Source organism: Uloborus diversus, chromosome 9, assembly GCF_026930045.1.
Source record: "Uloborus diversus isolate 005 chromosome 9, Udiv.v.3.1, whole genome shotgun sequence".
Classification (NCBI taxonomy): domain Eukaryota; kingdom Metazoa; phylum Arthropoda; class Arachnida; order Araneae; family Uloboridae; genus Uloborus; species Uloborus diversus.
Genome location: NC_072739.1, coordinates 114,996,495 through 115,140,673, shown reverse-complemented (window position 1 = coordinate 115,140,673; position 144,179 = coordinate 114,996,495). Strand labels below are relative to the sequence as shown.

The window sequence follows — 144,179 nt, the reverse complement described above, 5'->3', positions numbered from 1 at the left end:
TTTATTTTTCAAAACGTTTCCTTGAATTGTTACAAATTGCAGATTTCACACCGTTGTGAAAAATATTTTTCTCCACCAGTATCAAGATTAACTAAACGTATTTAATAGGTGTATCGGTTTCGGAGCGATTACGGTTCGTCCAGATTGACTCAACCCCCAATGAATGCGAAAAGATATCTAGATTACGAAGCTTTGCAAGAGTTGCAGGGGAGCTCCATTCGATCTACTTGCTTGAGAGTCTGTCTTCGCGTTGGCAATGCGTGCATTAATGCTTTGAGAGCTTTCTTAAAAAAGCAGGAAGGTTCCAGGCTATTATATTAAACTTGCGTTAGGCTTCTCTGAAGGTGCCAGAATCATAACTGCCTTTAACCAAGAAGACTACTGAATTCTTCAAAAATTACTCCAGGTTAATTTCAGGAAGGCTATTGAATTTAAGCGGAAAACAGTTTTTTTTTTTTTTTTTTTGCCCAAGAAATTTTTAGTATCATTAATTCTTGCAAAGATACGTTCGCAACAGAAAATTGCAGTGACAATTGCATCGTCAGGCATTGCTGCTACATTTTTTAGATGGTAGACGAACAGCACATTCAGCTTTAAAGTTGCCTATTAGATATTCATAACAAACAAAATGCAATGTATAACATTAAAGAAAAAAAACGTGGAATGGCTGTAGTGTTACAAGAGAGTGAAATTATAATTTGGGATAAGTGTACTATGGCTCATGAGTAAAAGCATTCATTCGAAGCACGTCATAGGATTGTGCAAGATTTGAACGGCAACGATAAACTTTTAGGCGAAATTGTCTGAATACTGTCTGGGGACTTCCGGCAGACATTACCAGTTATTCCGATGAAATCAACGCATGTTTGAAACAATCGTTTTTATAGCGTTATGTCGAGATAATGCGATTGGCCATGAACATACGAGTATAAACGCAAAATAATCTAATCGCACAAGTATTTTGAAAGCAATTGCTGGGTATTGGAAACGGTGAAATTGAACTGTATCAAAATATACAGTAGAACAAATAGCCAGACAATTTCTACACTGCCGTTGAGACGAAAAGTGAACTAATTGAGAGTTTATTCCTAGATAAATTTATTTTTTAAAAATCATAATTGCCTCTGTAATCGCGCTGGTTTTGTAGCAGTTTTGTATTCGGTAAACATTCCCGAACAAACAGGAATATTTGTGGATCGTCAATTGTCGACTGTCGACTACATATCCCGTATTTATTGGTCGCACAAAGTCATTGGGAGTTGACACTTTCTAATGCAGGTTTGACATAAGGAGAAACAGTATTCGTCAACTGTTTAAAACAACTTTGACGACATAATAGCCAACACAATCATCATTTCTGTGGAGAAACTATATAACTTTTAGGTTTGAAGACGTATTTCATAAAGTTTAACAAACACACAAATGTCCAAATCCAGATTTTACACCAGAGATGAATATGAAGCTTTAGTTTTAACTGAAGGTTTCTGCGTTTCAATTTCAAATTTGCCCCTTAGTTATTATGTATGCCGTCACTTGATAGTTGAGCCTCCGACTTAGTTAACACTAATTTGCAACGTATAACAACAGAGCAATGACGCTGTCTTAGCTACAATTATTGCGAATAATGAGCCATTACTGACGGCTGGAAAAAAAAGCTCCCCATTGATGCTGAACAAGCCTATACAGTTGTCGATGAAAACAAAGCAGTAAACATTCCAACTGAATTTTTAAATTCCCTGGATACACCAGGAATGCGACTACACGATTTCCGGTTGAAAATTGGCTCAACAATTTATTCTTTTTCGCGATTTAAACCCACCTAAATTACGCAACGGTACACGTTTCTTCATCAAAAGTCAACAATTTTGACGGGAAAGTTTAAAGGAGAAATGTTTGTATTGCCACGTAAAGCAATCATTGCGTCATAATTTTCAAACACATTTGAAAGACTTCAATTTTTGATTCGTTTAGCTTTTGCAAAGACCATAAATAGATTTCAAGGACAAAGAATGTTTTCTTTCGGTTTGGACTTGAAACATAAATATTTCTCTCATGGGCAACCATATATCGCCTACTCACAAGTGGAAAGTTATCATACTTTTCGTATTAGCAAAAGACTCTTTAAGCAAGAACATTGTGCACAACTTAGTGCTTAGACAGTTTTCAGTTTTCAAATAATAGAAACAATAGATCGAAGTCAATGTTATCTACTTCATTGAAAAAATTTAATTTTTATATGTTTTAAATTTAGTGTATTTTGTAAAGAAGTTATTGATTACAAACTATAGAGAAAGCAGAGGTGAATAAAATGCAGTGTAGAATCTAAAAGTGTGTGGTGGTTTACGCTTAGTTTCTACATTCGGTTATTTTACAATCAGTTTCGATATTTAATATCACTTTCAAGTTATTTTTGCTTTTTTTTTTTGGCCGAAGTCATACTTACAAAATTTACTAAGCGTAAGTATAATGCTTTTTCCATAGAAAATTTAGTTAGTACTTACAGAATTCAATAAGTACTTTCTTCAGGCTGCACTGTAAAAAAAAAATCCGAAACGTTACAGAGTAAAAATTTTCGATACTTGCTTGCAGTTCTGGCTAAGCTTAGGCTATGTTTGCATTACTGCTTATAGAAGTTTCTTAATAAATCAGAAAGATGCTAAGCTTTTTTTTTTTTTTTTTATCCCTTCCTAAGTTTACACTAAAGTTCCAGAAACACGACTAGCTTCAAACGGAAGATCTTCGAATTTTTCAAGACACTTCCGAGATAATTTCAGGAAGTTTATTAACTTTTATCGGAAAACTTTCCGGGTTTTGGCATGAAATGTTACTGGCAGAAATTGGCCACATCAGCTGCCCATAATTTTCCAGGAACATTCATGAATCGTTTTTACATTGAATCACGCCCATTGTCAATCTCATATGTTTTAAAATCGGCTACACTATTTTAAGCTCTATTAAAAATATTTATTTGATTCTATCAAAATAATAAGTAAAAGTTTATTTTAATCCAACTTCTTTGCCACAGCAACGCGTGGCTGGGTCAGCTAGTATATATATATATAGATAAGTAAATAGATAGATAGATAGGTAGATAAGTAGAGAGATAAGTCGATAGATATATGGATAAATAGATAAGTAAATAGATATATAGATAAATAGATAAGTAGTTAGATAGATAGATATAGATACATAGATAGATAAGTAGATAAGTGGACAGATCAGTAGATATATAGATAAGTAAATAGATTGATAGATAGATAGATAGGTAGATGGATAGATAGATAAGTAGAGAGATAAGTAGATAAATCGATCGATAAGTAGATAGATAGATAGATAGATGGATAGATAGATAAGTAGAGAGATAAGTAGATAAATCAATCGATAAGTAAATAAAAAGATAGATGAATAAATAAATAGATAAGTAGATAGATCGATAGATGATTATATAGATAGATAAGTAGATATATAGATAAGTAGATATATAGATAAGTAGATAGATGTATAGATAAGTAGATAGATCTATAGATAGATAGATAGATAAATATATAGATAGCTAGATACAGATAAGTAGATAGATAGAAAAATAGAAAAGTACATTGATAAATATTCAGTAAGTTACCGCCCTATAGCCAGGACTAAGGCAGAAATACATGAAATACACCGCCAGCTCAGTCAAATCCAGCCGAGGACTGCAGTTTCGTACTTATTAGCACTCATCAGCCTGGCATAGGACTAACTGAGCTGGAGGTGGAAAACCTCTTAAGGAAGCCAAGAGTGCCAAACAAACTGGTAGCTAACATAGAATTAGCACTGACCAGACGAGTGACCGAAACAATTGTTTGGCGGTGTATTTCATGTACATTGATAAATAGCTAAATAGACATAGAGATAGACCGATAGATGTGTAGATAGAAAAATAGATAGATAGATATAGATAGTTATAGAAATAGATAGATAAATAGATATAGATAGTTATATAGATAGATCTCAAAGAAACTTAGTTCCTTTTTGAATCAAAATTTATCATGTTCATTCACTGGACCAATTTGTGTTCATTTACTGGTTCGAGGTGTTCATTCATTGGGTCGTTGTGCCATGTTTTCTTTAAATACCTAAAATAGTCGGAAGCGGTACCATTTAAGTTCCCGCGATTTTTTAGAGATATTTACATAGATCAATTAAAATGTTTTAGCTATCACGATCTGTATAATATAGAATTTAAAATTATTACGATTTTTTAAAAATGAAATTGTGCTTAACTGTTTATTCACTGGTCCGTCTACCCTAGCACCTTTTGAACAAAGCAGCTTATATATTTTTATTCACTAAAAACAAAAATCTTTAATTGCTTCCAAGAAGAAGAAAAAAAAAGAATTAAAAATAGTAAGCACATTAAAATAAATACATTATATTAAACAAAAAAATTGCTTGTCTTTTCCCCATTTCCAAAAAAAAAAAATTTCTAAAATTATAAATATGCTTTAAAAACTGAATAAAAACAATAAAATGTATATTTAAAAAATAATTTTCATCTTCAAAAAAAGATTTAAAAAATTGTCTATGCAGCTTTTATGTTAAAATATTAAAGACTCTGAATTTTGCTTCATTAGCCGCTGCCAAAACTAGAGTACACAAACTAAAACTAAGTGAAAATGAAAATAAAAAATTATATCAACAATAGTGATTTCACAGAAAAAAAAACAGAGCTGCTGAATCGGGAGTGAGTGCGAACGAGTTAAAGAAAAATTGGACATTTAATAGATTTGAAGATAAGATTTAACTTGCAACTTTTTCATAAAAGAGCAATTGTTTGAAATAATTGTTAATTAAAAACATGGACTCCTTAGCGATGTTCCATCAGGGTAGTGAAGATAAGACTGCCAGTCTTATCATTTTAATAAGTTTTTATTAGTGAATTCAGTCAGAAGTTCTGCAGAAACAGACTGGAAAACTTTTTTCTATATTTTTTTTTCCCTTGTTTCCCCTTTAGTCATGGAAGTTCTTATAAATTTTAACTGAAAATTCTATTTTTAAGACGCAATCTCTCAGATTTTTTTTTTTTTTTTTCTAAGTCTGAGTATAGAATTCTAAGGAAATTCCTTCAACTTTTCCAGATTAAGAAATTTTGTGATTTTTTCCAGTTTGCAGATTTTGCCAGTTCTCCAGTCAAAAATAGCTTGCTAGAAAATAATCTTGCATTCAAAGAAGGAATGCATTTGATTTAAATTTATCATGTGCTTTTTCATGTCTTAAGATATGTAATTCACCTTTTTTCTTCAACTTTTTTCTGGAATGAGGAACTCTGCTGAAGAGGTTCCTCTTGTAGCACAATTTAGATGGGACAACCATCACAATGTGTCTACAAAGTTTTATGTTGCTCCACACAGTTCTCATTGAATCCTGAAACTATTTTTGATTGAAGCTCATGTCCGAAAAGAAAACAAAAATCTATTAAAAACATCTATACCTCATCATCACTATTCACACACACAAACATCTGCACCATTAAAAACATCCTCAAACACAGATGATGCAGTTTTATCTGCAATATGTTATGAATAGCATGGGCAACCTTTTATTACAGTCGAGAAATTTTAGACTGGTAAAACTGATGCACTATATCTGTTTTTTGCCTATCCTGGCATATGCTTGTCTTTTTTGCTCTCCATATTACCTTGTATAAGCGAAGGTATATTAATAAGTAAACTTCAAGTAGCAAACTTCTTATACGCCCCCCCGCCCTTCTCTAAACAGCACAGTTGCTGCAAAAATGACTCCATCTCGGGAAATGAAAATTCTAGTCAGAACTGGAATTGTAAGTATTATGTTGTCGCCTTTTCTCTGTCAACCATTGTCCTATCTTATAGTTAATGATCAGTAATTGCTTGTTCCAATGATAGGCAGTGATTTATCTTTCTTTTGATTGCATTTTCTTGTTTTGATTGTAGTTTATTTACTGTAGTTCATAGCCAATTTCAAATTGCTTTGAATAGACCTTATTAGGATAATATTTCCAAACAAAAATTGTCTTGAAACATGCCCATTAGTTAAAATTAATTTTGAAAACTGTCTAAAATTAAAATACCTACAGTGAAACCTCCGAATAGCGGACAGTCAAGGGACTAGAAGTTTTGTCCGTTATTGGGAGGTGTCCGCTATTAGGAGGAACTACTTAATTTACCTTTTTCAAAATGGGCTGTTGTTTCCTTTGTAGAACACAATCGAAACAATTGCGAAAGGTTTACTACATTTTACGTCAAGAGTAATTAATCTGTTTTTTCTTAATTAAGGTATACTGACAGCACACACTTGTCTTAAAAAGCATTTAATCAATTAAAGTAATCAGTTAAAACAGTTTGACATCTCTTTTTTGCATTACAAGCCTGTTTCTCAATATAAATATTTAAATCATTTACCTTAGCAAGTCTTTCAGTGTCCCCTTTGCTCAGAAAAAAGTTTTTCAATTCTTTACTGTATTTCAGTGTTTCTGAAAATTCTCTACTTTTTATGGTTAATTTATTTATTTTATCTGGAGTATCACTATTGCATTATTGACAGTTGGCAATATGACCTTGAATATGGGCAAATCTTTTTCATGTCTAAAAATTAAACCACCCAACGAAACCACGACGCCATAAAGCCGACTACTACCGGAGCCGGTCTGCTCAATTGCATCTCCCGAGAGCCCCAGTTACAAAAAGCACCCAGTTTCCCCTTTTTTATCTTAACTTTTGAATAGTTATTGTTAACAAAATTCATTAAAATCTTTAAAAAAACGTACGTTAATTGTTAGACTGACATCAGTTTTCACTTATCTGCTTCAATACTCTCAAAACTAGCCATAATAAAATTATGACTTTTTTTTTCTGCCCCCAACTTTTAAGCCCCAATCTCTGCTTCTGCCCAATACCACCCTTTTAATTCCAAGAAACAGTGATAAGGAAATGACGGGGGGGGGGGGGGGGATATCAGTTGTGGAGGATGAAAAGCTTTGTAAGGCAAGCAGTTACTAAGATATTCTGTGAAAAGAAAAGAAACCGGAAGTGCTACGATCGCAAGGGAAATTTTTTGTGAAATAACTGTCCGTTATTCGGAGTGTCCGTTATTCAGAGTGAATTACATGGCATGGCCTATATTGAGGGACTGGGACTTGCAAAAATGTCCGTTAATTAGAGGTGTCCGTTATTCGGGAGTGTCCATTAAGGGAGGTTTCACTGTAGTAGAATTTTAAAATTTTATGCTTAATCATACAGTCAACATTAAAGAAGGGAAACATTAGTATTGTTCTTCTGACAGTTAAAAAAGTATCTTATCTTGAAAATACTTTATTGCATTTGAAAAAGGCTTCCATTTATACGATTATTGCCTTCATGTCCTGTCATTTACTCTTTTTAGAAAATGAAGTGTAGTAGTGAAGCAGCAGTTCAAAGTTTACAGTTACGGCTGCAAAAGAAGAATGAAGAGCTCCAAGACTCTACCATTAAAATTTCTAATATAATATTGGAGTCACAAAACAGATTAGAAAGTTCCAGTTCTGACTTAAAAGAAGAAATTAAAAAAAGAGACATTGAATTGGAAAAATTTATTTCCAGAGACATTGTGCATGATGTTCCTACAGGTAATGTAACTAACTATATTAACTTAAGTATTATTAGCAGTTTCATTTTAATATGTCCTATTCTTCTATTAATATGCAGCTGTCAACACGTAGTATTTGACCTTACATTGTTAAATTTTCAGACGTGTTGTAATAGTGTAGGATCTTATAGCACAATTGTTAAGATAATTAGGTTTTAGGTCTTAGATACTGATTTTTATGTCTCCTATTTTGCTTCAGAAGAATGGAGAAGCTGCAAATGGAACCTAAGTAAGGTTCAAAGCGAATTTTTCTCGGTGCAAATAGATTTATCGCATGAATTGTTGAAAATGGGGAGGATCAATGAAAAATAGGCTGCTTTGAAGAAATTAGTTGATGATACCAGTAGTAAAGGAAATATTATATTTCATTTTACAGAACCTCAGATATCCAAAGTTGTTGGGGCTGAGCCCTGTTCGTAGTACGAAAGTTTTGGATTTACCAAGTGGCCAATTTAAACTTTTTAAATGACTCCGCACCCCCCCCCCCCCCAACCCTCTAATGTTAGCTCAATAATGATCTCAAAGTCTTCCTACAAACAATTTTTGTGCCAAATTTCATGAAAATCGGCCAGTGATTCCCAACTATGGGTCTCGACCCCCAAGAGGGTCACAAAAGCATTTATTATGGGGTCGTGACATTGTCCCTACTTTTGAAAATATATCATTGCATAATAGTTTTAAAATAAAATACATAGGGAAAAAAGCATCATTTTAAGAGTAGCATCAGTACTTGAGTGCAGTCACAAACGAAGAGAGGGACAATGACAGCAATCCGCAACCCGTCAATCTAGAGCCTATTTTAGTCTATTGCGACAATATTTTTCCTTGGTGTCTATCGGAGCATCATTTTCTGAAACAAAAATAGATTTAATGTCCAAATTATTTGAAAAATTTCCAAACTTTTTATGTTCAGCGGAACTTTTTATGGTCACTATTTTATCCCAGTTTTAAATCAAGCAATATACTTATTGGTGAAAATATTTCTATGTGAGTTAACAGTGGTCACATAACATTATTTTATCAAATTAAAGCAGCTATTTAAGTAGTATCTATTTTATAAGATTTTGTCTATTTAAAGTCAGCATAATCTCAACTTAACTATGAATGCAACACTGCCGTTTGTCCCCCCCTGCCCCCCCCCCCCAAGTCGATCTTTGTATTCGCCAAACTTGGAAAGTAGATCCTCAGTCAGTTCAGGTTGCCGACCACTGAGCTATGGGCTTGCAGCACCCCTCCCCTCCTCATACCCAGAGTGCTTTATGCCCTAATGTCCTCTAAGGTTCTTACATTTTGGTTTAGAGCCTTCCATTCCTACAATTTTCCACGAAGAGTCCCGAATTCACATCCCTCTTACATTATCCAAAATTGTCTGAGATTTCATTTTTGGAACTTCAATTTCAAACAATTTTTGTGAAAGATTCTCTAAACCCTCACCCTTATCCTGGAAGATGTAGTGTAATTGGGTTTATAGGACTTAATTTTGGAAATATTGCGGGAAGAACCCCAAATCCTGCCCCGTCCACTAACTTCATCACTTATTGTTATCAAAATCATAGCTTCCTCCACAAGAGCACACTAAGAGGAAACTACTATACATACATGCTCATATAATTTAATTCACAATTCCATAACTTTCATGTTTCTGAAAATTTTTAGGAACTACACCTCAAAGAAAAAATTATGTCTACCCAAAAGAATTGGCTGCTACATCACCTGAGCCAAGGCTGCTTCAAAGATTCTACTCTCAACTAGAAGACAGTACAGCTATTAATCAGCCCTTAGATTCAAGTTTTGATGTAAGTATGTTTTGATCTGAGAAAATGACCATTTTGCTGATTAATTGTAATCAGTCAATTTTTACCAATTAATCAGCAGAAAAATTATTTTCAATTAACAGTACACAGTATGTCTAGAACAAGAAGCTATGCTGAATGTGTTTATTAATTATAAACAAAAGTAGTTTTGCATAACTTAAGATAGCGTGATGATAATAATTATAACAAGAAGTTCCGTCAGAACTAAACAAGCCTACTTTCCCATGCACCAACATCGAATTCTTAGTTCAATATTCTTTTAATTAGCCAAGACTGCAAATTATGTCAAACAGACCTGTTTTACATTTTCAGCTGATTTCTAAAAACAAAATGTATCTCTCATCTGATGAAATAGAAAAATTAAAAATTTAAAAAATATATAGTAACAGTTTTCAAATAATGCAGCTGTTTTTTTTCTTTTTTTCCAATAAAAAATTAATCATTTGAAAAATAAATAAACGTAAAAAGCTAGTCAAACTGAATGTACTTTATCAAGAACAAACAAACAGTTTGTTGCTCTTTCTTTTTGGTAAAAATAAAGCACCTCAAATTTTATTTTTTGCCCCACAGCCAAAAAAAAAAAAAAAAAAAGTACCTTAGAAAATAAATAATAAAATGTCTTCTTAAACAAATAATTTTTGCAAAAAATTAAGTCATGTCCACAGCTCTTTCTTTCTCAAAAAATAAAGCACTCGGAGTTCCCTTTTATTTCCGGTTGCTAAAAATGAAATTAACTAAAACTTGATAATCAAAATTAAAGCAAATTATCTCAAGTCATTATTTCACAGTAAAAACAAGGGCTGTGAAGTGTGAAGTAAGTCAATCAGTAAGAATTATGCCAGAAGGAATTTGAAAGTATTTTTTTACTGTGCAGTGGTAAGTGGTATAAAATAGAATCTTTTTCAATAGTTTGTTGAGTTTATCAAAACGCCCATAAATGTTTTCAAAAAAAAAAAAAAAAAAAGATTAAATGTGAAGAGATTTATCATTTGCAAAGAAAGAAAAGAAACAGCAGAAAGGTAACTTTTTACTTCCTTAATTATTTTCAATAATGAAAAAACATAATAGAAAATGTGATACATTAATTACTATGCACAAAGGAATAACCAAGAACTGTATCAGGAATTTAACCTTTTATTTTCTCCATAGGAAAATGAGGAATCCAAGTACAGTCCCAATTGTGCAAATTCAGGGTCATCAGACGTTAGTGTATCATCAACTTTGGATGAAGATTATGCATCCTCAGTGGTAAGTTAGTTTTCAGTATTGAATACCGAAATAATTTAAGTCATATGTATTAGGGCAAGATTCCACTAGGCTTGACCTACCCTCATCGAGTTTCCAAAAATTGTTTCCATAGATGAAGAGTAAAAGTTGTAAATAAAACACGAAAGTAAGAAATTCTACCTCTTTCATGTGAACTAATCAGGGTTGCCAGGGATTGAAAGATGTCTAAAAATAAGTAATTCACCCTCATCGAGTTTCCGAAAGTCGTTATCATAAATGAAAAGGAAAAGATGGAAATGAAATGTTTAAGTAAGGTTGCCTACCTTTTTTGGATCCCTAATCAGGGTTTCAGGGGATAAAAGGTGCCTGATGATGGAGATAATTTACCCCTTATTGAGTTTCCAGAAATTTTTGTCATAAATGAAGAGTAAAAGCTGTTAATTAAACGCTAAAGTAAGGTTACCTACCTTTTTCCGGTCTGTAAGCAGGGTTGCCAGAGGTTAAAAAGTGCTCCAAAAAGAGTAATTTACCCTCATTGAGTTTCCAAAAATTGTTATCATAAATAAAGAGTAAAAAAAATTGTTTACAAAAAAGCTTAAGTAAGGTTGACTACCTATTGCATGTGAACTAATCAGGGTTAACGACACTTATCTTTAAGTAATGACACACTTTAGGTAACGACACTTATCTGTTCTGACTTCGCCAGATGAATACCCAGGCCGTATTTTTATTTGATGTAGATACAGTGAAACCCCTCCTAACGGACACCCCTCAAAGGCAGACACCCCTCTTATGTGGACAATTTTTAATTCCCCAGTTCCAATGCAAATAGCATTATTAAACCCCTGTCCTGCGGACACCTCTCTATTGCGGACAAAAAAAATTGTCCTGTTAGTGTCCGCACTAGAGGGATTTTACTGTACTTGAATTTTTGACACAATTCCGGAAAGACAAATTCACCAATCAACTTTTCTCCTTTGGTTCGCTTTTTAAATGAGCCATGACAGAAAATCGACAAGACAGTAGGTGGTCTCACGAAAAAAACTTAAAAGATATATTCAATTCCAATCCGTGAAGATGATTAATTTTTTATCTAGTGGTAGTATGACTACTATGTATGCTACCCGGGTATGGGGTGAGGTAATGGAACTCTTGTAAGAATGAAGTCGTGAAAAAAATGCAAAATAACACGCTGAGAAGAACGACATGAAGTCATATATAGTAAATATATTCACACATTTCACAACTCGTCCTAAGGGGTTATGTGGCGTGCCTCATTGAATCAAGAACAAATTGAACTCTTTTTTTACATTGACAAATTCAATCGGATACAGAATTGAAAACTTCTTATTAAAGATGTCAGAAAAATATTGGTCGATTATGAGATATTGATTTCCTTCAAATTTTTACTTTTATTTGGTCATACAGAGTCCCAAACAAACTAATCAAGATATTGAATTTTCATATTGCAGTAGTACCACCACAAAGAATTTAATCTTCACATACAAAATCATTTTGAAATGATAATATTTAGAATAATGTAAAATAGACAAGCCCCCACCGAGCATGCTTTCGGTCAGATAATGACAACGAAAATGAAACCATAGTTTTGCGAATGAAGTCAAACATTGCTGGGCGTTGAGCACAAACTGCACGCAGAAAGTAACAATGGGGAAATCCCGTTTCATTTACTTTTCGTTCATCAAGGGACAGGAGGGGGGAAAGAAAACACACAACAAAGCAGGCGCTGCGGTGTTGAATGAAAGTTGTTTTGAAATGGGAAGGAAACAAATTGTGGTGATGGGGAAATCACCTCAGGAATCAAGAGTATCACATGGATGGGTTGCTACAACATCCTGTAACTTGATAAGCTTTCACCAAATCGCAAATGATTAAAGACGTTCACCCCAAATTATAAGTGATTAAAGACACTTTTTGGCTGTTCTGATCGACTGACGGAAATAATCCACACAATATATTTGGTACGTTGTTTAATGTTCACATCAAATTTTGTATTTTCCCCCCTTTTAATTTCAATAAAAGCATCCTTTAGTTATATACTAAAGAGAGAAGAAACTGGTGATAATTGCTATTAGCCTATGATTTGCAGATGTTGATTTTTGCTACTATGCATTATATAGTATGCTGATCAATACAATAATTTATCATAGTTTTACTAAAAAATACTTTTGTTTTGTTGTATTAAGAAAATAAAGAGAAGTATTGTAAACCCAAAGCAGATGCTAAAATGATAGGTGTCATCGAAGAAACATTACAATAAGTTGAAAGTACTTCGTTTTCAACAAGTGATAAACGAATGTTAACAATTTTAAACATTTAAAACATAAAAAAAAAACCTTGGAATTTCTTTTCTCTCTCAAAATCTTAAGTTTTTTTTTCTTTTTATCTCAAGAAAAAGTTTTGGGCCTTCCCCATTACTGCTTTGAACAATTTACATTGTTATTTATTACATGTTAAAAGTATTTTCATTTGAGCTTAATGAGCTTTGAATGAAGCGAGTCCCCCCTGGCATTTTCTAAAAAAACACCTGCAGAGTGGCGACAGATCAGGGAACTTTATCACTCAGGGAATTATGAAAAAATAACAAAAATTCAGGGGAAATTGATGAAATTCAGAAAAAAAAATTATCTTTGCAAAATGAAGTATTTTTATTCCCTACGAGTTTTTCACCGATTATTTGTATTAAAAAAGTAAAATTAATGAGGTACGATTATACGCTGCCCCATATTTGTGCATCTTTTTTCCTCAAGGTCAAAATACTCGATCTTAGGATGAGCTTCCTAAGATTGCTTCTGTGTCTGTAAAGTTGTTCATTTTAGCTAGCTTGAATTTTCCTTCTATGCATTCTATGCTACATAAAATAAACAACCCTACAGGCAAAGGGAAAGCCGTCATTGTTGACTTTGCTCCCTTGCCTTTACTCATTGTCTTGAAGTATTTAGTATACTGTTATCACAATTTCAAGATAAAATCTTTATTTTTTTTTAAATAATGCTGATAAAATCTTAAAAGTTATCACTTGGCGTTTTTAATTTAATTGCTAAAATTAAATTTTGACTGAAAATGATTTTTCTTTTTTTTTTGGTATGGTATTACAGTAAAACCTGCCTACAAAGATACTGTTGGGAACTAAAAAGAATATCGTAATACACAGGTTATCATTATATACAGTATCGTTATACACAGGTTTCACTGCATTCGCTGTCACTTCAGATTACACGAAGGGATTTTTTTTTCCAGAATTTAAAACTCTTTCATTTTAAAACCATATACATACATATATTTTGAAATTAATAATAGTTTTTGCATTTCAATGTTGTTCGTTACTAAAGTAATTAAGATTTTTTTCGACAATTAATGAAATCCATGAAATACACCGCCAGCTCAGTCAATTCCAGGCGAGGACTGCAGTTTCGTGCATATTAGCACTCATTGTATTTCATGTATTTCTGCCTTAGTCCTGGCTATAGGGCGGTAACTTACTGAATAATTAATGAAATCATTTGAAATTTAGTTGTGTACATATTAAATATATATATAAATATATATATATATATATATATATTTAACAGTTAAAATGCTGTATTCATTCATTAAAGCCTAAGTTCTTGATTAGAGAGTAGCTCAATAATGGTTGTTGAAAAAGATTTCAATTTGTTACACATAAATATGTCTATTAATGATTTACGTAAGTAAAACTACATTACTTCTCTACTTTAACTATCACTTATTATTCTTGCAGCAACAATTATACTGCTTGAAAATTCAGTTCAAGATTATTTCCATTTAAATTTTTTAATTGCATCATGATTCGATATGTCTTTAACCCCTTCCCTCTCCCTCCCGTGAATATGCCGAGCTGGGGTTTCGATCTTCATTTCTCGCCCCCGTAATATCGACGCGCTAGGGTGAGCAATATTAACGCGATGAAACGATTAAAATCAATTCATTTCTTTGGCCCGGAATACATTTTATTTCTCTTTTTATACACTAGATGGCAACACCAATTTTAAACGTAATTGCGGATTTTAAATGTAATTGCAGAGATGCAGGAAGGAATTTCGGTACTACTTACCAGATTGTGACGTTCGCTTCTGTATCTCAAGCTTTGAAATTTACCACACAAGAAAAAATTACTTATATTACACAAAAGATTAATAAAATGCTTTTATAATGTTTGAAATACGTATTTCTTAAATTTTCGCTGCTTGCTTGGGCTTGCTTGTTGACTTTTCCTAAAATTTTAAATATTTTTTTTGAAAATTACTCGATTGTTAAGGGCTTAAGAGTGGTTTTAATAATTTCTCAGAATGCTAATGTTAACTGGTTCCTGGAAGTAAAGTATTTGTTTTAGATTTCCTATAATATTTAGTTGTTGATAATTTAATATACTATTTTTACAAAAAAAAAAGAGCATCTTTTCAAAATATATTTTTAATTAACAGCTTAAACCGTTTTAAACGCTGCATTTTATTAAATATGCAATGCTTTTCAAGAAGGGCAAAGAAAAAAAAACATTATCATTAAAAACGTAAATCAGGGAAATTTGGTGAACTTATCAGGGAATTCAGGGAAAAGTCAGAACTTTTTTTTTCCAGTTCCTGTCGCCCCCTGACCTGGATAAGTCAGGGAGATATTTTTAACATGTGTATAAGTCTTGTTATCATTTTTTAAAAAAAATTTCTACCTTCTACTCAATACTTTACCTAAACAATATGAGTTATCTCCAAGGTTTACCTATACTCAGAAATGTATTTTGTGTTATCATAATTGGTTACTTATTTTTATTTTGACATGTTATATTTGCATTGAGATTTTTCTAGCTCTGGATTTGACAGACATTAAAAATTAAATATTTAATTACTCTTGAAAGGATTCAGATAACTTTTGAATTTCCATATGCCCATTAAATATGCGTGTTAACTTTCATTTAAAATATTTTCCCCACTCTAAGTTGTATAAATTCATACAACAGCACTGACAAATTATTAAACAAATAAGTTCTATTTAATATAAAAAATAATTCCATAGCAAATTGACAATATTTGGCTCCTTTTCCCATCCCTCCTTCATTCAGCAATGATATTGGATGAGAGGGGGGGGGGGATTCGAATTGCAGTTGCTGTTTTATTCCATTCCCTGTCCAACTGCTTAGAACCATAGCAAGTGAATCCACAGCATCATGCTTATGTGTTTCAATATATTGAAGATCATCATCAAAAAACAGAAACACCGAGTGTTAAAGTATTGATGTAAGTTATTTTAAAATAAGAATTATTCATGCAAAATATAATTTTACATCTTAAACATCATCTTAGACCTTTTTTTTTCACCTAGTACCCACAAATTGTAATGAGATATGTTTAGGATCATCTTTCTAAAAAAAAAACTTTTTTTTTACTGCTAGAGAATTATTGCTTCTACACTGTTGGTTTTGTTCTTCAATGAGAATTAATTTGAAATTACAACTTCAATTCGTTAATTTTTTTCTCGTAAGATGAACAGCTATAGCAGCTTGTCGTGAAACAAGATCAAAACTTTCATTATTTAGAAGCAATTAGATCTTGAAAAGCCTTAGGATGCAAAAAGCTAGTGACAACTGAACTGAAAAATATGTAATGTACATATTTACAAAATTGTGAATTCTATTTTTAATCCCTTTCAGTCTGATGCTGGTGGAGAAGAAAAGGAAAATCAAAGGCATAGGAAGAAAACTTCAAAGTTGCCGAAAAAGTTACCGTCAAGTAAACTGTTCAAAAATACAGACTTTATCAAGCCTGCAACTCCACCCAAGAAAAAGCCATTTTGCTCGAATAATTCCTCTACAGAAAATTTAATATAAAATAAAGGGCCTGTTTTAGGATGTAGTACTTTATATATTGCACTAATCATATTTTTTAACTCTGTGTGCACATTTTACCGGTCAATAAACTATGTTTAACTGCTAGTGTGGCATTTTCATGCAACTGCTTGCACATGAATTGGAATTTTATTACTAATCTTGATATATAAAAATCTGTGCGGACGTTTGTCACCATAAGGCTTTTAAACAGCTGGACCAATTTTGATCAAATTTTTTGTGTGTATTTAAGTTGTGGCAAACATGGTTTCGAAGCACGATGGATCGAATCGGAAACGTTTTTGTTAATTAATTTAAACATTGGATGGTTATATCTCCCAAATGATTAATTATTTATTTTAACCTATTGTTGAGCGAGAACTGAAATAAATATTTAACCCATTGCCAAAGGACAATAAGAAAGCCAGCTCTGCTTTTTGTAATGGAATTTCCTACTGTGAGTTGTCGATTGAGAATAGATAAAACGTAGAGAGAGAAGCCTATATGTGTGTGTGTATATATATATATATATATATATATATATATATATATATATATATACACATTTCTTGAACGATTTTAGTTCATGAGATATATTTTAAAGTAAAGTACTGGAAGGTTCACGCAAAACGTGTGTTCTGTTGTCGTATAATTGAACCATGTGACCGGATTGGTGCTTTAGGTTTTCCTAACTAAATGATCAGAAAGTACTGTACCCAGCAACATTTGTTTCTTGGCTCATATCCGAGTTTTGGCACCAATGTCAAGAATACTTTAAGGATTATCAAGCTAATCAGTACATTATTAAAGGAAAAGATGATGGAATTTAAAAACGAACCAAATTTTATTTTCGTCCAGATAAATTACAACAGGGTAGTTCTGTGCACAAAAGATCAGTGCAGTGGAATATCTTTATCTTAGGTGGAAAGAACAAATTAGGCAATATATGAAGTGTAAAAATTTTTCGTTCAAAAGGGACCGCTAATCTGTTGGAGTTTGGCTTCGCTAACTGATCGGCTGGATGACAGTAACGTTGTGGCTTGGCGACTTTGGCTATAAACAATAGAGTTGCGTGATTCTTTGTTTACATTTTAAAGCTGCTGTTAATGTAATTTATTGTATTTTTTGTTTATTTGGCGAAATATTTCAAATTGCAAAGAATTGTTTTTCGTTTTTAAAGAGTTTTTAGTCATTTAAGTTGAAGAATGTTTATTTTACATCGGGAGGGGGGAGAATGAGTGATTTTCGCTTATTCAGAGAACTGTTTTTACCTGTATCATTTTTCTAAACGATATCCTTTTGATTGTTTTATTCTTTTTCATATTGGGGATGTTACAGCGGGATCTCCCGTTTGTTCTTGATTGGTAGTTAGATTTTTACACTTAATATCTGAGGACGCTTTTTATCCTTTGAGTATGGCAGAATGAACAAACCATCAAGTATTGGAGAAAAATAGTTAATAAAACAACTGCTCATTGGGCATTAGATAAATCAAATTGTACTAAATATATGCACTTTGACATCATAGCAGCATAAAACATTTTATTTTACTTATTTTTTTCAACAGAACGGTTCAAACATTTTAAGGTTTTTTGAAATTTTTTAACTTACAAAGTTTGAACAGAACAACGTCTGTCGGGTTCTCTAGCCTATATATATATATAAATGAATGTTTGTCTGTATGTCATCCATGAACTCAAGAGGCTGATTTGGCTGAAACTTTCACCGTTTGTTATTTTTGGTACTGGGAATGTTTATAGATCAGTTCGAAAAAAATCCGATCGATAGTTCCTTTTTTACTCCAATTTAAGTCACAATCCATTGGATAAATACGAATAAAATTATCGGCTGCAGAAATTAATTCGCGTAAAAGATCTCATTGATAAGAAGTTAGCTGTTGCCATTTTTCTTGAGTTTGAACAAATAAATTCTTTCTTTATTGTTTTATGGCTTTTTATGCAATGCGGGGATTTAAAACTTTTCTATTTGATATTTTTAGCGATTGATTGATCTTGCAAACTGTGTGAGTACAAAATTTGAGTATAGTCTCGGCTTCACTTGATACCTGGACCAATTATCATGAAAATTGCTAGATATATGTATTTTTCCACGGAGAAGGTGCATAATATGCTCATTGAAGCCACTCGCCACCAGGTGGCACTGCAGAGTAGCAACTTCTGCCCCGTTCAACCGATTGTCATGAAAATCAGTATGATTTTTTTTTTTGTTGGCGTAGCAACGCGCGTCGGGTACAGCTAGTAGACAATAAAAAGTTAACCAATATTTAAGGAAAAGAGAGTTTAGTGCAATAAATCCCCCCCCCCCCTTAAGGTGAGGGGGGAGGTTCTCAACCAGATTAATTGGAATTTTCAAGTTTTATATTTTTTTAAAAACTGCCAACTTTAATTGGATACAAAAGTGCTGAACTGTAGATACGTATTTGAATAAAAGTGCAAAAAGCACCTAAAAAGCTACAAAAATCTAATACTTCCATGCCAAAAAAAAAAGAAAGGATATATTTTACAACTATAATCACTCTTAAAACTAATTACTGCTAATATGAACTGTAATTTCACAATGCCATTTGGTTTTCGGATAAGATAAGCTACAGTAAATATTTAAGAACAATTTAATGATACAGTTGGTTCTGATTTAACGAATTTTGTGATTTAACAAATTTTTCTTTTTCCCCTGTCTAAAACGATGGTCAAAACCCCTATTTACCGAATAATAAACCACGAAATAACAAATTAATTTAACAGCCGAAATAATTTTTTTGTCATTAATTTGATTTGAGAAATATTGTATTGTTTTGAAATGTTACATCCATATTGTCCTAAGAAGAAAAAAGACTTTTCTTGGAATCAGCCATTTTTTGACAGGAGAGGGCAAGGGGACAATCGACGAATAGTGATTCTGATGCAGAATGTGATAGTGAAACTCCCATTAAGACTTACTTTTTCAAATGTTTTACACGGCCTGGAAACTGAAAACATTTCATGCAGCAGGTTTAGTCCAGTAGAAATAGTGTTAGGGGTCAAACAAATTGCTACAGAAATGATTCTTGTGAGAAATGGTAGGAAACATGCTCCTAATGAACATACAGAAAATGTACATCCATACCGTTGAGACAAATTTGTTTTTAGCAGGGCTGCGGAGTCGGAAGAAAAATGGCCGACTCCGGAATTTTGAACCGTTCTACTCTGGCTTTTTTATTTATTTATTTTTTAATCCCACCCCTCATAAGAAGAAGGGAAAACTCCTAAACAGAGATTGAAATATTAATTCCTTTTTATGAAATTTTAGCATTATTTCATTGTAAACCTAAGATACATACAATGTAAGAAATTCAATTTGAAGAAATTCAATTATCCAATAGTTGCGATTTCTAAAGTGAGATTACTTAAAAATTCCTTTTTAAAAAAATTGGAAAGGATTAATTTGCTCCCCTTTAATGTTTAACAAATAGATGTTGATCAAAAACTGCGCTTTCAATTATTTAAAGCTGTAACTTGAAAGAGAAAAAAAAACTTTTTTGCTAATTCAAAATTTTTTCTTGAGAGGGGACGGTCCCCCCCCCCCCTCCCGATTGACACATATCTGGTGGGTGACACCTCAACTTAATTTCAGAGTCCATAAAAATTGAAATACTTTAATTCTGAAAAATGTCCCCAATAATAAATCTTAAATTTCATCTTAAAAATTTCAACGAAAACATTGCACTATATTGAGGGGAGAGGTCGGGTACATGTACGTCTGGAACAAATTTTACACAAAATGTGGCGGTATACAGCTTTGTACGAATAGCTTTTACTATATTTATATTTCTTGGCTCAATTTTAATTTTATTGGCAGCTTTAGAATTAACTTTAATATGAAGATTTTAGGCTTAACTACAATTATTGAGAGTTGTAACCAATAAATCATGTACTGATTTTATTTTGTACTTTTTAGTTATAACCAAGCTTTCTTAGATAAAGTCTTTAGATTTAAAAAAACATTTATATTTTGTCGGATGTTTTGGATTTGCGCTTTTGTGCCAACACTCATTTGAATTTACCAAGCACCGTCAGAAGTTTCATGACTTGCTCAAACGATACATTCCTTTTACTCTTTTATAACTGAGATCAAGGTAACAAAATATATTATTATTTTTATATGAAAATGATTCCTTAGAAAATGTTAGGCACAAAACTGTTTGCTGACAGTTGCTACCAGTTAAATAAAGTTAAAAAATAAGCAAACTAGGAGACTACGGCGTAGGTAGCTGTTACAAAAATTTCGATAAACAACCAAGTCAGCTAGCTGGTTGCTACAATGACTTATTTTCTTGTTAGTAGGCCTTTATACTGGTAGTCAGTTTTTTAAAAATTGCAAGGAAAGTCTGAAAATGAAAGAAAAAAAGAAACCCTGAGTCGGAATGTTTTCGAACAACTCCGACTCTTTTACCTCAAAATCAGTCCGACTCCACAGCCCTGGTTTTTAGCCGCCATTTTGAAAAATCGTAAAAAAATTATAACATTTAAAACAAATTATTTGTGTGATCAAATGATAGAAAGTTTCCAGCTAAAAAGGAATAAAATATGAGACATTAAGATAGAAGTGAACATACTAAAAATATTCCCCGTACTATCCCAAAAAATTGTGTTTTTAGCCGCCATCTTGAAAATCATGAAAAAAATTTAAAAATACAAAAAAAATCGTGTGATATCAAATAAAAGGAAATTTCAAGCTGAAAAGGAATATAGTGTGAGATATTTAAAGTGAAAATTGAACAAAGTAAAAATATACACCCGTGTTATCGTGAAAAAGTTTTTTTTTTTTTTTTTGCTGCCATCTTGAAAAATTATGAAACGTTTCTAAAATTTAAAAAAATAATCATGGGTGATGTCAAATAAAAGTAAATTTCACACTGAAAAAAGTTTTCAATCAGCTTTTTGAATCGAAGTGTTTTTTAAGAGGAAATAGGTCGAAAATGGTAAAAAACAATTATACTGACATGAACTTGTATTAGCATTGCAAGTGCTAATGCAATTCTTCATAGGCCATAATCCATTTGCTATTCTTTCAAGTGGTTTATGGAACATTTTTAGCGGATTGATGTATGGCAAAAACAAAGTTACTGCAGAAAATGCCGATGTCATGTCATTTGAAGAACTATCCAAGATAAACTCACTGATAAGAGCATTATTAACAATGAAACTGACCAAGCAGTAACGAGTACTGAAAAAAGAATTATCATTGCTGGTGAGATTCACTACATAAATTTACATCTTTTAATACAGAGGATACTTGCAAGTATCTCCTAGACAATAACGCTCAAGATCTTAGTGAATTTCTAAATTATGAGTTATCTATACTCTGCCAACTGCACTATTTGACCATAGTACTCCGCAAAGGAGAAAAACAGATAAATCTTCACTGGAAAAATCATTAGATAACTTGAATGTGAAAACGATATAGCTGTATCGTAGTACTTCCTGCTTTCTTGATGGTGGTGCATTGGTTCATCAGTTAGCATGATCCACGTCTAAAATATTTCAAGATAGGAAAGTCAACAGGAAGCATATGAGATCATAGTATTCAATGGGTATAAGAAACCAAATATAAAAGACATAATGCACAATTTGCACATAAAGCAGTTGTCAGTTGAAGTAGTATTTTGATGAAAATTCACATATCATTATTCCGAAAAACACATTTCTATCCAATTCTGTGAACAAAATTTTGTTAACATATTGGCAAGTTGTTTTCAAAGGAGAGGTCATTCTATGATTCAAGTGGAAGCGAACTTAGGGTGATAGTGAAAAAGGCTGTAAAAACTGTCCCGAAAAAACATGTGACGGTAGTTGCGGATGATGCAGACATTTTAGTTATTTACTGTATCATTCTTCTAATGATATTTTACACATCGCCCCCGAGGTTCCCCTGCTCCTGTCACTATAGGATCTAATCAGATGAAATACAGTTTGTCACACAATCTGATAAAGTTAGTGATATTCAAGCCATTCAGAAATCTATTGGTGGGAAAGCCTTGTTATGTTCTTAAAATGCCATAATAAATATACAATAATAATATTCCAACTATTATATTTATTAAAACTGAATCCAACATTGGCTTCCATACTAACCAACTAATAATACAACTGTAATAATAATATCTATTATCACTAGCATCTTTTGTTTTAAAGATTTGACTCTTAAAACTGTTGAGCACATGCCATTTCATATCATTGAAAGATGTTACTTAGGAATCAAATATTTGGTTGAAATTGGTTATGTGATTATTGTGTCAATAAATGGAGATAACATCGACACAGGCCACTTAAACACTATAAGCAATACCGCAGGAATATAGCTTCGGCTAAAAAAAGAATTTAACATAGTTTGTACACCTCCAATGCAAAATGCATCGAAATATTGTCTGTATAGAGTACATTTGCATAGCTTTATTTGGAAAAACCTTGAATTACAAACTCCTGATCCCACACTTTGGGGATGGCAGTTGGTGGATGGAGAATTTCAGACAATATTCAGGCTTGAACCCAGCACTAGATCAACTCTTAAATATAATTAAATGTATGTGAAAAAATATACTAGAAGAACCATGTGACACTACAAAATATATATGTCGTCGATATGGACTTCCATACTCAGTAATTTGTAAAAACTGTTGTGGAAATAACTGCACAAACACGGGAAACATTTTGGATGAAGATGAGATTTCATTTTGATGATGTAAATATTTTATAAAACTCCTTTGTATGATTTTGTTCTTTCTTCCCAGTTAATTTTTTTATAAAGAATGTATTTATTCATCCGTTTTGAAAAATGTCGTCTGACGCAAAGTTATCCACATTCTTATACCATTTAGATGAATAAATAATGTTTTTCAAGACAAAAGACTTCAGTGCTTCGGTTTCTATTTCATTATTTCCTTTCCTCAGTCTGAATCAAAATCTTTTTTTTTTTTTTTTTTTTTTTTTGAGCATGAAATTTCCTTTCATTTGATACCACACATGTTTTTTATTTTTAAAAATTTTCCATGATTTTTCAAGATGGCGACAAAAAAAAAAAAGCTTTTCTCGCTTCAATACGGATGTAAATTTTCATTATGCCCACTTTACTTTAACTATCCTATTTTATATTCATTTTCAGCATGAAATTTCCTTTCATTTAATACCACACGTGATTTAAAAAAAAAAACATTTTATGGTTTTTCAAGATGGCGGCCAAAAAAAAACCACATTTTTCACCACAATATAGATGTATGTTTTTAGCATCTTCGCTTCTCTTTAAGTATTCCATATTACATTCCTTTTCAGCAGGAAATTTCCTTTCATTTGATACCGTACACGATTTTTTTTTTTTTAAATTTTTCATGAATTTTCAAATTAGTATGTTCATTAGGAGTGTGTTACCTACTATTTACCGCAAGAATAACTTCTGTTGCAATTTGTTTGACCCCAAGGTGTTTTTGCCTATTTCTACTGCACTAGTTGCAAAAGACACAGTATTTCCTTCTCTTTATAAAGTCGAAAGAGGACTATTTCGAGTTGAGTATCAAGGAAATTGTCAAACGTCGATTACTCAGTAGATTACAATTTCAAATTAACCACGTGTAATACGTTGTGGAATGCTAAATAAAAAGTGTACACTTTCTAATTATGGATATTTTTGCACAGTTGCTTATTAGGGGTTTTAGGTAAAGTGCATTTTTTTATACATTTTTTTCACACCACAATATTACAAATCGCCCCGATTTAACGCATAAAAGTTTCAGTCCCAGTGAATTCATTAAACCAGGGTCCGACTGTGCTTATAAATTGAATGTAAAAATGCTGAATACATTTAAATGGCTACATTTAATGAGTTACATTCCCTCAAACCTGCATAGCTTAATATCAAACTGCAAATTTTATAGTTACACAGATTTTAGAACACTAATTTGTTTATTCTTTGCAATGTTGGCTCACAAAATTATCTATATTTTTAGCTAACTCATTACCAATCTTAATATTCTATGGTTATCGACCTAGTTTGGACATACCATACAGCTCACGCTAAAAATTCGGGGTTTGAAAAAGCTTTGCCCACCTGTTTTTTTTTTAAATAAAAAATGATTTTTCTTTTTCATATGTGGGGCTCAGGAGAGTGAGGCCAATACTGTGATTTAACCCTCTTAGCTGCATAACATGTTCATTCACTATTAAACTTCATAGACCAAGTTGAGTGTACTCAGCCTTGCCACCAGGAGGGTTAACACTGAAAAATAAGTCACTTTTTTTGTTTTTATGTGATTTAGTCCATTTCTGCAGCGAATCTATCGACAGTTATTGAAGTATCATAGCTAAAAAGATTATGTGAATATACTCTTGCACAATGAAAGAGCTCCGCTCTGACTTTGAAATAGCTTTTTGAATCATTTTCTTAACAATTTATGCATAATTTATGTTAATTATTGGTTTAACTGATATTAGCCAAGAAGTTTTGATTAATTTGATTACATACAATCAATGCCATTTTAGGCGCACACTATTATTGAAATCTTCCAAAATTAAAAGAATTAAGACAATTTGAACTAAACTACTAACTTTTCACAGCTGTGAATTTTCCAGATTAATTCAGGTGATTCCCGACTCTCGATGGCATCCCCCAAACCCCTTAATAAAATCCATATCGTCGGCATCATGCTAAGCAAATGAATGTGAAAATTGGCACTTTTCAGGAGAGCCAAAACATTGAATATAATTTTTTTTACATCTGACGCGTTTCATTATTTTCAACATTCTAATTTTCATAGGTAACTTTTAGAGTAAAAGAACTATTGTTTGAAGTAGTTATAACCAGTAGCCCCTTTTGAGTACTACAGAAAACGTTGAATTTAAAAAACAGGATTTTTCATTCGTTAGTTCAGCATGGTGCCGACCATATATCCCAAATTTTCATCCAAACAACGAAATCCCAACCTATTTGAGATTAAAATTTCAAGAAAAATCCCAACAGTAAGACGATTTAAAATCACAAAAGTGAAATCTTTCACACACTAGCATGAATCACTTTTGTTTTTCTTCTTAAAACTATGTCTCAAAAAATGTAAAATGTTATAGATTTTCCTTTGAATTTCGGAATTGTTTACCTGCTGCAAGGAAACATTATCACTCACAAGAGGATCATTCAACGTCAAATCATCCCAATTAAATATTCGGCCGTGTTGTCATGTCTCAGATTTTGTCCATTATTTTTTTACAAATGGATATCTATAAGACAAGCTCAAATTATTTTTTTTAGAATTTTTGAATGAAAATTGCGATTTGGAGATTTTTAAAATTTCGACTTTTGATCACTTTTTAGAGTCTCCTTTTCAGTATGAATTTAGAAAAATATCTCTAATTTCTTGATTTTTCAACCAATTAAGCTGAATTAGGTATCAATTTCAAGCTAATACTTATTTTTCTTTCAGTATAAACAGAAGGTATTCTGTGACTAGTGGGATGTTGCCACTCCTTATCTAAAGTCAGATATGTGTCGGTCGGAACTTGTTAAAATGCTGTTCACTTTGGAAAAGAATTGTGCAAAAACCTCAGTTTCAGACTTGACACAAAAGAAGGAAAAAACTTATGATTATGATTGAAAATATACTAAATATTGAGAATAATAAGAATACAGTAGAAGACCGTTATAACGCCGACCTATGTAACGCAATTCTCTATAAACCGCACTACTTTTCAGAAGTCAACAATAGGTTTTTAAGTTAAGAAACTCCCTCTGTTTTGTGTTTCAAACATAAAAATTGTTAGGTGGCTCTTGAAAATGTAGCTGTTATGCAAACAATGAAGCTAGAAGAAGTGCAGGATAATTCACTTTCTTCTGATTGTGAAACATATTTATTTGTGAATCACTAATTGTAATATTGGTGCTTTAATACTCATTGAAGATAAAACTCATTCTGAAGTGCTAATATATAGATATATTCTGAATATTAGTTTTAAAATTTGTGAAATGATCTATATAATGCAAAAACCTGTATAACACAAAAGCTCTGGTCCCAAGGTGTCCGTTATAACGGTCTTCTACTGTATCTTAAAAAACATTTCTAATGGCAACATTTTGTATTTTTCTCGACATTAAAAGACAAAAAGAATTACTGTAAAAAAAGTTTTAAAACATGAACCTGTTTATATTGCATAACACATGACAATGATCATCTGCTCTGATATTATTCATGTAGCCAACTCTAGATTTCTCCGAAGATTATTTTTGCTGATTGAAGTATATTTTAAAATCTCTGAAACTTATTTTTAAATTAATAAAAATTTTGATTTTCTCATCTTTTGATACAAAGAAAATGTGTTTAATTTCTCATCTTTTTAAAGAGCTCATTAACAGAAGGTATTGAAGGAAACTTCGAAAGTTGTTCTGCAATAAAGAAAAAAAATGGAAGATAACTTTTAATGGGATTAAAAAATAGATTAAATTATTTTAAGATGTAAATGAATGGCAAGCTTATGTGGATAGCATTTATTTTAAAAATTTACACTTTCTTAATTCAATTAAAAGTTATCTTGCACATTATTTATTTTTTTATTGCAGAACAACTTACAAAGTTTCCTTTAATGCCTTCTGTTTGATTTTTATCAATTTTAAAATCAGCTTCAAATATATTTTTAAATATACTTCAATCAGCAAATTTAATCTTCTTCAGAGAAATCTAGATTTGGCTGGATGAGTAATGTATGAGCAGATGATCATTGTCAGGTGTTTCGCAAACCAAACACGTTCATGTTTCCAGTATTAATTGTTCTGAAAAGTTTTTGGGATTTTTTAAGCTCAAAAGGGCTTTAAAGTTATGGAAAACGTGTATTTGAAGTAAATTTTCTGAAAAACAAACTTGAATTTTTAATTTTAAAACAACAAAAAACAACCTTCTAATTCTTTTTAGATAACAAGCTACAAAAAAAGAAAAAAAAATGATGCAGATATTAGTTGGTTCTACGGGATATGACTTGTTAAATTTGCCAATTGAAAAAGCATAAAAAGATTTTTGATAAGGAGTGGCAACACCCCACGATTCACAGAATATTTTCTGTTTTTGATACTGAAGGAGAAAAGTATTGGCTTGAAATTGATACCTAATTTAGCTTAATTGATTTAAAAATAAAGGTATTAAGAGATTTTTCTAAATTTATGCCAAAAAGGCGACTACAAGAAGTGATGAAAAATCGAAATTAAAAAAAAAATTTAGGTTATATCATTTATATCAATCTATTCATTAAAAAATGGACAAAATCTGAGGCATGACGACACATGGCATTACGCGATTTGACGTGAAAAGACCCAGAGGGAACAAAAAGCAAATACAGTAGAATGCCTTTATAACGCCGACCTATGTAACGCAATTCTCTATAAACCGCACAACTTTTCAGAAGTAAACAATAGGTTTTGAAGTTTAAAAAATCCCTCTGTTTTGCTTTGCAAACATAAAAATTGTTAGGCAAATTAAATTTTCGAAGTTTTTCATCTTTCCATCTTAATTTAAAGCTTTTAAATGAAAATTAGTATTCATAGTAAGCAGAAAATACCAGATAGCTCTTGAAGATGTAGCTGTTATGCAAAACATGAAGCTAGCAGAAGTGCAGGATATTTCACTTTCTTTTAATTGCGAAACATATTTGTTTGTGAATGACTAATTGTAATGTTAGTGCTTTAATACCCATTGCAGATAAAACTCACTCTGAAGTGCTTTTTTATAGATATATTTTGAATATTAGTTTCAAAATTTGCAAAATGATCTATATAACACAAAAAACTGTATAATGCAAAAGCTCTGGTCCAAAGGTGTGCGTTATAACCGTCTTCTACTGTACATCTTTTAAAACATTTTTTCCCCCTTCAAACCTAAAAGTTATAGTTTTCTATTTCAGTTAAAAAGTTAAAAATAGTAATCTCAATTTCGAATTTCACCGTATATAGACTCAATTTAGGAATTTCTACTTAGATTTAAAAAAATATTTTTATGCATCAGTCACTTTCATCTTTCAACGTTGGCAGCTATGACATTTCTAGTCATTAAAATATATAATTCAGGCTTTTTTTAATAAAATTTTTCAAAACTAACAAGTATTATAAAATAAAAACTAAAAGGTAAAAAATACAATTAAATTTATTTACAACTTAAAGATTAAAATGGTATGTGCACAAGATAAAAATAGTAAAAACATTAAAATAAATTTAAAAGTTATTTTTCAAATGCCTTTGTCTTGAAGAAATTCATTTGTACTTCACTTGATACAACCTAAAATTAACAGAATTAAAAAATATTAAAATCTTAATGGGTATTAATTCCAACTATATTATATTTAATATATGTTTATTATTATTAAGTTAAAATTTATTTCATTTCAAAGTCCAATCTGTAATATAACAACACTGCAATACCACCATAAATTAAAAACTAAAAATTTGCACTCATGGCAGTATAGAACTGGATGAGCAATATGTGGTGTTTTTCCCAACAGATAAACAGTAATAATTTCAGAACTGTTTGAACTATACTACAATCGAGCCCGCTTATTAGAATATTGGTTTAAAGAATATCCCACTTAATGTATTTTCAATGTACCAAATCAATGCATTGTGTTATTTTGATCCCGGGTAATGGAATATCCCGCTTATTAATACTTTTTCGTGTCAAAATGGCTATTCCATTAATCGGGTTTGACTGTTACATATACAGGTGGAGAGATACAGTCTCCTAGATGTGACGCAGGAAACAGATTGAAATCGCACTTATCGACGACCTACTATTATTTATGTTACTACTGGTAATTTATGTTTTTATGTATTTTTGTCTATTAAACGTTTGTGTGTGATAAGATGTCATATTTAGTTCTCACCAATAACACACACACATATATATATGTTAGAGGTGAATTTAAATTTTCCACTACTGGAAAACCAGTCAGCAATAATTGTGGATCATCACTAATTTTATTTAAAAGGAGAATTCATTTTTTAAGAAGCAGAACAAGAATAGCATTCCGACACCATAACACTGCTGATCAAATAAATATCTATCTATATATACATCTGTATATAAAGGGTTGGTCATTTTGCTGGCAAAATGGCATTTTTGCCAAGACAAGTGCAAAAACTGGAAAACAAAAACAAGCTTTAGCAGGGGTTTTCGAAATTTCTTTAATATTAATTTGATAATTAAGAGAATTTTAAACAATTGTTGAACAATAACTAAAAATAAATCGAGAATAATGTTTCAAAACTTATTTATGGTATGCAATTTTAGAAAAAATACTGTATTCTTGTGCAAAAAAATTCAATTAAATTTAATGAGAGTGAATTACGTAATGAAATTATGTTCATTATTAAAGTTAGCTATAGTTTAATATGAGTTAAACTAGTTTTTTCAGGTAATACACGCAAATCCTAGTTTGTTTCTGTTCAAATTTTTGTTGTGCTAATAGCATAGTAAGTGTGGCATTACTTGTACGTTAAAAACTGAAAGATAAGAATTGGTTCTCAGTTACAACCACTAGGGCAGCCAGAAACCACCTTCTATTGAGGGGGGGGGGGCATAACAGTCTGTACATGTATCACTCAGGCTTAGTAAGAGTTATGGAAATCCTGGAAAGTCATGGGAAAAAAATAAGCGAATTTCAGACCTGGAAAATTCATGGAAAATTGAAATTTTCATTGAAAGTTATGGAAATTTATTTCAAGTCATGGAAAAATGTCCTTGACAAAGAGAAAGTAACAGTAATTAAAGGAGCATTAGAAATATTGAGTGGTTTAACAGTATAGCTGAGTGGTTTAACAGTATAGCACATAAAAGCTATTAAAAGTGGAAAATTGAACGATCCCAAAATCAAATCTGAATTTTGAAATCTTATTGCATCCACTTCTGTCGCAGCTGCTTGCCTTTTTTTGCGGTGTGATTTTACTGCTTGGACATCACTTATTTTGAATTTACTGTTATTTTCAACACTTCTTATGTTTCATATTCTGTAGTAGCGAAATTTCACGTTCTCCACGCCCACTCAAAAAAAAAAAAGCAATTCAATTGCATCCGAGTTTGATTCGATCTCTCATGAGAACTCTATTATTAAACTTATCAGAGTTCATCTTAATTTGTTGAAGGTTTTAGAAAATAAAGATCTTTAGTCAGGCGATAGAATACAGAAAAAGAGGGATTCTAATACTCTAAAACAGAAGTGCCCAACATACGGCCCGCAAAACTAATCCATGCAACCCACTGCTACATTCAATGTCAGGAATCAAACATGTTCTGGAATTCTTGAACCTATTAAGCTATATGCATTTGAAAATGTGCAAATAAATAAAACAAGTATACTTTTGAATCAGAAGATTGATTCATTACTAAATGGTTTTTTCGAAAAAGATCTAATATAGAAACCTAAAAAAAAACTAAACTATGTAGCTTTACTTTAAAGAACCAACATACTGTCAAGTAACATGGATGATTAAATGCACTGTTGACACTAAAAGGCAACTTTTGAAGCAAATTTATTGAAACTTGGTGATGACTCATTCAACCTTTGTCCCATTCAATATCATTCTGCCTGTTTATAAAAACAATATCAGACATTTAAGCATTATCATATTCGTTTCACTGATTTTTACTTTACTTAAATTTACATGATGAAAACAAATAAAAGAAGAGTTTAGTTTTTTAAGTGTACGCCTATATTTTTTCCATTATGAGTAAGTGCTTCAATGAGGTTGTGGCATTCATGTAGACGCTTTGCTAATGCTCATTTCCAAAAATTATCAAGTTTAAGAGGTCATGAAAATTTTCATTGAAGTCATGAAAAAGGCATGGAATTTTTTCATCCAAATAGAGTATGAACCCTGATCACTACATATTACAAAACAAAGTTTTATGTCGCCTCTGTTTGTCTGATTGCGATAACCTTAAACATTTCACACAGTTTTCACTAATAGAGTGGTTCATAAGGAAGGTTTATAGACCCGTTCAAGAAAAATTCGATTAGTAGTTTTGTACTCTAAAGTTTTGTATTGCGACAACCAGGCTGCTATTAATTTTTCAAAGTCGCCTATTGAGAATCATCGCACTAAACAAATAGACATAAATTTTCATTTTATTAGTAATCTTCTGAATGATAAAGTATTGGACATTAAACATATAAGTACAGTCGAGTCCCGACTTACGCGAGGGATGCGCTCCAAGACTCCTCGCATAAGTTGAAATTTCGCGTTGTAGAAAAATATATGCTTACAAATTTTTTAAAGCATACCAAATACTTTTAGGCACTTATAAACACCTCTCAAACTGCTCTAAAGCATTCCTTAACCATTACAGTTTCTTCCATAAAGAACTGAACTTTTACTGTATTTAAAAAATAAAAAACTGTTATTCAACATGAAATACTTAAGATGCACAAAATGAATGACCAATGGGAATAAAAGATATAAAATAAAACAACACGGTACGCAATGCATGCAGTAAAATTAAAATGATGCACAAAATAGTACTGTACAGTAGATACAGTAGCAATATTTACGAGTTACAAAATGAGGATACTAGTGATGATTTATGCTCCAAGATCAAATCGTTATTCTAAACCAGTACATTTTTAAATACGCTTCACCTTTTATTTAAAATGTTACAATTTGTGGTTACATCTCCTCTACCTGATCTTTTTATAATTCCACAATGAAAGAGCACGCATAGCTTCCATTTTCATTATTTTTATTTCGCTAGACTGCTCTGCAAGCTTCAATATTGAAACGAATAAGTTCTAAACTTTTACGGATATTTTTTTGTTTTGACTTTTAATTGCACATATGGAAGATTCACTCATACTTGTTGTTGCGCTACCGTCGACGTTTTGTAATTGTTCAAGCATATCGAGAATCTTAGCCTTTTTAAATTTAGTTATCAGAAACTTTCTTCTTCTTCACATTTTCTAACTTTAGAGGAAGGTGACACTAAGGTGCCATTATGGTTATTTGATGCACTAGACTAGTTTGGCATGGGAACTTTGGCTGTCAGTGATGCTCAAAGGGACGTAATAACATTCACGAAATCAATATTTAGTAGCCAATAACGAAGCTGATACTTCCTTCTAAAAAATTCATGTTGTGGGTGAAAAATTCGCGTTAGCTCTAAAATTCGTGACTCGTGAAAAATTCGCATTATAGCCATTTCGCATAAGTCGGATCGCGTTGTAGCGGGACTCGACTGTAGTAAACTTAATAAAGCTGACATTTTTACAAAGCCTCTAGTTAAAGATAAAGTTGTTGAATTTTGTAGGAGTGTATTTTCTATTTCATAGTTTGGTTTCAAAAAAAATGTAAGTTTCGTATTATATTCTAAAGCTTTTCCTTTTGTAAAGGAAAGGAGGTTTATGAGGGGGCCGAATGGTTGGAAATAAGGAAATATTCCTGGTCATGTGCCTCCTGTCTTCCATGTAAATATTCTTCTAAACTAAATTTGGTTTGGCATGTAGGTTAATATGCTATAACTGTTTTGTTCACTTCTGAATTGAAGAAGAAATACTTTTTGATTTGCATGCAACTGAGCAATCGCAGTAGCAATTCAAGGTATAGAACTTCAATGAAGTGATTATTCTTTCCTTTGATCTTTTCTTTTAATACTACTCGTGGGTAGTTGTTTGTTTTTAGTTTGTTTTTAAGTTTTTGTAAGTTACAATAGTGTTTTATGGTTTTAGTTGAATAAATTTTTATAAAAGTTATTTTGAGAAGTTTTCATGATTATTCAAGTAGAATTTCAGTTCATATTTCACATGATTGCCGACTCTGCAATAATATTTTCCAGCATTTGCCATCTGGGCATATATTTACCAATTGCACTTACATGCACCTACCCGCGAGTAGTAAAGAAAAGATCGAAGGGAAGAATAATCACTTCATCGATGTTTTACACCTTGAATCGCTACTGCGATTGCTCAGTTGCATGCAAACCATAAAGTATTTCTTCTTCAATTCAGAAGTGAACAGAAACGGTTTTAGCACATTAAAATAGATGTCAAAACAAATTTCGTTTAGAAAAATATTTACATGGCACATGACCAAGAATGTTTCCTTATTTCCAACAGTAGTAATGATGTGACTTACGTCAGTCTGACTCTGAGGTGCAGATATAATAAATCTGTTTTCTCACATTACTAAATGCATCGATTTAATTTGAGATATTATTAGTTAAATATACCCAATACTTACTTTTCTTTCACAACCGAAACGGATGAGATATTTTTTCATTTTTCAAATGCAGAGGCCTTATTTTCATGTGAAGCACGTTGTAAAGCTAACAGCTAATTGTAAAGAAAATAACTCTTAAAAATTTAAAAAACAATTAATAATAATTTTTATTTTAAAGTTACAATTATTTTTGCGAGTTTAAGCTAATTAGATTTTGTGTAGCTCATGTAAACTCTTGCCCGCAAGACTCTGCAGTCTTGTAAACATAGTGGCGAAATTTTTTCCTGGATTTCCCGTTATCATAAATTGAGCAAACATTATTCAAAAGCTTTTATTTCCAAATTCTATTATGAAAATACCTGTGTTTAATAGGTTACAGTTTCAAAGCATAGATAATAATTTTGTAAAATATATTGTCATCCAAAGTAGCTATCAAAATCAGTTACATTAATGGTCTGTTTTCCACATGCTGTAGCTCAAATTTACTATCTTTATTTTTTTTTCATTTACACCAATAGTTAAAAACACATTTTTTTCGAATTAATTTTTTTCGATGGTGTTCTTTTACAGATGGATGAAAAAGTGAGCTAGAAAACTCACATACCTGAGAAAAGCTCGTTCTATGATGCGTAATGGATGGTGTGGTGTATCAAACTCCGCTATTGTAATTGTAGTGACGTCAGAGTCTGATGTCACTGGGGAAAACATCCTCTCAGAGCAGAGCAGATCAGATCGGAACGAACTACAGAAATGTGCACATTGGCGACACACACTGTCTTGTATATAGTCAGTGTAGTAATTAGAATAGAAAAGTCTAGTGTTATAATGTGTGAATGATCAATAACCCATTGCATAGGTTCCATAAAAGGAACCATAACAGTGGCGACGAGCATGTTACGAAACATGTGTTACGAAACACAACGTTTAATGTAGTGCTATAAAAATTCTGTGTACAACAAAAAGGATAGGGTAATTACCCGAAGACAGCTCAAGGTAGGAAATTTATACATATTTTCATTTTGGATTGAAAAGTAATGGAGGCCCTGGTTCAGGATCTCATAAAACAAAATGAAGCAATTGTACAAGCACTCAAGCTTAAAGCGTAATTTGCATTCGTAATTAAAAATTACGAATGCAAATTAGAGCTAAAACCTGATGCTAGTCCTATATTCTGCAGACCTAGGCCCATGCCCTTTGCATTGAAAAATAGGGTTGGCGAGGAAATTGACCGATTGGAACGCAAAAGTATAATTGAAAAAGTACATATTTCAGATTGGGCAACTCAGAATGTACCGGTTATTAAATCAAATGGTAAAGATAGGTTGTGCACAGATTATTCCGTAACATTAAATAAGAATTTAAAAGTGCAACAACACCCGCTTCCTAGAATCCTAGAATGGAAGATATTTTCCCATCACTGAGTGATGGCAAGGTGTTTTCCAAGGTTGACTTTTCTCAGGCATATTTGCAAATGAAAATGCACCCTGGGAGTCAAAAAATTATTTAAAACAAATACACACAAGGAACGTTACTTGTGTAAAAAGTTAATGTATGGGGTAAATGCCGCTCAGGCGGTCTGGCAGAAATACATTGAAAGTGTTTTTCAGGTTTTAAAGGGGGTTGAAATATTTTTTGATGATGCTAGAATTGCAGTTCCAGATGTTGAAACTCATTTAGTAAGATTAAAAGAATTTTTTGAAAGATGTCGCGTTCATGGGTTAAAAATTAACAAAGAAAAAAGTAAATTCTTTCAAAAAGAAATATAATTTTTTGGGTATAAGAAAAACTCTGAAAGACTGTCCCAAACATCAGAAAAAGTTAAAGCATTTAAAAATTCCACGGAATACAAAAATGTCCATGAAGTAAAATCATTTAGGGGGTTGGTACATTTTTATTTGTACTTTTCAAAAAAGATAGCTACACTGGCTTATCCTTTGCATGAGTTAACAAAAAAAGATGTTCCCTGGAAATGGGATAAAAAAATGTAAGGATGCTTTTCAAAGGGTCAAAGACGAAATTGGTTCGGAAAGAATTTTAGCACATTACGACCCGGAACTTCCACTTTTGTTGGCAACTGATGCGTCATCAGTTGGACTGGGAGCAGTATTGTCACATAAGTTTCCGGATGGTTTAGAACGTCTGCTTGCTTTTGCATCTAAAACGCTTTCTTCAACCGAACAGTGATATTCTCAAATGGACAAAGAATTAGCTATAGTCTGGGCAGTAAAGAAATGTTTTCTCTACATGAAAAATACCAAATTTACGCTAATTACAGATCATAAGCCCCTACTGGAATTTTTTGGCTCAAAGAAAGGCTTGCCAGTTTTAGCTGCTACACGTCTATTGCATTATGCGTTGACTCTGCAATCATTTGACATTATTTATCATCAAACTAAAGAACACAGCAATGCAGACTTTCTTTCACGTTTACCAATGGATTAGGAACAATTGGCTATACGTGATGACATTGATATCTTTCAATTACATCAAATTGAAACGCTGGCAGCGACAGCAAAAGATTTAGCCAAAGAAATGGAAAGGGATGAAGAACTCGGTCCGTTATTACGAATCCTGGAAAGTGGAGGTGAACTGAAGGGAAGGGAGATGGAGTACAGTCTGCAAGATGGTTGCATAATGTACAGACAACATGTATGCATTCCGAAGCTGTATAGAGAAAGAATTTTAGATGAACTGCATCACGGACATTTAGGCGTAGTCAAAATAAAACAATCACGAGATCATACGTATTCTAGCAGGGAATCGACAAAGACATTGAAAGAAACGGGCACAAAGAACAAATTTAAGAGGCAAAAGGGAAAAGCCTCAGTTTCAAATTGTTTCAATCTTAATATGCATTACAAATACTAGTTTTATTAGTAATATACTTAAATTTGAAATTCATACTTTTTGGATTCTATCAATTAATTTTTTTCTTTCTTCTGGTGAATTCAGCTTCTTTACAACTCTGTTTGGAGTAAATGTTGCTGCAGCATTCAAATTAGACATGGAAAGATCCAATAAATTCATTTCTAAAAATAAAAATTTAAATAATGTTGCTTGTGAATTTTTGTTTTATTCAAAGAATAAACTAAAGTTTAAATAGACATTCATTAACTAATTGAAATTTCTCTAAGGCGACCACTCTCTTAAAAGTGGTCATTCATGGAGGTTGATCACTCTTGGACGTCGCTTTTAGCCTACTTTCCCAGTAAAAGTCAGAAAAAGAAGAAAAAAGCATGAATGAAGGCTTAATGCATCTTAATAACATCGCGAAAAACAAAAAAAAAAGTGAAAAAAAGGTAAAATAATTAAATATCAAAAAATTAAAAATTGGAAAGTACGGTATTGAGATGGGAGAAAATGTCTGTTGGTCTGTCTGTCTATCCCCCCCTAATAACTTTTGAATCAATTGTCCAATTCGAACAAACTTTTTTTTGTTTGAAAGATCTCGGCGAGGTCATCTCATTCCCTAATTTCACTTTTTGATTTGAACTATTTTTTGTTATATTTTGAACAGTTCAAAAAAACTTAACATTAGCGCCTACGGGGAAATTCAAGGCAATTCCGAACTGTAAGACGAATTTGCTTCAAACAAACTTTGTAGGAAAAAGCTTTTAATGAAAACTTGTATTTGAAATATCTATTTGATTTTTCAATTTTGAACAGTTCCAATCCCTTAACATTAGCGCTTATGGGGAAACAGAAAGTCAATGTAGATTCCGTACTTGAAGGCGGATTTACTTCAAACAAATTTTGTTGGAAAGAAGTCTTGACGCCAAACTCCAGACTCCGAGAATTTAGGGGCACCTGACTCCGACTCCTGTGCCCGACAATTAATCGGACTTCGACTCTGACTTCGTAGCTTTGGCAAAAATTTATACACAAAGGACAAATGACTGACTCCGATTCTTGGATATTTGATTCCGACTCCTTTATCTCAAAATGAGATTGTCTCCGACTCCCCAGCTATGGTTTTAACTGTGAAATACTTATTATTGATATGACTTGTTTTTATTTTCACGCTAAAGTTTTAATTTAGGTATTCAGTTTTCAGTGAATGAACTCGAAGTCATTTATGTTTCTACATAAAGATATGCGCAGACGATTTTTTTTTTTTTTTTGACAATGAAAATTATTTCTTTAAGTTGACATTTTATTGTTTTTATTTCTTTTGGTAAGTGCATTAATTCATTTAAAAAATTATTTTTAGCAACAGGGGAAAAAGAAACGATTTTTTTTATCGTTCATATGATGTATATTTTAATGAGCTTATTATTATTTATTTATTATTTTTTTGTTTTGAAAGCTATTAAAGAATTTCTTTTAATGGAAAAAAGTGTATTTGCTGCTTTGTTTAAAAGGTGCTCCTATTTTATTTGTTCGTTTTTATTATTATTATTTTTTTTTTAGATGAGTGAGGAATATTTTATTCCTAGAAATCAGCTTAAGATACTAAAAAAACATGTTTGAAACAATTTGCGATTTTAGCTATTTATGAGAACTAGTGTTCGCCCAGTGGTCGAAATTCGACCATATTCTTAAATGAATATTTGAGAAAACTTTAATGAATTTAACTATTTCCAACATTTTTATTTCTACTCTTACTCATGTTTACTGCATATCTGAAAAGATAACAATTTTTATACAAACACACAATACCACAGTAATAATTTATTCCAATTTTCTTTTTACCTATAATCTCAAAATAAATGGATGAAAGGGGATATTTCGGTAATGGGGTTGTTTCCGAAATTTTCAAAGTATTTTTTACTGAAAGAAGATGCCTAAAAACAAAGGGTTTAACCATTTTTTAAATAATTTGAATAAATTTAATATTTTTTAACAACTATTTTAATCAGTGCGCAGATTGAAATTAATTTTTTGGCATCAAAAGCGATAAAATGCCACTCACTGATGCCATTAGCGCACAGCGCAAATTATCATAACCCGAAAATGCGGTTGAGAGCAAACCGTAAATATTTAGCATGGCAATGAAGTCGCTCGCCAAAGTACATCACTTATAACATCATAAAGACCACACCTTATTTTTAAAATCGGGCATTCAAAAAAGTTTTTAAAATACAACTGTTGAGAAAATGAAAGTTTTTTCTGGCTCAACATTTTTTTTCTTCTTATTCTATCTATTTCAGTGATTAAAAGTAGTACTTTTGATTGAAGGAAACAACCCCATTGAGAAATTGGTGTGGTCGACAAATTGCCGGCTTGAATAATTTTATTTTGGATATCATGTTGCTTTGTGCTAACCCTATGCAAATAAATATTTCCTTACTCTTTGTTTACGTAGGCAAAGGAAAACCATTTTTCGTGCTGACATTGGAAACTAAAAAACTGATGCCAATGGATAAAAATCACCAATTATCCAATTTTCGAAATCTTCCCGTATGAAATGAAGCTTCAAAACTCAATTTATACGTAAAACTTCTGTGTGAACAATGTTACTTATAAAACGTCTACTATTACTGAGTAAGTTGCTTCTTTGTCATTAGAAATATAAATTTCCAAGTATCAAATGAACGAACTCAACTCCTGTCAAAATATAACTGACCATTCAAAAACACTGGGCGTCGTAATAATAGTACAATTTTTTAAAAAGGTCGACTTTGTGATTTGTTTATAGTTAAGGGCGGGGCATAACTGATGTCATACTTTTCAACATTTTTAAGCCTCTCCCCCCTTTGTCACAATGTTTTGCACTTCACTATACCTCCTCCTCCCTTTGTCACATGTCACGCTGTTTTTCATAAACGTTCCTATTAAAAAAAGGCTTGTTGTCACGTTCACCCCATTGTATGCCCCTCTTATCGTCTTTTCTCTCCTTTGTCACAAACTGTAACTATTTCGTGAACCCCACCTTAAACCGGAACTTTATTCATGGACCGTCTCTATTTTGTGGCAACCGTATGCAAATATACATTTCCCTACTCTTTATTTTCGTTTGCAAAGTAAAAACATTTCTCGAGCTGCAATTGGTGCCAAAAATTTGACGCCAATAGATGAAGAGCGCCCGCCAATTTAACAATTGTCGAAATCTTCCCAAATGAAATGATCCTGCAGAACTCAGATTATACGTAAAACTTTTGCATGAACAATGCTTCTCTTAATAAGTTTCATATTATTGAGTAAGTTGGCTTTACCACTGCGGTTAGAATTATTAAATTCCAAACAGTCAAATGAACGAATCCTTCTTGCTACATTAAAAATTGTCTCTTCAAAAACACTGGACGTCGCAATAATAGTGTAATTTTTTAAAAAATCGTGTTTGGGATTTGTTTACAGTTTAGGGGAAAAAGTGACAAATGCACTTTTGAAAATTTTTGATCGCTCTCCCCTTTGTCGCAAAGTTTCACATTTCACCATAACGCCTATTCCCTTTGCGACATATCACACTGTTTTTCATTAAACGTTCTTATCAAAAAAAGCTTGATGTCCCTATCTCCCCATTGTATGTTCCTCTTGTCATTTACTTCCTCTGCCTTGTCACGAACGATTACAATTTAATGAACCCCACCTTAAAGAGGGCCTTCATTTGTAGTCAGTTCCTTGCAAATAGACATTTCTGTACTCGTTTTTTACGAATGCAAAAGAAAAATGCATTATAAGGTCAAAAACGGGGACTAGACAGAAGCTAGCTTAAAAGGGGAAGACCATAATTCAAAAAAGAAGTCTGTTTTGACATCTAAATCAATGTTTATTTCAAATATAGCTTCAACCAAGTCAAAGACAAGTTTTATTCATGAAAAAAGTTGATTCACCTGAAGTTTTCACAGCATTAACTTCAGAAGTTAAGTTCAGGCACCTGTCGCTAACGAGTAATACATTTTGTGGAACAGACTGTAGCTGTATAGAACACCGCTCTACTTCTGGTACCAAGGAAAGATTTGCTCTGATCTTTTCTTTTGAATCAAAGTAGCTGGAGGAAATCTGTTTTTGCATGTTTTCTAACTCTTTAGAAACATATTTTGAAGTCGTCTAAAAAGAAATTATATCAGACAGAGTAAAGTATAACAGTCAAGAAATCTTATTATTTTTTAATAATTTATTTAACAATTAAAAAATAATATTTAACGGAAAAAAATGGCATATTAAGCACACTTTTTTCCAGCACATGTTCAAAAGCAATATTGTTAGCTTTGATTAAGAAAGAAAGAGGGAAATTCACACCTGTCGATAAGAATGGCATTAGGAAAAAAGTGAAATTTTTTACGAAAGTGGTTATCATTACAGAGGGAATGAAGCTTTAACCTTACCAAAGCTTAGATCAATTTGCTAAAGCTTTGACCTGGCTGAATCATGAGCTGCAATTCATCTGATTTGGTCTACAACCCAAATTCAAAATAATAGAATATCAGACCTGTTTGGACAAAACTCTTCTTTAAATCGGGAAAAATTGACTCATGCAAATTAAAGAGTAAAAACACATTATTCATGAATGGGTGAATCAATTTAAACAACTTTTGAGATATTATTTTAACAACTTATGAATCATTAATACATTGAAGAAATAGATTTTTCATATGGATCAAAATATTAGAATAATCTATTCATTCAATGTGAATTTTAAAAAATAGCAAAAATATTTGCATACCTGAAAACCGATAGTTTGTCAAAAGTATGGAGCTTGGCGCCCGGGTAATCTTACGCTCCTTTAAAAACCTTTTATTGCTAAAAATGAGGCTCAAGGTAATAAATTGGGAAAAAACGAAGTCACATATTGTATCATTTCTTAAAGTTAGAAAAAACTAACCAACTCAATTCAAATGAACGTTTCACAATCTATGGTATGTAAGATTTTAAAGGAATATAGAAGGACTGACCAACTAAAAAGTAACCAAAGTGAACGAGGTAGAGAAATTGTTACACCTAGCAGAGACAAACTCAAGTTAAAGTAAATTGTCCAAAATAATCTTTGAAAAATTCTTCTTACGTCCATAAGTGTTGGAAAGAATGTATAGCTATCTTGTCCACGCCAACTACACTTGGATGGTTAAATAAACTGTAGTTGCAATTGTGGGTCTACGAAGGAAGACCAAAGATAAACATGAAGCGGAAACGTGCATGACTGTCCTAGAGCAAAGAGAAGCTTATATAGGGGCAACAAGGTTGGAAAAGTATTATATTCTGTGATGAATATTTTTTTGAAATATCTGTGAACAAAAAAAGGTGTTCGGGTTTAACGTTTAAAAAAAAAAGCGTATGAGAAATCTTGTGTAAGACGTTCTCTCCAACTTGACACATCCTTTTCGGTTTGTGGGTGCATAAAGGCTGCTTTAATTAGGAAATTAAATATATCTTAAAATAAAACAGTGTGAGACCTCCGCTGTTTATCAGTAGTACTGCGTGATACGTCATCTAAAGCACAGCAGTGACATTTAGTGACACATTTTATCTTTCGGCAAGATTCTACTCCTTGTCATGTCTCTAAATCAACTCAGATTTTAAACAGAAAGAGGACTTTCGGTATTAAACTCATCAAGCAACTCTACCAATCTCAATACGATCAAGCATTTGTGGCAACGTCAAACCTAAAGAAAGCGGTTCAAGACCTGGTGCCTGCCAAAAAATTGAGCTCGTTGCCACATTTTAAAAGGTATGGAAAGGTATGGTCAGAAATGATTACTGTAAACAGGTGGTAAAATCCCGGTGTGAAAGGATTAAAGCATTTTGAATCCAGCAAAAAATGATGCATTCTAGTACTGATATTTTTTCATTTGAAAGTGTTTTTTCCCCCATTAATTTGAATATTCTAATTTTTTGACTCAATGTAAACCTTCATCACTATAAACTTTTGGATTATTCTGTCTAAGATTTTTAATTGAGTATATTTGAAATGAAATGCACACTTTAAGGTCTAAGAAAGGTGGCATGTTCATTTAATTTCCTAATTTACTTATATTTGGTTAGAACAAACTTTTTTTCAAAAAGTCAGAAGTATCCTATTATTTTGAATTTGGGTTGTACAATGCTATGAATATTCTTTGTACAATCAATCTCAACTAATGATGAAGCAGAAAGTTTGGATGTCTGTCACGTCCCTAGGGTCAAGACTGTTCGTCAATTTTCATGAAATTTGGTACAAAGACCATTTGCTGCATAGGGATGCGCACTAGAATATACTGAAAATACCTTTTTTCTAATTTCGTGATAGATAGCGCAGAAAAGGTGCCATTTGTATAGCAAAATGCAAACAAAAAATTTGAAAAATTTTAAACCATTTCTTGATTTGCCACAATTGCATTGAAATTTCGACCAATTGCTTTTTTCTTTCTTTTTTTAAGCAAAATTAGTATAAAAAAATGTTTTTCTATTTTCAATGATAATTCCCATAAAAAAATTTGAGGTCAGTGTTAGAATTCCTTCCTTTTCAACGAATCAATAAAAGTTTTAGCAATTTCCTGTTTTATAACATTCTAAATAAATTTTGTCAAAACATTTAAAAACTTTTTATTCTGTACTAAACTGAAATAATGAACTCATATGATGCATTTTTAGATGCTTTGTGAGTTATAAATTAACTACTGCTTGCTTATAAATTTTAAAATTTGAAATATGCCATTCAAAAACTTTATGCAGCTCTGTTTGCTTTATGTTCAAAACCAAAGTAAAACAGCCCAGAACTCATGAATGAAGGGATGGATGCACAGAAAATTTCTGTTTGCTTCCCAACAGTTTTACCTACACCGTTTTTGGCAATAAAAGTCTTTTTCAAGTTGAATTTTGGCATTTCAGTACTTTTACTTCAGTTACAGTTTTGCAATAATGAGAGCATCTCTTCCTTTATGCCCATTTGCAGCTTCCATCACTATTTAAAAAGTATTTCTTTTAGCAGCAGACATAGGACTTGTAAAGCTAACTGTAGATTCAAAAATTGAATCGTATATAGTATGTTTATTTCAGTTTCTTGTGACAAAAGACATTTTGGTGATTGATGGTTTGTTGATATTGGTTGAGAACCCAAACAAATAGATCATGGCATTCTGGCCCTTAATTTTAATTTTGGAAACTTAAGCTCTTAAGTTTGTTGATCCTTATTTCTTCTTTGACTTGTGACATTTTTTCAGTTAATTTTCATAACAGTGTTTTGATATTTTGGTTTATTTCAGTAACCATACTGCCAATAACCAATGTCAGTAATCCATATGCTTCAAGATAGCCATATTATTTGTCTAGATCCCTTTGCATGCCCTGGTTGTTTCTTTAGGCGAATCATATGGGTAAATCAGCTCATATTACAAACCGTGCAAGACATCGGCCGGTTATATTTTTTCAAGATTTTGTATTTTTTTTTCTTAGAAAAAAAGAAAAACCAACCACGCTCAAAAGTGCCAAGACAACGTTTTTTTTTTTTTGTTTTTTGCAACTTTGTAACCTTTCCACACCCGTACGTCACGCTCAAATTGTCAGATTTTCTAAATGTATACTTTTTAGCGAGTAATTAACACACCCTATCTTAATCTGAAGCGCTTCAATAAATCTGATGATTATTTATATTTTTACTAATCGAATGGGCTGTCCTAGACTCGTCCACCAACAAAAAAGGCCAACATTTGGTGTAGGTACTCAACACAATGTAAGGTATCTCCACTATGTTTATCTGACCCGCTTGAGTAAATCCCCAAAAACACTTTGGGTTCCCCTACTATAAATAGTTAAAATCTCATTTCATATGGTGTTAAAAATATTAAGTTCTAGTTGTCAAAAAATGGTCATCATTTAAAAGGATTGTATTCAAAAAAAAAAAAAAAAAAAAGATCACCGTTACGAATCACAGGTAGTTTCAATGCACATTTATAAACAGTGAATACTTCTGTAACCCACTTTATCTTGAAAGAGCATAATTATACACACCAAATTAACTGTTCATTTTTTTACGGCCAGTAACAATTCACATTAAAATATTATCAATGTGAATAAAAAATATTACTTACCTCAGTCTCAAACAAAGTGCTATCAAAATTCCTTTTCGCATTTTCAAAGAGAATTTTTAGAAGATGATTAATTTCTTTCTCTTCTTTATCAACAAGCTTTATAAGAAAGTTATGAGAGTTAAAAATTATAATGCTAATTACAGTCCAATAATCAGTAAGTGGAACAAAATTTGATTTTCATCATCTTACCTTTTGGTTTTCTTCAGCACATAATCGAACAGCACATTTCATTTTATTATGAAAGTCTTTCAACTGACAATGCATGTTTTCATCCTGAAATTCAAATTGTTAATGTCATAATATTATGCTTATTAAACTATCAAGAAATGTACTAAAGAAGCGCTTAACAAGTCTTAATACAAAATTTTTTATACACAGTAGAACCAGGGTTGGCAAAAACCCGGGGTTTTTTTAAAAAGCCCATGGATGCAGGGTTTTTTGGGTTTTTTAAATAAAACTTAACTAAAGTTGGGTTTTTAAACAGAAATGTGTTTTTTTTTTTTTGTCTTTTTTTAGGGAAAATGTGGGGTACTTGTAACATATTGTAGCGTAAGTATATGGACAAAGCACGAAAATTGTCTTCGGGTAAAAAAAGCAGGAAAACTAGTTAAAATTCAGCATTTTCTGAACAAAAGTATAAAAGACGACAAAAGACAAGAATGGTGAAGTTTCAGATTTTTTGGTTTTCATTATTACCAACAGTTAAGGCAAAGTTACTTCTCAAGTGATAAAATCTATTTTTTGTTTTTAATTACTACATTTTTTTTTTTTTGCACTTTACTTTATTGTATTTCATTCTGTTATGCAAAACTACTGTAGAACCTAAAGTAGTTTAAATCCTTTTTTACTGAATTCCAGCTTAATCAAAACATTTCTTTGAATTTTATGTTGCCTGTTTTTCTATTTCTGTGTACAGAGTAAGAAATATTAAACTTTTTCGTAAGATAATGAAAATACTGTACACTCTGTTCTGTTTTCTGTCGACAATTTGAAAAATCTGCTAATTTCTAAAAAATATACCTTGTTTATTCGAGATTTGTGATGTGTTGGTTTGCAGAAAATAATTCACATTAAAGCCTTTTAGCTAGAGTAGTTTCCTCTGTACAATCCTACATATATTGAGAAAATCAGACGTGACAGGACTTAGTCAAGCTAATTTGAGTAATTTAATGACCCCAGTTAAGAAAAAAGTTAAATACATTTATTTAAAATTTTTGAAGTATTTTTTTAACGCCGTTAAGAGTTAAGAAATACTATTAAAGTTCAAAATTCACTTTTTATGTCCATTGTCTGTGGTGAAGAACAAATAAAAAAGAAGTTTAAATTGTGAAAGTATTTAAATTAATTATTTTTTAAAAAACTTCTCAGAAAATTTTTAAAAACCGAAAAGTGGGCTAAATAATGGTTTTTTTTTCAAAAAAACCCATTGGGTCCAACCTAATAGGGTTCAATTCGGCCTACCCTCAGTAGAACCCAAAAGTTTGGAGACAGCAGTCGCTGATGATAGCCAAAGCCAGAGGGGAGCCCCGATGGGAAATCACTGTGATCTCCCAAAAAATTCCTCATTCGGCAAATAATTTGGAGACTATTGCAAAATAGATATTATTTTTCCTTTTTCAAATTCTTAAAATTATTTTTAAATGTTGCCTAATGTTCCTTCTGAGACGACAAGGGAAGGTAACCAGCCACAGGCAAGGATCCAGTACTAGACAGTCCTAAGTTTAGATTTAAATAATAAGCCTTTTAGGCGGGTAAAACTGACGTTGTTGCGGCCCATGAATATGTTGTAGACATCTAGTGTTATCAGAGTGAATTTTATAAGCTAGTTGGTATTTATAAAGCAGTGGTGGAAGGTAATGAACAGCCGCTACAAGATGAGCTGGTGTTTCATGTTCATTTGAATTTAATAAGGCTTTAGTTCTAAAAATAAAGAACTTATGTACACTTTGAAGATAAAAAAGGTATTTTGTCTATTACTCAACCTTTTCTCACCCTGTCTGTTGCTGGTTAGCATCAGATTTTTCGGTGTCTATTACTGGGGTCGGACCTTTTTTTCAAAATTTAGCAAATAAAGATAGAATTAACAAATTCAGAGGATACAGAAGCAGCTAAACATTAGATGAGAGAAAAAGTTTAAAAAGTCTTAAAACATTATAAGGGTCAGAAAATTCAGTTAACTTGCGAGCTATGTCTTAAGCATGTCTGTGACCAGCACAAATGGACTAGTGCTGTTACACTATGTATGTATGCATGCATGCATGGAAGAACAGAATATTTGAAATAATAGAAACATAAGACAAAAAGACTTTTCTGCTGCAAAGTAAAAATTAAGAATGTTAATAAAAGCACAAAACTTGTATGCAATGTTTTGTGAAATTTTGTGCTTTCTTGACATTTTTGTTTATAGATCGTTTTGAAAAGTATTTTGAAAGAATCACAACTTCGCCAAATCAGCCAAGTTGAAAACCTACATTTTCCTTTGAGTCTTTCAAACTGTTATAATAATAATCATAATCTGAAGGAAATGCATCGTTGTACATTTTCGGTAAATCCTCCTGGAACCTGTGTAAAAAATAAAAATAAAAAAAAATACTTTTAATTAGTGCCCTTTTTTTTTTTTTTAACAATTTTGGTTGATAGTAGTTTGTTTTTCTCAAATGTAACTTACTGAGTTAAGCTCTTAAACAAGTCTTCGGTATTTCTCTCCATTTCAAAGAAGTCTCCTTGCCTCTGCACACAAAAAAATCATTAATTTTTAATTTAATGCTAAAGCTGTCCATTTATTTGTAAAAAAAAAAAGAAATCAAGTTACCTGATTCCATAGATCAACAGCGCATGCATTATGTAAACTATACATCTCTCTAATACATTGGAGCGAATTTTTTATTTTCTGTATTTCAGCATCTATGTTCTAAGAAAAAAAATTTTAAGCAGTTATTTAAAAAGTTTAAGTAACAGTTACAATCAAGGACGCCCATATAGGGGGGCTCGAGCCCCCCTCCTTGGAAATTAGAACTTCCTTGCTTTTAGTACTTTTTTCTTTGCAAAAATATAAAAATACTTCTTCAGCCATTAATGAATAAATAATTAAAAATGTCAAATTTTAATGACTCTAATCTGTCCTGAAATCTGCCTCCATGGGTAAAATATCCTGCTGAACCATGGTTAAAATTTCTGAGGCCCCCCTTACAATTTTGCACATGGGCGCCCATGGTTACAATGCTAATTACTTTATAGTAATTTATAAATGTGGTGCTGATTGAACGTCAAAATATTACAAATTTGATGTACATTTGCAAGAAAGAGATCAAATTTAAAAAAAATTGTCGCAGACAAGACATATTTTTCTGCTTTTATCATCTTTAATTAGTAAACTGAGCAAACTATTATCGCCCAATAACGCATGATAACCACAGCAGACCTATTTTCCTGGCATTCAGCTTCCAGTAAACATTGTGGAGTAAACTTTTCTTGTAAAGGACAGACAGTATTTCAAGTTCATTTTTTCCTCCTAATTTAAAAAACACCATTGCAAAAAAATATTCTGTTAGAAAAAAAAATCTGCTCTGTCTTACGGCGGTAGAAAAAACGAAACTGATTATGTCCAATTTTGAGTTACCGCATGTTAAAAACAGGTTATTTTTGATTCAGCTGATTTTGATAGCCAATTAGATCACAAAATCTTTTACACAGTTAATGCAAGTTCTGCCAAATTAACCAGTTGAAAGCGACTATTTTATTAATTTAATTATTAAGTATGAGCTTTTGAACAACCTTTGCTTAGAAGTTATGACAACGTAAAATCTGGAACAAAATTTGAACACTTGAGTTTTTCCAAGAGTTTCCATGAATGCTAAACAGAAGTTAATGAGTTTGAATGCTCGGAAATTGTAGAATATATTAAAGCCAAAAGGTACTCCAAGCTTTCAAAACTTCAGCTTTGCAGAGTAATTAAATTTTCTGAAAGCTTAGCCCAGGGCCGTCGCTAGCTAAAATATCTGAGGGGGGGGGGGGTTGACAATTGGCGGACCTCGTCGATCATTTAAAGGGGTCTATTGCCCCCCTTCCCCCAGGTATTGAAAAATTAATGTTTTTACACATAAGTGGGTGCGGTTTTCGTCGTTTTCCGATAAAATTTGCATTGAGTATACATCCTTTGTCCCCAATTCCTGGAAAAACTTAAACTGATGGGCTGGGCCGCCCCAAACACCTCTACTGTTTCAAGTATATGCAAAAAAATTTCAACTGAAATGAAGAACTGTTTGTACAAATATCATATAAATGCAAGAAGTTCAAAAATTAGTTTGTTAAAATCTTACCTTTTGGCGTTTTGTCTTGAGTATATCCTAGACTAATCAACATTGACAATCATGATGCAGCATGTTTTTTTTTGAAAAGCTTTAGAGGAAATGCAGATAAAAGTTCAATCGTTAAAAATGTTTTCGAAACGTAGATCCTATTATTAATGCCCCCCCCCCCCGTATTAATTTATAAATAAAATAAATCTGTATTAATAATAATTTAATCCTTATTATACCTAATTAAGATTAACAAAGCATTTTTTTCTCGATACAATCACCCACATACGTGCACACTTTTTGTACGATTGCATTGAACTTGTAGGGAGGGGAGTATCAGGAGAAGGTTTGATAAGAGGACGATCTTAAATGCGATATAGAATACTCAGTTTGAGGGGGGTCTGGGGGTTTCTCCCCCGTGAAAAATTTCGAAAAATAGACGTAAAACCCTGCGTTTTGAGGCCTTATCCAGCATAGTTTGAAATAGAAAAATATCAATAAAAAATAGGCAAACCATAACTTTTTACAAATTTCACACTTTTTTTTTTTGCAAATTAAGAAAATGCAAAATAATTTTTTTTTTTGGTTCGGCAAATCGTCGACACTGATCGAGAGAGACGAGAATGGACAACGTATTGTCACTTGCTCACATCAAATTTTGGTAGAGTTAATTTTTGATCATCCCCCTTAACCAAACGACAAATAAAGGGCTTGACTAATAAAAAATAAATAAAACTCTTAAAAGAAATGGTGTGGAGATTCGAAGAATAAATAACAAGAGAGTAAATCCTTGACATTCAAACAATTTAAAGTTTCTACACTAGATAAGAAATAAAATTGAACTTTTCAAGTACAACACTCAAAGACTAATTTAATTATTTTCAAGGACTCTCGTATAAATAAATTTATTTAAAGCACTTTCCAGTCTCTAATCGTTTTACAAAGTTGTTCTAAACTTGTAAGAAACTTTCAGTTTTTGTTTTTTCAAAAACTGTAGATTTCTCATTCCAAGATATTTACTTTTAGTCAGCGCAGAATCCACTAGCGGCGGGGCCCTGTGCGGCTGCCCAGACTGCACGACCCTGGAGCCGCCCCTATCCATTAATTACCAGCTGAATGCATCTTATTTCAATACAGAACAAATTTCTGCCAGAACAGTCTCTAACAACCAAAATGTCTGCCAGGAACAGTCACAAGTGATCGAATTTTAATGGATAGGGCAGCTTTTTTTCACCGAGACGAACTGAGCTCGAACTCAGGCATGCAGCATGGGTCATGGCAATAGTTTACTACTTCTCTTGTGATATATGACAAATCTAAGGATTCACGCTGAAAGGTAGGTACAATAGGGAGTTTTTGGAGAAAAAGTACTATCTTGTGAAATTTTCTCTACATATGATTTTTTTTTTAATTGAAAATTTAGATCGTAAAAGTGTTACATTTTCCACCAGAAAAGTAAAACAGAAAAGAGCTAAGTGCTTCATTATGCGCCACCCCCCTCCCCAGATATATTGTTGCACGAGGAGTTTTTAGTTTTTGAACAGTATAGAAACTGCTCTAGGAAATATTTGGAGAGGTGACGTGGGCTTGCCTGCAAGAGGGACATAGGTCAGACCCTTCCAGCCAAGCAAGACCACGGAGAGTCAACGGCCTCTTTCCAGCCCCCCCCCCCTCCATAAAACTTACTACTGTTACTCCGAACCTCTCCCCCCCTCCAAGGGCCGGCTCCTTTGTTTTCGACTACGCTGGCATGGCTTCTGTCGGCCCTGATTAAATATCAAAAATTTTTAACTCATTTAAATCAATGATTCTTAGAAATGGCTAAGAAGAATACTAATAAAATATTTAAAAAACTAATTGACACGCTCTTGTACGAGAATGAACTAAAAAGTAAAAATGAATCTTTAAATGTAAAGTACATTTTCAACAGAGAGAGGATGCTCCACAGCGCTACAGCTAAGTATAAATTAGCTTAAAACAATGGGAATAAAAAAAATTGACAAACAATCAACTTTAATATAAAAAAGTATGGGGTTCTCTCCATTTACATTTTTGCAAGGATTCTGAAGAAATGATAACGTCTAAGCTTGCAATGAGAAATCTAAGACATCTAATATCAAGCACCTCAAACGATTTATGTGATACGATACATTAAGAGTTTGGGTTTTAAAGGGGTTTTTTTAATAGTTTATTAATAGTTTTGCTAAATATATTTTCATAAGTTATTTTTTCTTCGTGAGGGAGCGGGATTTAAACATTGTTCGAAATAAATTGAGCTCGTTACTTAAATTCTATTTTTTTAGGAGAGGGGGTGGAATGGAATTTTCATTTTTTCTAATCGTAGCAATTATTTTAATCTGATTCTTCCTAAAAAACATAAATCTTTGCGATCCAAATAAAATTCCGCAACAATCTTTGGAGGTTGTTGAGCGTCAATGAGCAGGGGACAAGGCCCCTAGTAATTTAAAATTAAATTGAAATCTCTTCAATGGAATAAATTTTCCCTTGTAAAACAGGGGTACCCATCTCCCCCAAGAGCAAGAGCACATCCTCCATTCCCCCAATATCACAAAGAACCCCCTGACTCGGGTGCCCCTCCCCCCCCCCCAAAAAAAAAAGAAATATACCCTTTAAAACATCCCTCTAAAAACTTCAGTGGCGCAATGTGTGCCACGATAGCCCTAAGTGGGCACCAAAGACAAATCTTACCTATTAAGGTATTACAATGACCTCATACACAAGATTACCATTTAATGGTTGCAAAATCAAAGTTAAGGCAATTATAGTTGTAGAAGTTTTTTTGTTCTTTTTTTCTAACTGAAAACATAAAGAAAAAATGAGTAAAAAGTGCAGTTACACGCGAAGGTTGGGAGGGGCTGAGGGAGAGTAAGAGTGCTTTTATGAGGAGCAAATATAAATAATAAAAGTTAAAAACATGAAATGGAAAAAGCGGAGCGCTGCTTTCAACTACATTATGGACTTAATCAGTTCGTTCAAAAAACTTATTATTATTACTTACTTTTAATGTTGCTGAATAAAGCAGCTTTTTTATGCAGCTCCTCCAGTAGTCTTTGGCTTTGAACATGAGCTCTAAATAATAATAGGAAAAATTTCTGTCAACACTCAACTGACAGCGACAGCGGACGAGTAAGGAAATCGAATCAGACGTTTTCTCAGAAATGTATCAACTTCCCTCTCTCTCTTTCAGCATTTCAGTAGAGGCTATGGCATTGCTATCCTGGGCTCTCAAGGTCACACTCGGAACAAAAACCCTTCATGCAAACTGGACACAAGGACACACCAGGCAGAATTCTATTAGAACACGTGATGGTACCTCACAGGGACACAGGGCTGCAAGCAGTGTTTGAGCCCCATACGATGTACTATCAAATGACAACCAGACGTTAAGAGAATTACAGATCCGCGGGCTATAAAGCAATTAGTACCTTCGAGTTTCGACACAAAATAGCATCTTTTTTCTGCGAAACAGTCTAAACAACGACAGTTGTATCCGGTTGTATCCAGTTGTATCACTTGTTTCTGTTTTCCACCAAGGGAAAAGTCTTCGTCATTTGACTGCACTGTTATTAGGAAAAAGTGCCTATGGCTAACTCTCATATAGTCACTTATTCCATGCGGCACTGCAGTGGTGTAGCCAAGGGATGGAATAGAGATTTCATGCCCCCACCCCCCGCATATAACAACAAAATGATTTGAATGAACACACTGCAAGTGCCTAAAATTGCACTATCCGACCTTTAATTTCAAAACATATTATATGACTCCCCTCTTCCCTTCTCTCCCAAGGAAAGTTTCTTGAAGAACCACTGTGGCAGTGTACTGAAAATCTGAAAATGTTGCGCATATTTATGCAATACTTCTTTTTTCAAACACGGGGTGATCGATTTGTAAAATCCCGTTCACGCGGCCACACTTAACGATATATTCATATTTTCCGCATTGAATGCCGCCCGAAAAGAATCTTAGCTTTCTTTTTTTTTTGCGGCCCCATTTATAGTTTTTTAATAGCTGAAAAGTACCAGATGTTTTAGATTTCAGGTATACTGATGCTGCTAGTTATGTTTTAGTTATTTTATTTTTCTTTTAAATTTCAAAGAACCCTGCCGCAGTTTGAAACAGATTAATGTAATACTTCTGAAAAAAGAATTGATTCATGCCTACTCCACTAAACAGATTTTACTAAAAATGTTGGAGTAACTATTAAAGTTCCCGCACGTGTTTACACAGTACTTTTTTTTCCTAATAAGGGTCGACCTATATGTAATCGTTCCCGCGGCCCCCACTTGGCGGTTAATATTCCGCATTTTTCGCAACGATTCTTAGTTGTTTTTCGTGGCCCCATTGATTGTTTGTTTGTTTTTTTGGTGACTAGGGCCGCGATAGATGATAAGTACCGGATCTTTTAGATTTCAGATTTACTGATACTGCTAGATAAAATTTTAATTATTTTTAGTTTTTCTTCCAAATTTCATTTAAGAATCCTCCCCATTTTTTTCCCATTTGCGGTTTTATTCCTTACAATAGAAATTAATAATAACGTAAAATCAACGGCCCCTTTCTCCAAAAAAAGTGGAGGGGTGTGACACCCCCCACACCCCCCTTGCCGACGGCCCTGGCTTAGCCTAAACATTGCAATTTGTTTCACAAAGTTATCCCGACATTTTGGAATCCTAAAGGCTCAGTAGGTGTTCAGAATTTGGATCTTGGAAGCTGAAGATTTGCACATGATAGTTTCAAAGGCCTAGGTACATCTCTGTAAAATGTCTTACAAAATGAAGATGGTCAGGTGGGCATACCCCAGTGCAAGGGAATTGTCATGACCCAAATTAGACTGTTGAGAATATTCCAATTGTGTTCAAATACTTTATGAGTAAAATATAAGTGAGTGCAGTAATCTTTTCAATTCATAAACCATTTTCAAAAGTAACTATACAAAATACAGTGAAACCTGTGTAAGTTGACCACTTGCGGTGCAGTACTTTGGTGGTCAACTTAGACAGGTGGTCAACTTATAAAGGGGGTAATGATTTTTCTTTTTTTGTCATTTCTTGTACCATGTATTCATTTTTTGACTAATTGACACTTACTCTTTCCGTTCAACTCACTTTCACTGCTTAACATTACTTTGAAACAATAATTTAAAATGCTATTCAAATATTTTAGGAGGTTATTTTCTCAGAATGACGTATATTGTAAATTTAAAATTTCAGTAAATTGATAAAAAAAATCATTGTTTATAAAAAGTTATTTGATATTAATAGTTTCTAAAAATTCATAGCTAATCAAAAATAACAAATTTTTTGCTTTTTTTTCTCATATGCATTTAATACATTTATAACCATGATGATCTACTTTTCAACAAAATAACTCCTTATTGAAATTTGGTGCACTTATTAGATACTAGTTTTGGAAATTCCATATGTGTCAGCTAATTTTTTCTGGATTTCTCCCTTTCAATTAATTTCAATATCTGGAAAAAAATACTTTGAACTCAAAATAGAACAACAAAAGAAAAACAATTTTTTAGAATATAAGGGTTCTTAGTAGTTTTTCAATGTGCGGGTTAAACTTACAAGGAGGTTTAGTTATGCTGCTGTTTTATTTAGTTGGTAAAATGCTGGTCTGACATCAAAAATATTTTTGGAAAGATATAAGAAAAATAATAAAAAAATAAAATAATTTGCTAAATTAAGTTTTAAAAAATAAACCAAGTGGTAAACTTACAAAGGGTTTTTTACAATACTCCAAACCAAATTTGGGGTACATTAGTGGTCAAGATAGAAAGGTGGTCAAGTTACAGAGGTTTTCCTTCATTATACAAGATAGGACTAATTCCGTTCCTGACAAAAGCGGTCAACATAGACAGGTGGTCAACTTACAAAGGTGGTCAACTTTACAGGTTTTACTGTACTACCTTCTGTCAATGCTTATAAAATTTATTAGTAATCCTTTATTCCTGGCCAATTTGGTGCTTCTTATTGAAACAAGTAGTGTCAGAAAATTTTTGTACCTGAAATCCTGTATTCTTCAGCATGAACCCCCTAGAAGGGTAATCTGTATCTGCCCCCTGCAGGTGGGTACTACTAGGTCAGCTGACATAGAATGTCTCAGGTACAAACAGCAAATGTTTATATTGAGCATGTTCAAATGAAAAAGGTACCAAACATCACAAAAACGTAACCGTTAACACATTTGCATACGTCGCTATGGGCAGTGGCGCAGCCACGGGAGGGGTTTTGGGGTTAAAACCCCTCCCAGAACATAAGCACGTTCATTTCCTCTGTTAAAACCAAGGGGGAAAAGCTGAGTATTTGAGCTTTTCCAAGCGGAATAGGCTTCAACAAAATATTTTACTGTTTTTAATAATCGGGAAGCAGTCAGAAATTACTTTTCAATTCTTAAATATAAAAGTTGTATTTCATGATTAGCAACCCACGTCCCCCCCCCCCCCTCCAGTATAAGATAGCTAAAATGGTGTCAATAAAGCTCTATAGGGTATCATGGTCCCTCAGCACTTCCATCGTTGCACAAATCCTTTTTAGGGACATCTAGAGAGAGGAAGCCTACTGAGACAGAGAGAGACACTACCCGCACTACCCTACCGCACCAGATTTTCTGAGGCTCTTTACCAATTCTCATCGAAAGATCAAAATCGTAATTGGCTAGCATTTGACATTCATAAAGACATGAATAATTTTGAGGAGGAGGTTTTAAATGATCTCGAAAAAAAAAAAAAAACACAAACAATGAAAATAAGGCTAAAGTAAAACTAATAATTAATATTCTGTGTTTTTTCCACTTCTTCGTTTCATAGTGATATTAATATGAATTATTAATTGTTTTTAAGCAAGTACTTTGAATGAATAATTATTAATCTATAGAAATTCTTCGATATTGAATAATTACACATTGTAAATGAATGGGAAAGAAGGCAACAATTTTCCATTTTGAAAACCCCTCCCAGAAAAATGTTCTGGCTGCGCCACTGGCTATAGGAGAACGTAGTGAGATATCCAGGGATGGGATGGAAAAGTATCCAGCGAGGATCGGCGCAGACGCTCGCATGCACTGAACCTCTAACAAAGAGTGGCCCAAATTGATGCGGCAGTGCATGAGAGGACACTTGTTGAATTTTCTTATTGATACTGCTACTTGTTGAATTTCTTGAGCACAGGAGGACCATTAACTCTGATATATAGCGTGAGACACCCTAAAGCCTACACTAGTTTGTCAAGAACAAAAGACCAGGGCTGCTCACGAAGAGCGGTTCTGCTGCACATGTCTACAGGGTAACCGAGGCTGCACAGCGAAATTCAAGTGGGAGCAGCTTGACCATCCGTCCTATACCCTAAAGCCCTCGATCCGTCTCTTAAGTGGCGACACGCTCCAGCGTCCGCCATTTTGTGTCGTTCCGCAACTTTCTCCCTATCTCAACAGTAGAAAAAGGCAGAGTTTCGCTCATTGAAAAGTATCTTTTTATCAACGAATGTTTGCAGATTTTTGATCGTAACTTATGTAACTGATAATATACATACAAAAATGTTGAATTTTACCTTAGTAAAATATTTTTTTTTATTATTAAACAGAATATTAGTAAAAAGCTGTTTTGAAGAAATTTTCGACTATTTTTAAGAGTAATTTCTTTTTTTCCCGCCATATAGACCTTCTGAATTACAAATTACTTGAAGTGTTTTAAATATGCGTTTTATTATTAGAAAGTTGGTGTAGTAGAACCAATGGCGGATACAGAAAAATCTCTCGGAGGGGACCCGGGAAATTGAATAGCACCTCCTCCTTCCCCCTGCCACATACGGTGTTTTATAACAAGTTTTCATTACTTTATTTTAAAATGTCTTTTTTTTAAATATTTTAGGATCCCTAAAGCAAATGATCCACTTCTAAGAACATACATATTATGTACCAATATACTTTGAATGTGGACGTAAAACATCTTTAACGTTTCAAGCCAATTAAATACTAAACCATAATAATGTTACCTAAATGCTATACAATTAGCGGTTTTAATTTTAGGAACAATGTCATAATGGTTATAACACGAGGGCAAGGTTATTCAATAAAAAAAATATACTCATACCTCATTAAGGGTTTTAATATTATTTTATAGTATTTTAACTATAAAATATTATTTAATTAAGAAAATCATAGCTATTAAACATATAAGTTTTACTGAAAAATTCAGGACAATTTCTGTGTGGATTTCGAAGCAGTTGCTGATTGTTCTTGAAGCCATGATACAGTTGAGATAACATATTCATATTACATACCCCCTTCAATAATATCATGGTTTTCTCAAGAAACTACGATATGATTTCTTTCATTTTGCATTTTTTGTAAGCTGAAAAATAAAAAGCTATTACTTCGCAAATAGCTTCCTGGATCAAAATAATTCTTTTAGGCACGCCTGCACATTTTTTGAAGAATGTTAGTTATTGATTCCATCAAAGAAAAGTTAATGAACGAATCGCGATATTACGTTCCCTTGAATTTAAAACCAGCGAGTTAAATGTATAAATGTATTCTGCCACTCTAGGACTCCAGTATGACTTCTTTAGCAAACAAAAATGCTGTTATTCAAAATATGCTCTGTGTATTTGTGTTCTGTTTAATTAACTATATAAAAAAACACTATGGAGAAGTCAATTAAAAAATTGTGAATAAAATATTTAAATATATTCATCCTTTTGGAGGGGGGGGGCACGGGCCTCCTGCCCCTCCCTTAAATCCAGTACTGAGTAGAACAGTAGTGAGCTAAATTAATTATGTCATAAATTATTTGTGGGCAACAGTTTGAACTTATTCATGCAAAGCAGTATCGTTTATATTACTAATGTGTGTAGTTTTCTTTCTTTCTTTTACCAACACTTTCTTGTTTCTCGTGACGATTTTACATTAAAAAATGCCTTTCATTTAAACCTGATTTTTAAGGATACTACTAGTTCTTAAAAATTCAACGAACTGATAATAAAATGTAACCAGTTTTAAATCAATATTAAAAAAAATAATAATAATTGAAATATTTGATACCAATAGGAATTCAAATAAAAGAGTGCAGATTAAATCTGTGACGAAAAAATTATTTATTAAAAAAGTTTTCACCAAAATAAAAATTAAACGAAAACAAATTTTTTCCGGGCAAAAAAAAAAAAAAAAAAAAAAAAATCTTCACGTAATTATATAATTTGGCTTGAGTTACATGTTACTGTAATCTCAAAGAAGCTTAATTTTTTAATGAATAATTTCACACTTTTAATATCTTAATTTTTATGCGCAAAATAGATAAATAATTAACTTGGCAACACACTGAAACTCATGGCTATGACACAATTAAAAGCAAAACGACGTGTTCTTAAAATAATTTTGCTACAGTTATTGAGACATTTTGAAACTAACTAAACAATAGAAAATTTACATTAAAAATAAATAAAATAACTAGTATATTTAAATTTTGGCGGTTTTGTTATCTTAAACTCAGAAAAATCAGTTTTGAAAACAGGGCAAATATTTTACTACTGCTAGCAGTTTATTAGGTGCCGTTACATAGTTGAGCTTTACAATATTTGAAGGAACTATTTATGATGATTTTAGAGAATGTCCTTATTATCCCATGAAAATTAACAAACCATCAGACAGTTTCATGAAAAGTAAAAATATATTACAATTTCAACAAGAGTTTCATAAAGTATCTGAAATTGCGCAGCAGTATTGATGAAAACATTTAAAATACATAAATAATCTTTCAATGTACTTCGATATAGTAATTTTGAACTGTTAGAACATCTTAATGCACTACACCAAGGCATCTTCACATGAAAGATAGCGTTTGATGAAAAATACGAATAGCAAAGAGAAAATATCTAGTATTCCGCACAGTGAAATCACACAGGGAACGACACAAAATGGCGGACTGAACCCACGTGACTGCCCGCCTCCAATCGCAGTCGAAAGCGGCGCGCAGTGCATGGATCAAAGTGTGTCGCCACTTAAGAGACGGATCCAGGGCTTTACTATACCCCAGACATGTCGTCCTGCGATTTCCATGTGTTAGATCCTTTGAAAATGCATTAGAAAGGGAAGCCACAAAAACTCTGGGAACATGAAATTCCTTGGTTAGTTAATCAGTAGGATTGTGGTGTACAGGCCTATGGTGCATACATTGAATTAAGTCTTCATTTAGAATCACAGTATCGTTTGGTACCTTTTCATTTGAATCCTTATAGAATTGATTAAATATTTGAGAATTTTAAGAGGAAAAAAGATACCTTTCTAAAATTCAGCTGTTGATTAGACACATGAGTGTTAATTTTAGCTGAACTGTTCTCTTGTTGGGGAAAGTATAGCTCCGACTTTCTCAAAGAGCTGCTTAAGTCATTGATGCAAGTGGAAAATTCTTTGCCAGCACAACAAACTCTCACTTCTACAGCTTTTAACTGAAACAAAGATTATTTTTAACTATTAATCATAAGTAGTGTTTTTTTTATGGAAAAATAAGAGATTTAGTTACATAATACCTCTTTTTTTATCTTCATTTGTGTTTCATTCAACAAGATTGAAATCTCTGACAAAATTTCAGTGGAAGCTTTGGTGGAAATTTGAATTTTATGAGAAAACGATGTAACCAGTTGAATTTTCACATTCTAAAATCGAAACAGTACATTGACATAACAGTAAATACTAATTAATATTTTCAAAATAAAAGCATTTACAAATACATCATGCCTTACTCTATTTTTATTTATAATATCAGTTATTTCCTGCTGAGTTTTATTAAGAGTTTCTAACTCGGTTAAAATTTTTCCTCTCAGAATGAAGCAATTTTGGTTATGGTTATCAATAAAAGCATGCAAATTTGACAGTAAGGAATCCATGCAAAACTTCCAGGTATTTGAAGCAGAATCTAAAAAAATAGAAACAGAAAATAACTGGTAAGTAAAGAAGGAAATTCATAAATTAAGTCATTGGGGTTAGTTAAAATTTTTGAGATAATTGAAGTTAAAGGCTTCAGAAAATACAACCATTTTATTTTGAGCCATTTTTAAACCTAATGATAAAATTAATATAAAAATACAATAACAAAACAAACATCAGGGTAATCTCCGGAACCACTGCACCCAATTCCTTTACTATTTGAAAGCTACAGGGTTACGCATGGGCTTTGTATTACCCATTATCTTTTTTTTTCCAATATTCCTTTAAAATCCACAGATCTATGGTTGTTTAAGTTGAGTTTTGAAATTGTTATAACAATTGAAAGCTATTGGCAGCCATTCGATTCATTTTGGTTATCTTAAACAAAAAACTAAAAATCCCAAAAATGAAAAATTTCACCATTGTTATAATGTATATCCTCTAATGGAGCAGCGGGAATAGCCCACAAAAGGATTTTTATTGAGTGGAATTTTAGAGAAAGTTATGGAAATTGCTCAATCCTGCACCCTAGTGCAAAACCTGGCTCATAGTAGCTTGAACTTTCAGCTATTGACTGATATTTTTATTTTTTAGTATCCATAGGACCAGGGGCGGCAAATAGGGGGGTCAAGAGGGGGCGGTCGCACCCCCAAATATTTTGAGCAGAATGATAGAAAATAGATGAATTTAATTTAGGTAAGTCGGTAATCAATGTTCATTAAAAAAACGCACTGGTTCTCATTAACTATTTGATGAAACTTGACACATTCCCAGACTAGAAAAAGTGTTTTTCGTTATTTGGATGATGACTTAGAAATTCATGAAGTATTTTTCGGCCTTTTTAGAACATAGAAAACTGATAGAGAACCATGGTTAATTTGGAATAAAAAAACATTTCCTCATATAGGCTAAATACTCTTATTTCATACTTGTGTGCCCAGTGTATCGGTGGTATGTCCAGTATGCGAGTCTTGTGCAAAGTGGTGTGTCTTCATGGTTTTCCCAAGAAAATTCCTTGATATTTTACATTGACTTTTATGTTCATTTTTTAAGTGTATATTTATTTAATGAGTATTCATCGCTTTCTTCTGCTAGAAACACGTTTCAGCTGCTCATGCATTATATGCTTTCATAGAAACATCTTAAAAATGCATGCGGTTATTGAATTTAAAAAAAACATATCAACAAATACCTTTTATGGGGCTCTATAAATATGCAATCTCGGAGTGACACAAGATGCTCTTCAAGAGTTAAAATCATAAAAGAATTTCTCCGTAACTTCAAAGCAGTGATTTGACGACTGGAAGAATTATTGCAAAAGGATTTCTTCAATGGTGGAAAAGCTCACGCCCTTTAGCATGTGTGACTTCGTTTGAATTTTTATTCAATTTGTTTGTATTGAGGAAAGTTTTTAAAAAAGTTTACCCAATCAAATCATCTTCAATCCACTACCCTTAATTTTCTGACTATTCAAACCACAGTTCAATCAAAAAAAAAAAAAGTGACAAAAATCCACATGATGTGAAGTCAAACATTGATTTTTTAATATTTGTATGAAGTAATAGATTCAGTTTAGGATAAAATTAACACAAGATTTGATGAAAATTATTTTTCTGTATGGTTGGCTCTATATTATCTGGATTGGATTTTGAAAACGAAAAATAAATTGTTTCAATTATGAGTAAAATTTTTAGCACGAGGCAAAAAAAATTACAAGCAATAAACTGACAGACCGGTTATCACATCCAGAGACTGCAGTTTCGTCCTTGTTATGGATTCAGTCTAGAATTGTGAATAACAGAGCTGGAGGCAGATGACATCTCATTGAAGCTGAGAGTGCCGACGAGACTAGATTATTCAATGATGAAAAATTAAGCCCCTCACAATTTTTGAGTTGCTTGGATGATTTTGAAGAGCAAGATATAAAAAGTGTTTTCATACATAACTTTATTAGTTCAATTATTTTTTAACTATTCTAATCAGCTCAGCTAGTAGAGAAAAAATTTTTTATGTCTCAGGAGGTTATAGAATTATTTTTGAAGCACAATGGGGGAAAAAAAAAAACACTCTTATTTAATTGTACTGGAAAAACAGCACGACACTGGGCATTGAGAGATTAGTAACACGATTCCCTGCTCTTCCGAATTCCAAAAATCATGCAATAAAACTTTTCTAAAAGGTATAAAAACTTTAAGATCGAGATCCGCACTGTTGTAATACATATTTAAGAAACTCGACCCCCCAAATGAAATGCTGAAATGCCGCCCCTGCATAGGACTATATGGAACTAGAACAATGATTCACATATGATTTTAAAAACAAAAGGGCAACTGGTAAAACATCTTTAAAATGACTCATTAATAAAAGGTTTACAAAAATGTAAGCATAAAAGAGTGAAACCTATCATATAGTATAGCATAGCATGAAAATAATTATGATGGATTTTAAATGCAAATTATATTTATAGTCGGTGAACAGAATCTCTAAAGCCATTTTTCTCCCTCCTCTTTACAAACTTAGATGTTATTACTTTTACATCAGTTTTCTATATAAACTCCCATATCATTTCTTCCAATAGAAACTTGCTGAATAATGTGGTGTGGTAAAAAGGTATGACATTTTAAATTTGGTTTCTTCATGCATCTTGATGTAAATTAACCCTTCAAGTAAAAATTTCAAAAAAAAAAAAAAAAATGGATTTTTATTTTGAACATTTAACATTCATAATGTTATTTTCATTTTATATTTTTATACTGCTTCATATTTAATTGCAAATTTCTGTGTTCATATCGCAAATCTTGAGGAGATTTTATAGATCAAGATCACACTGACCTACCCTCATTGTATTTTCAAAAACTGTTACCAAAGATGAAGAGTAAAAGTTGTAAATAAAATGCGAAAGTTGTTGTTGTTTTTAATCTCCCTTTGGTCTGACGGAGTCAGACCAAATCGATGAAGTCGTTGACCCTTATGAAATCTGACACTAGCAGTGGACTGTCGAAAATGTCGTTCCAGTCTAATCCCAGGCAGCTCAAGATATGCTGTGGAGATGCCTGGTCTTGTTGGTATTTAGGGCAGATGGGGAACCTCTTAGCGCTTCCAGAGAAAGTGAGACTTTTCAGATGTCCACTGGCGAGACGAGACAGAAGGGTGTTAGTCTGCCTGTCACAGGGAAGGGCAAGAGATTGTCCTGGCCTTTTGCCTTTGTACCAATTGTGAGATGGAGGTATTAACCATTTTTTTTTATTATTTGCTTTTTGCTTGGAGAACAGTTCTAGATAGGTGAGCTCCGAGGTGAAAGGTGTTGGATGGGCAAGACTCTCTTTGGCAAGAGTATCGGCCAGCTCGTTGCTATAGATATCGACATGGGAAGGGATCCATTGAAAGTGGACCTTATGCTGAAGGGCTATGAGCTTTACTTTACGAAGGATTGATAGGCTAGTTTTGTTTTCTATGAGGGACCAGTTTCTGAGGTGTTGAATTGAACTTTTACTGTCAGAAAGTATCCAAAGATCTCCGAAGTTGTTTTCGCACATAATTTTCTCCAGTCCTATGTGAATAGCAATTAATTCACTTCAGAAAACTGAACAAAAATCTGGATTTCGTTGCTTTAGGAAGAACTTCTCTTGAGGAGTTTTCATGTTAGCTCAACTAAGTGCCTGAATATTCATTTTGCTGCCATCTGAATATATTGTAATATCATTTGGAGAGATTTTATTGATGACTTCCAGGGTCAGTTGTCTAAGAAGTTCAGGAACACATTCTTTCTTATTGAGGGTGGTAAGCAGACCATCGCAAAACTCGACATTGGAGAGTCTGTACAAGTATTTAAGTTACAATGAATATAGTGAGGTTCCACATTTGCTGCAATTAGTTGTTGTGATTTAATCAGTGAAAAGGGGTTGTTTCTCTTTAGTCTTTTAATGCTTGTCCAACTGTTTTGGTAGCAAGCAGTTTTGTTTCCATGATCTATACTAGAAAGTTTATTGAAGTATTTGACTAAACTGGCCTGGCGTCTCATGGAAAGAGGCTGTAGATTGCCTCAAGGAGGACGATTTCGGATGGACAGCTGCGTTTCATTCCAGTAATAATGCGAGCAGCACTCAACTGGACCTTTTCCAGTTTATTCAAGTTGGTTTCAGATGCACAACAATAAATGGGATATCCATATTCTAAGATTGGCCTAATAAGAGCCCGGTAGGAAGTCTTAAGAGTTTTTGCGTCTGCTCCCCAGTTTCGACCTGTAATGTGTTTCAAAATGTTGAGGCGCTTCCTGGCTTTCTGGACTATGAAATCAATATGTTTATTACATAAAAATTCTGGATCAAGGATGAAGCCCAGGTATTTTGGGTGTTTCTCGTAGGTGAGTTTCTGGTTTTTGAGCATCAAAGAAGGTTGATAGTTATAAAGCTTTTTATTGGTGGCGAAGAAAGTGGTTATTGATTTAACTGGGTTGAAGTTCATTTTATGTTCATCTGCAAACTTTGAGATGGCATCCAAGGTACTATTGAGTTCTGATTCAATTTCATCGGCCTGAGCTCCAGATAGCAATATCGTCTGCAAACATTCCAACAAGAGTCCTCCGGGAAACGGTTTTTTCAATTCCGGCCATAAACAGAACGAAGAGAGTTGGGCAGAGAACGGTTCCCTGGGGAACACCCTGGCCTAGGCTAAAAGTATCGGAGAGGGTTCTATTGAACTTAACTCTAATTGTTCTCTGTTTAAGGTAATCAGAAATCCATGCTAAAGTGTTTTCCCGGATTTTAAAGACATCGTACAGTTTTATTATACGTTTATCCTTCCAAACTCTATCAAAAGCCTTCGTTAGGTCCAGCAGAGCTGCAACACTGTGGTGGGTTGGCCTCAAGGGCGGATCCAGGCTCCGGTTAAGGGGGTTCACCAAACGTGTACCCACAAACAACGGTATCTTGGTGGGGGGGGGGGGGGGTTACAACATGCTCGTCAAAAAAGGGGGGGGGGATTCTTTGGTCTAAATCGTAGTTTTACCATATTTCGTTATGTATGAAGAATCTGAAAATGTTGGTATTGAAATCTTGTGCTTGTTTCTTACTTACCAACAAATCGTTGTTTCATTATTAGCATACATAAAACAAAAAAATACAGAATGCTTCTAAGAAAACTATGTATATTTTAAATGTTACAATTTTTAAACTTTGTGGAGGCCTGATTTTTCTAATTTGAACTAGGAGCAGCAACAGTCATTTATGTTGGTCAACGCACTAGATTATACTAAAATGAAAAAATTATAAAACGAACAGGAATTTCAAATTGTACAAATACCATACTGAATAGTCTGTAGCAGATTTTAGGGGAAGTCCAGGGGGTTCAGGCCCCTCCCAAAGGAATAAATTAATCCAACAATTTCATTTAATTTTTTAATTGACTTCTCTTTTACATAAATAAAAAACTTTCAGTCATGAAAAAGAACACAAAACACACAAAGCATATTTGATTAAAAGTATTTTGTTTGCTAAGGAAGTACAATATACTCTCTCTATTCTGAACACTCATTGAACCGAACCAAAGTCTTCAGTTTAAGAGGGTGTTCAGTATAGGGGGAGACGGAAGTAATGCATACGTGATTCCCGGGACCATCAAAATGTGTTCAGAATGTCTGGGTGTTCAGGTAAAAGAGTCAACTGTACTTCAGGAGTCGGAGGCCAGAGCGGCAGAATACATTTAATTCATCGAAGAACCTAATACCGCATTTCGTATGTTAATTCCTCTTTGAGGGAATCAACTATTAACATTTTAAAATAATGTGTAGCCCAGAAGAGTCATTTCTATCCAAGAAGCTATTTTGGAAAAATAGATTTATTTTTTAGCTTATAAAAAATGCAGAATGAAAAAAATCGCATGGTAGTTTCTTGGCTAAGCCATATAATATTAATAGAAATGGCATTTAGTATCAAAATGGTATGTCATCTGTATCAGGGCATTCAGAACAAATCGACAACTACTCTGAAAGAAATAATTTATAAACATAAAATAAAATATAATACATAAAATATAATAATTTTTTACATAAAATAAAATATAATACAATACTACTAATGTAAATATACCATAAACTAAATACAATAAAACTTACACGTTATGAAGGTATGATTTTCTTAGTTACATAATATTTTATAGTTAACACATAAATTAATTTATAAAAGCTCAAATGAAGTATGGGTATAATTAAAAACCTTAGCCTCGTGTTATAATCATTATGACAATGTTTCTAATTGAAACCGCTTATTTTATAGCATCTCGGTGAAATTATACAGGATGTTTTAGTAGGGGAATGTGGGGCAAAGTGAAATAGTTAACATGACTGAGCTTTTTCAAAATGAACAAATTGGAAATTTGTTTTGAAAATTACAGTACATAAAGAAAAAACAGTGTATTTTATTACAAAACTTGCATTGAAACCTTATTTTTGATTTTTGGCAGTAAAATTGTTTCTTCAAATAAAAAAGTGGAAAATGTTCACTTTTTTTTCCCATGGGGCAGAAAATTTAAATATTTTTCGAATGAAATATGTTCTATTCCATTGTGAAAAATATTTTTGATCAAATTACTAAGTAAATAAAACGTGGGTGATTTATTAGATGATTGAATGAGTGACTTTGACTAATTGTGAGAAATATTAAAAACACAAGTAAGCTAAATATTAACTAAATAAATACTGCACCGAATATTGGAAGGTCCCAATTCATCATTCGATAATATCAAAATAATTTTTGAGTTACAACAAAATATTACAATTTGAGAATCATTTTTTAAAAATTGCTTGTATTATCATTCGATTAGATTTTCGGAGGTAATTTTTTCTTGACTGGAATAGACTACACATGACACATCTTACTACATAGTTAAAATATTACTAGTTAAGAAGCGCTAAAAATGGAGTAGATATTTCACCATTTCACTTTGCCCTGCTATTTCACTTCTCCCCACATTCCCCTACTAAATTGGCTTGAAATGTTAAACATATTTTACCTACACGTCAAAAGTGGGTTAGTGTGTAATATTTATGCATTAAAAAGTAGTTTAATTAACCTTAAGGATCCTAAAAAACATTTGAAAATAAATTCATGAAAACTTTGACATGAAAAATAACATTAGTGAAGGTGAGTGCTTTTCAATTTCCGGGGTCCCCTCCAAACATTATTTTAGTATTTCTAAACGGTTTTTTTCCACACATTTTTTCACAAGACAAAGTTTAACTTCCTTTTCGACTTCTTTGCGAATCTAGTGATTATGTGGTCAATGTTTACATCAATGTCTCTATGGATATTTAAGAGAGAAAGTCCCACAAGGCATTCCTCACGCATTGAGGCTCTTAACCAGGTTTTTAATCGCCGCATTGTCTAGAAGTTTCACTCACTTGTGGCAATACTAAATGGCAATGTAGCTATGGGTCGAAGAAGGCAATTTATTCCAGGATACATGTCCTTGTCACATTGTTCGATAAGTTTTATGATACATGGAGGGAAATCTTTAACTGGATTTTGATTCTTTTCCCGTGTCCATTTCGCGACCCACAGTTGATATTCAACTTGCAGCGATGATGTATTAACTGGCAAAAGTCCTTTATAAAAATCCCCCACTTTGTGTAAAACTTTGTTATTAGTACCTGCTAGCAGAGTTTGCGGCAAAAATGCTTTAAGATTGAAAACTAACCACATTTCGTCAAAATTGTCGAAGAGTGTCCATTTTAATGAGAGTAAAAATCCTTTTTACAAGAAAAGTTGTATCCGTGACCGAGTTTGAGAGTCTCCTCTTTAATAAAGGGAAATTTAATGTTTTAATCCTAGAAAATGGAGGAAATAAAAAAAAAAACTGTCCGAAATGAGGGGTGTACGTTAAGCGAGGTTTCACTGTTTTATGCACACTTTAAGAAATTTATTTTCCGCAAAAAAACTCTTTTGCAAATATTAATTGTTTATGTGCAAATATAGATGTAACTGCAATAGAGGTTTAGCAATGATCTGTTCAAACAATATATTCCTCTTTAAAAAAATAATTTAAAAAAAAAATCCAAGTAATTCCAGGTTTTTAAAGAAAAACCTATTTGCCAGAATTTGTTTATAAATATCCAACAAAAATTACTTTAACCCCTGCCCCACCCCCCTCTTTACTTTTTTTTTAAAGCAAAGCAGTCTATATATAACTGCAATATGCTGCTTCAAACTGCTTAAAGTCAGAGCTCTCAGCACGAAAATCTTTCTAATTCAAATACAAAAACGCTTCCCACACCTCCTATTTTTGCACTTGGATATATTTTAAATTTGTACACAAATTGGGTGATCCTCAATTTCTCCTTTGAAAAAAATCTGTAACTGGAAGATTATGGATCTGGTGGGTAATGTTTGGTCTGGTTAAGGGGAGTAGGCTCATGATCCCTATGACCCCCCCCTTGGATCTACACTTGCGCCTCCCCCCCCCCTTAATTTTGTATTTGGATATAATTTAAATCTTACTAATATTATATATGCGAAAGTTTGTCTGTATGGATGTATGGATGGATGTATGGATGTTTGTTACTCTTTCACGCAAAAACTACTGAACGGATTTTGATGAAACTTTACAATAATATAGCTTATGCATCAGAATAACACATAGGGTAGTTTTCGTCCCGTTATGGGGGGGCAAAACCCCCTTAGGGGGCAATAAAACAATTTTTGTATAAATTCTCTAATATTGGGATGAAAAAATACTTGCACATATTTACATTATATGTCCATCGAAAGCTCTGATTTTTCTGCTGAAGATGGCACCTGTTCGAAATTTCTAAGTAGAATAAAAAACGAGTTATGAGCTTTTTAGATCCATGTTCGAAGGCTTTCCTCAACTCAATACAGTATTTAGTGTATCATCTCAACTCCCTGTCGATAGAGACAATTGTTGTATTGCTGACTTTCTTTGCTTTTCGTGATTGTTCAAGGCTTTTCTCAAGTCAAATCTTGAAGTAAGATTTTTGCACAAGATTGGTAAATAATACATGATTTGGCTGATGATTTTCCATTTAAACGGAACTTTAATGTAATTAATGGTTTTTATTATTATTTATGCTGATTGAACACTTACTCATTATCCAAACAACCAGCAGATCGCCAAAATATTTGCAGAAAGATTTCCGTAGCTGATGCATTTGGCAGTTTTTTCAACGTTGCTGTTTTTGAAGCCGAAGACTACGTCATAATGTTTCTCAGCTTTCACCATGTAAACAAAATATCGCCAATCAAAAAATTTTCAAAAGACTTTTTTTACTGTATTAAATAATCCAGCAACTAAATTAGGCAAATCCATAAACAGCACAAAAACTTCCATTAATTTTCCTTTTTGCACAATTTCAAACAATCACCAAATTTTATTACTTATTTCGGTAACATTTCGAATGAAACTGTTTAGCGCCATTTTATGGTGACCAAAAATATCTCAGCATCTGGCGACAATATCTCTGTAACGAAAATTAATATATCGTTTTACAAAGTAAGGAAAGAATGGGGGAGCATCATCGAAGGTATCCCGAAACGACTTTCGCAAATTCGGTGAAATCGCACCAAGAGCCACAATGATTGAAATTTCCCGAAATAACTAAAGCAAGTATAAGGGGATTACAGCGCAGCTACATTTTTTAATCACTTCGTACTTCATTAGCCATACAGAGAAGGTTTTAGACTCAATGTTAAAAAAAAAAGTATCAACAGATTAATCTTTTTAAACATGAGAAGATTAATTTCATGTTTTTTAAATTTGTGTATATGCTTAAATATAGTGCTTTCGTTTCTAAATCAATACTACTTTGTTCTTTATACTTATTGCTATTTTAGTTTTGTGGGTAAGGAAGAAACTCGATTTTTAATCACGTCAAAAAGATGTGTTTTAAATTCTTTCTCTTAAAACAGAAAACAAAAGCAAGTAACGATTTTTTCTAATAATTATTACTGACCCAGGCAACGCCGGGTATTTTTGCTAGTTTGTTCATAAAGTGGGTGATCCTTAATTTCTCTTTCGAAAAAATCTGTAACTGGAAGATTAAAAAGGATCTGTTGGGTTATGTTTGGTCTAGCTGGGGGGGGGGGGGTCATGACCCCATGACCTCCCCCTTACCCCCCCCCCCATAATTTTGTGCTTGGATATAATTTGAATTTGTTCACAAACTGGGTGGTCCTCAATTTCTCCTTCGAAAAATTCAGTAACAGGAAGATTAAAAAGGCCCTGTTGTGGAATGTTTGGTCTGGCTAAGGGGGGGGGGTCATGACCCCCATGACCCCCCCATTGGATCCACGCTTGGTTGGCCTAGAGTTTTGGGCATCTCTGATGGTTTGGGCAAAGTACAGTACTTGATCAATCGTGCTGTGGCCTCCCTGAAAACCAAATTGTTCTCTAGGGAGTAAATTATTTTTGCTCAAGAAGTATTGGAGTCTGATCAAGACCATTTTCTCCATGATTTTGCTTATGGTAAATGTCAATGCTATAGGTATCTGTAATCACCAGAAGAACAGGTATTATTTGGCATCTTTATTGGTATGATAGTGGCCCTTTTCCACTCTTGAAGTAATCGTCCATTTCTCCAAGAAAAGTTGAAAAAGTCTAGTAACTTTTGTTTTCCAATGCCTCCAAGATTTTCAATCTTATGACCGTGAATTCCGTCTGCGCCTGGTGATTTGCTAAGGTCAAGAAGGGACAAAGCGAGCAAAAGTTCTTGGTTGTTAAACTGGGTAGTCATTGTTGGTCTCCATGGTCCGAGCTATGGCATCCATGAACAATGTTTCTTGCTTTAAGCAAAACATGTTTGTCATCGATTGTGAAGATCTAACATGTTTTACTTAATTTGTTGGTAGTGAGCAGCAAGGCCATTGGCGGCAGATTTATCATCTGTAAACATTTGTCCATTGCTGTCTTTAATTGTGTTGCAGCTTACTTGCTGGGGTTGTTCCTTGTTAATGCCCTTAAGAAGTTTCCAAAGTTTTGTGTCCGGCGTCCTTGCGTCAATATTACTACAAATCTCATTCTATCTATGCCTTTTAAGCTGAGAATAGGCTAGTTTAATTTCTGCATTAATTTGGTTGATCTCAGTTCTTACGGTATCATTTGGAAGCCTGGTGTTTTGGCGCTTTTCACATTGACCACACAAACTCAAATCTTCACAAAGTGGACTGTAACACTTCTCAAAACTCTTTATTTACTTGGAGATCGGACATCTCTTGCCGACTCTCACACTCGATCACTACATAAGGCACTTCGCTTTTTGATAAGCATTTTGTGGCGTTTGCAGTGCCCTCTTTTTCTGGTCAAATTTCCATATGGACCTTAACATACCGGCCGCCTTGACATGTTTTAAGAAAACATTCAATAACTCAAAGAATTATAAAACACAGATTACACAATAAAAACAACTGGAACAATGAATACATATGCAAATCACAACAAAACACAATAAAATTTTTAAGAAACATTTTCTGGCAAAATACATATTTTGGAAATGGATCTTTTGTATACTCCGCTTGAAGTATACACTTCTACTACTCTAATTTTGCCATCAGCACCAGGATATACTTTTTCAATTTTACCTAATAACCATTTACAGACAGGTAAATTGTCCTCTTTGATTAGTACAACAGCTCCTAGTTTGATGTTTGGTTTATCAAACATCCACTTGCACCTCTGCTGAAGTGTATTGAGGTAGTCATTTTTCCACCTTTTCCACACGTATTGTGTTACCTTTGTAACTCTCTGCCATCTACTAAGCCTGTTGTCGTTTACATCTAAAAGATCTGGCTCAACAATGGCGTTTATTGGTCTTCCAATTAAAAAATTACCCGGGGTAAGTGCATCTAATTCATCGCCATCTGAAGCTAACGGGGTGAGCGGACGTGAATTTAAGATACCTTCGATTTGAACTACTATAGTCTCAAACTCTTCATATGTAAATTTAAGATCTCTCATGACCCGTTTTAGATGGTACTTGAATGATTTTACTCCTGCCTCCCAGAGACCACCAAAGTTGGGGGCTCTGGGCGGAAGGAACTTCCAGTCCATTCCCTCGGAAGCTAAATAACCCGCTAAATTCTCATCTGGTTTTTTTACTAGATTATGCAACTTTTTTATTTCTGCGTTCGCTCCAACGAAATTACCTGCATTATCTGAGAAGAGTTTAGCACATTTTCCCCGCCTACTGAAAAACCTTTTTAGGGTGGAAATAAATGACTCAGATGTCAAGTCAGAGACCACTTCAAAGTGGACAGCTCTGGTGACAAAACACACAAATATAGCTACATAAACTTTGCTCAACGAACTCTTTCTCTGATTTTTTACCTTTATCATGAAAGGGCCACAAAAATCAACTCCCGAAACATTAAACGGAAAAGTTGGATTCACTCGTTCTGAAGGTAAGTCTCCCATAATTTGTTCCACAGTAAGAGGCTTACTCTTAAAACATGTTACACAACTGTGAACAACACGACGGCACAAAGACCTTCCATTAATGGGCCAAAATTTGTGTCGAACAAAACACAGCAAAGATTGGGGACCTACATGAAAATGCCTCAAATGATAATACTCAACAATCAGTTGCGTTAATTTAGATTTATCAGGTAAAACCGCAGGATGTTTTTCACAGAACTTAAGATTTGAATTTTTCAACCTACCACCTACGCGTAAAACTCCCTTGTCATCAAGAAACACATTTAAGGATTTCAATTTACTTTTATTAGAAATAACCTTACCTTTACTTAGGTCAGAAATTTCTGCATAAAAGGCCTTACTTTGGCATAGTTTAACCAGGGACTCCTCTGCCTCATTTAATTCTTTAGACGTAATTGCATCTGAGAACCTTTCCCTAAGCTTTCTAGCATTATGGCAAAACCTAAAAATATAACTAAGAATACGAAGTAATTTACCATAATTATTTGTAATAATAAGAATGTCACTCAGAAAATTACGTGAATTCACTAATAAGGACACAGTCACGTTTTTCGTTTCAGTCTGAGTTTTAAATTCATCACAAAACACTGGTTGCTGTAAAGGATCATCAATAACCTCGTCGCGAAGGAGTTCCTGGTTTAGCAAGTCTGGTCCATGCCACCACAGTTTGTTGTCAAGAAGTTTACTTGGATCAAGACCTCTGCTGACCATATCCGAAGGATTGTCTTCTGAATGAATATGGTGCCACTGAAATCCATTTGTCAATTCTTGTAGAAGAGCTATGCGATTGGCTACGAATGTCTTTAACACGTGTGGATCACTTTTCAGCCAAGCCAGAACAATAGTCGAGTCTGACCACAGATGAACTTCAGAGAAACTCACTTGCAAGGACTTCATTACTCTATGAAGTAACTTAGCAAGTAGCACAGCTGCATTAAGCTCAAGTCGAGGAATGGAGATTCTTTTCAAAGGAGCAACCTTTGATTTGCTGCACAACAAATGGGTAGCTGTTTCTCCTGTAGCTGCAGTAGATTTGACGTATATCGCTGCTCCATACCCATTTTCACTAGCATCAGCGAATCCATTTAGTTGAACGTCTACAGCATCTTCGATTAAGATACATCTTTTAACTTTAATGCACTGTATTGCTGACAATGACTGAACGAAGCTTTTCCACTCCTTACTTTCTTGATCCGGCAATGGCTCATCCCATCCGATATGTAGAAGCCACAATTTTTGCATGAATATCTTTGCTTTGACGATTATAGGGCCAATCAGACCGAGCGGATCATAGATTCTGGCAATATTGGATAAAACTGCACGTTTAGTATAAATATCCAAATTTTCCAGTGCAACTTTAAAAGCAAACTCATCACACTTATGGTTCCACAAAATACCTAACGTCTTGGTTTCACTATCTTCTGTAAACGAGTAGGTTTCAGCACCTTCTGAAATATCTCTCAACAGTTCTTCATGGTTTGCTGACCATTTATGTAAGTTCATACCTCCACATTGAAGTAAGAGTTTCAACTGGCGTTGCAATTCTCGTGCCGTAGCTATATCTGGACAACCTGTAACAATGTCATCCATATAAGTATCTGTCTTAATGACTTCCGCTGCTATGCAAAAGTCCTTCTCCTCATCTAACGCTAATTGTTTCAGCGTCCGTGTGGCGAGATATGGCGCACTAGTCGTCCCGTACGTTATTGTAGAGAGGTTGTAAACTTTAACTGGCTCATTTATACCTTCTTTCCAAACAATTCGTTGCAAATCTCTTTGACTTGGATCAATAAGAATCATCCTATACATTTGCTTAATGTCCGTTATGAAAACCACATAATGTTTCCTAAACCTTGTCATGATGGAAAATATGTCATCTTGAATGACACCCCCATTATATTGCAACGAATTTAAAGATTTTCCATTAGAAGAAGGTTGTGAGGCGTTAAAAACAACTCTCAACTTTGTACTTGTCTTTTCTGGACGATACACCCCGTGGTGTGGCAAATAAAAGTTAATGTCCGGTTCTACAGTCTCATTAACCAGCTCCATGTGATTTAAACGCTCATAATCTCGGATGAAATCTCTGTATAGCTTTGAATACCCAGGATCCCTTTCTAAGCGTTTCCAAAGCGAATTCAAACGTTTAACGGCAATTTGCTTTGATTCTCCTAAACAGTTTGGATTTTCCTTGAAAGGCATCTGAACAATGTATTTACCGGAACGGTCTCTCTTGTGCGTTTCTAAAAAATGCTCTTCACAAATAATTTCTTCTTTGCTCTTGTTTATCGCTCTGTCCTCACAAAAGGAATTTTCGATTTCCCAAAAGCTCTTAATTAGGTCAGTCAAATTATCCTCAACATCACAAACTAACCCACAATATGTTGTACCCAAAAACCCATTTTCTGATACACACCCACCGGCTACATATCCAAATATGGAATTTTGTAAAATAAGCTTCGAGTTTGAGAAATGAAACTGTTCCGTTTTGAGAAGCTCATAAAAACACTCAGCTCCTAATAAAATATCAATCCGTGTCGGTTTATTGAAATGAGGATCAGCAAGCTTGATATCTGGTGAAAGTTCCGAAAAGGGGAAATTAAAATGCTGTCCTGGCACAAGATCATTTATTTTAGAAACAACCAGAAAATCCAAGGTTCTTGAATAATCTTCTTCATTTGAAATCGTAGTTGTCAGCTTAGATTTCACAGTTACTGCAACACCACTCAAGCAAGAAACTGATACATTTATCCTTTCTCGCTTTATCCGTAATAAATCAGCAAGCTCAACTGACAAAAAATTTGATTGACTACCATTATCCAACAAGGCTCGTGCTTTAATTAGCTTGTTAGAAGCATCGGCAATACAAACTATTGCAGTAGACAAAATGGTAACCTTATGATTTAAATCTGACACGTAATCGTTATTAAGTGATGTCCCTGCGAATTCAAAACTCTTCGCATCAGCATTTAAAGTAGATCCGATGATGGGACAAGCACATAAATCTCCATCCCTTTCTCCCTCTAAGCAGGCACTTGAGAAGGTTCAAGGTCAATTCTAGGTTTTCCCCTAACTTGTGAAATATGAAGTAGGCTGTGATGCCGTTTAGAACAAAAACTACAAGTGAAACTAGAATTGCATGATTTAGCACAATGATTAGCACTTGAAAGACAGTTGAAGCACAATTTATATCTTTTTGCAAACTCAATACGATCATGCACAGACATTTGTTTAAATGATGTACACTTATTTAAATGATGATATTGATTAGATTTGCAACACACACACTTTGAATTAGTATTTTTAACACTCACGGTCATTGTACTCGTAACCTTTTGATTTTGTTGCTTCCGCCCAATCCCAGAATTTTCAGACGTTTTCGAAGCTTGAAGAGAACGAGCATAATTCTTCGAAAATAAAATAAGATTTGACAATTTTGGTAAATCATCTTTCTTGCATTCTCTTTCCCACCACAATTTACTTGTAGAATCCAATTTCTGAAGTAATTGGTATGCCAAAATTGTTTCCGAAAAACCCTCAATCTTCTGTTCTAAAGTTTCCAAGGACCTAATGCATTCATTTACCGTATCTACTAATTTTAGAATAGAAGCAGGGGATTCACTTTGTATTGGAGAAATAGACATGAACCGTCTTAATTGAGCAAATACTTGGTCTCTTTTGTTAGAATATCTCTCTTCTAACAGATCTCTTCTAAGAGATCCCAAGCCAATTTATAGTTTGCATCACATAAGGATATTGATTGAATGATTCTCAGAGCTTCCCCATGAAGCGATAACTTTAAATACGAAAGTTTTTGAGAATCCGATAAGCTACTGTTCTTATGTATACTAGCTAGGAATAGATCTCTAAAAGACAACCAGTCCTGAATGCTTCCGTTAAAAGAAGGAAGATTCATTTTTGGTAGGCGAACACCTTCACATGGTTTTTCCTCGGGTTTAGGAAAGACATTAGTAGAAACAATAGTCGGCAACTTAGACGTTTTTTGCTTAACTGCAACCCATAATTCATCAATACTTAGTTGAACCGAGCATTGTTCATCAATAAATTTATCAATATCTTTCTCTTCACAAGTTTCAAATATTTTCTCAAAAACATTAGAGCATACACTTTCAAATTGAGTGCACTTTTTCTCATAGAGCTCTAATTGAATTTTATCGAAAGAGCCTTTAGCTAATTCATTAGATGCCTTTGTAATACCCGATTTAAGCACTTTTTTATGTACTAAAATGACATCCATTTTGACACAATTATTTAATTAACATTTGATTATAAATGCAATAATAAATCTCCTACCTGACAGCTCTCGGACGACTAGTGGCACTTTAATCCGCTATTGTCCCTATCAGCTCAATATTTGCACTGCACTGTTAAAAAGGATCCGAAGCTGCTCCGGCTCGACGGACCACATGTTTTGGCGCTTTTCACATTGACCACACAAACTCAAATCTTCCCAAAGTGGACTGTAACACTTCTCGAAACTCTTTATTTACTTGGAGATCAGACATCTCTTGCCGACTCCCACACTCGATCACTACATAAGGCACTTCGCTTTTTGATAAGCATTTTGTGGCGTTCGCAGCACCCTCTTTTTCTGGTCAAATTTCCATATGGGCCTTAACACCTGGTAGAATCTAAAAATAGTTTTCTTTTTTCAAATAAGGGTTTTAGAGTGGTCATCAGCTGGGAGTAATGAGGGATAAAATGTTTCACATTACCCCTAGGGACAAAAGACTTTCCATGCTTAAGTATGATATTTCTGAAAATCAGCCAACGTTGGTCGATTTCTCCTACAAATGTCGATGAGTCCAATTCCTTATCAACAGCCTCTCTAAATGAGGTCCAATCAGCTTTTTTGAAATTCCAATATTTTTCACTCGTATTCCAGGTCTTCTGTTTCTTCTTGAGTTCTATCATTATTGGTAGATGGTCGCTTCCAATATTGTCTTGTACAGTCCAAGAGCACTGGGGAAATATCTCACAGCTGGTCATGGTAATGTCTAAGGCCTCAGAGGTGTTATAAATAAAGGAGGTGTGGGTAGGTGCTCCATCATTAAGTATCATAAATTCATTGTCATCAACGATCTGCCGGATATCTAGTCCTCTGTCATTATCTCTAGAACATCCCCAGGAAGAGTGTTTTGCATTGAGATCACCAAGGATAATAGTATTTTTGTCCATAAGGTTGGAGAAAAAATCAGGTAAATGTTTTTGGTTGGGAGGATGGTAAACATTGAAAATACTTAAGTATTTTCCTTTCCAATGAGAAAGTAAGAAATACTACCTCTTTCACATGAACTAATTAGGGTTGCTAGGGGTTGAAAGATGCCTAAAAATGAGTAATTCACCCTCATCCAGTTTCCGAAAATTGTTATCATAAATGAAGAGTAAAAGATGGAAATGCAACACTTAAGTAAGGTTCCCTACCTTTTTTGGATCCATAATCAGGGTTGTCAGGGGCTAAAAGGTGCCCAAAAAATGAGTAATTTACTCTCATCAAGTTTCCACATAAGTTATATAAAAAAATGTTGGTAAAAATATTACAGACTGATTGGATAGGGTTGCCCAAGCAAAAGTGGTCCAATCATAGGGTTGTTGCTATCCGCAGTTTCAATTATTGAAACAATGAAATGTATGCATGCTGAATATTTTTGTAATGCATTTAAATAACCTAAATATCCTTCCTAAATATAAAGAATTAGAAGAATTCTATCAATGTTGTATACTAACAATAAGAGTTACTGTTTTTTAACAGATCATATCTTATAAATTTTTACATGTTCTATTTCCATTAAAAAATTTATCAATTTCAAGCAGAAATTCAAAATATTACTTACCGCAGTTTAAATTTAAGTCGTTTAGTTTGCTCAAACTTTCACTTTGTTCAACATTTACTGCTTCCAAATTATTTTTGAAACAAACCAAAACAGATTCCAAGTCAATTTGCAAAGATGAAAATTCTGCCTCAGCAGTTTCATAAAAGATTTTCAAATCTTTATTTAACATCTGTATATTTTCAATTACTCTTGCATTTATGTCTCTCATCTAAAGAAAAATATACAAAAATAACAATAAATACACACAAATAAACAAATTTTAAAAAAAAAGGAAATAAAAAGAAAGAAAGAACAAGAAGCAAAATTCAAAATGCAGGAAGAAAAGGGGGAGGGGTTCACACAAAAGTTCCAAGGAGGAGGAGGATGTACAATAGAGGTGTTTACTCAGTATTTTAAGGTACTATAAATAGGGTCTGACGGGAGAAGTGGCCAATGGAGTAAAATGGTCATAAATCAAATAAAAAGCTATATATTCGAAAAAAAATTATTTTCAAATAAAAAAAGAACTGACTTCAAAAAACACCTAGGAACTAAAAAGCAAAAAATAACTGATTACACTTACATATGATTTCCTACCCAAACGTATAAATCAAATTTATTTTACAATTCAACTAAACTAAACATCCAGTTACAAAATAAACAGATTTTAATTACTATATGCTGAATTATTTTAATACCTAACTAATTATATATGATCTCCTAATTTTAAATAACCATTTGAAGTCGGTACCTCCTATAAACTACTATCGATCTCTTTGGCAGTCAAAACACACCCTGATCCATTGGTTGTCAAACAGCTGTTATGTTTGGTGGCAAAAATCCAGTTCTTATGCCACCATTAGGGGGATCAGAATGCACGGAGAGCGCGAGCAGGGGGTAGAAAAAGAAAGAAAAAAAATTAGTATGCTTTATTTTCTCCATCAACTTCCATGACCAGTTTTACAAATGACCGATTTCAAACATTACTTACTAAGTTGGATAGTACGGGGTGCGGGTAGTCGCGAGCCGGATAATCGGGAGTCTACTGTTTCAAACAGAATGGTATAAAATTTGTTCGTTTCAAACAATAATCAGGCCTAAAGCACAAATTTAGTCATTTCTGACGTGTATTAATGACTATGACATAATTCTGATATGCTATTACCACAAAATAACTTTTATTCAGCTGTTTCATTTGTATTAAGGAACTCTGGATTTTGAAGATGCATTTAGGTTACATAGAACCAATTTTATTGGCTTACTACTTTAAAAATACTATTTAGATCCCAGCCGGATGTGCTGCATTTAAAATCTGAGCAAAGCCGAGCACAACAGCTAGTTATTTTAATAAATTTTCAATCCTAGGGGAGTTTATTTATAATGCTTTATATTAAGGAAACATTTTTTACCCTTGGAGATGTCAATATTTCTTAGGACAATTTAAAAACGCATTTAAGTTATAATATTGAACATTGAAGGAATTAGTTGTTGTATTAGTTAACTGAAACTTAAAACAATAACACTCTAATATATTTTTAGATAGGAGTCAAAAGCATACCTTTGAAAGTTCCATTATTAAATGGTTCGTAGAAGTTTTAGAGGCACTTGAAACATTCTTGAGTGAAAGGACTTTATTTGCAACAGATGAAATTTTCTGCAAGATAGAAGAAAAAATAAACACCATTTTTTTCATAAAATGCAAAGTAAACTATACTAGTGTTCAGAAAATAATTTTAAAGAATACAAAGTATAGTATATTGTCGCGGCAGAGCAACAGTAAGATATCTTAGTGTTCTTTCTGGGATTAGATATCTTAGTGTTGCTCTGATTCGACGATATATACAAGGGCCCTAATCTCTGATCAGGTAAGGCTCTGAAGTCACCAGGGTTGCCAACCTTGGAGAAACAATTTGAATAGCATCTGTGGTGATTTTGAGGAGCATTTTGCAATTTTCCAAAGCAGCTCAGTATTTTGTATAAAAATCAAAGAAAAAATTAAACCACTTATCATAAATTGTTTTTGAGTCTTGATAATCATTTTAAGCAATAACAATATTTTAAAATTAATAAAACAGCTCTTTAAACACTATGTCATGCTTTGAGCATAAATGTCTTTAATTTCAAATATTTATACATCAGTTGTAACAAAAGAGCAAAATATAATTGAAATAAATGTGAATGTTGCTGGCTAAAATTAACTCCGATGGAACTCGATAAGCATTTTTGAATAGGCATGGGATACTTCAGCAAAAAATTAAATATTAGGATTGAAAATAATAGTCTACAAAAAGATATTAATGTCTAAGTGATAGAATGACATCATAATAGACAAAAATTAGAGTGTTACAGAAATGGATGCAATTGAATTTCTCTTTCCCCTCTATTTCTGTTTTACTCTTCCCACCAACAGAGAGAAGTTCCTTTCTTCTTCCTACCTAAGAAAAAACATGTGCCTCAACAAAAATTCTGAGTGAAAGATTGCAGTAGAAGGGAGGTGAAGCGATATTTGAGTTTGAAAAAGCTTGGTCTGGAAACGGGCGTAGCAAAATGAGGAGCGTTCAAAGATTTCAGAAAAAAATAAAATATAAGAAGGATTGAAAAAAAATAGTCTACAAAAAGTTATGAAGGTCTAAGTGGTAGAATGGCACAGTGGACAAAAATGAGCGAATGTTATGGAAGCGGATGCCATCGAATTTCGAAATGTCTGAAGGCTAATGTTTGCACCGTCACTGTCAAACCTTCCCCTATCCTCATCAAAGGAACAAAGTTCCTTTCTTTTTTCTACCTTAGAAAGAACATGCGAGTCAAAAAAATTACGATGGGGTGCATGCAGCAGAAGGGAGGTGAAGGATTATTTGCTCAATCACTTGAAAACGCACTTGGCAGAGAAGTGCAGAGCAAAATAACTTCTTTGCGGAGTTTTGCTTTTTTTGTGGAGCAACTCCGCAGGATGCGAAGCAGTTGGCAACTCTGAGTCACCAAAAGCAAAACTTGTATCATAGCATGCAAAACTGCATTATTTCAATGATGCAGCAACTGAAATTCATTTTATACTATATATTCTAGGGTTGGCCGGATTGGACCCAATTGGGTTGGACCCAATGGGTTTTTTTGAAAAAACCCATTTAAAAAACCCATTATTTAGCCCACTTTTGGGTTTTTTAAAAATTTTGAGAAGTTTTTAGAAAAAATTGATTAATTTAAATACTTTCACAATTTAAATTTATTTTTTATTTGTTCTTTACCACAGACAATGGACATAAAAATTTAATTTTGTACTTAAATAGCATTTCTTAATTCTTGAAGGCATTTAAAAAATACTTCAAAGGATTTAAATAAATATATTTAACTTTTTCTTTAACTGAAAAATAACTCAAATTATCTTGACTAAGTCCTGTCACGTCTGATTTTCTCAATATTTGTAGATTGTACAGAGGAAACTACTCTAGCCAAAAGGCTTTCATGTTAATAATTTTCTGCAAACCAACATGTCACAAATCTCAAATAAACAAGGTATATTTTTTAGAAATTAACAGGTTTCTCAAACGGTTAGACAGAAAACAGAATAGGATGTACAGTATTTTCAATATCTTACAAAAAAGTTTAATATTTCTTACTCTGTACACAGAAATAGAAAAACAGGCAACATAAAGTTCAAAGAAATGTCTTGATTAAGCTGGAATTCAGTAAAAAGGGTTTTAAACTACTTGAGGTTCTACAGTAGTTTTGCATAACAAAATAAAATACAATAAAGTAAAATGCAAAAAAAAAAAAAAAAGTAATTAAAAACAAACAAATGAACAATAGATTTTATCACTCAAGAAGTAAATTTGCCTTAACTGTTGGTAAAAATGGAAACTAAAAAATCTGAAACTTTCTTCGGTTTTGTTGTTTTTTATACTATTCTTCAGAAAACGCTGAATTTTAACTCGTTTTCCAGCTTTTTTTACCCCAAGACAATTTTTGTGCTTTGTCAATATACTTATGCTACAATATGCTACAAGTACCCCACACTTTCCCTAAAAAAAGACAAAAAAAAAAACCACACTTCTTTAAAAAAAACAGCTTTAGTTGGTTTTTTTTTGGGTTTTATTAAAAAAACCCAAAAAACCCTGGGTCCATGGGCTTTAAAAAAAAAAACGGGTTTTTGCCAACCCTGATATATTCATATTACATAATTGTTATTTTTACTCATAATTTGATAGTATCTTTTGGCGATGTTTCACAAACAAAGTTTTGACAAGGCCAAACTAGATCTAGTGACTTTTTTTTGTTTTACAGGCCCAGCTGTGTCATCATTTGAGAATAGAGAAACAAAAAAAGAGGAACAGTTAGCGCTGTCAACATCTGAACATAAAAAAATTATTTTTGTGCTCTTAATTGACCAAACATTTTATTATTTTATGATAATCTACGACAAAATAACAGCAAAATAGTCACAGCGAGCTTCAAGAAATCTTGCCGCCAAAGCAATTGTGAAACTGCAAGCACCCCATCGTAATTTTTTTCGACTCACATGTTCTTTCTAAGGTAGAAAAAAGAAAGGAACTTTGTTCCTTGGATGAGGAGAGGGGAAGGTTTGAGAATGACGGTGCAAGCATTAGCCTTCAGACATTTCGAAATTCGATGGCATCCGCTTCCATAACATTCGCTCATTTTTGTCCACTGTGCCATTCTACCACTTAGACCTTCAAAACTTTTTGTAGACTATTTTTTTAAATCCTTCTTATATTTTATTTTTTTGCTGAAGTGCTAATAAGCACGAAACTGCAGTCCTCAGCTTGGAAATGACTGAGCTGGCGGTATATGACTGAGCTGGTGTATTTCATGTATTTCTGCTTTAGCCCAGGCTAATTGGGCGGTAATTTACTGAATATGTATAATATGGTTCTCTTACAATGAGTTCTGACCTTGGGCAGTGTGTTTCACATATTATACATGTCTATCTGCACCATTGATTATATAACCTCAGTTATGGGCTGCTTGGCTAGTGTGTTGAAAGAACCATGAACAAATTCAAAGTTTTTTTTATTTTGAGTTTTAATTTCAGCAATTAAAAAAAAACAACACTTTCTACTTTTCCAAAGTTTAAGATATTTTATCCTAAACTTTCTTTACTTAAAACATGCAAATTTTCGGGTATTTTTTTCTCAAGAAGTTCATTTCTTAAAATCATTTTTTAAAATTTTTTACAGATTGCATTTACTGAAAGAAACGATGGTATAACATTAGGTTACATGTATAAGCAAACCAACATGCCGCAGTAGACATTTAGTGTTGTATTAAAGAAATATTTTGTGCAGTTGACTAATATTTCCTTAACTTCATCAAGTATAATACTTACCTCATTAAGTGAATGGTTGGAATTTCTTAATTTCTCCAGCTCAGCCGTAATTTCTTCGGTTTTTTCTTCTTCTTTGATTTGCTCTTGTACAGCACTTTTGGAAGAATTGATTTGTGCAAGAATGTGTTTTTTCTAAAACAAAAGTAATCTTTATACATAAAGGTCTAAGCTCTGTCCGGATTTCCGGGGTAAACGTCAAAACTACTGGACGGATTTCAACCATTTTTTCACCATAGATAGCTACATAATCGGGGAACAACTTAGGCTATAATTTGTTCCTTAAAAACTTAGTTTTCAAAAGTTATGGAGGAAAACAGCTAATTTCATGTAATTTCCCCATTGAATGATTAAATATAAAATCCATTGTTGGGTAAATTCATTGCCTAACAACAGGAATGTTAAAAGTAATCACAATGTAAAATTTGAATCAAGGCCTCTCTGGAGCAAGCATGACATTTATTGCTTTCTTAGGAGTTGCATCCTTATCTTTATACATAAAGGTCTAAGCTCTGTCCGGATGTCCGGGGTAAACGTCAAAACTACTGGAGGGATTTCAACCATTTTTTCACCATAGATAGCTACATCACCATATATAGAGTAAAGAAATATACATAGAGAGACGTCTATGGTAAGAAGGAGATGAAATTGAAGCCGGAATTGTGGGGTACAGTGGTGCAATGATTAGTGGGGTTATGATAACGTGATCACTTCGCGAGTATAGTTTTCACCAATCTCGCAAAGAGACCGTATAAAGTAGCTGGCGGATTGGTTTGAATTTTAATTCATGTATTAATGCAATTTCAAAAACGTGCTCCATAAACTTGCAACAATATCTAAGTTTAAATTAACAACCAATTGAGATTCAGTAATGGAATGTTTGGAATCAAGATGTATCATAAAATGCTTAGCAAGAAGCTAAGGATCTTTGGATATAGCGGTGAAACTTCCGGCTTCAATTTCTTAGTATAGCAGGGCCTCTCTATGTAATTTCTTTACTCTATGTGATTAAACATAAAACCCTTTTTTACAAAAATTCGTTGCCTAACAACAGCAATATTAAAAATAATTGTAATGAAAATTTTGAATCAAGGCTTCTCCGGAGCAAACATGAGTTTAAAGTCATTTAAACATTTGGAAACTGTACGTTTTGCACCCTGAGGGTAGGAGAGCTTTAGTTCAGAGTTAAAGCTTATAGTAGAGAGCTTTTTTTTCTTCTTCTGTGTGCGTGTGTGTACTATTTAATTAAATGAAGCGCACGGTTTTTTTAGTGATCTTTGTTTTTGTTAGTTCATGTTTTGTAAATTCTTCAAAATTTTAATATGCTTAAATTCGTGCTTTCGCTTCTAAATGAATATTCGTTGGTTCTTTACACTTATTGCTATTTTACTTTTATGGGTAAGGAAGAAGCTCGATGTTTAATCACCTCAAAGAGGTGTGTTTTGAGTTCTTTGAGTTAAAACAGAAAACGAAAGAAAGTAGCGATTGTTTCTTACAATTATTACTGACCCAGGCAACGCCGGGTATTTTTGCTAGTAGAAATATATTTTAAATGAAGAAAACCTGAATGATTTTATAAAATCGTAGAATCAACTGTCTTTTTTTTCCAAACACTATTATGCATTTTATGCTCTTTTTTTTTTTTGGCAATACATCAAGCCCAGAACAGTACGCTGCTATAGGCAGGTAAACAGCAGTAACTGCTGAAATAAGTTTTTGAAATATTTGAAAAAACAAGTTTTTGATTCAATGCTATCAATAGAGAAATTTTGGAATTAGAGCGGATTTTTCCACCTTTTTTTCAGCGGAAATCAAATAAGCAAGCTTGTACAATAAAGCTTAAGTATGACAGATGATAAAAATGCAAAAAAAAAAAAAAAAAAAAAAAAAAATTGAAAAACTTCATTGCAGTACTCATATTATGCAAGTTTGCCTAAAAACTCTTCCGTTAATGCATTAGTGTTAACTACACATTCACTAGATGGAATAAGAAATAGCATAAGGAGGTTATTTTTAGTTTATAACACCTCTTGGAACCAGAAGTTTAAGCCAGATGGTCCATTTTTCTCTGGTGTTTGTTTAAAATTATAGATTCAAGTGATTTATAAAAAATGAATGAGAAAGAATTTCAAGTGTTAAACATTATGTTATGAAAGGCAATTCGCCTCAGAAGACAAAGATGGAGCATGACAAACATCATCGCGAATTGATTAGAATTGGCGAATTAACTCAAAAATAGGGCCACACTTGCCCCTTCAGTTTTTCTAGATATATACCAAATTTTGTTAATTTTAATGTTAAGGTCACCAGGGACCATCAAGTCCTGCAGCACATACCAAGGTATTTATACATTTCTATCTTTTTTTTTTCCCCTGCATACCCACCAGTAAATTTCTAGAACACTAAATAAATCAAGCTTTTAAAATGTTATTAAATTCAAAAGTGGTTGAATCGGAAAGAATAGTTTTGCTTTTTAAAGTATGCAAGTAGTTCAAAATTAATTGTATTTAAAATTATTGCTTAAAATACTTCATGTCAGTTTTGAAATCAGAAAAGGTAAAATGAACAAATAATAAAAGTATTTATAAAACATATTCAAAGTAAAGCTTTACAGACTTATAATAACAAAAAGTAAATTACATTTCTACAAAATATGTATAATTTTACTGAAGTAAATGAGAAATTAAAAAAGAAAATAACTTACACAATTCAAAATATCAGTTAAATTTGATCTAGGTTCCAACGATTTCAAAGTCTCAGTGTCACATAACAAACTGTTTTTCAACCAACTAGAAGGAAAAGACACAACCCAATCCCAACACAATTTTAATGAATTTTAACAATAAACAAATAATAAATATAATATTATATAAAAAAAACATAAGATTTTATTTATTTATGTTTTAATATTATTAAGAACAAAATACATTATTCAATAGATTTAAAACACATTCAGAAGACTCATTGCAAAAAAACGCATTAAGTTCATGAGATTTGATAAACTTAACAATACAAAATCATTCAAAACAATCTATATTAATAAAATGCCAACATACGTAGCATAGGATTTGAGCTTATAACTTACTGTTGATTGGGAACAGATAAATATAAACAGACAGTCAATGAAAACTTTAAACAGTTTGGTTTTATTTGATAAGTTCCTTGCATGCTTTTATAATTTCCCAATAGCTGCTGACACAGTGCATCACAAAAGTTTAAGCACAATGCAAATATTTGAACAAAAAGAAAACTCCTCAATGGAATGCTTTCAAATTTCCATTGTAGGTGGACAGTATGATCATAAATATGTACAGAAAGTTTTGAAAAAATTAAAGCGAAAATCAAAAATTACAATTTTTTTTTATGTCCCAAAAATTTATACACAAATCCGATTTTATGCAAAAATCTTTTGAAATGAAAAAGGCAATACTTTTTTTCTCAGACTATAAGGTGTAGAGACTGCCCAATGAATAATTAACAAGTCAAAATCTCTGTAGTTCCTACCTAAAGAAGGCGAGACAATGTAAAAGCTGAAAGCGAATCCACTCTGTAAGTTTTTCAGATGTAAATCAGTCCAAATGTGGTGGTGCATGTTTTACTCCATGGGGACCAATTTAATGTAATTTGCATCACTTAGTTTTTACTATGAGCTAGAGGTGCAACATTTGTATCCAAAACAAAAATAAAAAAAACTTAAGTCTTCCCATTACCTATTATTCATCCTAAAAAAATAATGGAAGAGGACTTACACATGTAAATCTCTCAAGAAACCACAGTTGAATGAATTTTAGTAAGCTACCAAAAATCTTTATGAAACTTTAATCCTGCTCACTGTAAGGTATTTTATTTTTATTTTCTTTAGACATTCCATGCTAGCGGTACCCACATGGCTTTGCCCCTAATAGAAAATGAAAAGGTCATTTGGTTCGCCTGTATGTCTACCAAGAAATGGATGATGAATTTCTCGCCAATATGCTCGTCCATGTTATGGTAATTTACTTGTCCATGTTACGGTAATTTGCTCGTCTATGTTAAGGTAATTTGCTCATCCATGTTATGGTAATTTGCTCGTCCATGTTATGATAATTTGCTTGTCCATGTTACGGTAATTTGCTCGTCCATGTTATGGTAATTTGCTCGTCCATGTTATGGTAATTTGCTCGTCCATGTTATGGTAATTTGCTTGTCCATGTTATGGTAATTTGCTCGTCCATGTTATGATAATTTGCTCGTCCATGTTATGGTAATTTGCTCGTCCATGTTATGGTAATTTGCTCGTCCATGTTATGGTAATTTACTTGTCCATGTTACGGTAATTTGCTCGTCTATGTTAAGGTAATTTGCTCATCCAAGTTATGGTAATTTGCTCGTCCATGTTATGGTAATTTGCTCGTCCATGTTATGGTAATTTGCTCGTCCATGTTATGGTAATTTGCTTGTCCATGTTATGGTAATTTACTTATCCATGTTATGGCAATTTACTCTTCCATTTTATGGTAATTCGCTTGTTAAAATAGGCTTACAATTGGAATAGAAAAAGAACAAAATCGAATTTGTGAAAAATCGCTTTGAGATGCTCACCCCTATGCTACGAACTAATTCTCTGCCAAATGTCATAAAAATCGGAGGAAAAGTTTAGGCCAGTGGTTCCCAACTGATAGATCGCGAACCCCTGGGAGTTCACAAGAGGTATAAAGGGGGTTAGCGAAAACAATGCTGTAATGGCGGACTTTCAAAATGCTTTAAATATGAAACCTTAAGTTCAAATGTTTTTTTTTTTTAAAATCATTGATTCATTGATCTCTTGCCCATTCGATACTCTTTGGATACAAATGTTACAATACTTGCTCACATATTTTGTAAATTTCATGAATTTAGTCTGTTATTACAAGGAGTCGGTTTTCATCGTTTTTATTGAGCATGACAGAATTGAGGCAGTGCCGGAAAGGTTAAATTTTTGAATACAATGGGAGAAGCATACAAATTCCTTGGTTTTTTCAATAGCTTTTGATCAGAAAATTCGGGTAAATTTGATGGGAACATTTTGTGGAGCATAAGGGAATGTCTAAAATTTTTATAATTAATTTTCGATGCTTAGTTTTTTGCCGTTTGAATGTGACGAAAAGCTATCACTCCTCTTGTGGTGTAATGAAAATTGATAAACATAAGTTTATCCTAAGTATATTATCAGTAACTTATTATATGTATCTCTTAATTTACAAACAACTAAAGTCATTTAAACATAAACTTACAGTGAATGTTTGCGATGTAATGATAACCTAACAAATTCATCTCTTTGCTAAGCAACTTTTGCGATAAAAGTTCTTCTTTCGCCTACCAGCATCGAAAGATAAGATGACGCCATGATGTTCCATCGTGTTCCATGAAGTTCTCAAATGATTTGCACACGTCTCTTTCTGCATGTAGCGGACATATGACCACACAGTTATGCAGTATTTATAGTGATTCAGCCATTGGCTCACTCTCTCTTTCTAGCGTTCGGTTTTAGTTTGCAAGCTGGTAGATTGCAGGAGGGGATTTTGCCTCTCTGGCATTATCAAGCCATCGAGCTCCCTGTTCATATTTATCAGGATGTATTGATCGAAACTTAGTTTTCTGATCGTCGATAGAGTTGATCTGATTGAATTTTCAAGCATTATCCGAACTTAGTATTCATTGAATATCTTGAATTGATGTTAGTATCTAGGAATGCAGATTATGGAATCTTTTCCGACACAATCTTCGATAATAGTAAATTGGGATTAGTAAACGGAAATAAGATCGAGTTTAGATATAGTTTTAGATAAAACTTAATTTTGAATATGGCTTTGAGTTAGTAACTTTTTCTTGGATTTTAATTTATACAATTGTTAATAAACTTGTTGTTTATAATAGGACTTTTTCATCACTTAGTTTAAGATGATTCACCAAACAGAAAATGAATTTTAAATTGATAGTTTGGCTAACTCTATTTACGCATCACACTTTGCTAATTTATTAGCTTTGAATAATTAGTATTCTTAGCAAAACTTGGGCTATTACTACTCATGCAATATGCTACAGAATTATAGCCCATCTAAAATGCATAGAAGTGCGATCACGCTACTCTTTGTTGCTATAATTTTCAAGAAGAATCAGTTACAGAAGCGGCTTTTTGGGGGTAAAAAGTAGGAAATAAGGAATCAAAAATTAAAAATGTAGGACAAGTAGGAAAAAAAATCACTTAAGAAAGTAGGAAAAAATAAGATAGGACTACACACAAGTCAAAAGGAAACAAATTTAGCATAAATTTTACTTCTAATGTAAAATAAACTAACAGTATTTTTGATTTAAAACTGTCCCAAATATAAACCAACAGTACTTTTGAAGTATTAAAGCGATTTAATGAAAGACCGAGTCTCAAAAACAAAATGAAAGAAACAAGCTGACAATCATCATTATGAAAAATAAACAGGTGGACTTATTGCTTGTTGCACAGGGGGTTCGCCAACTTCTTCGGAATTTGAAAGGGGTTCACAAGGGAAAAAAAGTTGGGAACCGCTGGTTTAGGCGCTATGCGCATAACAGAGAGTCAGACATCCAGACTTTCAGCTTTATTATTAGTAAAGATTGTTATGTAATTCTCAGGCACCAACAAAAACATCACACTTCTTTATATTTGAAAGTACCATTCCTTATGTTTACCATACTTTTATAGATGTAGGACAGTGTCTAAACAAATTATGCACTTCAAAAGTATTACAGTAGGAGACCGTTATAATGCACACCTGGGCTTTTGCGTTATACAGGTTTTGCGTTATATAGATCATTTCAAAAATTTTGAAACTAATATTCAGAATGTAACTATATATTTGCATAAAGCATAATTATACAATATTTGTTGCTTACAAATAAATAAGTTTCACAATCAAAAGAAAGTGAATTATCCTGCACTTCTGCAAGCTTCATGGTTAGCATAACAGCTGCATTTTCTAGAACAATCTGTTGTTGCTTTTTTTTTTTTTTGTGAACACCATTTTTTATTTAAAAGCTTTAAATGTATACCGAAAGATGAAAAACTGTTTTAAATTTAATTTGTTTAACAATTTTTATGCTTTTAAGGCAGAACAGAAGGTTTTTTTAACTGCAAAACTTACTGTTTGCTTCTGAAAAGTTGTGCGGTTATAGAGTTTCTATTATGAATCTTCTTTGTAGAAATTTGCATACTTTTCAAGAGCAAGAAATTACTTATTCATGTATGAAAACTTACTTAATTATAAAATATTTTAAACAACAAATAGTGATTCAAATGAAGTTAATATAAAAAAATTTATGGTTACAAAAAAAAAACTTTTTTATTGCGAGTTTTTAAGAGAATTAAATTTTCTGATACTTTACGAGGAGTACAAAAATAATGAAGTTTGCAAAAAATGAACTGCATCTAATTATGAAAAAAAAATTAATATTGTTCATTGATTTTTAACTTGGTCAATAATTTTCATAAAGCATAGGTAAAGTTTGCACTGAAGTCAGTCTCTTTAATTGAGGTAGCAAGAAGCAAAGGGATGTAAGTGGACATTTTCAAGTTTTGAGTAAAACGCGTTTAAAGATAACATCCTAGGTAGGCTTTCATTGACGTTTTTTTTCTAAATCATGCTTATAGTGCCTAGAAAGAGTAGTGTACCGACCGGCGCTTTTTTCCCCACGATTCTTGAAGACAAATTGTAAGAAAAACGCTAGAGGGCAGTGCACGGTCGAGATGCACGTTCAATTCCGCGGTGTTTACATTATTAGACACCGGATTTTGTTACAATTTAGTTCCGCATTTCTCTTTTTTACCTTTATTGCATGAATATTTCATGAAACAGCATTTAAGGCTTTTAATGGAGGCATCAAAGTTGAACAGTAGAAGAAATAAAGCTTCATCTTTTTTCGTGCCAGGGTGCAAAACTGAATACAAAACATTCAAGGAAAAAGTAACGCTTTTTAAAGCTCCAGCAGATGAAGAAAAATTAAAGTGGAATTCGTTAATTCCCAGGTTAGATAAAGTTTTTGATAAATATTGATCAATTTGTGCTCTGCATTTCGAAAAACATTTTATTGAAACCCATTTTAAGCATAATATAAATGGTGAGGAAGTTTTGATTCCTCGGGGAAAACCCTTTTTAAAAGATGAGGCAATTCCGACAATTTTCCCAAATCTGCCAACATACTTTACTAAAAAATTACCAAAGAAAAGGTCCATCAGGAATTATGCAGTTAAAAAAAATGTTACCTGTTTGAAAAAAATAAAACTTGATCTTTCCGCAGATGAAACTGAAATAACCACGTATAAATCTATTATAAATGAAATTGTTCATATTAATTTGCCTAACGAATATTGGGTTTGCATAAAATTCAAAAAAACTCCAAATATTGTAGTTTTTGTATATAATGAAAATTATGTGAAAAATAATATTGACGATAAAAAGATCATTATTGAAGTAGACACAAAGACAAGGCTGTTTTCAAACCAAAATTTTACACAATTGACTCTGAAAATTTGATACTTATATTTTAAGGCAAATGTATTATCAATCGAGATGGCTTAGGGCGCAGTTTGTTGTTGTTTTTAATGCCACTTGGGAGACTCGAGCCCCGTTCATGTAACCAGCATGAGTTTAAAGCAGAAAGGAGCGACTCCTGAGTCAATGAGGTCCCTAAATGAGAAAGAGCCCGACTTGGGCACGGTATATGGTAGCACCACTTCTACAGTTTATAGGTCTGGAGAATAGGTTGGAAATCTCCAGCAACGCTATGCCTGGTAAATGTTAGCAACCGACCATAAGACTTTCGGACAAACGGAATCAACGAGCACGTAAGTTATATTTTTAAAAAAAGTTTTTTTCTTGAATTTCAGCCTTTTAAAATCCTGTACAAAATTGATAATTATTATTGTTGTCGTCCCCCGTTATCAAGATAAAAGGTATTTAAATCTCCCGAAATTTTAAGAAAAGTGGCAAATTTAAACACTTGGCGAGGGATTGAAGGTACCAATTTATCACAGACGATTTCCTCATCTGCATTCACCCCCCCCCCCCCCTATTCTTACGTAAGATTCCATTTCGTTTTTCAAAATGATAAAATAACAAATCTTGGAATCGTTACATCACTGGAATCGTTATTAAATTCACATTAAATTAAACCTTTTGCATAAAGAAATAGTCACTGAAAAGTTAGAATCTAAACTGAATGTTTTTTCGACTTTTTTTTTGATGTAATATTAATTACAAAAAAACATGCCATACACAATGCGACTCTTTTATTATATTTTACACTATAAATTCTTTGTAAAAACAAATAAAAAAACATCTTATCCTAACACGTTTCTTACCTTCCAGACGGAAATGGAACATAATCTCTGCCGCGCAATTTCTAATGTGAAATACCGACTTGGAAAATATTACGTAAGAATGAGTTGGACCCCCCCTCCCAAGTAAGGGTACGTAGAGGCTTTTCCAACCCCCCTCCCCCTCGGGATCCTTACGTATTTAATGAATGGCCCCTTATAGTCAACTATTTTCATTGAAGATAAATTAGCATAAGGTAATTTTATATGCTTCAAAAAATGAATGAACACCCATGTAACAAATAGCACTTATTACCGAATTTGTCTTTTGTGCTGAAATAAGTTCAATCCGAAAAACGGGGCTTTTAAACTGTGAAATCAGCATGCAATTTGATGATTTAAAACGAGTCTGATTGAGGAGCATAACGTACTTCTCGACCGCAGCGCCATCTGGATTTTCCTCAGATCTGACCTCACTTTTTCCCCGTCGATCGGCACACTACTCTTTCTAGGCACTATAATCATGCTGTATAGCAGCAACTACCAGGGCTACTATTACTATCTCTTGCCCCAAGACAGAGGAGAAGTTCACCTACCATGTGTACTGGTTATCTCCAAATTTTTAATTTTGCCATTTACATCCCTTTGCTTCTCACTGCCTCAATTGATCTAGTTCGTAAAAAAGAAAAAAAAGTTGTCAAAACAATGCTCACTTTTATTTATATTGTTCTTTTAATTAGTATTATTATTGATTATTCGCGCATACATAAGTACACGAGCCCCTTCTAAGAAACATCAATTACTTAACAAGCATACAAGAAAGCAGCGTAGGGTCTACATTAGGTTTTTCTCAAATGCTTTCTCACCTGTAATATTTGCCACAAACCAATAATCCAACTTTATTTTCTGTAGCATTTATGTTTCGATGTAATTCCCGGATCTCCTCTTCATATTTCTAGAATAAAATTCAATATATCATTAAAAATTTACAAAAAGAAAAAAAAGTACAAAGACGTGAAGAGTTTTCAATTGAAATTTTTAATAGACATAATTCTAAAAGGAGCATAATAGGCATAATTTGGAAATATTTCGGCTCTCTAAGAGATTATGAAACGTATATAATTATTTTCTTGCAACATTTACTCAATAAACGTAGAAGCATGACTACTGGTTGGGGGGAGGGGGGTAACCAGGTGAAATCTTTCTAGGTGAGACACGCAAAATGTACCTAAGAGCATATAAAGAAACACAAAATCAAAATTTGTCTCCAATATTTTAGTTTACAGAATTCATCAAATGTAGCAGCATCACTGTAAGCGGCAGGGGGGTGCACTGGCTGATACTCAAATGGATAGGAAAAGTTTTAATGCTTCATTTCTGAAATTATTTCCCAATACTTTAAATTATGTGCAACCTATCAAACATTACATATTTTACTTTTAATAGGAGAAGTTTGTCACTCTGAAAAAATACACAAGTCTTCCGAATGGTAGAGTCAAAAATGGTCTCAATCTCGCGCGTCTTTTAGCTACAGTAAACTCCTAATTATCCAGGGAATAGGGTGGCAGGGAAACCGAGGATAAGCTAAATCACAAATAACCAACAAATTCGGAAAATACTATGCTAATGCGTGCAACTGCGTAAAAAGATCAATAACACTTGCATACATTTTAACTAGAGCAAAAACAATAACAGCAGTGTTACCTTTTTTTTAATGAAAAAGAATTTTTTGATTTAAATCGGATTTTTGGATCGGATTGTTTGCTGTGATTTGATAATTTAGAAAAGCAGATTATTGGCCGTTAAGACTGTGGGGAGCCATCTTAGCACTTGAGTGCAGAATATGCTGCATGGAAGTAATTATGAAATGTTTCATATCTTTTTGAGGCTATCAACTGTGGTTTAATATAATTAGACTATTTTAATTTGTTTTAATTTGATTGTGCTTTTTGGCGTTTTTGTCTGTGAGTGATATAATCTTTGCCAAGAGTTTTCCTTATTAGGGTCCATGTTCCTAATTTGGTCAAATTGCTAGAACTGCTGAAAAACCTAATTGAAACTTAAATTTTCAGATGGTTTTATTGTTTTCTCAGTTTTTATGACTAATGTGATGATTATGCAAAAGTTGGAGCAAATCAATCATAAATGAGAGAAATACAAATACAAAAGCGACGACCAGCAACAGGCTCTGGGCCCAGCTAGACTGGTCCTAGTCAATTCAACATCGAGCCATGTAAAAGTAATTCTTTTTTAAAAAATCCTTTTAAATTTTTTACCAAGGAAAAGAGCTCGTATCCCATCCTTTGATTGTGCCAGAAAAAAGTTTTTCCACTCTCCTATAAAATTACAGTAATGTAACTTACGTCTTTCTGGCTATAAGGTACAGATGTTAGGTTTTGAACCATAGGGTAGCCTTATTTGGCACATTTACCCATTTATCAGTAGCGTACATAGACTTTGACTCACCGCCCTCCCCCCCCAAATAAGAGTTTTTTATTTATTATAATTTCAAAAAAATGTTATTTTTTCAGAGAGTGCACCCCCAAACCTCTTGGCCTCCCTCAAATGCCACGAAGGTTGCAAGGGTGCTATGAAAGCCACTGGCACTTATCTCAAATAATAGAGATGAACTAGGGTGCCATGAGAAAATTCTGATTCTTGAAAGGGTGCCGAGAGTCGAAAAAGTTTGAGAACCCCTGGTCTAAGTGTTTCTTCAGAAAAAGTTATTGTTTACATAATTTATCAAATTCTTAAGAAAAACATAAGTTAAGTTGCTAGATTTACATCAATTTCTACTTATCTGCTCTCAAAATTAATCCCAACAAAATTTTGCACTTTTCTCACTCTTTTTTTTTTTTTTGCCCCTCCCCCCATTTATAAGCCACAATCGCTGTCATTGCCTACATGCATAAATTGTGTGCTCCTTGGATGTTTCCTCGTCAGTTGAGTTGCCGGGCCCAGCCTCTTTCTTAAAACGCATAAAACTATTTTAATTCCGAGTCGAGCCCCTGTTATAACTTACCTTATTAACTTACCAAAAAAAAGAAATAGGATGTGAACCTCACATGATTGTTATGTACATCTATTAACACAACCTACCATGTGCATATATTAGTAAATTTTGTTTAACTGCACAAAACTCCTATGAGCACAGATTTGCACTTTTTTTTTGCACTTCATGCAAAGCCTGTGTGCTACATGAAATAAAATCGCAGTTTTGGTGCAGTTTGAACCAAAAATCATTAATTTGGTCTTTTTGCATTAGAATGTATCATATATTGAAAATTTGTACAATTTGGCACAGTTGGTGCAAATTTTCCACCCCTGTATATATCTAGTCAGACCTCGATATAAAGTCACTTGCTTATAAGGTCACCCCGCATAAAAGGTTTTCTAACGTCCCGGCTCACTGAATAGGAATTTTATGTTGTGTCTTATCAGATATGTGGTCAGATCATAATACTTAATCGCTTATCAGGTCACTTCTGTCTGATTTCTTTAAATAATTTCAGTGCTTAATCGATTCATTTCCAAGAATTTTTTGCGATGTACGATCCTTAAAAAGTGAAAAGTCGTATCTTATATCTTTAAATGAGCAATTCTTGTGGGTATATATTTATATTTCGTATCTCGGAAACGGCTCTAACGATTTGGATGAAATTTTGGATTTAATTGTAGTTTAGCATTCTATATTATAAGTTTATCTACATCAGCCTTTTTTTTTTGTAAAAACGCAATTTTTTACAAAAAAGAGTTTTTTAATATGAAGTCTAATAGAGTTCAGCCTTGAAAAAAATTGTGAATTGACACATAAGGCAGACGATTTGCAACCATAACAATGAAAATTTGTACCTTCTCGCTTTAAAATTTTTAACTTGGTTAGTGTTGCCAGGTTTGACTGATATTAACCATTTTGGCTTCTTTCAATCGCACTTAACTAAAAACGAAAGCAAAACTATTGCTTGACCGTCTTATTTTATTTATTTATCTTCTTTTTAACATTTCAAATAATTTTATATGTTTTTTAAATCATGCATCTAAATTTTATTTTGAAAAAAAAAACAAATATCTTGAAACTGTTTATATTTTGTTAAGACTGTTGTTATAATTTGTTGGTGTGATGGATAGCATGCTGTATGTAACATTTTCTGGTTTAAAGTGACCAACTACACTAAAAATACTTATTCCAAGTGAAAATGTCGATTGGGATAAAATCGTGAATCACAACGTAGTATGGAAGGAAGTATTTAAAACCGATTTCACCATAGTAAAATTGGCTCCAAGTTCAAAATCTTTTAATTAATGACAGGAAAATTGTATAGTGGAATCAAAAGTATAACAGATAGTTTAAAGCAAAATGTTGATTTAATTGCATTCAGAATCTTTGGTACTTTAGTGTTATAAGATGGTCACAGAGCATTTTCAATCCTATCAATTTTTTCATATTTATTACCGCAATGTTTGGTCTTAGTTTTGGCAATACCGTGCGTTAAATATGTATACGAAACCAGCTCAGAGCTTCCCTATGTGGATGACTGTGGGGGAGAGGAGGCCTATATTCAGTAGTAAACTTCTTATAGCTGAAATGATTATAATGCTGATGAAGTGATTACATGTATATCTTTTGTTTTTCGGAAGTACATCCAACCACTGGCAAGAAACTTAATATTTCGTTAACATGATGCCTTTCAAGTATATTTGAAAAAGTATAGAACCTTAGAAAAACACGAGTTGACAAAAACTTTTAAAGCCGAGCGAGGCTCGGTCGTCCAGGTACTTCCTATTACATAGCATGTAATGCACCAAATACATTAGAAAGTGAGTTTTATGACAGCGATGCTAAAATATGAAGCAGCAATAATGAGGGTACTCAGCATGTACACATCCCACTTTTTTACCAGTCATGAGAAGCCGAAGAAAATTTTCAGAAAACAATTGGAAACCATTGTGTTTAAACGAAAGAAAAATCCTATCAGTCCTGTATTTATGATAATTTTAAGTTAGGTAAGATGCTCATCAGTTCTCTGCTTGGGCATATTTGTATGCAGCTTTACTCTAGATGAAAGTTCTAAAAAAATAATTTTAAAATGTCTTATTGCTTCCAAAAGTTTTAATTAGTTCAAATCTATTAAACTATTATAAAATAATTACTGATATTTTAGAATGTATTAAATTTTTAAAATAATTAATGTACATACATGTTTATTTATCAAAAAATATACATGGATCGATTATAAGGTCACTCCGCTTATAAGGTCAGTTTCGTGAAGTCCCGAAGGGGTGACCTTACATCGAGGTCCGACTGTATGTGTGAGTATGAATAATTTCTTATGCCACGGATATAGTACGTATAATAATTTTTCTTCCAACAAAAATTGCTTATGCTACTAAAACACATGAATTTTTTTTAAAAAACTTTTTTCACTTACATCTAGAGAATTTCGAAGGATAAGTTTCTGGCAGATTTTAGGCCTGTTATGCGAGTCTGCAATTTTCAAAATACAATTGGCAGTATTTAAATCATTTTCAAGAGTAGGTGATGATATGTTGAAATGCATGATCATTGTTGTTTTAGCATTCCCTCCAATGGCATTTCGTAAGATCTTTTTCAATGTAATTCCTCTAAATGAAAATATCAAAGTGAAAGAATCAAATGTGAGAAGGAAAAACTATCTAAAAAACAAAGGATATGATTTTATTTATATACCCAAAATTCTGAACCTCTGAATGGTGCTGCAAACCTGCAAAAGTTTAAAAAATAGAAATTTCATTGAACAACAGCTAAAGCAAAAATAAACCTTAATAAACACTTTTGACAGTTAAAAAAATAAATAACTTTGAGCTGAATAATAATGTAAGAAATAACAATGTCAAAAAAGCACAAATTGCAGATTACTGATGATACTAGAGATTTGTTGTTCATGAACGAACGGGTCAAAAAGAACAAATTGAACGAACTAAATTTCGATTTGGACTCATCGAATTATTCTTTTCAAGAGTTTTTTGGTTTTACTTGTATTAACTTAATACAAGCTTTCATTTATGTTAAAGACAAAGATGTCCTTTTTTTGCATCAAATTTTTGTAAGTTTTAAGAGAATGTCCCCAAATACTCAACAACATTGAAAATGCATTTTTGGAGCTTTAATTTTGAAAAATTATTGGCCTTAATGTTACAAAATTTGATCTTACAATTGCATTTTTAAGATTTCAGTTTCAAAAAATTCTCAGGCAAGGGTCCCCATACCGCCTTTCTTTAATATCACAAGCAATGGGTTTTTAAATGACTTACAAAAAATAAGTGGAATAGCCCCTGAATATAAAACATTGCTTAACAAGGGCGCCCATATAGGGGGGCAAGGGAGGGGCTCGAGCCCCTTAGAAATTAGAACTTCCTTGTTTTTAGTACATTTTTCTTTGCAAAAATATAAAAATATTTCTTCTCCAGCCATTAATGAATAAGAAATTAAAAATATCAAATTTCAATGACTCTAATCTGTCCTGAAATCTGCCTCCATGGGTAAAATATCCTGCTAAACCATGGTTAAGATATCTGAGGCCCCCCCCCCCTTACAATTTTGCATATGGGCGTCCATGTTGCTTAAGGATTCCAGGGAAGGGCTTCAGATCCTGCTTCCCTTAAATCTTCAAAGTTTGTCTAAATTTTAGTTTTTGGAACTTCAATTTTGAAAACTTGCAGGAGGAGTACCAATTATCTATTTTAAAAAAAAATCGATCGGGGACAGTACCTGAGCTCCATCCCTTACTCTAACGTCAATAAGCATGACCTATAATCACAATTTTAAGGCTTCAATTTCTAGATATTTCCGCTGAGACACACCTATTATACAAGAAATGAGGGGCACCTTGCGGCACCCATCATTACGTGGCGACCGGGGTGATTGCCCCGCTCCCTCCCTCCCCTTCAGACGGCCCTGCCCTAGTCGCCATTAATAAAAACGGTGGATCTTCGACTGGCTAGGATCAAACCCGGGACCCTCCGGTCACAAGTCCGATGCTGATCAGGCCACCGCGGCCCTATCATTTACTCTGTGTTACAATTCATTTGCATTTTTTCAATGTATCCATTAGTAAAGTTTTGTGTTTGGGCTACTAACAAAATGTTTGAAATTTTCACTTCCTGTCCCATGCAAGAGCTAAAATCCTTTGCTTCTGTTGCCAAAATTATTTCTAAAAATACCTTTTATCACTTTTCTGGCGATCCTTTTGTCTTCTATAACATCTTTATCTACTATCATCTATTTTGATTTGACTTTATTTTTAAATTGGTTGGCGACTTACAAGTCTCTGATTTTGAATTCAATATCCACAGATTTTTAATTGGGATTATTATGTCCTATTTTTTTTTCCCATTTAAAAAGATGTTGCGTTCCCCCTCCCCCCATTCTTATTGGTACTGTGGAATAACTTTGGAGCTTCCTAATATGTAAGCGAGTCTTTTTTCTTTTTTTTTTTTGAGCAATCACGACTGCTTATTGATTTTATTTGACCATCTTTGTGGTCCGGTTCCTTTTTCAGAACGGACCAGGGGCCTCTGCAGCACCGCCATCCACTGGCTCATGCAAGAACTGCTCCTCTGGTCCTGACCACCACTAGCAGTACTGTTCATCGGAATCCCCTCATCCTGGGCCGTGGCGCTCATGTCCTGCATACACACACTCCTACGTACACACACGTCTACACACAAACAAGTCCTTACACACATACACATACGTAACTGCTTAGGAGGAAGGGCAAGCTTGGGAGGACAGGAGCCGTTTCTAGAAGCAATAGCACGGAATGCATAGGGTTTTGTCGTAATCCGTGGTTGTGAAAAATATAATTTGAATTAAAAATGTCAGAATTCAAATTATAAACATATATATTGCACATGGTCCCCATGGATACTTGAAAATTCTTTTAAGATCTTTTTTTTTTTTTAATTTAATTAGGTTATCCGGCTAAGCTACCGATATATTTGTGGATTCTTTTTTCGCTATGAATGATCTATTGGTAATATTATATGTATTTATACAGTGCTTTAGCTAGAAATAAAACATTTAAAGGAACATACCTTTTTCTTTTTGGTAGATGTCATGGTTGACAGATGTTTGGTTTGGGATCAAAAAAGGTCAGTTTTGACGATTTAACACAGTGTTTATTTAAAAAGCAGATGTTTACATTAAAAAAAAACAGCTTTGTTTTGAGACCAGTTTACTGTAAATTGGCTGTAACTATGTTAATTCTTTTGCAATTAACATCATTTTATCTCTTTTCAAATCGTATTCTGAGTTGCTTTAAAGAACATTAAATCTGTATTTACTTCAACAATTGCATTAAAATATATCAAGAAATGCTTTTGTCTTCTTTACTTGCTGACTCCCGACGCGTTCCTAAACCTGTGAGGCTCCTTTTAAGGAATGCTGCTCAGACCTACTGACAAAGATGCAGCTTAATTGTGCTTATTGGAACATTCTACATCTGACACCCCCCCCCCTCCTTTTTTTGATTTATTTTTATAGACATATTTTCTTACTTTTAGCTAATTTAAGTTATTTTTTCTTTAAAGAATGTTACTGATCTAATGAAATATTTCGAATGTATATCAGTATGTCGTGCAGAAAGCTCACCTGCAATGTTTTAAAATGAACAAAGTCATCCAAATGAACAAGGTAAATGAACGGATCAAAAGAATGAACGATCCTCTGATGAACGGATCATTAAAAAGAACGACATTGCCCACCTTTAGCATATACCTGTTTCGGCATTACAGGGAACGCCTTTTTCAATGCAAAAAGTAATGAGCTTATGGATGAAAAGGCATCCGACAAAAGGTGTTTTTATCCATAAGCTCATTACTTTTTGCATTGAAAAAGGCGTTCCCCGTAACGCCGAAACACATATCTGCAGTAATTCGCAATTTGTGCTTTTTTGATGTCGTTATTTCTTACATTACTTTTGACAATGCCTTTAATACAATCAATATTTTTAAATATATCAACAAATTCATTTACACATTATGAGAAGAAAAGTAGAAATGTACGAGGGTTGATCCAGAAATAAGGTTCCCATCAATTTTACAAATAAACAAACATTTTTATTCTCATAGAAATTTACATCATTGGAAAGATGAAACTTTCCTCTATTTTTCTACATAATTACCCTCTTTTTCTAAACATTTTTGTAGACAGTGCTCCAAATTCTGTATCCCAATATCATAGAACTTTGCCCCCAAACCAATGAGGAAACTTTTAACTTCTTCTTTGACTTCATTGTCACTACGGAAGCTTTAGCCACTTAAATGTTCCTTTAACCTGGGGAACAAGTGATAATCACTAGGCGCGAAGTCCGGACTGTAAGGCGGGTGAGGCATGACAGTCCACCCTAAGTCTGTCAAAAGTTCCTGGGTTTTGTGAAGCAGCATTACACCAGCTGTCAGTCATTCTCGGCAGTAGTTCTGGATAGCTCGCTCAAGTTTTCTTAGTATTGTACAATAACCGTCTGATTTGATTGATGAGGAAGTTAAAGGAACACTTGAGTGGCCAATGCTTCTGTAGTGACTATGAAGTAAAAGAAGAGGTTAAATGTTTCCAACGATGTGTAGAAAAAGATAGGGATTATGTAGAATAATAGAGGAAAGTTTCATCTTTCTAATGATGTAAATTCCTATGAGAGTAAAAATTTTTGTCTATTTGTAAAATTTATGGGAAACTTATTTCTTGCTTGACCCTCGTATCCAACAAAAGACTTTAGACAGCTTACAAATGATTACGGGAAGAAATAATTAAACTCAATTGCATGTACAAGATTTATCTGCATAATAGCAGATAAATCTTGTACAAAAAAAAAGTGGAAAGTTCCTTCATTACAAATTTGCATTATTTAAATAGGGAAAAGCAGCATTTTTTACAACAGTACAATAACAAATTAAGGACAGAGCAGCAAGTTTTTAATAGATCTACTCACGATTTTTAAGTATATAAAATACCTTTTTCATTTGCGTTAGATATCTTCTCCGAAAATATTTTTTTCATACACTGTCCCATATTTACCTGAAAAAAAAAGGGTTTTCTGAAAATATATGTATAAATAAAAATACATATAAGACAGCTTGATTTTAAAATTATGGTCAAGTACATGCTTAAAAAAATAATAAAAAATCTCTTGAGTATTTTTAATTACAAGCATTGTGTTTGAACAATCAGTAAGCATTTGAGAAAATACAATCAATATGAAATCTGATTTAACTTACATAATAAAAAATTAAGTTTTTCCTTTTTACAATGGAAATGTACACTGTAGAGATCTAATGTCTTTTACACTATATCAAAATTTCTAATTTTACAAGAAAAAAAAAGCAAAATAATTTGCTTTACTTCCCATATAACTTTCACAAAAACATGTCTTCAACATAATTGAGACTTAATGTTTGGATCTGTCTTCTCCAGCTCAGTTGCATCCTGAAATGTCTCCTTTGCTGAGCTATAAAGCTCTAGATTAAGCTGTCACCAACGGGTGATCATTTCATTGAAAATGGCTACCAAAGAATGAAGTCACGGTCGCCAAAAGTAATGATCATGCGTTTTTTTTTTCCATTTTGATAAATTTAAACAATTAAATCATTTAGCAGTAAAATAATTCTCCTAAGCCAGGGGTAAAGCAGAACTACATGCAATAAATTAGACAGCCTGGTTATCAGATCCAGAGACTGCAGATTTGTTCTTATTAGAACTCATCAGTCTGGATTAGTGAATAACCGATTGAGAGTGCCAACAAACTTTATCTACCAGTTTGTTGGCACTCTCAGCTTCAATGAGATCTGCTTCTGCCTCCCAGCTCAGTTATTCACTAATCCAGACTGGCGAGTTCTAATTAAGAAAGAAACTACAGTCTCTGAATGTGATACTGTATGATATATTGCACATAACTGAATCAGTCCCTTCTGACTCCCCTTCAATCCAGGCAATACATAATAAGTATTTTAAGTCAGGTATCATAATCTAAATATGTAAGACCCCTTACCAAGGGGGCCCATATGCAAAATTTTAAACGGGGGGGGGGGGGGGGGGCTCAGATATTCTCTCTATGGTTTAGCAGGATATTTTCCCCATAGAAACTGATTTCAGTACAGATTAGAGTTATTAAAATTTGACATTTTTAATAACTTATTCATTAATTGCTGAAGAAGAAATGTTTTTACATTTTTGCAAAGAAAAAAGTGCTGAAAGCTAGGAAGTTCTAATTTCTAGAGGGGGCATGAGCCCCCCTTGCCCCCCATATGGGCGCCTTTGCCCCTTACTAGTCTAGTAGCCTTTTTTAAAACTGTTTCCAATAAAGAAATATCTTTCCTAAGATAAGAAGACCAAAACTGAACAGCAAACTCCAAATGAAGCATTACCAAACTTCTATATAAAGGCAGAAAAATCTTAGATTTGTTTGAAATAGATCAATTGATAAAACCCAAGCATTCTGTTAGGTTCGTTACTGTATATACTTGAGCATTAGTCAATCTTGCATATAATTCGACCCCCTCCCCCCCTACATTTAGGAGGAAAATTTTGAAAAAAATCGAAAACCTGTATATAAGTCGAACCCCTACTTCCAGAAAAAATCGGGAACGTTTTGCCAGTAATTTTGAATATAAACATTGTAAAGAGGAGGGAAATGAAATGCAATGAACATCTAATTATTCTTCTAAACTTCGGCGATCGCGCTTTTTGTAAAGCATTTGATTTTGCTGTTGAGATTTTTGTTACTTATTGTTTTTATTTCGAATAAATATTATGAAATTCTCTGCTGTAACCATATTATGCATTATTTTTTAAAAAATGAGCATTAACTCGCGATTATTGAGAAAATTCGCGAATACAGCAATTCCCGCATTTTTCATGTAACTGGCCATTTACTGTAATTATTTAGTCCTTATTTCAAAGACCATGTAAAATTATAGCAGAATGCATAAGTATTTACTTCCAGGACAGTATTCTCCCTTGAAAATAAAAAGTGAGAATATTGTTATTTTATTGCTTCTTTACTAGTATTTTTTCTTGATGCGCTCAACTATTATATCCACAGGGGAAAAAATTTTGATAGACATTGGTAAACGATATTTAACCGCGTTCTCATTCCTAATGTAATGTAATATAAAATTTACTTTATTCAAATTAGATTAACTTCTCAACTCTTTCCGCACGTGTAAAGTTTCAGTTTTAGGTTGGCATCCTTTGATGTCCAATCATATGCAAATGAGGCAAGTATAAATAGTGAACGATTCCAATCGTTCTCTCTCTTCTCTTTCGAGTTCGTCAACCTCTTGTGTATTGGGTCTGGTAGGTGTTGGGGAGTTGTGAACTCCACCTCCGCTTATGGCCAGGGTTTATTCTTATAAACTTATTTTGTTAGTTTATTTATTTTAGTTTCTATGGACCAATAAATTTTTGGTAAGATTTTTAACAAGTTTCCAATGTTCATTTCTTCATATTAACATTTGATTCTGCATCTTCCACTGTGTGGTATTATCTCTGCTTGTATAAGCATGTAACATTGTTGATTGACTTATGGAATTTAGCCTTTCGGCTTTTCGTTTAAACTTCGTAAGTTATCATAAGGGTTATGGGCCCAGTCCTACCCAATTATATCATAATAATTACGTGTTCAGTATCAAAAGTAATAGAAATGTATTAAGATGTTTTCAAATTGTCAGCAGAGTAGAGTATTAGACTTCGTGTTTTTGTGATGAAATTGAATGTTGTAATTAACTTGTCTTTTTGCTGAATCGGTAGATGACAAGTGTTTGGAAATCTTTTCAAATTATTTTCCTCGCATCGGCGTTGAATGAAAACTGTGAAGATAGAAATTTTTCTTTTGCTTTTTGGAAATTTGTATCAAATCTTGAAGCCATGTGTAATGTAAACTTTTCTCAGACGTTTCGTTTGCATTTTATGGGGGGATATAGTTGGTTTGGTGTTATGCAGAATAGTGGCTGGTAAATTCAGCGGAAGACCTGGACTTGTTCCAGGGGGGAAGCTGTAACAGTTGCACTATTTAGGGGTTTTTTTCGGGGATATTTTGAAATTTTGTAGTTTTTTTTTTTTTTTTTTTGTGAAATTAGGTTTTTTTTTATATTTTTGGCGTTTTTCGTGTTCTTATCAATCATGGCATCCCAGAGTGTTCCTATCAAAAAATTAAGGTCTGACAACTATGTGAGCTCGTCATCGGATATTAAATTTGTCCTAATGGAACGAGGTCTGTGGATAATTGTTAATTGCATCAAAAAAGAACCTTTTTCTAATTATGAAAAAAAGGCTACTGAGCAAGAGATTCGTAATTTTCAAAATCGACAGGATGTGACCCTATCCATAATTTATTTAAATTTGGAGAAAAATTTCAAAAAGATAATCGAAAATCAGGTCAACACGGCCGATGCCTGGAAGGCTTTGAAAGATCACTTCTTTCCTGACAATCGTTGTCAGCATATAACATTGTTTTCAGAGTTATCCCAATGTCGTATAAAAGAGGGAGAGTCGATAAATCTTTTCGCTGCACGTACTCAGCAAATTTTCGAAAGAATTAAGGCTATAGACGCGAATTTCTCTGAAAATTATTTGATTTTTCAAGTTTTGCGTCATTTGCCCTCAGAATTTGACAATATTTATCAAGTTATTCTTAGAACTACTGCACAGGAATTCACATTTAATAAAGTAGTCAGCGAACTTATTGCCAAGGAATCACGAATTCGACTAAAAGATGAGGATGATAAAATTATCGGCAGGGCTAACTTTGTAAAGAAACCGGGTAATTTCGACAAGAAAGGAGCAAAAGGGAAATTAGTTTGTTTTAATTGTAATAAACCTGGTCATAAGCGGTATATGTGTAAAAATAAAAATCAACGTGTTGACAAGGATCTCGAACGGCAAGAGAGAAAGTCCAGATCTCCAGTCCGTAATAAGAGGAAGGCAAGCAAGAAAACTGCAAGGTGCAGTTAACCATCAGTGGAAAAGGAAGCGTGTAAGTACCAGAACTTTTTCATTTCCGAAGTACATCTAAATGAAGTATCAGAAGACACTGGTTCCACCCATCATTTCGTCAACATTCATAGTGCTTTTGAGAATTTTTAAACCATTGCGAAATAAAGAAATGGCTGTAGCCGTTAGAAATGAAACTTTCCCCATTTTGGGGATGGGAACTGTGAAATTAAAGTTTGATGATACTATCATTGTTTTAAAAGATGTAATGTACCCTCCTAACCTGCGTCAAAAATTTATCGGGTACTAAATTCGATAAGGGGGGTGCTAAGTTTGAAGGGGGAAACGGCTCCGTGGCGATATCTGGTCGAAATGGATTTATATTTAGAGCAATTTTAAGAAATGGCATTTATTTTGTAAAACCTCAAATTTTGTATAATAAATCGTATCAAGAAAGTATAAAACCAATTAAAAGTAATGATTATTTTGAAAATGAGAAAATTGAATGCTCAAATGTAGAGAAATTAGAATTGTGGCATAGAAGGCTGGCGCATATTAACACCGATAGTATCAGAAAGAGCGGTGAATTTGAGTGCGTCCAGGGCCTGCCTAAATTCAAAAATGTAAAAATAGATTGTGAAAATTGTAAAATTGGTAAATTTGAACGTGTTTCATTTAAACTAATAGGTAAAATACGGTCCAAGTGTCTCCTTGAATTACTTCATGCTGATGTGTGGGGTCCATGTAATATTAAGGGAAATAAGGGGAACATTTTTATTTATCAATCATTGATGATTTTTCACGTAAATCTGCTTTGTATCCAATTAGTGAAAAGAGCAAAGTAGCAGAAATTTTCATAAGGCACATAAAGCGTGCTGAAAGGTTTTTAAATCTTAAAGTCAAAGTTGTTAGAACTGACAACGGGAGAGAATTCGTAAATAAAATTTTTGACAATTATTGTTTGGATAACGGTATAAAACATGAGTTAACCAATATTTTCAGTCCAGAGATGAATGGTTTGGTTGAAGTGTACAATCGCTCAGACGCTGATGCTGCAACAGTATTATTGGAAGAAAGCGGGCTAAGTAAAAGATTTTGGCCGGATGCTATGCTTTATTTCAACTAACTTGGAATAGGATTTGTCACTCGGGACAAACTAAAACACCTTTTGAGTTATATGGTGGATATAAGCCAAGTGCTAGGCATGTCAAACCTTTGGGTGTTTTGTGTTATCTTGGAACACCCCGTCAGCAGAGACATGAACTTGATTTTAAAATTAAAAAAAGTTTATTTTGGGGCTATGCATTTAACACTAAGGGTTTTCTAATCTGGATTCTCGAAAGCGGAAAAATTTTAGAAAGTATAAATGTAAATTTTAATGAAAATGTTTATTACAAAGAAGCTTTTAAAAATATATCAGAGAGTGATTCTAATGGAGCTGTGCTGGGTCCCTGTCTTAAATGGTCAAATATTCAATCAAATTCTGAAAATTCAGAAAGTGAATCGAATTCCGAATCGGATAACGGAAGTAAAAGCCCGAGTACGCCGTCTAAATTCTTATCTTCTGATGACAGTGAAAGCGAGACGAGCGGGGATGAATCAGATTCGAATTCTGACTTGAGTGAAAATGGGGAAAACCCACCACGCGCCCAGCTGCGTGAAACTGAATGGGTGAGGAAAGCAATCCCATGGTCAGATAAATCTCGTATTGATATTTATTTTTATGAGAAACATTCTTCTGAACGATTGCGTTCTTTAAATGATGTTGAAAAATATTGTTCTAAAAATGCTATTTTGTTTAAGCCACATTTATTTGATTTTAATGGTAAAAATTTATATCAAGGTGAAATTTCTGATCAAACTGTTCATTTAAATTTATGTAACTTATGACTAGATGATGAAATTAATTCCTCAGAATTACAAACAGGTTCTTAAATCTAAGCAAAAGGACCAGTGGTTAGATTCAATGAGGGATGAATTCGAGGTTATGCATTCTAGAAAGTGTGGGATTTAACACCTTTGCCTGCAAATGAAAAACCAATCGGATCAAGATGGGTTTTCAATGTTAAAAGAGATGAATCGGGAAAAATTGTTAGGTATCGTGGGAGACTTGTTGCTCAGGGATATGCATAATCCCCTGAATCGTACGATCTGACTTTTAGTCCGGCAATTCATTTTTCATTGGTTCGATTTTTCTTTTCCTTGGAAATATCAGAAGGTTGGTTCGATTTGCAGTGGGATGTAAAAAATACTTATTTATATACACCTCTAAAAGAATGCATCTTTATGAGACAACCAGCGGGTTTTGCAATAGAAGGGAAAGAAAATCTAGTTTGTAAGCTTAATAAAGCAATTTACGGTTTGCACCAGAGTGGCCGTATGTGGTTTTTTGAAATAAACAGTGCTTTATTGAAAATTAGTTTTCAAAAATTTGAAGAATGTAATTGTGTTTACATTTATAATTCATGTGTCATTTTATAGTTGTATGTTGACAGTATTGTTTTGCTCGCACGGAAAGAAAAAAAATTTAAATCATGTTTTAAATTTATTTAGGAAAGATTTCGACTTAAAAGTTCTCAAAAAAACGAAAAAACTGTTAGGTGGCAATTTGAAAGAACTGAAAATGGTTTGAATTTGTTTCAAACTAAATATACTATTAAAGTTTTTGAAAAGTTCAAACATTTTAATTTTCCGGTTTCATCATTGCTGATTTGTAAAGGTACTGTTTTTTTGAAATCGAATTGTCCTAATACAGAAAATGAAAAATTTGAAATGTCAAAGATTCCTTATCGTAATTTGTTGGGTTGTCTTTCTTTCATTGCGAGCAGAACAAGACCCATTTGTTATGCGGTCAATATCTTCAGTCAATTCCAAAGCAATCCTGGTGTCATTCATTGGAACAGTCTTTTAAAACTTCTGGGTTATGTTTTTCAAACAAAAGATTTAAAACTTAGATTAAATTGTAATAGAACCCAATTAATAGCTTTTTCTGACGCCGATTATGCAGCTAATCGGGATGATCGAACTTCACTCGGGGGGCAGTTAATTTTGTTGGATAATGCGCCGATTGAATGGCGAACCTTCAAGGAACGTTGTATTAGCCTTTCCACTATGGAAAGCGAGTTTGTGGCCCTTTGTGAAGTGTCTAAAGAGCTTATGTGGTTTGACCATGTTATGTATTAAACGAATGTTTACGCTGGGGAATTGTTAGAAAAAGTAAAATAAAATCTGTAATATACGTTGATAAACAATCGGCCATTGACTTAGTTAAATCTCCGATTGAAAATCACCGTACAAAACATATTGATGTAAAATTATTTTTTGTTCGTGATTTGATTCAGAGGGACATTTTTACCGTGAAACATGTAGGTAATAAATCCAACAGGGCCGATATTTTACGAAGCCGCAGACCCATTTTGAACTGAATCGTTTTTGTGAACAAATATTTCGTTAATTCTTATAGTATTAAATTGTTTAGTATAATATAGTAGGGTACTAAAGTATAAATATTTTTGTAACAACTGAAATTCTTTTTCAAATTTCTCATTGGTTTAATCTTTGAGATGGAGGAATTTGATTCAATGACAAGAGTTTATTTTTGGAAACTTAGCGTTTTAAATGATTTTGTCATTGTGAAAAAAAAAATTTGTCAAATCATTGTGCTCATTTTTTTCAAATAAATGTTTCGAATATTTTTGTGAATTACAGTTTGACAAGATAGTTTTTGATGTGGAAATGTTCGTCTTGGACTTACTACTTGTTCCTCGGACTTTGACTCATCTATAGGCAAGAAGGACTTTTTTGAGAAAGTACTTCGAGTGATTTGAGCGGTGATGCTTTGAGCTGCAGCTGCTGATGGATGAAGCATTTTTGTTGGATGTAGATCCATATTTGTTTATTGTTAAATTTTTTGTAAAAGATTAAGCCTGGCCCTTTGTGTATTTTTTTTTGGGGGTTTTTTTTGAATCTGCTAAAATTGTATAAAATTTAAAGTTTAATAACATTACTGAATGAGAAGGGGGTGTCGCATACGTCACACTTGTGCCTATTGCGCATGTGCCAGTTGTGTCTCTACACAGTCGGCGGTTCCCGCCCGAGTAGTATGTGATCGTCCGTAGTCTAATAAACATGTCTGGTTTGTATCCGCCTCGAGTCATTGTGTTACGCACATCGCTACATGGTGTCAGAAGTAATAATTAAAATAATAAAATGACACAGCAAGAGGCAGGAATGAGTGGTTTAAAACCACCGATGTCGCTCAAAATTCGCCAAGATAATATGGCAGATGTTTGGAATGACTTCAAGCAACAGTTTCAATGGTATTCTGTAGCTTCTAATCTGAAAGCAAAACCAGCAGAAGTTCAAGCGGCGGTGCTTATGACAACAATAGGTCATGAAGCGATAAGTATATTTAATACTTTCAAATTAAGTGATGAAGATTCCAAAAATGTATATGTTATTTTGCAGAACTTCGAAGATTATTTCGCTCCGAAGAAAAATGAATCCTTCACAAGATGCAATTTCTTTAAACTGAAGCAAAGCGAAAGCGAAACGTTCGATGAATTCGTCACCGAAGCTAAAAAAAGAATTCAAGGCTGCAACTTTAACGAACTGACCGACGGTCTCTTGCGAGATAAGATTGTGTTCGGCATCATTAATGACAACGTGCGAGAAAAATTATTAGCAGAGGAAGATCTAACATTAACGAAAGCTATACAAATTTGTCGTATTTCAGAACAAGCGTCAAAACAGCTTAAAGAATTAAAGAACGATCCGAAATTAGAAGTTGATCGTATCAAATCGAAAAAAAACTTCGAAAAAATCAAGAAATCCGGCTCATACAGAAACACCAGGAGTGGATTTTACAAAAATCAAGAGTTCGAGTGCCAGCATTGTGGTACAAAACACGAAGTTAAATCGTGTCCGGCATTTAACAAGCGCTGTAGAAAATGTAATAAGGTAAGTCACTTCTCTAAAGTTTGTAAATCTAAGAATATTCATGTTTTGAATAATTTTGAGAACAACAATAATGAGAATGATAAATGTTATTCTAGTGGTGAGTCTAAATTATACTTAGACAGTGTGCAAGTAAATTTCAATATAAATTCTATTGATAATGATTGGCATGAAATTGTTCATTTTTCTAATAAATCTGTTAAATTTAAGTTCGATACGGGGGCTCAGTGTAACGTTGTTAGCTATGAATTAGCTAAAGAACTGGAAGTCCCGATTGTCAAAACAAAAGTAAAAAAATTGATTTCGTTTAGTAATCATGAAATGAACGTTAAAGGTGAAATTAATGTTACTTGTAAAATTAAGAACAAAAGTGTTAATTTAAAATTTATTGTAGCTAATGGTAATGTAAAACCTGTTATTGGTGGTAACACTTGTGTAAAGCTAGGCTTAATAAAAAGAGTGCTGTCTGCTGAGAACGAAATGGTTCCAGTAAATTGAAAAACAAAAATTTATGAGGGGCTAGGTTGTTTAAAAGACTTTGAATATGATATTGATGTTGATGAAAAAGCTCAATTTGATGTATGCCCACCTAGAAAAATTCCTTATGCCATTGAAAACAGTGTAAAACAAGACATTGATCGAATGATAGAATTGGGTGTAATTGAACCAATAACTGAACCTAGTTTGTGTGTAAGTCCATTAGTAATTGTTAGAAAAAATGGTAAATTAAGAGTGTGTATTGATCCTTCCAAATTAAATAAGCATGTAAAAAGACGTCATTTTCTGTTAAGAACTGTTGAGGAAATTGCTGTAAAAATTAAAGCATGCATTATTAGATTGTAAACGAGGTTTTTGGCAAATACGAGTCACTGATAAAACTTCAAAATACCTAACAGTTAATACCCCCTGGGGAAGGTACGCTTACAAAAGAATTCCATTTGGGTTAGTTTCTGCACCTGAAATTTATCAGCAGAAAATGTCAGAATTATTGAAAGATTTTGAGAATGTCGAATGTTCTATGGATGATATTTTGTTATACGCTGAAAATGAAAAACAATTGAATGGCATAGTAGAAAAAGTTATGAAAAAACTTTATTTGGCAGGGTTACGGTTAAATAAAGAAAAATGTATTTTGTTTTCTAACGAAGTTAAATTCTTAGGACATGTTCTTAATGAAAAGGGTATTGCTCCGGATCCCGATAAAGTTAAAGCTATTGAAAACATCAAAACACCCACTGGTATTAAAGAATTGCGTAGATTTCACGGAATGGCAAATTATCTGGGGAAATTTCTTCCAAATTTTTCGCATGTTACCGAACCATTAAGAAAACTTTTAGAGAAAGACATTGTGTGGGAATGGGCTAAAGAACAAAATGATGCATTCATTAAAATAAAAAAACTAGTATCGTCTGCACCTGTATTAGGTTATTATAATGTTAATGACCCGGTTACTGTAACCGTTGATGCGAGTTTATCAGCACTCGGTGCAGTGTTAAGTCAAAATAGTAAACCAATCGCTTATGCCACTAAATCTTTGACAAAAACTCGAAGAAATTATCCCCAAATTGAAAAAGAGGCGTTAGCCATTTTATTTGGGTGCGAAAAATTCCACCAGTACATTTATGGGAAAGAAGTAACAATTGAAACTGATCACAAACCGTTAGAAATTATTGGAAAAAAAACAATTAATCAGGGTCCACCACGGCTTCAAAGAATTTTCTACGATATCTTACAATATAACCCTAAAATAATTTACAAAGAGGGTAAATCCATTCCTGTTGCAGACGTATTGAGTCGAGATTGTCTAGAAACTGAAGATGATAATGATGATAATGATACTTACGTAGTACATATCGTAATGCCTATGTCTGAAAAGGCATTAACAGATTTTAAAACTGAGACAGAAAATGACTTTGAATTAAATGAACTTAAAAAAATTATCGAATTTGGGTGGCCCGATGAAAAAGCTAGGGTGCCACCAGAGTTGCAAAAGTACTGGAACTTTAGAGAGGAACTATCAATTTATGATGAACTAATTTTCAAAAGTGAAAGAATAGTAGTACCAAAATCTTTGCAGAATAAATTGCTAAATCAACTTCATCAGGGGCACATGGGTATCCAAAGCTCACTTCGAAGAGCAAGAGAATCTTTTTATTGGTACATGATGTGCCATGACATTGAAGAAATGATTAAAAAGTGTACGATTTGTCAGTCACATCAACCAAACAAACAAAAAGAAACGGTTTTGATGAAGCCTATACTTGAATACCCATTTCAAAGGGTTGGTTCAGATCTTTTCGAGTTTAATAAAAAAATATATATTGTTATCGCAGATAGTTATTCCGGGTTCTACGACTTTCAAAAATTGAAAAGCCCTACTTCTTACGACTGTATAAAAGTGTTAAAAAGGTGGTTTTTTGTACACGGAATTCCCGAAGTCTTGGAATCAGATAATGGACCCCAATTTTCTTCCAGACCTTTCAAAGCATTTCTGAAAGACTGGGACATAAAAAGAGAAACCTCCAGTCCATATCATGCTCAATCGAATGGCTTAGCAGAAAGAGCTGTTCAAGCAGCAAAAACTGTTCTTCAAAAATGTTATAAAAATAACACAGACATTGCTTTAGCTCTGCTAAATATCCGTAACACCCCAAGAGAAAACAATCTCATGTCCACCAATCAACGCTTAATGAGTAGAAAAACCAGATCACCTCTGCCCACTACTAAAGAAGCTCTAATGCCAAAAGTTGTTGAAAATGCGTCTTCATTACTGGAAGCAGCACGGATGAAAAAGACAGAATTCGCTAATCGACACACAAAAGATCCCGCTTATACAATCAGTCCTGGTGATCACGTCAGAGTGCAAAAAGATCATAAAAGATGGATCGGAGGAGAGGTAGAAGAAATGGTTAATCCAAGATCCGCTATCATTAAAAGTGGAGAGCAAGTATTCCGGCGAAACACTATTCAAGTAGCCCCAACATTAGCAGACCTTCCTGTTTCCCATAAAAGTTTTGTTGACTTTAAGTTCGACAAGTCACCTGCAGAAGTCCATTCATCGCCCCCACCTCCAGTAACTTCACCAGCTCTAAGACACACCTCACCAACAAAACTCTCCGAACTTTCTCCCAAACATGTCCAAACCAAATCGGGCCGCATTGTCAGGCCACCTAAATAGTGATGTAAAATACCTAAGTAATCATTATTAAATTACAAGAAAAAATTGTCTCTATGGAAAATGAAAGAATGCTAATACAGTGAAACCTGTGTAAGTTGACCACTCGCGGTGCATGACTTTAGTGGTCAACTGAAACAGGTGGTCAACTTACAGAGGTTGATTTATATGATAAGGGCTAATTCCGTGCCTGAAAAAAGCGGTCAGCTTAGACAGGTGGTCAACTTCACAGGTTTTACTGCATTTTACTTTCAAGAATAACAATTTGATTTAAAAAATGTGTACTCTGATAACAAATTTACCGTCCCTGAAAAGTTTGCCGCCCTAGGCAGCAGCCTACTCTGCCTATTGGGAAACTGGGCCCTGATAACTCCCCAGAAATTTCATTAAAATGAAGTTTCAAAAACTCAATATTCGGGGTATCGAGACATTAGACGAGAGGGTGGATTTATGAATCTCCCTCGAAAATGTTTCAAAATTTGAATTTCCGAGCAATTTTTGAAAACTAGGAAACTAAAAACGCATTTTTTCTATTTTTGATGATGTACGGAGAAAGGTCAGGTTTCGAGCGCTGGCCCCAAAATACTTTTTGAAAATAAAGCTTAGAAAGCAAAATATTCTGTCATTATACATTGAGAAGTTAGAAGAGGAAAGGTGCTCTTCTAGCTCTTCAGCTGTCCAGCCTAAAAATGCACCTTTAGGTAATGTTTGCTTACATTAAAGGAAGTGTGAAGGTGCTTAGAATCCTTCCTTCCTGGAAATATTTTGCCTTTGAGGCTCCAAAAATTCGGTTTTTAACTATATTTATACATATTTTAGAAAGGGATGGAAGATTTGTGAGCTCCTGCAAAAACCTCCTTTTAAAGCTATCATCATGATATAAACTAGGAAGGGAAGGGGTCCTATCAAAACTCGTTTGTAATTTAAGTCCCAAAAAAAAATCATTTAAGTTGCTTTTAAGCATATTAAGTGATAAGGGCTGGATAAGCTAGTTTCCGTTGACATTTTTTCCAAATAAAAAACTTAAAATGCAATTTTTTGCTACATATCAAGGCATTTGTGAAAGGGCATGGGAAAAGGGGTTCTCCTCCTAGTTTCGAAATTAAAGCCATAAAAATGAAAATTTAGGCGCTCTTTGGTCTTGTGAACAATAGGTATACTCTGAGAACCGCAGCATTCAGAGATCTTCCAAGTGTCTGTAATTGGAATCAAGAAATGATGTAAAAGATGGAGAAAAATTTTGGAAATGAAAGTTTTGTTTTGGGGATAGGAACATAATTTATCTCCCAATTAAGGCCTATACTTCTTTTTCAGTAAAATACATGTGTTAAATTTTGTTTTCTTCTCATAATATATTTTTCTTTTTTCCTTAAAAAAATTCCTACAATCACAAGTCTTTGGGAGGGGCCATGGCCCCCATGGCCCCCCTCTAGATCCGCCCCTGAGGGTATATACCCGGGAAAATACCCAAAATGGGTATTTACCCGGGTATTTATTTCAAAAATTTATATTCAACTAAAATACTTTTCTGTCTGTATTCCACTATGTATATATATAACCAACCATACAAAACAATAAAATTTTGCCCAAAAATTGTATTTTGATCACATATTTAAAGAATTACTGTGTGAAACAACTTAGCAATCTAATATGATATTCACATTAAATGCGTTGGATATGCTTAATCAATGTCCCCATCTTTCTTTATTTGTTTTTCACTTTTCAAAGCAAAATTTAAAGTTTTACCCGTACAAATACAAAGTGAGTGACAAACTAACGCCTCCTAAATACTAAATACCTATCGCGTTCTCCCTTCTAACACAGAGCAAAATGATCCCAGTAAGCATAATTTCGGTCTTCTGGCTACTGCCAACTATCGAAGGTCGAAAGCATTAAAAATTAAAAGCGGAGAAAACAATTCGTTAACTTCTAAATCTAAATTTTAAAATTAACCAATTAACGATTTGATTTGAATTGTTTGGATCCTTCGTCATACCAACACAGGGTTGCCACGCACCGGGAAAACCTGGAATTGTCAGGGAAAATGAAAATGGCCGAAAATCAGGGAAATGTCAGGGAAAATGAAAAATTGCATATTTCCAATCGTTCCTAGCGCGGCCCGTGGTCTATGACATCAAAAAAAAAAAAAACTTTCATCCTTGTTTTTTTTCGCCGCCATTCCCTTCCCATTCATCGTTTTGTCATTCCCCTCTTTCTTCTTCCCCCTGCAGTTCTTTTTATCAACTCTCTGCCATTGGCGCGTGCGCCATAGCAGTCGGCGCCATAGCAGTCGGCGGCGGACATGTGCAGAAGTTACATCTTTTCTTTCTCGTTTGAGCGGGCTCTGTTTAAACGCTGTTTGTTTACGTCAGCAGTTCTGAAGTTGTTATGATACACAGCACGTTGTTTTGTCTGCGAGTGCGACTGAAGTTTTTAATGAGCTGCAATAATCTTTTCATATTTTATATTATTTATTTAAATTGATTAATGAAATCGTATTATTCTAAACAATTTTGTTCTGTAAATTTAGATCATTAGACAATTTTAAACTTAGAAAGTTTCTTTTTTACAGAAGTATCGCTAATCTTTTAGTATTTTGGTAGTGATCTTCCAAGACTTCGAATGCGCTTCTTTCTTTCAAAATAAAAATAATCCGATTAAAAAAAAAAATCTGCACATCAGAGAAGTTTCTGTTCATTGCTCAAAATTTAACTTTATGACAGGGTGCCCACAGGAGTGATTATGGCGCAAGTTGCGTCATCAAAATTTGGGGGGAGGGATTTTTTAATTTATTTTACTTTATTTTTATTCAAATTATTTACTCATATTATTTTACTTTATTATTTTCGTCTGTGTGTGTGTATGTGCGTGTATTTTATTGGGGAGCGATCATACTTTTCTTTCAAAACAATAATAACTAAAAATAAATAAATAGGTAAATAAAATAAATAAAAAAGAGGGTTAAAAATAAAGAAAGCGCTAAGGCGTTCAGAAATATTCGGGGGGGGGGGGGGGTTGTGCCAATGAACTTGGGGGGGGGGGGGCATCCCTGTTTTATGAGCAACAAACAGGGGAAATATGTGAAGCTAAAAGATGCATGATTTTTTACAAGCCAAAGTCTAAAAGCGCTTTGAATTCAATGGATTGGAGGGGTGGAAGGCAATAATTGAAAAAGTTTAGGTTTCATAAGTTTTTAGTTCAGATTATTTTAGCAATTAACTTTATTTTTGTGATACAGATGTCACAATTGTTAATTTTGCAGTTCTTTCACTTGATGTAAGGCAGTGGCTCCTCGCTATTGAAAATTAGATATGCTACATTTACATTTATTGTTTATTACAGTGATTTGCTTCACTTGTGTTAGTACATTAGGGTAGTTCAAAAATACACTTAAAAAAAAAAAAAAGGTTTCTCCTAGAAAACAGGACACCACTCAATGTTTTTAGACATGTGGATAGTAAAATACTGGAAGAATTTTAACTTCCTATTCCAACTGAAAGAGGGTGCTCGACCCCCTCCCTCAAACTTCATAAGTATGAGGAGGGGGTTAAAAAAATACATTGAACTGAAAAAACAATGTTACATACTATAATCTACACGAGTTATATGCATATTCATTGCAATAAAATAATTACTCACATAAAAACAGCTGGGGAAATTAATGTTTCTAAATTTGTGACTTTTCTATGCTAGAGCTAATGTTAAATTAAGGGGTCATTGAGTAACCTCTTAAAATTTGAGTAAGAAGCTGAAACTTTTACAACACAATACTATTAGTAAGTTTAAAAAAGATAACGGGTGCCTTGGACTCGAGCTGAGAGAAAAAAAAAAGAAAAAAAAATTGAACCACCCTTAGTACATAGTTTTGATTATTTCAGCTTGAGTAAATTTAATTTGGTAACCATTGTTTGTAAAGTTTGAAAATGAGGTAAGTTTTATCAAAATTTGAGATATATATACTAATGTTGCAAAATGAAGGTGGAGATCGATAACCTGGAATTTTTCTCAAAACCACCTGGAAAACCTGGAAATGTCAGGGAATTTCATTCTTGAACTTCCGTGGCAACCCTGCACCATCTGTCAGGTAGCGTTGTTTGTGTACCAGCGGATGATCACTTTTAAAGCAAATGTGATAGGCATTTAGTATTTAGGAGGCTTTGGACAAACTTATCACAAATCAAAGCCAAAACTAACTAGTAGCATGATATTATGAAAAATCAAAGATGATAAATTGCGCTAGCGCCATCTATGTAAACTTAAATCCCTTTGCTTTTACCCCTTAAAAATTGCATTATCCTGCCATCCTATTTAAGTTTTAGAATAGTTCATTCTAAATTCTGACAGTTTTTTTTGATAAGATTTCATTACACCTTTAATTAAAAAAAAATTATAATATATAAATTTTTATATTTTTAATCTTTCATTTTACAGTTGTAAAAACAGTTTTAAGTTTTAAAAAGACAGTTTTAACAGTTTTTACTGTTTTAAAAAGAAAATTATCACCTTTTGATACCACTTAATTTTTTTTTTTTTGGCAAAATGCGCAATTACTAGGGGATTTACCCTGAGGGGAAATACCCAAAAAAATATTTGCCTTCCCACCCTACATCACTAATTGGGTGTATTAAAAATAGTTCGAATAAATTTTCATCATGAAGTACCGGGGAGCAAATGCAAATGAGCAAGGCAACAGAAAACAATATTTTGATTTTGATTTTTGCTCATTAATGTGAAAACTGTTTCTATATTTACCACGTTATCACTTAAACAGCAATAATATAAATAAATGAATAACATCATAGTCTTAATAACTTCTCAGTAAATTCTTCCAAGCATCCCTCATGCTTACCTTTTTTTTTTTTTTTTTCATTTTGGATATGACTAACCTAGATTGTGATTTTGAAATCCTGAAGTCTATCATTGAATTGCTTATACTTGTCCAATTATGACATTGAAAAGAAAGATTCTTTGGTTCATGATATGTTTCTTTCATAATTTCATCAAGTCTTCCAATAAAAAATGTTATAAACTGTATAATACATATGTATGTATCAGTTTTACCAATTATTTCATATTTAGATTCCAACTCACTTTTTGCAATTTTTTTTTTTTTTTTTGTAAAATACCCAGTTTTTGGGTATTTACCCTGGCCTTGGGTAAATACCCCGGTAAATACCCAAAAAATATTTACCTACCCACTGGGTATTTACCCGATCCACATCACTACACCTAATAGACTGGACTTATAAACTCTCTTTAATTGTTTCTTGTAATATTGTATGTTCTGTGCTTTTTTATTTTTACAGGGGAAGATGTCGCATACGTCACACTTGTGCCTATTGCGCATGTGCCAGTTGTGTCTCTACACAGTCGGCGGTTCCCGCCCGAGTAGTATGTGATCGTCCGTAGTCTAATAAACATGTCTGGTTTGTATCCGCCTCGAGTCATTGTGTTACGCACATCGCTACAGGGGGATATGATAGACATCGGTAAACAATATTTAACCGCGTTCTCATTCCTAATGTAATGTAATATAAAATTTACTTTATTCAAATTAGATTAACTTCTCAACTCTTTCGGTACGTGTAAAGTTTCAGTTTTAGGTTGGCATCCTTTGATGCCCAATCATATGCAAATGAGGCAAGTATAAATAGTGAACGATTCCAATAGTTCTCTCTCTTCTCTTTCGAGTTCGTCAGCCTCTTGTGTGTTGGGTCCGCTAGGTGTTGGGGAGTGGTGAACTCCTCCTCCGCTTAGTTTCTATGGACCAATAAATTTTTGGTAAGATTTTAAACAAGTTTCCAATGTTCATTTCTTCATATTAACATTTGATTCTGCATCTTCCACTGTGTGGTATTGTGTCTGCTTGTATAAGCATGTAACATTATTGACTGACTTACGGAATTTAGCCTTTCGGCTTTTCGTTTAAACATCGTAAGTTATCAAATTTCACCTGTGTTTTTTGCTTCGCTTTTAACAGGATTAGATTCTTATTTAGAGACTAACTTTTTATTTCCAGTTATCTTATTGAAATGTTAAGAATACGCTAATTTGAGAAGTTTTTGATTGTATTTTTAGCCTTTTGAACGTCAATATTCCAGAATGGGAACATCAATTTAAAAAAAAAAACTTTATAATAAGTTTTGCTTGTGAGTATTTTTTTTTATCAACAAAAGTAGATTTAATTTTTTAAAAGAAAAACTCTCTTTCATTAATATTGTTCCTACAAAAACATACAAAAAACCCGTTTTTATCAATTTTCACTGTTAAAACTTTTTTAGCTTAATGCTGATAAAATTTCACAGATAATATACATAGAAATCATGTTGATGAACAAACACGACCGATAAAAATGAGCTACCCATAAACTCCCTTCTTTAAGATAGAAAAAGAGTTTCTTGTAACTCCGAAACACTTTTTTGCTGTTTCCTGAAAAGTTGTGCCTATGAACTTGGGTTTATCTTCATTTACTTTTCAGCACATGGATATTTATTTAATTCTTACTAATATTCATTATTTCATTTATTTTACTTTTGAGATGGAAGGCTTATCGTTTCTTTTTACATCACTAATTCAAGTTCTCGTTTTTAAAAAAATGGGGGGGGGGGTATAATTCCTTGGTGATTGTTCTACATTGCATCAATCGTTCCCTGCAATAAGGAAGAGTCATCAACGCCCATGGTCTGTATGTACGTATGTATGTGCGCATTTATGTTGAATAACTCAAGAATGGTATGTCGTAGAAAGTTGAAATTTGGTATGTAGACTCCTAGTGGGTTTTAGTTGTGCACCTCCAATTTTGGTTGCATTCAGGTGTTTCTAAAGGGGTTCTCAGGCGTTTCTTTTCGGGGGGGGGGGGAATCATTGTTAATTTTGATGTAAACTCAAGTGGTGTTATAATTTGTCAGACGCTTGGCGATACATCGCCAGCCTTTCATTCTCTTCAAAAATTTCATGGTTGAAAGCTGCTGGTTACAGCTTTCAACCATGAAATTTTTCTACTTAAAAATAAATTACTTGAAAACAATTTCCCAAATAATCTCGTCACCAATATTTTTGATGGTATAGCCTTTGATCAACACTTTGTCTCACTGTAAACCGTTTAACTGCTTCTAATGAAATGACTTTTCTTTAGTAAACCACAACATGTGAACTTTAGTTAATGATGCTTTAAGAAATTAGTTTTGCGGTCAATTTTGCTCGTTTTATGGAACTTTTTTTTATGGATAAACATCTTTTTATTTGAATGGACCTACGTTTTATCGAATGGAATGAACACCGACTTGCAGGACATGATAATGAGCTCTCACCTGGAATATTACATAACCTTTGAATTTCTGCTGGTGGTACAGTGGAGGACTATTATTGATAGCCATTGGCTTCTAATAGTCGAGACAAAACCTCAGTGCATAATTTTAGGTCCTAGTTCCGGGAAATCTGTGTTCATTTTTCGCATACGGTGCATTTAGTCCTATGTATTCATGAATGCTAGCTTTTTCGGAACTGGACATCCTCGCTTTAGTTTTTATTTTAAAATTTTGGGTCTGTTGACCGTAGGATGAAGGATGAAGGTTCCACTGATGAGGAATTCTGGCTTCATCAACTTAGTCTTATTCTTAGTTTTAGTATTCTTATTTTTTTAAATTTTGTAAATCCCTTATGTGTTTGTCTGCATTTTGTAATATATATATATGTGTGTGTGTGTGTGTATTTTTTTTTAAATCCGGAAACATAGTTTGGCAAATAACTTATATGTTTTCACAGCTTGTAAGTGAACGAACTTGAAAGCAAATCCAAAAATACAATGATGTGCATTGTGCAGTTTGTTGTGTAACTCGTGTGTGTCTTCACACATTGCTAGTGCAAGAGAAATAACACTGCGATTTAAGATAATGAGTATTTTTATCCATTTGAAATAAAAGGATATACACCCAAACTTGTTTTATGCAGATTACTATGGATAGAGACTGCATTAAAAAAAATTGTTCGAAACTTCACAAGTAGCTATAAAAAGTTGTTTTTGCAACACAGTTTTTTTAAAAAAAAATGTATGCTGTGGATAGGGACTGCATAAAAAATTCTCCCGTAGAAAATAACCCAAAAAATTACAAAATTACTGCTTTAAACATAACTAAAGTAAACCAAGTGATGATAATTTTGCCGAATAGTCGGACAAGATTTCCCGAATAAGGAATTTTTTTGGGAGGTCACAGTGACCTCCCATCAAGGTGCCAATGTCGTTGTTTGAAGATACTATCTCCCTCTCGTTTTATAAACAATTTGGTCAAGCGAGTCCCAATCTGATTGAAATTTTCATCTATCGCACATTTAAAAAAAAAAATCGCATTAAAAAAAAGATCGCACAAAAACAGGTTTGAGTGTACATCAAATAAACACATTTCTTGTTTATTATTTTTCTTCAATGCTGAATTATAGAACAATTCAATACTCTGTAATTGGTAGTTAATTGGTTTAACATTAATATTTCTTTTACTTTGGCAAGTAGAGTCAAAAAACATGACTATAGTAATATACTTTATCAAAAACCATATAAATTGTTTCAAGTTCTTTGCGTATCATTCTAGAAAACAGTGCTGATAGATCTGCTCTGAAATCGTAGAAAAACCAGCCTTTTGTACGGTAAATTCTCAAAAATTTCGAAGGGAGATCCCCGGACTCCTGTGCGTCCTAAGGAGAACCCTAAGGAGACCCGCATTATTCGTACACCCCCAGAATTCGCAGCCTAAATCCGGCTATGTTTTCTACTTTACTTTTTTGTATTTTACAATGCTTACAACCCCTCTGCTTCATAACGGAACACTATTCACAGAATTGTTTACGGAAAGAATAGAAGACAATGAGAAAAAAACCATCAAATTCTTATAAGCAAACAGTTTTTCACAATATCTAAGTTCTATTAAATGACTAATTCTAATGCAGTTTAGTATAGATAAATATATACAGTTGTTAGAAAGTTAAAAATTGCATTATATCATAATATATATTTCCAAAGTAAATATTTTACTTTGAAAATATATGTAATTATGATGATGAATCAACTATTATTTACCCACATTCACTTTAAAAAGTTAGTTACGTACCAAAGTAAATCTTCCAACTTTCAGAAATTCTAAACTATCACCATTCACAGTCTTTTCAAGCACAGTTGCAAACATAACAGAATGTGAACAATTTGAGTGTTTCAGATCCTTCCAGTCCAAGTACCTTTTTGACAACATTTCCGATATGTCACCAACACTGGTAATGGGTTTTGAGACTAAACCTTGAATTTCTATAAAAGGCTTTAAAATGGAACAATACATTAAAATAATAATGAATAAAAAATATTTTTATTTCAAAAGGAAAACATGAAATACCTCTTAACCAAACATGAGAATATGCAAATGCAAAAAAAAAAAGCTAAAAACGTATTAGAATTAAGTAGATATTTTCCACGTTAAGGATATACCTTTTTGAAAATTAATGTTACTGGAAAAGAAAATTAACTTTTGTTTTGTGGTCTTGAAAGTTGATATTTGCATGCTCTAACTATTTGCTCTATACATAAAAAAGTAACAGCAAAAAAATTAAGTTAGTACGTCTACGGCGGGGAGCCTGCGCCCAGGAGACCCCATAGCATCCACAGCTTTGAAATTTCGTACAAAAATAAATTTTAAAAATGACCATTTCAAACATTTTTTTAACATAGGAATATCAATACCAGATTTTTTTAAAATGACTTTTGGTTTTATTTTTACAATACTTGGAACTTTGGATGTTGGAAAAAATGAGGGATTTTGCTCCTTCATTTTCATTTCTTTCCATCATAAAGTTTGGAAATTGTATAAAAATAACAAACAACCAGGAAAATATTGTAATAACAGCAGAAATCAGTGTAAATAATAAATTAGGTAAAATTTGGAAGCAACAAAACGGAGATTGGCAGAAAATTGGAGTGTTATCATCCTTGATTAACCATTATACCACTTGGTGACACCATATTACTGTCTTGTAAAAACTATCAGCAAAATGCTGCAACACCATGTTCAGGGACGTAACTAGAGGGGGGCAGACGGGGCTCGCGACCCGGGCGCCAGATTTCAGGGGCGCAAACCTGACGAAGTAAATGCATGAATATATTTTTACCCAAGGAATAAGTGAAAAAAAGAAACAACTTAGTAGAAATTAAAAATAAGAAAAAAACCCTCAGGACAGGCACAGGCTGACAGAATGAAAAAGATAGACGGAAAGCAGGTAGGCGCAGTAAATGGCATAAATGTATTTTCTTAGAGTGACCAGTCCTTGTTGCATCTCATCTAAGAATCACCCAAAAGCAGCGAAAATGCTTAAATCTGCTTCATCCACGATAAAACCATAATAAAACTGTCAACGTGATGTCCCTTTACTACATAAGAACGAGAGCTAGTCTACCCTACTGGCCTCAGGTAAAATCGTTTAACAGCGTTCCCTCGGACTTAGCCCCTTTTTAGAAATTGGAGCGAGTTTCCACCCCTACAATCTTGATCCTATAGAATAACTCTCTAAAGAGTTTCACTGTGGTACGAGCTCTCGTACTACATATTTCTCGGATAGTTTTGTCTTTTTCATTTTATTATTCCACGGTATGTTTTGCTCATCTTGTGTAGTTTTAAATCAATTAAAAAATGTGTCGAAAAAGCAATCTAGCCAGGGCCTGATTACTGAATAGGCCCACTAGGCCGTGGCCTAGGGCCCCCAAATGACTGAAATTACTTTAGTCTATTGCTAAAATTGTTTCATCTAACGACTAAATTTATATAAAGTTTGAATGCAGGGGGCCCCAAAAAGTATTTGGTATAGGAGCCATCAATATCTTAATCGGGCTCTGCATCTGGTGCTGAATTTAGGAGGATAGCTAAAGCGAGTATGGAAAAGAAGATCATCAGTCCTCATCTTAATTATCATCTTGGTTAAATGTTTAAGACGTTTGGTAAGACATTGTTTATCTAATTTAAAAACTTCGCACTATAATTATTGAGATTCAAAGCGAAGTTCTGAAGGCTGACACTATTTTCTTTAGAAAACATTAGTTTTTTAGGGAAAAATTGAGCTAAATTGAGATATTTTCTGCTTAGTATGAATATAGTTTTGCCACTCATAATATTTAAAATTTCTTCAAACATCAACGTCAATAGGTGGGAAATCAGCCAGTTTTCACAGCTCTCAAACTTGAATTTCGTTTCGGTACTTTTGATGTATATTTAACATTAAACATTAAATGGAAGTAACTTGGGAAAAAGGGTGCTGAGAGAAAACATGTAATAATAATATTTTAAAGATGTGTTGTTGTTTTTTTTACTGAAGAAAAAAAAATAGAAAAAAAAATGCAGGCACAGATACGTGTTTCCGTGTTGCAAGGAACTCTTTTTTCAAAAGCTGATTCCTTTATACAGAGAAATGACCCTACTCTTGTAGCCTGTTGCCCCAAAATATGTGTTTTTTTAAACAAGTTTTGCGGTATGCTGAAGACAAAATGTTTTCCTATTACTATAAAATGCAGGAATTCAGGTGCAGTAATTTTTGGTGCCTCTCCCCCACCCCGCTCCCAATTTTTTTTTCTTTTACTCTTTTATCAGTTCTATGGAAACATGAAGTTCATGCAATTTCAGGAACAACACGCATTTGTTTTTGTAGAGTAACGAAAGTTACTCGTACATTATAAGATAAATATTAAAAATTAATTTTGAATGCATTTTATGTAAATTTTACTCTTGATTCATATGTAACTGCATCATCTGCACAATAGTGTGCAGATTTGATAGATAAAATATAGATTAAAATGCTAGGGATCTGCCGCAATCTGCTCGCTAACATTCACCTATCCCCTCTTATTGGTTTGAAATCTTATTTGGCTCTCGAAGATTTAAATTGTCAGTTAGGAAGAATCAAATTAAAATACGCGTTACAGTTAAAGCAAAATGAAATTCTCGCTCCCCCTCTTGTAGAAAATAGAATTTAAGTTAAGAGCTCATTATAATTACTAACAACTTAATAGCTCATTATAATTGGAACAATAATAAAATCCCGTTTCTACAAAACGAAAAAAAGAATTTGATAAAAATAGCAATAATAAAATTTATTTTAAAACAAAAACGCTTCAAAGAACAACCCTACCCCGGGGTTTAAACTAAATTGCACAAACTTTCCCAGCTATAGGGGCTGAAGGGCTCCTGACCAGTTTTGTACGTTTGAAAAACCGTTTTCAAATTCATCTTCTCCAATAGCATTTCCTTCTTTAGCTCCGGGCTTGAATTGAGTTTAGGCAATGACTTCCGATGAAATAGAAACACCTTATATTTATTCATTTACTGCTCTAATTAAATGAGAAAATTGGATCATGCTTCACCTGATACAGAGAAAACCTTTTTTTAGACTAACGTAAAAGGGGTTGTGGGGTTGTGAATGACATAAAAGGGCTGTGAGAAATCTTTCATCAAGTATGCATGGGAAGTTTTAGATTAAAAAATGAATTTCAAAAAAGAAAAAGAAGAAAAAAAAACCCTTAATTCGAAAAAAAAAAATAATAATTTGAATGTTGACATCTAGAACTCAAATTATGTTTTTCGCAATCACGAGTGTGTGTACGTAGGCGTGTGTGTTTGTGTGTGGGGGGTATGTGTGTTTGTGTGTAGGGGGTATGTGTGTGTAGGCATGTGTGTTTGTATCTGTGCTGGCATAAGTGTGTGGGTAGTTGTGTATATGAATGTGTGTGTGGGGGGGGGTATGTGTATGTGTGTGTAGGCATATGTGTTTGTGTCTGTGTGCAGGCATGAATGTGTGGGTAGTTGTGTGTATGTGTTTGTGCATGTGTTTGTGTGTGTGTGTGTGCATGTGTTTGTGTGTGTGTGTGCATGTGTTTGTGTGTGTGTGTGTGCGTGCGTGCATGTGTGTGTAGTTTTGTATGTATGCGCGTGTGTGTAGGACATGAATGCAACCTGGAGACGGCTTTCGCTAGAGGAGCAGCATCGTGAGGACCCGGTCGACGGTGATGCTGCAGAGGGTGGCGGTGGGAAAATAAAATCAAAGGACATCAAAACAGTCAAGTAAGAACAATAAGCAATCGTGATTGCTCAAAAAAAAGAAAAAAAAAAAAACACTCCGAGGTACAAAACATAGGGGTCCGAAGTAATTGTGTCCGAAATTTCAAAGATGAGGTGGTTATGGGGTCTCCTGGGCGTGGAACAGCCAAAGACCCAATTTCTTTGACATTATGTTTTTAAAAATACGTACAGAGAGGTTTTGGAGAAATTTTCAGAATTTAAATATTAGTATTTTTATAAAACTTAAAAATCCACCATTTGTTTTACCATTGAGATGGGTATCACCTGGGATGAATCCCCCCCCCTCCCGTCGTAGTGACGCTATTGATAATTATGTATGTATGTGGGTGTGTTTTCAGTGGATTTTCTGTGTAATATATATTGAATGGTCTGATGCTGACATTATCAAAGAATTTTTTTTCAGGGGGGGGGGGCGCCAAAGCGAGGTCTTGCCCCTGTTCGAAAATGACCTCGTTACGTCCCTGACCATGTTGGTATTATGTGAAAGCTATGAGCCAAAGACCAGTTACATCTACACAAGCATGGATACAGAGGCAGAAGGGAGATTGTCAAGGGGATCAAGACCCCAATTGCATGACCAAATATAGCCATATTTAAGATGCGATAAAAAAAGTAAGCAGTCAAAATTAACTTTTTTGAAATGTCTTTAAAAAATTTATTCTCTTTAAAGATAGTTTTATGTAGTACAAATAATTAATTTTGTCCAAACTATGAGTGTTATAGTCCATCTATTGTGTAAATAGATGGACTATCTATAGTCCATCTATTCCTGAAACAGAAAATAAAAATTATTGAGAAGGATGGGAAAGGAACTTCTCGTAACTCGTACTACCGATTACACAAAGGTTTCAGCCGGTCCTATGGCACCTCGAGCTCTCGAGCGTCAACCGTCAGTCAAACCTCGTTAACAGGAACTGGATGGGGACGGCAAAATATTTTGTGTTTGCATTAACGTCGTTTTGCATCGTCGAATTTTGCATTAACCGATATCCACGTTTACCGGATTTTGTGTAAACAGACAATTTTTTTTTGTTTTTGTGTCTCAGAAAATATAGGAACCAAGTACTTTTGTACAAAAATGTATACCCAAGCATTTATATTTATAATTTAAGTAAGAAACACAAGAAATTCGAAACAGAGGCAATGGCTATTCGGATCAGTTCTCTAGGATAGTGCATTTTCAAACATCTGATTTTGCCTTGATCTCAAGACTGGATTTTTGCTGCTATGTTGACGGGTAAAAAAAACACTTTATCGCTTTTAGACCTTAAAACTCTATGTAGGCAGAACAAGTGTCCAGAATTCGACATTTTTTTCTTTTCACGATGAAATTTTACATCTAGGTTTGTCAGCCACTTGTCGAAAATTTCACTGTTCATCTAAGCTTTTTTACTGTAACCATAGTCTACAGCTAAATTTAGTACTTTCTTGAGCAACGTGGTTTTCCCGATTTTCCTACTCAAGGAAAGAAATTTTCTCGCTGCCATCCATGTCGCTTGCATTCAAATGCAGATCTTTCGACTTCAGAAAGTAATTTCATGTAAAAGTATGGAGATTTTCTTTTTTCTTCAAGACCTTAAAATTTTCTTCGTCTTATGCAGGATTTTGTCTAAATCCACTTTGTGTTAAGCGATTGATTTAACGCTAATTTGTAGCTTTATCTGACGGGGATTGGCATTTATTTCGCGCTAAGCAAAAACTCGCGTTTAGCAAGTTCGTGTTAACAGGATTTGACTATCTTGATGGTTTTTATTTATTTACTCGAAAGTCGCCTGTCAAAGTATGAAGGGTGAAAATTGTTTCTACTCTTCTACATTTGAATGAAGCAAATTGCCTGTTTGGTGATATTCTGATATTTGAAATTTTAACCCTAACTCCAATGGATTACCTCTAAACTCCAGTAGACAGCATTCATTGTTGACTGCTTTTTCATTTCTTCATTCCCCTGAAATGGCACAGTCTTACCAGTAAAACAGTTAAGTTACCTGATCGAGTTCATCCTTGTCCCAATGTAGCCTTTGCCTGCATGTTAAACATTACCAAGACATATTATCAAATTATCATGCCATGAGTTTCATTGTTGAAACACACGGGTTACTCGATCATCGGCTATTATTTATATGAGGATTTCATAACGTTTTAAAATACAAATGCTACTTAACAGTACAGAGTAAGAGACATCAAATATTAATCATATTCCTAATTCCTCCCCTTCCCACACACTCAAATCTTCAGTTATAACTACTAAAAAACTAGTTTATAACACTAAATTTTGAAAAAATGAAAATTGAAAAAATAAATAAAAATAAAAACACAATTTTTAAATAAGACATAAGATTTACAAATAATAAAGATTATAACAATAGCAAACTTGATTTGGCATTTCAAACGTCCTGAGGCTGCTAACTGTTCTAGATCCATGCAAAATATCTAATATGTTGTCATCATCTAACACTTCAAAGAGAGATAGATGAACTGTTTCTTCAGAAGCTTTGTCATTTCCATGAGCAAACAAATTATTCAATACTTTTGCGGCAATATCGCCAAACAAATCCTAAAAGAAGTTTTCAATTATTATTATTATTATTTTAGAACAAGAAAGAAAATTTGAAAAAAAAAAGAAATTTCAACATACTAGCTTAGTAGATGGAACATCTTGTCCAATTTCTTGACTGTGGGAGGAGGCATCAAAAGAACCAAATCTATTAAGGTAAGAGCAATCATAGTGGGGACTAAAAAAATATTTAGCACATATGGGTTTCAATTAAAATTTGCATGTTCTCACAACTATAATACACACCAGGGTGCCCATTTACAAAATTGTAAGGAGGGTTCATATATTTTCCCCGTTGTTTAGCAGGAAGGAAACCGATTTCAGTGCAGAAAAGGGTTATTAAAATTTGACATTTTTAATAACTTATTCATCATGGCTAGAGAAGGGATGTTTTTACAGTTTTGCAAAGAAAAAAGTATTAAAAGCAAGGAAGTTCTAATTTCTAGGGGGGGGGGGCTTGAACCCCCACTTGCTCCCCCCCCCCCCATCCATATGGGCACCTATGATAAACACTATATAATCATATTTGAAAATTTTCAAAAATTGGCATTTTTAGAGAAATACCAGATGAATTGTTCTATAACCTCTAGTCATATCAAGGATATGCTTGAGCTCAAACTTTCCAATAAAAATTCAATTACAATGCTGCTAATTTGATAAGTGTTTTCTTACTATAATTTTTCATTATTACTGTCTAGTTTTAGGTTTTTTTACTTCACTTTATCATGTAATTTAGTTTATTGTGTTTTGGGGGCTCATTTTTGCTGTTATTGTATTCTTGAAGTGTTTTTGCATTTTTTGGAGCTAAGCCTAACATGTGGTGATCTCCTGGTTTTTGATCTTGTGTGCTTTATTGGGTGTAGCAACTCTGTTTATTTACTGCTGTTTTCAGTATTTATTCTGTTTTTTTTTTTTTTTTTTTTGCATTTTTATCTTTCTGTTTTGCCTTTTGGAACATATTCACTGAGTATAAATGGGTGTTATATGCATTATGAAAGAGGTAAAGAGTGGGAAGGGGGACAGTGGATCTCTTGTGATTTATGTCATATGTTCTGCCTGTATAAGGGGGAAAATGAGTCTGTTTTTGAGGCACTAAATGTGCTGAACTCTCAGACTTAAGATGCTAGTTTTGGAAGCCCAGTTAGCATTAGGGTGTAGGCCAGTTGTAGATGGTATAAATGTTCCAGAGATTCAGGGGGAAGTTTCAAATGAGGAGTTAGACTGGGAAACTAAGGGAGTAATTTTGGGGGACTCTATGGTAAGGGAGGTGGGTAACACAGTTGGGAGAGTAAAACGTAAGGTGGCTAGGTGTTGTTTACCAGGGGCTCGGGTAAAAGACATTAATATGGTTGCTGAAAAGAAGGGAGTATTGAATAAGGAGGACATGGTTACTTTGTGGGTGGGAACAAATGATGTAGGCCACAGTAAAAATGAGGAGTTTTCTAGGGAATGGGAATCCCTGTTGGATAAAGCAACCAGCTTTTCGACGAATGTCCAAGTGGTTGGTTTGCTTCCCAGGTATGGAGTGCATAGGAGCTGGCTAAATCAACGTGCGAGGTGTATGAACTTGCTACTGAAGTCAATTTGCGAAAAGCGCAGTATCAGGTTCATTGATGTATGGAGTCATTGTAAACAAGATTGGATTGCTAGGGATGGCCCGCATCTGAGTTCTACAGGGGTCAAAATGGTTAGTGGATTAATTTTAAGGGCTTCAGAGTCAAAAAACTAAGTTGGAAGGGGGGGCATGGTTCAAGCATCAGGTATCGAGAGAATGAAATTTTTTTGGGTATTGCTAGAAATGGAAATAAAGTGACGAACAAGAGTAGTAATGTTAACAATTGTAATTTAGGAAATTTATGGGTGTTAAATAAAAGCAACTTAGGCATGCTTAAAGTTTTCTATACCAATGCTCGCAGCATTAGGAACAAGATGGATGAATTGAAAAGCATAGTTATGGATGAGAAGTTGGATGTTATTGGAATTACAGAGACATGGGCTACCGAATCTGATGCAGAGTTTTTACATATTCAGACTTGCCAACCTAATGAAAAGAACAGGGTGGCGACAGAAACTGGAAAAAAAAGTTCGCTGACTTTTCCCTGATTAAGTTCACCAAATTTCCCTGATTTACGTTGCCAATAATAATGGTTTCCTTTCTTTGCCCTACCTGAAAAGCATTGCATATTAAATTAAATGCAGTGTTTAAAACTGTTTAAGCTGTTAATTAAAATATATATTTTGAAAAAAATGCTCGTTTTTTTATATTAAATTAGATTTGTATATTAAATTATCGACAGAGAAATATTGTAGGAAATCTAAAACAAATACTTTACTTCCAGGAACCAGTTAACATAAGAATTCTAAGAAATTATTGAAATCACTCTTAAAGATATATCTAATCATGATAAAACTAAAAAATTTAAATGGAGATAATCTTGAACTAAATTTTCAAGCAGTATAATTGTTGTTGTTTTTTTGGCCACTAGAGGGCGCCTGTGATGCAGGTAGTGTTATTGCTGCTAATTTGATAAGTGTTTTCTTACTATAATTTTTCATTACTACTGTCTAGTTTTAGGTTTTTTTACTTCACTTTATCATGTAATTTAGTTTTATTGTGTTTTGGGGGCTCATTTTTGCTGTTATTGTATTCTTGAAGTGTTTTTGCATTTTTTGGAGCTAAGCCTAACATGTGGTGATCTCCTGGTTTTTGATCTTGTGTGCTTTATTGGGTGTAGCAGCTCTGTTTATTTACTGCTGTTTTTAGTATTTATTCTGTGTTTTTTTGCATTTTTATCTTTCTGTTTTGCCTTTTGGAACATATTCACTGAGTAGAAATGGGTGTTATATGCATTATGAAAGAGGTAAAGAGTGGGAAGGGGGACAGGTGGATCTCTTGTGATTTATGTCATATGTTCTGCCTGTATAAGGGGGAAAATGAGTCTGTTTTTGAGGAGGATTATATTTGCACTAAATGTGCTGAACTCTCAGACTTAAGACTTAAGATGCTAGTTTTGGAAGCCCAGTTAGCATTAGGGTGTAAGCCAGTTGTAGAGGGTATAAATGTTCCAGAGATTCAAGGGGAAGTTTCAAGTGAGGAGTTAGATTGGGAAACTAAGGGTGTAATTTTGGGGGACTCTATGGTAAGGGAGGTGGGTAACACAGTTGGGGGAGTAAAGCGTAAGGTGGCTAGGTGTTGTTTACCAGGGGCTCGGGTAAAAGACGTTAATATGGTTGCTGAAAAGAAGGGAGTATTGAATAAGGAGGACATGGTTACTTTGTGGGTGGGAACAAATGATGTAGGCCACAGTAAAAATGAGGAGTTTTCTAGGGAATGGGAATCCCTGTTGGATAAAGCAACCAGCTTTTCGACGAATGTCCAAGTGGTTGGTTTGCTTCCCAGGTATGGAGTGCATAGGAGCTGGCTAAATCAACGTGCGAGGTGTATGAACTTGCTACTGAAGTCAATTTGCGAAAAGCGCAGTATCAGGTTCATTGATGTATGGAGTCATTGTAAACGGGATTGGATTGCTAGGGATGGACTGCATCTGAGCTCTACAGGGGTCAAAATGGTTAGTGGATTAATTTTAAGGGCTTCGGAGTCAAAAAACTAAGTTGGAATGGGGGGCATGGTTCAAGCATCAGGTATCGAGAGAATGAAATTTTTTTGGGTATTGCTAGAAATGGAAATAAAGTGATGAACAAGAGTAGTAATGTTAACAATTGTAATTTAGGAAATTTCAGGGTGTTAAATAAAAGCAACTTAGGCATGCTTAAAGTTTTCTATACCAATGCTCGCAGTATTAGGAACAAGATGGATGAATTGAAAAGCATAGTTATGGATGAGAAGTTGGATGTTATTGGAATTACAGAGACATGGGTTACCGAATCTGATGCAGAGTTATTACATATTGCTGGGTATAATTTGTTCAGACAGGATAGAGTAGGTAAAAGAGGTGGTGGGGTTTTATTTTATGTTAGAGACAATTTTATTTGCAATGAATTGGTCATAAATGATAAGCCTACTGATATTGATATGGTTTGGCTGGAGTTGATGAGCAGTAAGGGCAAAAAGCTACGGTTTGGAAACATTTATAGGCCACCTAATTCAAACCAGGGACAAGATGAACAGATGTACCGTATTATTAGTGACATGTCCAGTAAGGGATCCGTTATCATAATAGGTGATTTCAATTTTCCGGGTATTGATTGGAATAATTTTTATTCTGGTAATGGCAAAGAAGAGGAATTTTTAAAAGTAATTGGTGACTGTTTCTTAGATCAAGTTGTAACTCAGGGAACTCGAGAGGAGGCAATTTTGGATCTAGTTTTTTGTGACATAGGTAGTTTTGTTCAGGGGTTGAGTGTAGGGGAGCATATTGGAGATAGTGATCATAACAGCATTAGGTTCCGGGTGAATTGAAATTTGAAGTGTGCAAAGATGATAATTTTAGGTTTGTGCCCAATTTCAGAAACACTGATTTTGTTGCACTTAGGCAGAGCTTGAAAGAGGTTTTTTCGTCAGGGTTGGAAAATAGCGACGTAGATCAGCAATGGACGGAATTTAAGGATAAACTTGCTAAAACCGTTGGGGACTATGTTCCATTTAGGAGAAAAGGTGTTAGTACCAAAATTTGGCCCATGTGGTTCTCCAGGGAGACTAAAGAAGCTCTTAATTATAAGCAAGCCACTTTTCGTAAGTTTAAAGAAACTGGTCAGAGTGCGGAGAGACTCCAGTATAGTAAGGCAAGGCAAAATTTTAAGTATTTGGTACGGATTCAGAAAAGGGAATTGGAGCAAAGGCTGGCAGATGACATTGATGGGAATCCTAAGAGGTTTTTTGCTTACGCTAATTCTGGGAAAGCTCGAAACAGTCAAATTGGGCCTTTGGTTGATGAGTATGGAAATTTAATCCAAAACGATAGGGATATTGCAAATGTTCTAAATAACTTTTTTTCCAGTGAGTTTAACGATAACTGTATCTCAACAGTTGACACTAACAAGACACAAGCTATTATACAGCTTGAGGATTTTGTATTTTCCAGGGAGGAGGTTTTATTTCATTTGAAAAAGATTAAAGCAACTAAAGCTCCGGGACCAGATAATATTTATCCAAAAATTTTAGTAGAATGCGCAGAGGAATTAGTGGATGTTATTTTGAATATTTTCAATGCTTCTTATAACTCGGGGACGGTGCCAGAGGACTGGAAGCTGGCTAACATAACGCCACTCTTCAAGAAGGGGTCTAAAGGTATTGCTGGGAATTATAGACCTGTAAGTTTGACTTCGGTGATTTGTAAGATTTTCGAAACTTTGATCAAAATTAAGATTATGATGTTCGTAGAGACTAATACAAATACAAATACAAATACAAAAGTGACGACCAGCAACAGGCTCTGGGCCCAGCTAGACTGGTCCTAGTCAATTTACAATCCCCAGTGAAGATCAATGGCCCTCTTAAAACTGTCTACTCCTTTGCTCATTACCACCTCTTCCGGTAAGCTGTTCCAAGGTTCCACTACCCTGCTAAAATAATAATTTTTCCTAATATCCATGTTAGCCTGAGATTTAAATAGCTTAAAACAATGACCCCTTGTCCTGTTTTCACTGCTAAACTTTAGCCCCGTAACATCTTTCGTTTTAATAAATTTAAACAGCTGAATCATGTCCCCTCGGTCTCTTCTTTGCTCAAGACTGTACATTTTTAGCCTTCTAAGCCTGGAATCATAATCTAAGTGGGAAAGTCCACTTATTAGCCTTGTAGCCCGCCTTTGAACCCTTTCCAATACATTAATGTCTTTCTTAAGATAAGGAGACCAAAACTGAACAGCATACTCCAAATGGGGTCTTACCAAACTTCTATATAAGGGCAGAAGAACTTCTTTAGATTTATTTGAAATAGATCTATTGATAAACCCAAGTATCTTATTGGCTTTGTTACTAGCAATGCTGCACTGTTGGCTAAACTTTAAATCCTGACTTATTAGGACCCCCAGATCAGTAACTTTGTCTGCCTGACTAATGACTGAACCTTGCAAATAATAACTTGTACACTTATTTCCATACCCTAAATGTAGCACTTGACATTTCCCAACATTAACAGCCATACCCCATTTATCAGCCCACTCCGTAATATGATCTAGATCCTCTTGCAGCTGATTTGCTTGTTCTTCATTTTCTACAGTCCCCATAACTTTGACATCATCAGCAAAACAATTCACGTTCCCAGAAATATTTTTGTGAATATCGTTCATAAAGACAATGAACAAAACAGGCCCTAACACTGAACCTTGAGGAACCCCGCTTAAGACCTCACTCCAATTAGAATAACTAGTCTGTTGACTAGTTTGCAGTATGGTTTCAGGAAAGGTAAATCCTGTACTACTAATTTATTGCATTTCTACGACAAGGTTACCTCAGCTTTAGATAACAAAAAATGTGTGGATGTTGTTTATATTGATTTTCAAAAAGCTTTTGACAAGGTACCGCATGTTGCTCTTCTCAGCAAGTTAGCTGACATTGGAATAGGAGGAAAAACTTTACTTTGGGTAAGAAATTGGCTTACTGGTAGGAAGCAAAGAGTAGTTGTGAGAGGAAATCATTCTAATTGGAGTGATGTTTTAAGTGGGGTTCCTCAGGGATCAGTTTTAGGGCCTCTTTTGTTTATTATATTTATGAATGACATCAATGAAAATATTTCTGGAAGCATGAATTGTTTTGCTGACGATGTAAAAGTTATGGGGATTGTCGAAAATGAAGAACAAGTAAAACAGCTGCAAGAGGATTTAAATCATATTACTAAGTGGGCAGATAAATGGGGTATGGCAGTTAATGTAGGGAAATGTCAAGTGCTACACTTAGGTCATGGAAATAAGCGTATGAGATATCGTTTACAGGGTTCAGTCATAAATCAGGCAGAAAATGTTATGGATCTGGGTGTCTTTATAAATCAGGACTTCAAGTTTAGTCAACAGTGCAGTATTGCTAGTAACAAAGCCAACAAAATGCTTGGGTTCATCAATAGATCTATTTCAAACAAATCTAAGAAAGTTCTTCTGCCTTTATATAGGAGTTTAGTAAGACCTCATTTGGAGTATGCTGTGCAGTTCTGGTCGCCTTATCTGAAGAAAGATATTTTTGTATTGGAAAGGGTTCAAAGAAGGGTAACTAAATTAGTAAGGGGACTCTCAGATTTAGATTATGATACCAGACTTAATAGGCTTAACATGTATAGCCTAGAGCAAAGGAGAGTCAGAGGGGACATGATTCAGTTATTTAAATTTATCAAAATGAAAGATGTAAATGGATTAAATTTTTGCGGGGAAAGCAGGACAAGGGGTCATTGTTTTAAGCTATTTAAATCTCAGGCTAACTTGGAAATCAGGAAAAACTATTACTTTAGCCGGGTCGTGGGCACTTGGAATAGCTTACCGGAAGAGGCGGTAATGAGCAAGGGAGTGGATAGCTTTAAGAGGGCCATTGATCTTCATTGGGGACTAATTAATTGACTAGGACCAGCCTAGCTGGGCCCAGAGCCTGTTGCTGGTCGTCACATTTGTATTGTATTTGTATTTGTTGCAAGAATAACAAGTGATAGTTAAAGTATAGAAATAATGTAGTTTTACTTACGTAAATAATACTGCACTGTGCAGAATGTAAAGTGTATCTGCAGAAATTAGTTTTCAAGATATTTGAAGAAATGTGTGGTGGATTATTCAGTACTAACAATGGGAAAATGTTGGAATTAGACAATTTTTCGTGCGTCTTTTTCAGCAGAAACCAAATAAGGGGGTATGTAAAATAAAGATAACGTACAATAGATGACAAAAATGCAAAGAAAAAAAAATGTGCAGTTACTGCTTTTTACCTGCACACGGCAGAATAGACATATTCATGTAAAACAATTTGAAATCTTTCAACAAGAAGTCATATTCAGCTATTCTGTAATCAAGAACTTAAATTTTTAATGAATGAATGCAGCATTTTAACTATTAAAAATAATTAAAATATTTACTTATGTACACAACTCAATTTCAAATGATGTCATTAGTTGTCGAAAAAAAATCTTAGATTACTTTAGTAACAAACAACATTAAAATGCAAAAACAATTATTAAATTCAAAACGTATATGCATATGGTTTTAAAATAAAAGTTTTAAATTCTAAAATAAAACCCCTTCGTGTAATCTAAAGTGGCAATGAATAATACCATGGCGAAAAATAAATAAAAAATTAATTTTAAGTCAAAATTCAATTTTAGCAATTAAATTAAAAAAGCCACGTGAAACTTTTAAGATTTTTTCAGCATTAATTTAAAAAACAAAGATTCTTTCTTGAAATTGTGATAACAGTATGCTAATTACTTCAAGACAATGAGTAAAGGCAATGGAGCAAAGTCATTAATGATGGCTTCCTCTTTGCCAGTAGGGTTGTTTATTTTACGTAGCATGGAATGCGTGGAAGGAAAATTCCAGCTATGTAAAATAAAGAACTTTACAGACACAGAAGCAATCTTGGGAGGCTCATCCTAAGATTGAATACTTTGACCTTGATGAAGAAATATGCGAAAAATATGTGGCACTGTATAATCACACCTCATTAATTTTACTTTTTTAAAACAAATAATTGGCAGAAAATTCGTAGGGAGTCAAAGTACTTCATTTTGCAAAAAAAAATTTTTTCCTTCATTTGATAAATTTTCCCTGAATTTTTGTTATTTTTTCAAAATTCCCTGATATTTCCCTGATTTTTCCCTGAGTGATCAAGTTCCCTGACTTATCCCTGATCTCCCTGATTTCCCTGATCTGTCGCCACCCTGAAGAAAAAACGGTAGATCCAGTCAAAGCTTTAAGGGAGAAAAAGGGAGATTTTAAACGATGCTATAATAAGTAAAAAACACTGTTATAACAAGTATTTATTTAATTTTTTCATGAAAGAGAATTCACTCGTATAATCGCTCTTTTTGTTTGTAGATATTTCTTTTTTTCAGACATCGGTAAAGATGAATGTTAAACTACAACGCACGCTGTAGATCAAGATGAAAACATGCGGCGTAGTTAGCATGCGTTTGAAAACTGAACGATACCGCGAAAACGGCAACGGCGCATGCGTGAGATAGAAGTGGAAGTGCGAACGTAGAGTTAAACCAAAATACCATCTCCGGAAGCATTTCGGTCGACACACCGAACGCACCCATTGGATGTTTGCCGCTCGCCTTGCGTTCGACGAACCTCACTGGTCGATCGGTAAGTAACCGGTTGCTAACCGCAGCGATCTATGATCAACCGGTTAATGCATCCCTTACCATTCTAAGCAGTTGATTGGTTGATTGGAGCACGTGATCATTAGCTGTCACGTGATTAACTAACCGGTTGTGCTCGTCGAACGTGAGCTCACTGAGCAGTGCGGGTTTGCTCTGCTAGCCACGCCATCTATTAGGGCTGTGAGTAACTATTTTAAGGAAGAAAATTAAGTTAAATTTAAAAAAAAAAAAGAAAAAACCCCGAAAAAATAAAAAAACGGGAGAAATGGATACTCAAACGTACAACCGGGAGAATGGAGTAAAAAACGGGAGTCTCCCATGAGAAACAGGAGAGTTGGCAGGTCTGCATATTGCTGGGTATAATTTGTTCAGACAGGATAGAGTAGGTAAAAGAGGTGGTGGGCTTTTATTTTATGTTAGAGACAATTTTATTTGCAATGAATTGGTCATAAATGATAAGCCTACTGATATTGATATGGTTTGGCTGGAGTTGATGAGCAATAAGGGCAAAAAGCTACGCTTTGGAAACATTTATAGGCCACCTAATTCAAACCAGGGACAAGATGAACAGATGTACCGTATTATTAGTGACATGTCCAGTAAGGGATCCGTTATCATAATGGGGGATTTCAATTTTCCGGGTATTGATTGGAATAATTTTTATCCTGGTAATGGCAAAGAAGAGGAATTTTTAAAAGTAATTGGTGACTGTTTCTTAGATCAAGTTGTAACTCAGGGAACTCGAGAGGAGGCGATTTTGGATCTAGTTTTTTGTGACATAAGTAGTTTTGTTCAGGGGTTGTGTGTAGGGGAGCATATTGGAGATAGTGATCATAACAGCATTAGGTTCCGGGTTAAATTTGAAGTGTGCAAAGATGATAATTTTAGGTTTGAGCCCAATTTCAGAAACACTGATTTTGTTGCACTTAGGCAGAGCTTGAAAGAGGTTTTTTCTCCAGGATTAGAAAATAGCGACGTAGATCAGCAGTGGACGGAATTTAAGGATAAACTTGCTAAAACGGTTGAGGACTATGTTCCATTTAGGAGAAAAGGAGTTAGTACCAAAATTTGGCCCATGTGGTTCTCCAGGGAGACTAAAGAAGCTCTTAATTATAAGCAAGCCACTTTTCGTAAGTTTAAAGAAACTGGTCAGAGTGGGGAGAGGCTCCAGTATGGTAAAGCAAGGCGAAATTTTAAGTATTTGGTACGGATTCAGAAAAGGGAATTGGAGCAAAGGCTGGCAGATGACATTGATGGGAACCCCAAGAGGTTTTTTGCTTACGCTAATTCTGGGAAAGCTCGAAACAGTCAAATTGGGCCTTTGGTTGATGAGTATGGAAATTTAATCCAAAATGATAGGGCTATTGCAAATGTTCTAAATAACTTTTTTTCCAGTGTGTTTAACGATAACTGTATCTCAACAGTTGAGACTAACAAGACACAAGCTATTATACAGCTTTAGGATTTTGTATTTTCCAGGGAGGAGGTTTTATTTCATTTGAATAAGATTAAAGCAACTAAAGTTCCGGGACCAGATAATATTTATCTAAAAATTTTAGTTGAATGTGCAGAGGAATTAGTGGATGTTATTTTGAATATTTTCAATGCTTCTTATAACTCGGGGACGGTGCCAGAGGACTGGAAGCTGGCTAACATAACACCACTCTTCAAGAAGGGATCTAAAGGTATTCCTGGGAATTATAGACCTGTAAGTTTGACTTCGGTGATTTGTAAGATTTTCGAAACTTTGATCAAAATTAAGATTATGAAGTTCTTAGAGACTAATAGTCTGTTGACTAGTTTGCAGTATGGTTTCAGGAAAGGTAAATCCTGTACTAATAATTTATTGCATTTCTACGACAAGGTTACCTCAGCTTTAGATAACAAAAAATGTGTGGATGTTGTTTATATTGATTTTCAAAAAGCTTTTGACAAGGTACTGCATGTTGCTCTTCTCAGCAAGTTAGCTGACATTGGAATAGGAGGAAAAACTTTACTTTGGGTTAGAAATTGGCTTACTGGTAGGAAGTAAAGAGTAGTTGTGAGAGGAAATCGTTCTAATTGGAGTGATGTTTTAAGTGGGGTTCCTCAGGGATCAGTTTTAGAGTCTCTTTTGTTTATTATATTTATGAATGACATCAATGAAAATATTTCTGGAAGCATGAATTGTTTTGCTGACAATGTAAAAGTTATGGGGATTGTCGAAAATGAAGAACAAGTAAAACAGCTGCAAGAGGATTTAGATCATATTACTAAGTGGGCAGATAAATGGGGTATGGCAGTTAATGTAGGGAAATGTCAAGTGCTACACTTAGGTCATGGAAATAAGCATATGAGATATCGTTTACAGGGTTCAATCATAAATCAGGCAGAAAATGTTATGGATCTGGGTGTCTTTATAAATCAGGACTTCAAGTTTAGTCAACAGTGCAGTACTGCTAGTAACAAAGCCAACAAAATGCTTGGGTTCATCAATAGATCTATTTCAAACAAATCTAAGAAAGTTCTTCTGCCTTTATATAGGAGTTTAGTAAGACCTCATTTGGAGTATGCTGTTCAGTTTTGGTCGCCTTATCTGAAGAAAGATATTTTTATATTGGAAAGGGTTCAAAGAAGGGTAACTAAATTAGTAAAGGGACTCTCAGATTTAGATTATGATACCAGACTTAATAGGCTTAACATGTATAGCCTGGAGCAAAGGAGAGTCAGAGGGGACATGATTCAGTTATTTAAATTTATCGAAATGAAAGATGTAAATGGATTAAATTTTTGCGGGGAAAGCAGGACAAGGGGTCATTGTTTTAAGCTATTTAAATCTCAGGCTAAATTGGAAATCAGGAAAAAATACTACTTTAGCAGGGTCGTGGGCACTGGGAATAGCTTACTGGAAGAGGCGGTAATGAGCAAGGGAGTGGATAGCTTTAAGATGGCCATTGATCTTCATTAGGGACTAATTAATTGACTAGGAACAGCCTAGCTGGGCCCAGAGCCTGTTGCTGGTCGTCACATTTGTATTTGTATTCAGTAGTCCGAGTGACCAGCGGTCGTCCACCATCAATTGAAAAATTTTGTATTACAATCAAACCTCCATAAATGGAACTTCCACCTATCAAAATTTTCGATACATCGAAATCCCAGAACATTTCTATGTTCATTACATACAAAAATTGTTTCTATACATCGAAAAAATATATATCGAAAAAAAATTCGAGACATTCGTAGATTATTTTTTCCACTTCAGACTGTGTCTCATGAAAAATGAATGTTAGGGGAGAATATTATGTTCACTAAAGGTTGCTACAAAACTCAGAAGAAATATGAGGTTAAAGGGTCACACCCCTAGATAGGTTGTTGTTCCGTTCTGGAGTTCTTAAATTCCCTCAAGTTGATTTCAAATCTAAGTTGTAACTAGTAACACTGTAAAATCAGTTTCAAGTTCTCCCTTTTGTCTGCTGATTGTCATTCCTAATCTGTTTAGCTTCAGTTAAAATCATTCAAGTTAAGTAGATTGATTTTTTAGTTTTCTCTCGATTACATTGTCACAACGAAACTCCCCTAATGTTGCGAATCAAGTTAATTGCCGAAGAATGAAAATGTACCACGACGCAAAAATGTAATTTCTGTTAATTTTTTAACTATCATTTTTCCTTTAATCCGATGCTCGTATAAATTAGAAATTGGGTTTCATACACAAAAATTAGCTTTAATTTTAGTATTTTAGGAGATTTGTACTATAAAATAAGATTGTTTCTATATATCGAAATTACTATATATTGAATTTTTTTCCGGCAATTTGCTACTTCGATATATGGAGGTCGGACTGTATTTACATTTTTGTTTATTTCTTTTTCTATTTTTTTAATTTACAGTAATTTTGTTCAATTTAATGAAAAAAAAAATTCATCTGAATTTGAAATTAAAACAAGTAGTAAGTTAAATTGTGAAGATTTAGTGGAAAATAAATAAGATTTAATTTAAATGGTTATAAAGTTATGTAACCACACATTTTATATTAAACTAGAGTTCAATGTGTACATTGTATGTTGCTCGCACTATATCTAAACGGTACTTAAGTTTATCTCATGTCCACAAACGGTGCACACATTCAACTTCAGTCATGAAAGGTTTGCTTTCTGTTTAATGAAAGGACTAAACAGCTCACATAACGTTTGTTTTTATTAACACGCTTTTATTAGCTTCACCTGTATGTATGTATCTTGTAATGGAATCTTGCAGCTCATCAGATTCTTTTGAAATATGGCACGCGACATCACACCCGAAGACAATGCAATATTCTAT

General features: G+C 33.5%; 2 protein-coding genes across 4 annotated transcripts; both read right to left on the bottom strand.

Moving 5' to 3' along the window:
- Nucleotides 1–28,734: 28,734 nt before the first annotated feature.
- LOC129229886 (uncharacterized) lies at nt 28,735–44,972 on the bottom strand. Of its 3 annotated transcripts, XM_054864266.1 has the most exons (6): nt 44,895–44,972; nt 44,706–44,801; nt 40,533–40,749; nt 36,664–36,788; nt 33,781–33,872; nt 28,735–28,834 (listed from the first exon to the last, which is right to left on the bottom strand). In XM_054864266.1, the coding sequence occupies exons 1-5, from the start codon at nt 44,967–44,969 to the stop codon at nt 33,816–33,818; spliced, it is 570 nt and encodes a 189-aa protein (XP_054720241.1). In that variant the 5' UTR covers nt 44,970–44,972; the 3' UTR covers nt 28,735–28,834; nt 33,781–33,815. The 3 variants fall into 3 exon arrangements, with proteins under 3 accessions (XP_054720241.1, XP_054720242.1, XP_054720243.1); XM_054864267.1 differs by lacking the exon at nt 33,781–33,872 and having other exon boundaries at nt 28,742–28,834; XM_054864268.1 differs by lacking the exons at nt 28,735–28,834; nt 33,781–33,872 and adding an exon at nt 34,457–34,501.
- A 2,183-nt stretch (nt 44,973–47,155) lies between these two features.
- On the bottom strand, nt 47,156–124,115 carry LOC129230450 (uncharacterized). The gene is made up of 15 exons (XM_054864849.1): nt 124,069–124,115; nt 102,861–102,924; nt 98,581–98,614; nt 98,303–98,495; nt 93,740–93,828; nt 86,271–86,355; nt 83,570–83,701; nt 79,784–79,879; nt 78,247–78,454; nt 59,767–59,939; nt 59,554–59,679; nt 59,305–59,472; nt 47,518–47,616; nt 47,374–47,435; nt 47,156–47,267 (listed from the first exon to the last, which is right to left on the bottom strand). The coding sequence occupies exons 2-15, from the start codon at nt 102,916–102,918 to the stop codon at nt 47,156–47,158; spliced, it is 1,635 nt and encodes a 544-aa protein (XP_054720824.1). The 5' UTR covers nt 102,919–102,924; nt 124,069–124,115.
- Between the last annotated feature and the right edge of the window lie 20,064 nt (nt 124,116–144,179).

Bases quoted from the DNA above. Each gene is read 5' to 3' on its own strand.
- LOC129229886 (XM_054864266.1), bottom strand. From the start codon at position 44,969: ATGCATTGTCAGTTGAAAGACTTTCATAATAAAATGAAATGTGCTGTT. The intron at 44,802-44,894 runs GTAAGATGATGA...TTTCTTATAAAG, and splicing joins GTGCTGAAGAAAACCAAAAG to CTTGTTGATAAAGAAGAGAA. The intron at 40,750-44,705 runs GTAAGTAATATT...ATTTCTTTTTAG, and splicing joins GCACTTTGTTTGAGACTGAG to ACGACTTCAAAATATGTTTC.
- LOC129230450 (XM_054864849.1), bottom strand. From the start codon at position 102,918: ATGGGACAGTGTATGAAAAAAATATTTTCGGAGAAGATATCTAACGCA. The intron at 98,496-98,580 runs GTATATAAATAA...ATTTTCATTTAG, and splicing joins TCAGAGGTTCAGAATTTTGG to AGGAATTACATTGAAAAAGA. The intron at 59,680-59,766 runs GTAAGGCATGAT...TTTCGATTTTAG, and splicing joins ATATTATAAATAAAAATAGA to AATGTGAAAATTCAACTGGT.